We start from the raw sequence: 144,179 nt of genomic DNA, 5'->3' as shown, positions 1-144,179 counted from the left end.
CAACAATCTTCATCATATAGTCATCAAGACTCACATAGTGCATATAATAATAGAACCACATCACATAGAGTCATACCATGCACATCTTCATGACAAATGGACCAATACTACCATGTAATGCATAAAGACATAATCATAATCATATACATTAGAACACCTTCCTAGAACTTTCTAAGGATCTACTTGTGCAATGTCTATATGGGTTCAATACTTCCACCTATCCTAAGTAACCTTCATTAAGTCATCCTAGTTAGGGTCTTAGTCATTTACTTCCATTATCCATTTTACTTTTGGGAAATTATAGCCTTAAGCGACACTAAGACCATTAGTGCTAAACACGAAATTTGGTGTTGTAGAGCCTTACACCGATGGAAGGTGTTCTTACCTAGCCAAGATAGAACATTAACACATTCTAGCAATTTAGTTAATATCACACTGCTAGATCCTATGTGGCAAGCATAGTTTATGGAAATAAGAGATAGGTATTCTCCCTCTACATACCACTTGTCAATTAGGGCCTCCTCTCATGGGAATCCATTGGATGAGTATCCCTTTTTGGGGAGTCAACACCACATATAGAACTATAGGGTTAATGTTCCTCTATGGGAATCCATCACCTCCCATTGTCAAGTTCACTTGGTGCTAAGCTAAAATTCCTTTATTAAAAACCTTCATTAACATTACTTTATAAAATTAGGCGTTAGGAGATTGACTCCCTATATGCTTAGCTCATAGGTCATAGATGAGAGTTCATCAACCTAAATCATGTGAGAAATCCTTTCTCATGGACGTAGCATATATCATTAGCACTATCTAGTTTAGGATACACTTGAGCACTCCTTTGAAGGCTCCTCTATTGACCAGATTATCATTCACGTGTGTGTATACTTATATGTGAGAAAATGTTTCACATAACACATTAAAGTCACACATGTTCATACATTCATATTCATTTACATAGAAACCAAAATTAGAAACTATCCTATCAAGACACGCATGTGCAATGCATAGACAAAGTCACATAACCTTGCCCATACTAGTACACCTAAGTCATCATAGTTAAGGAAACACATATCATATTTTCATAGACATAAGCATAGTAGTAGACATTAGTGAATATGAGAACTACCTTTCATTTAGACACCATAACCTATACTAATTGTAAGCATGCATAATGTGTGAGTGTGTGTGTGTGTGTGTGTACATTGGTCAACATGACCACATAATGGCTATCGATAACATCTTGAGGCAGCCACCTTATTAAGACCATATTACACTTTCAAGCATAGACCACACAACCCATTTAGTATAGGAGGCAAGATAATCTTCATTGTACATTCAAGACTCCTAATCTTAGCTATTAACACATTCAAATAGGGATACATAGGTAGGGGTCATCAATCCTTAATACTTCATTAATGGAAGAACCTACACATGATCTTTCATAACCATTTAGACGCTCATAACAATAGTAACATAACCTAGATACACAACTAAAGTAAAAGACTAGACACTAGTTACACATAAGGTGATCATTATAACCACTCATTCATATATTCATCAATTTGCCTTCAAGGCCATGGTCAATACATATATAATAATAATAAAGTAAACACCGCCACCATAAGTGGACCATACCACACAATGTCATACAAGGATTCATCAACATTACTATAGAGAAGTAAAGAAGTAGAAAAGTATAGCAATTCTTACCAATCCCTTAGCCTTTGGTCATCATCGACCATTTCTATTCTTGAATCAATAATTCGAATATAAGTCAGTATCTAAAGTACCATAGTCATAAAAGAAACCATGTACAAGTCGCTACAAGATCATACTATAACACAATACAAGGCATCACATGAACATTAGAAAGTAGAGAGTCATAACTCACTTGCTAATATTCTTTACTTTGATTACCATGATTAACATTCATAATATACCACTAAAACCAACCTAGGTCAGTAGATAAAATATAATAATAATATATGAAGTCATGCATAAGCTACCACAAGGCCATGCTACAAACTAGTTCAACACATCATTAACATGATAGAATGTAGAAGGACATAGACCATTAACCAATTTCACTTGCATGGATTATAGATCATATTTCATCAATAATGTCAATATAGGAAAGTATCTAATCATGCACTTAACATAATGAAATTATGCTTAAAGCTTTACAAGATCAAGATACCAACATGGGCACTAAACTATCCATTCAAGAGAGAGTAAAAAAATAGGCGATACTACTAATTCCCTAAGGCCTTGATCATCAATAATATTTTAAAAATAATGTACATGTTATGCAGTAGCTAACGAGATTATTACTCAAAAGGAATCATGCTTCGTCTAACCTAAAGTCGAGATCACATCACATACATATTATTATCAATCGATAGACTAGAAGAACTTAGATAAACTCATATCAATCCTTCTTCACCTTGATCATACACAATTTATACTTACAATTCAATCATGATATTAACCCAAAATAGTAGCTACAATCATCTTCACCTTATCGAATTCAACATTCAACCATCACTCCTAGAATTCTAATTTAGGCATGTTCAATTCTTCATACAATGAATCACATGGATCCTTCATCATTAATTCATTTAAATAACATTATACTATAAACAATTCAATGTAAGAGAATAGCAATTCAACCATTAACAAGTCATGATCACAATGCCTATGCGAAGGCTAAATCGATTTTGGGAAGGGACATGGGTTCATCAAGAAATTGGATAAAATTTCACGTTAAAACCATCACATTAACATCAATTCATCATGATTTAGCCACTAAAAACGTTTTTAGAAGGAACCATGGCTAGATTGAAGAAGAAGAGATTTGATCATGAAACTTCTTTGAAAAACATTAAGAAGAACTCTCCAAGTGAAAGGTTACTTAGAGATGAAGGATAAACATACCTTTATATTCATTAAAACCTTTAAAAATTGATAAATAAACCACAGGATTCTATGCTCCAATTTGTTCTTGAGCTTCACCAACAATGGAGGTTTCTAGGGAGAAGATTTTTGGAGGGAAAGTCTATTTTGTGTAGGAGGGATTGGGAATGGGTTTTTCACGTGTTTGATCCCCTAAATACACCCAAAAATCACTAAATAAACCTATAAGGGTAAAAAAGGACGTGGGGTGAATTTTCCATTCACCCCTTTAATGAGCAGTGCACAGGCAGTGATGCACCAGCCTGCTTCGACGGACCCAACAATGGAGAGTTGGTCCATCGATGGGCCGTTATGTGCCCTCCATCAATTGGGTTTGTGGCTGTCATGTGTCCAAGACATCCCCAGGCTAAGTTCCCATCTATTCCTCCCCATCGAGGAGGCGTCATTTTGGCTCGTCGATTGACACTGCCAAGGCAGTGTCTCGACATCCCTTTGGTCCTTCTTGTGGGCCCTTTTGCGGGACCCTTGAAAAGTCGTACCCGAAAATTTCCAACGTAAATATGTACATTTACAAGTAAAGGACCTTCTATGCAAGTTTCATCCAAAATTGACACATAAAACACGTCCAAACATGCTAGGCCCCATCAAGACATTCTTGAACGTCTTAAGGGGGTAACTTTTGAACGTCTTAGGCGTTCTTGGACATTTGACCTTCAAACTTCAAGAAACTCCATAAACTAACTATAAAAATCATTATAACTCATTTTTAAGACTTCATTATCTCATGACATACAAATAAAAACATGTATAGACACATGCGGCACATAGGTGACTAGCCGTCGAACGTCTTGGTTGTCCCTTGATGTTTGACTTCCAAATCACCTCAAACTTTACACACTGACTCTAAAACATATTATAAGTCATTTTAGGAACTTATAAACTTAATATAAACATGTTAGGATCTAGACACACTAACTTTATTTGGAGGTCTTACAGTTTGATTCTCACCCTTGTTTCTACAATTTTTTGGTAAGTTATTAGCCTGGACCTTTGTGATATTTTCTCTTCTCCTTGTCTGAGGCTTCCTATGGAGTGTGAGGTAGTTGATTATCATTTCATCGGACCTTCTTACTTCAATTTAAGATCTTGTTCTACTCCAGAAATAATGTCATATGGGACTTATATTTTTCTTTTGATTCATTTGTAATACTTTAGAGGTTTATACACGTGACAGCCAAATTTTGAGGGTATTTTTTAGTTTATCATAATATTTCCTCATCTTATTGTAATGGTTGATTCTTAGGATGACTTTTGATGGTGGGATAGTACGAGTGCCATCACGTTCATTTTTGGATAGTAACAACAACGAGCAAAATAGCAACAAATTAGCGACGACGTTCGCTGCTAAATGCAGTTTTTTAGTAGTGTACTTATATATATATAAATATATATATATATATATATATACACACACACACACATACATACACACATACATACACACACATGCAAAGTTTTAACCGTTTAACCGAGGTCACTGGGTGTCGTGGCACCCCCACACATAAGGCTAGATCTACCCTACTTAAGCCCTTGAGAAGGTATAGGATAGGCCCTTGCAACATGCGACAGGAGTTGTATCATTTCTAGGCTCATTGTAATGATTTCAGTTAAAGAAACTCCCACAAGTAAAGTATATTATTTTCATGTCGCTTTCATAGTATATTTTATTGTAAAGCTTAAATGGTTTTCAATTCATATTCATTTATTGACTCAGTTGAGTTGCTTCCAGTCATTCAGTTTACTTATTTTTTCACTTAGCCATATTACATACTCGTACATTCAATGTACTGATGTAATTCGACTTTTATACTTTTATGATGCAGATATAAATAGTCCTGAATATAAACAGACGCTTTGTTGAGATCAGTCTATACTCTTGTTAGCTTTAGTTAACCTTCTTAATAGTAGAGGATTCATAGATACACAATTTTTAAGAGTCTTTCAGTTTTAGATATTTTATTTAAAAATTTATGTTTCATACTAAAGATATTCCGCAAAGTTTGAAATTCAAGAAACTGTTTTCAAACGTTTCTTTTAATTGATGCTTATATATGCTCAAATTAGTCTTCTGCTTGAGTAATCCAGGATGAGGGTTCTCTTGAGTATCAACAATGGTTCTTGAGTGTCGGTCATGTCCAAGGTGTAGGCTCGGCTAGGCTCGTGACATAATGCTTCACCATAAAATCAACAGAAGAGAAGTATAAGGGAAAAACTATGTAAAATGGACCATAAAACTCAAAATAATTACGTGTTTATATCTCAATACAAAGTAAGTTAAAAAATACCAATTCATTAAAAAAAAACTACAGCTCATACCTTTAACACCTCGGAAATTTTTTGAAGCAAAGACTCGAATCATCCTTCGTAGTGAGTAAGTTCTTACGAAGAAATTAATTTTTTCCTAAATGTTAAGGTTACTAGATTTATCACCTTGAGTTCCAAGAAGAACTAGAGAGAGTTCATTCAAGTCAAATTCTTAAGTTTTTCTTAAGTTTTGGGTCAACTTCAAACAATCATAACTTTTAGTACAGGATGAGTTAGGAGATTTATAAGATATCCAATTAAAGTCCTTCGAGTCCTCTTTAAAACACCTTTAAGTTTCCTAAATTTTGATACCTAAGTAAAAAATTATGACTGACTTACTAATGACGCTCAAATTTGGCAGCAGCTCCGCGATGGCTCCATGTTACGGAGCCAATATGGACCTCATGCCTGCTGAAAAATTACTCCAACACCCAACTCATTTTAATTATTTCATTGAGGGTATTTTAGTCCTAAAAACTCATAGGAAGTCATCTAAATTTCCATAAACGTGTAGAAAAATCATTTATCTTAAATCAAACCCTCTCATCCACTCCAAAATTTTGCGTTCAAGAAATTCAAGAAAACACTAAGGCTAGGGTTCATCCTCAAAGGTTTTCCTTCAATTTCTTCAAAAAAAATGGTTCTTTCAGGTATGTAAGCTTGCAAAGTGTTGGATTTGTTTAGACACACACCAATCATATTAGTTTCAATGTTAAATTCATTTTTTGAAAATTGAGAGTATGATGAATTTTGTTCTTAAAATTGGCTTCAGTTCTTGAGTTTAAATGAGAATGTTAAGTTCTTGATGAAATCATGTCGATTTTAGAGTCGTATATGAGTAGGTTCTTGTGTTCATGTGATGGATATCTAAATCTAAAGAGGGATTGAGAAAAAGAATCCAAAATTTAGGCGAATTGGGGTTAGAAAAAAAAGAAGGAAAAAGTTCGGTGAATCTGGCAACTCTGTCTACATCCCGGACCTGCCTCCCCATTTCATAAATTTTTTCTTCGCATCACGGATAATTCATAGAACTCTTTGTCTCAAAATTTATTTCACGACCGAATATTAAAATGCATCTCCACATCGCGGACTTCCTTCTGGACAGTGATTTCCTGATAGTTTCTCACGTTTAACTATCTAAAAACACTTCTAAGAATCCCGAGATATTTCCTATCACAAATCACAACCTTGGATTTATAAATCAAATTCAAGGTAGAGTTGAAAGTCAAGTTTTGGGAGTTCTTTCAAACATTTTTTAGAAAGTCTTTTTGACTCTTTTTGAGAAGTCTTCTACATTTTTTAATAAATTGTTTCAAAACTCGAGAAAATGGGTATTAGAATGAGAAGAATGAGTTCATGAGTCTACTTTATCATCATGAGATCCTTCATATCATGAACCATAACTCTTGAATTCATAATTCACATTCAAGAGAGAGTTAAGAGTAGAGTTCACGAAAGTCTTTGAGTTTAATTGTAAATCCTTTGAGATGAACCATCAACTTGAGCTAAGTTTTGAGGAATTAAGTATAAGAATGAAAAAAATCGTATATATGAGTTCCATATTACTATGTATATATGAGTTCCATAAATTTTGCATGAACTTCATAAGTTGTGCATCCTTAAGAGGAGTAGTTTCTTAAGTTCTAATTACTGAGTATTGACTTCCTAATCCCTTTTGAGTTTATATTCTAATCATGAGACTATTACTTGATACCCATGAAGTGCTTGAGTTGAGTAGTTCATGTCCATAATTCACATGAACTTTATAAGTCGAGCAGTTTGGAGATGAGAAGTATCTTTGAGTCCATGGGTTGAGTAGTTCATGCCCATAATTCTACATGAACCATCTGAGTCGAGCATTCTTAAATTTTGAGTATTGAGTTCTATATATATGGTTATTAGAAACCTTTAACTGAGTTGTTTACGTTCATAATTCGGCATGAACTTTATTTTGAGAATTCCTTACAAATTTTTCTAAATTTGTTTTAATACTGGAGCACTTGAGGTGAGGAAGAGAAGAGTCGAGTCATTTTCTTTAAAATGATATGGGAACTAAGTATTCCCAAGAGTAAACGTTTTTCACATTTAAAAGAGGAGGAAACTATGATTTTCAAAAAGAGTTTTGAGCAATTTGAGTAACATCTATTTTAAGAGAAAGATTTTGAATAAAAATCTCAAACCACATAAAAGGTTATGTTTTTAAACATATGAGCTAGTATATTTGGGGAGTAGTATTGAACACCGATACGAGGACTATTTCAGATAACTCAAGTCTCCATAAACCGTATAGATATTATGGTAGAAAGGATCATACTTTTAAGATGAATCCTTAGTGCTTTTTATCATAGACTAGTGGATCCACTTAGGTAAGAATTCTACATAACGATAAAGTATAGGACACTTCTGACAGCGTAGGCAAGACATTGTATCATCACTTAGTGTCATAGTAATGATTGTCGATTAGAGAAACTCCCACAGATTTAAATTGTACTTTTATATACACATTGAGTATTATTTTATTTTTCGATACATTGAGTTGACATTTACAGTTTTCAAACTTTCCATAAGTATTGCATCTTTTACTATTGTTTTATCCTGAGTATCATGATTTGAGTCTTTCGAGTTGAGTATCTTAATTTGATCAATGCTTCATTATGTCGAGTACCTTATTGTTGATTTGAGTTGAGTAAATTAAAAAGATTTAAGTATATTTCCTTTTTATCAAGTTCAAGCTTATGTTATGCTTTCGAGTTTCCCTTACATTATCGGACATTCAACTTGTTGAGTCATTTGGCTTGCATCCTTTCATGATGAAGATACAAGTATTCAGGGCCATCAATAGGATCTTCGTTGCTACCACATGGAGTTGTAGTTAGCTAGGGTGTGCCTCTTTTTTTTCGGAGGATTTCATTTATTTTTCAGTTTTGTTAGGATGTCCTGGGTCTTGCTGACTTCCATCTTTCTCAATTAGAGGCTTTATAGATAGACAATAGAGTTTCATAAATCTTTATTTATTTTGTTGAATGTTTTAAAGACTTAAGTTGCCTATTTGGGGCGAGTTGAGTATATTTGATTTGAAGTTTTGTATTTAAATTTGATGAATTTTTATTTCAGTTTTTAAGCTTTGTATGTTTGAGTTAGTGTTTCTCTTATAGTCATGTAGGATGAGGGTTCGCTTGGGGTTTCAGTTTTTAATTGTATGTTTGAGTTAGTCTTCCTCTTATAGTCATCTAGGATGAGGGTTCGCTTGGGGACCAACAATGGTTCTCGAGTGTCGGCCACATCAAGGGTATAGGCTCCCATCATGACAATACCCTTCCATTCATTAAGACTTGTAATTCTAACATAAGTGATACTAAATCAGTATCATATATTGTATTGGTATCGTTAAGGTTGATGATTTCGCCTGATTGATACTACATTAGTGTGTGTGTGTGTGTGTGTGTGTGTGTGTGTGTGTGTGTATTGTATTGATATCATTAAGGTTTTTCGTACATATATTTCTCATTAGTCAATGATATTATAAAAATATATGTATATTATTGTAGTATCATTAAAGTTTCTTGTTCAAAAATTACTTATTAGTCAGTAAAACTATAACAGTACATGTATATTGTTGTGGTATTATTAAGGCATCTTGTTTAGAAATTACTCATTAGTCAACGATACTATAAAAGTATATGTATATTATTATAGTATCATTAAGTTTTCTTGTTCAGAAATTACTCATTAGTAAATAATACTACAAGAGTATATGTACATTGCTATGGTATCATTAATGTTTCTTGTTCAAAAATTACTCATTAATCAATAATACTATAAGAGTGTGTGTACATATAAATTAGTATCAATTAAGAGAAATTATCAATGTTAATGATATGAATACATTATATGATACTGATTCAATAATAATTAACTGAATTCTTTTTTCTTTTTTTGGGTGTGGGGGGGGGAGTGTATAAGATATAAATGTAAAGGGGTATATGTTTGTAATTATTTTGCTTTTATAGGATACTTGATTAGTTTTCCAAATCTAAATTGCCATAGCCCAATATATAGTATGCAATGTTTATCAACTGTATAATATATGTGTATGTGTCAAAGTTAATTAATTATAAGAAAAATTACATGGTTAAGCAAACATATATTAGTAATCAGTTATCATAGAGCTATCATTTTAGTTAATTACCACTTGTGATCATAATTCAGTAATAATTATGTGGGTTGAGATTTCGAGTTTGTATAATTCATAATTTGTATAACTTTTGTATAATATAATTTGTATAATTGTTTAAAATTCTAATGTTTGTGTTTGTATAAATTTAATATTTCGAGTTTATCCAAAATAGCTCAATTATACAAACATATCTGTGATCCAAACGGGACAATTTAAACTCTAACTACATCTCGTAAATATGCAAATTATTGCTCTAGAGCACAATTAAGTGTATTATAGTGGCTACTTGCAAAAATTCACCCAAAATGTCATGTGCTAAACCATTCATATTAGTGATAATATCCTTGAACAAATTCATATTAATGATATTGTCCTTGAACAAATAAATAATCTCTTATCTTCGGATCATTTAAAAATGTTTAGGAAGACCGTTTTTCCAAAAAAAAATGGAACAATTGAATTTATAAAAATAATTTTAGGGTGCATGAGTTATTTTATGATATTGTGAATGAAGTAAGTTACGTTAATAATAAAATGTATAATGAATTTAAAAGATGAAGATAATTAAGCATGTGTATTGATGAATCCTAAGGATTGGGCTTTGGTGGCCAAAAGTACTATATGTTCGAAATGATTTAATTATTGTGAAGCTAAGAGATAGAGCATGCATAGACTAGTATGTTTTTGAAATTATTAAAATTTTATTGGATAAATTTATACTAAATTTTGAATATATGCATGTTGGTGTAATCATTTAAAATTTATTGAATATAAATTTATAAAGTGATTCGAATTATATTAAATTCATGAATATATAAATCCAAATAAATATAATGAATTAATATAATTGAGTTGAATATTTAAGTTCAATAAATATGGACTTACTTAAAACCTAAATTAAGGAAAAATAACTTAAATACAACTTTAAGTTTCATATTGTCTACTTTTTCCTACTTTTTTAAAAATTACTTAAATCCCTTTTTTCGTTTATAATTGTAATCCAACTGATATATAGTCCTCTCTTTCCTCACTACACGTTTCACAACTCCCGATGTCATGCCTTATTTTTCTCCATAACTACACTCAATTATCTTTTCAGTTATAATGAATATCCATATTGATTTTCAAATTTTTTCTCTCTCCATCAAACAAATTTCAAACATCAGTGTTCACTTTTGAATTTCAGTTTTCGAAATCTTTCCTTCTGAAATCGTCCTCTTCTTTGATATATCGTCTTCTTCTTACTCTCTTCGAAAGTTTAGAATTTTTTCACTTTGATTTTTAGTTGTATTCATCATTTTGTTGTCTCACAAAGATGGATCATGATATAAATTCAAAAATATATTATTTCTGATGACAAAGATTGGCAGAAAACAGAAAAAACATTTGCATGATTCTTTGAAATCGAGGAAGGAGACTAACCAAGATGTTCCAGAATCCTCTAAATTTAATGTTGCAAAAAGAACATTAAAAAGGAAAAAAAGATTAGCAACCGTTATTTTCAGACCCCCATTGCTTAGGGTATGTCTTTTTATTCTTCCTTAAAAGTGTTTTAGAGTTATTGTACGTTTTATACATATCGATTTTAAATCTAATGATACATGAATTAATTGTTTTAGAGTTGTTTAGTAGTTTTGGATTAAAAACTACATGCAAAAATCTTAAATTAGTTTAATACATATCGATTTTATATTTAGTGTATGTGTTGAAAAACCTTTTATTTTATATGTTTATCTAAAATAATATATCATGAAAATATTTTTATCAAATTTAACCAAAAAAATAGTTGATGTGTTAGTCAGTGATACATTCTGTATATTGTATCATGTATTGTATAATGTATCATGTCTTGTAATAAGTAAAAGGAATCCCATCGTGTAACTAACATTCATGTATCATACAGATGGAATATGGTTACATATATTAGTCAATTAAAATTAGTATATCAAAATTTTTGTGTTATGTATCATTAGTTATTGTATAGGCAGTTGAAATTTGGTATCCTTTTATGTTATTTGTGTATCAGAATGTTTGTGTTATGTATCAGAATGTTGTGTTAGCAGTTGAAACTTGGTAACCTTAAAGTTATTTTTGTGTGTATATTTAATATCATTACAAATTTTTTTTTTAATTACAGCCAATCAAGTAACAAGATAAAAGAGATACCAACACATCCAACAAGGTTTGTTGTCTATTTTAACAACAATTTTCTGAAGGATTTTGAAGAGTCTATAGGGGAGCATATATTTCAACTGTTTAGGGCTACAATAGTTGGATCATTTTTAGATATTCCTAAATGTAATTTTCAAGGCCAAATCACTAAGTGTTTACTGTAGTTAGAGTTGGAACACGGCAACTCTAATGTGTGGCATATTAGACATACAAATGGGTGTATCCTGAAATTCGATATAAATGAATTTGTAATAATTACTTGACTTAAAGTCAAAGGCAATATCAAAGATTTTTAATATCCAGAATCAACTCCTACTGTGTTATTCCAAAAGTTTTATCCCAATGCAGTGAATAGTTTTAGCAAGAATTATCTAGTTCAACGATTTAAGATGGGCAAATGAGAGAACAATCGAGATACACTCGAAATGTCCATATTGTACTTTATTCATACATTCGTCTTGGCTCAAACTGATAATACATCTATATCTACTGTCTATTTTCTAATAGTTGAAGATGGTAGATATCGAGATTATCCTTGGGGACAGATTTCGTTCTCAAAGCTCATCAATTCACTTGGACAAGATTTCGATATTAGCAAAAAGTTATATCAATTATATGGACTGCCTTATGCATTTAACGTATGGATATTCGAATGTGCATCCCAATTAAATTTTGAAATTGTTGTCAAAGAACGTAATGTCATCCCAAGAATGTGTAATTGGAGTGTTCTGTCTAATAAGACAAAGTTTGAAATGCTTATGTCTAGCATTTTGTAAGAGGTAACACTGAATCATTTTTTAGATTTGTGAAAGTTAAAGGTTGCAAGTTTGTATTTTTAAATTTCATTATTTTCTGTGTTGTGATACATCATGTCGTGTCTTAATTATTTTCTGTTTTATTCCAGAATGCATGTTCAAACTTTGTCCCAAAAACGGAGGAACTTGAAGTTTTTAACTTAGTTGAAGTATCACATGCTCATCTTTCTTCACCCCCTTATTAGATATAAATCTCAATGTAGTAAAATCGAATGACGAAGATAATTTTGATGATTTCTCCACCAAACCTCCCAAACAGTTATTAAGGAGATCTTCTAGAGTGTCTGATACATCTCCTCCACCACCCCCAAAAAGAAGAAAAAATATGGATAAACATAAAACAAAGGTTTCAGAACCCAGTCAGCCTGATCAATCAAATGTATATCCGACCCCGGTTGCTTATGTACATGTTTCTATTCTAGACGTGCCTTCGACCCCGGCTGCTGACGTACATAGTTCTGCAGATTCTCAGAAAGTCAACTATGTAATTTCAGATATTGAAGAGTTGAAAGATCATTTGAAAAATTACATAAATTAATAGTTTTGATATTTTTACTCAAATGTAATTTATATTTATCCTAAATGTATTTATAATTCATAGCTTAACAAAACAATTGAGGAACTGTTATATTGATAAAAGAAAATCACTCCCAGTTGATGCAATCTCGACGCTAGGAAAACATCAATATTTACACTAAATCAAGCACATTTCAGTTTGAGAAACAACCATCTCCACCAATACGGATTGATCTTGCTGATATGAATGGTGTAGCTGAGGATGATGTTTGTGTTTCTAATAACAAACATCAAGTCACTGACGATGCGGGGGATGTAGCTGAGGATGGTGTTGGTATTTCCGTTAACAAGGGTGAACATCAAGTCACTGACGTTGCAGTGGATGTAGCTGATGATGATGTTGGTGTTTCTATTAATGAGAGTGGACAACTAGTCAATGTTAATCCAAAGGTATGTTTGTGATACATTATCTATAATTTGTCATTAAGTCACTGTTATGTATCATGCACACCTAGACACTATTATGTATCATGCACATCTAGTTACTGTTATACATCATGTAATCTAAAGTTAAGTTGCTTAATTTAATATTATATCTCATTCAACACATATATATATTTATATTTTATATTCATTATCATGTTAAACAATGTATCAGCAAAAAATATATTAACACTTTTGACCATCCAAAATTTAAATATAAATTGATCATACTATCAGTAACAAACAACTAATGAAGGATGTTAGAACTCAACGATCCTAACAAGGTATCAGTTCCTACACATCAAAGTAAGCATGTTGATACCAAAGCCAATGATCCTAACAATGTATCAGTTCCTATAAATTTATACATTATAATGTTTGTTGATACACTATCATTTTTTATATATATGATACATTGTTTAATGATTATACATCTGATACATAAAACCTGCCTATATTCAGGATGGTGAAGCACATCAATTGCATAAAGATTTAAATGAAACTATCATGGATCAAGATGGTGTTGACACGGTTCAACACACCACCCCTCACGTTTTGCCCGAAAAAACAACAATGAAAACATCAGTAGATTTTTCAATTATGTTTTATGATACAAACTTTTATTACATACAAATTTACTAAAAAATTATTATATCATATTATATAGGATTCTTCCACATCAACAATAATTTCACCATCAACTCAAGCAGCAATATATGCACTTATCAAAGATCTAAAAAAAAAGATCCTATTACTACTAGATCATTGTTGTTTACAGTTCACAGATTTTAACCAGCAGCTAGTACTTGTTGACTGATAGTCAATTACCCACTGATATTCCAATAGCCGAGATTGAAATTAAAAGTGATTCAATTAATTCTGCGCCTAGAAACAGAATGTCTTCGAGAAATATTCAATCTTCATATTATACTTCTTTTGGTTCAAGTGAAAACGGAAAAGAGAAATTGAAGGATGTTGCTCATTTCTATTTCCCATTTGAAGGATGAGGAATTACAGATCAAGTTTCGTCGAAACTTATTGATGATTATATGAAGTGGTTATCAAGGGTGCTTTTCAAAAATCATGACAATAAGTAAGTCTTATGCTATATTTTGCAAAAATTTGGTTAATTTATTTTAATCATAACTAATTCATAATACAAATGTATGTTTATGATACATTGTCCATAATTTATCATTAAGTCACTGTTATGTATTATGCACATCTAGTCACTGTTATGTATCATTTATGTAGGAACCCATCTGACGACAAATATAGATCAAAATCGTTTCTTAAGGATATAAGATTATAGACTTTGTTGTTGATTTTCAAATGAATAAGAATTGGTTCTATACCATGTCACAGCCAAATAAATGTTGGACTGATGACGTAAAGTTCTTAAACTAATTATCAAATGTGTATCAGATATATATATATATATATATATATATATATATATATATATATATATATATATATATATATATATATATATATATATATATATATATATATATATATATTTGTATAACATGATACATAATATTCTGATGAAATTTAATGTATCACGTACAAAACTTATATTATACAATAGAACCTTTTTTCAACAGATATATTCAATTGAAGTATCAAAATACTAAATCAGTAAAATTTATGATCATCATTTAATGTACCAATTATATCATTATATCTTGTTTAGAAGCATATAATTTATGATTTTGTTTATCATTTTTTGTATATCACATTAATGTGATTTTTTACTACCTTCGTAAAAAATCAAAACTCGGCAGCATGGATCAATACAGATATACAAAAGCCCACTGCTTCTTCATGTCACATGTGAAAAATTGCTATGATAGGTATTACATGGATAATGATGATGATAGCCTTAGTACCCAAGAATATGTTGATTGCGCTTCAGTTGAGGTCTACATCCCGATTAACTATGATCAAGAATTTCATTGGGTGCTAGCGGTTGTTGAATTGAAAAACAGGGTGATAAGAGTGTTTGACTCATGAATATGCTCAAGGAAAAACAATTCCGCACGAGATAAAAATGTTGTCTAATATTCTTCCTTCTTACTTACTGGACGGTGGATTCTTTGAAAAAACTAAGCGAACAAACTTTGGTGATTGTAATGCGTACAAGGATAACATTAGCGGTTCACTTTTGAAGCCTCAAGTAACTTTCATGGTTGAATTTGCACAAGACATTGTACCACGGAAAAGTGATAGCCTGTAAGTATTCTGATTTTCTAGTCTGGTAATCCTTATATTTTTTGTTCTTGCTTTTTTCATAAATTAGTTATGCAAAATTGTGATATGTGTTTTGTTTTCTGCAAAGTTTATTGCTTTATATGGTTTTCTTGATTGGTATGTTGTTTGTTTCCCATGTTAATGTTGGAATTTGGTTGAATTATTTGTATGTATCTAAATTGATTATAAGAATTTATGTTTGTGTTAGTTATTCATGTCACTTACATCTATTTGTTTGTTTATGATGAGTTGATGACTTTTTCCTGTAAAGTTTGCTCTGCTTAAGTGGTTCCTCTGCTGATAAGGCGTATATTTGAAGTTCCAATATTTTTTTCAAAAAAAAATTTCATTTATTTGTTTTCCCATATTTTTTACTGTCAGTGGTTGAAATTTAGTTGCATAATTCGTCAATACTGGATGTGTTTGGTAGCCTGTAAGTATTCTATTTTTTATTATTTTTAATCATGTTTCATTTAAGTTTTTAATTTCTATTCTACATTTTTGTAGAGACTATGTGTTATATGTTGTTGCATTTGCGGAGTATCTCAATGTCCAAATCGAAGTATCATTTGTTGATATTCATCCTGAATACCTACGACAAAGATATGGAGACTTGTTGTGGAGTTATGGCAACGAGAAGGCTAAATGTGGACACACTAGTGAGAATGATGATCCACCAAAATCTAAGGGCATAGTCACACCACCACCAGAAGAAGATCTAGTTCACATAGAGTAGTATCTTTGAATAAACAATGTTTAATGTTATCTTTCTTGTTTTGTCAAATTCCCTAAAGCTTTATTTGTCTTGATACATTATGGAACAAGTATTTCTACTTATCAAAATTTAAATTTCAAACATATTATGGCGTAACGTAAAGAAAAAGTGCAGTAAGAATAATATTAATCAGATACAGTTAGTAATAAATAGTTTTTTTAAAACTAAAATATACATGATACCTTAATTATAATGAATATTATAGTTTTGCTAAATCCAATAATTTTGTAAAATAGTTATTTAATTTATGTATCAAATAAATCATCACACATGATACTTAATATGTATAACATGATACATGATTTATAGTCGTTGTAAATTATACAGTAACCTTAACAAGTGTTTTTGAATTAAATGTACATGATACATTAGCTAACGCACATAATACATTAGTGTTAGGTTACCCAATAATCTATTTTTGTAAAAAATAAAGTTATCTCATAGTGTAACATAAGAATTAAAAAATTTATTTAACAAAAGAAATATTGAAACAAATGTATTTTTCAACACAAATCATAACAAAGTATTTATAATTTAAAGTGCAACTTAAAATTTATTTTAAGACAAGTTATTAATAAGTTCCTTTTACCACACCAACAGTGATTAAATAGCAAATGTAATCAATACTTAAAATGATAATTGTTTACGTGAAAATTATTCAACAAAAATATTAATGTCTTGGAATCATTACGAATATTTCACTTCTCTTTTTGGGAAGAAAGTACAAGTTCTTCTGTTGTTACCTTCTTATCCATATTTTCCACAACAATTTGTATTCACAGTAATCTTTTCATCTGCATTATTTTTTCTTCTTTTCCTTGGTCGTTCAGATAATCGTCTGTATCTAGGTGGATACACAGTTTCAGCTACCACATTCTTAGGAGCTGACCAATCTGCCTTATCTGGCATTGATACCGTTGGAATCTCATATGTTTTGTCAATGCATCAGCCTTGTAGTAATCAAAGCAATATGGATGCATATCTTTAACATTCTTTTCTTTCAAAACAGCGATTGCATGTGCTCAAGGTATTTCATCTAGTTGAAGTCTTTCTCAAGAACATACTTTTCACTCTGGACAAACAATGTATCTTCTTCCAGCTTCATAAACCAATAAAATAAATTCAAAGGATGGAACAACTTGCGTACATTTAAAAACTTCAAATATATATTACTTCCTAAATCATGTTTAAACTGTTGAATGATACAATGAACTAGATACATATAAGATGAAATAATATATAATGATACATACCTTCATCTTTGAACTTTTAGCCACGTTTATAATCAACACCTCTTCAAGTTTTCCCCTAATGTTTCCTTCGTATATGAAGTTATTTCTCTGTTCTTGCAACGCCAAGAACTAAATAGAATTTTAACTTCTTCCAAAATTCGAATATAGTCAATTGTCGTGCTTCGACAAGACAACCATTAATACATTCCGCAATGTTGGAGGTCATCATTCTACCTCCATTTACTGTTGCATGAACTCTTGATCACTTCTCATACCCTGCATCCTCAAGGTACTCCTTAACTCTGTGATCAACTCTATCAACCTTAGCCATCAACTTTTCAAAATCTTCCTTTCTGTATGCCTTGGCCATAGAGTAGAATAGATCACTTAGTGTCATTCTGCTCCTCTTGAAGTTTCCACAGACATTCTTTCAAAGATGTCATATTCATGCATAATGAGGTACATTTGGAAACACAATCCTTACACTCTTCATAATACTCTCATTTCTATCTGATACAACATACATATCTTTTCACTCCCCAAATGCATTTTTGAATTGTTCGGAAAACCTATCCACAAACAGTCGTTTTCTATGTCAACAACACCATATACCAATGGAAATATGCAACCTGATTACAGAGACACATTATATCATTTGAAATGTAACCTGTACAAACACATCACAACTACAAAAATACATACATGCTCCACTCAGATGTGCACCATCGACAACAACTATTGGCTTGCATTAATCGAACCCCCTAATGAATGGTCTTAAGGCTACGAACAGATACATAAATTCATCTTTCTCACTCTTCTACATTTTTATATAAGAATTTGGATACATGGTATTTAACATGTGTATGTATCGCAGCAACCGACTATATCCTGGAGATGGTTATCCCCTAATCATTGCTAGTGCACGTTCTTTAGTACGTCGTGCCTGCTGGAAAGATATAAATTCATTTATGGTTGACCAATTTGGGAGCAGTAACTCCACTTACAAATTTGACTATTGCTTGGACTTTGGTTAATACCCTCTCCCTCATCGGACACGTATGTCCACAACAAGCTTCTAATTATGAAAACATCAAATTTTTCCTGCAGGAAGTCATAGTCCAACCACATTCGTCCGAAAAGCATGTGAACACATAGTTGTGTACATTTTTTAGCATATTAATACATATAGCAGTTATATCATATAATATATACAAAAATAATGTTTAAAGTAGTCAAATAATGACTTACACGAATGTATCAACTATTTTCGAAGAAAATTATTTATACACGTATCACAATTTTTTTGTAATGTATCAACTTTATGATTGTTGAAATTACTAAAGTCCTTAATATATCAGCAGTAGTATATTAAAGTATCAATAGAGTTAATTCAATGTATCAGCAATATTAACAAACTAATGAATCATATATTAAAACTAATTTAACTCAAAGTATCAATGAACTAATACTACATGACTGTTTCGATAAAAATCATTAATGTTTCAATAACACTATCTTAACAACCATATTCACTTAATGTATCAGGAAATACTCTATATACCAAAATTCATTTTCAACATCTAAAAAAAATATAATCACATGCTTTATCTAATGTATCAGTCATTAAATCACACTAATTGTATCAGCATTTATAGATCTACAAATTTCAAACACTATCATACCTTTGTTTATCAAATCTCTTTACTTTGCAATTGAAGTTGTTCTTTATATTATATTTCACCATTACATCTAGAAGTGTTGCTTTATCCTATATATCTAACCTGTTTTCAACTCTACACTTTTTGAATCGATTATAAAATTTGTAACTTCAAATTCTGTATTATCAAAGGAATCATATATTCTGGATTCAACCATCACCAGAGCTTGTGTATCCTGTGTTGTGCCTTCGACACATGTAATTTCTCCACATGTTCCATCAAATTTATGTATAGTACCTCCAACATTTTCAATTGTCTCACTGCATAATGGATACATTGCAAATCTTGGCTCTTTTTTTCACTTCTAAATATAGCTTAACACACATATCGTTCTTAAACTTCATTGGAAACGAGTTACCTTCTACGATGTAACGAATTTCAATGTTTTTCCTTGATACATCAATATTCAACTAGACTGCAATTGCTGCTTTGAGATTTGAAAAATGAAATTGAATCTCCAACACCAATTCTATCGCTTTTGTAACTTTCATACTACACTTCGCTGACCCAAATTCCCGAATGCCTAGTAAAATTGATGTATTCATTATGTATTAGCCAAAATAACAGAAATTTAATTCATATTTCTATCTTTTTAAATATATATTCATAAAATTTTCTTCAATGTAGATGATATAATCTTGAATTTTGAAATCCGTAATGTGTGATTCAATTACCTACTGAAATATGGAGTGTTTATGGTCAGTTAACTATAACTTAAGCTAATTTAAATAACCGAATTGATTATTTTGTTTTCCCCCTTTTTTATCTCAACGATTATTTAATTAATGTGTATCAGTTGGTAGCCATGTATTAAACACTGGCCTTTTTAAGGGATTTTCCGTAAATTGTAAAATAGTCGGGACAGGCTGCAACTATTATGTTATACTGTGGGATTCCTTTGATTTTGACCTAAATTAATTGATTTGGGCTATATGGATAACCCAATTTGTTAAACCCATTTTCATCCCATTCTAGAGGTCATCTTGGCGCCACGTGGGCGAATGATGTGGCATGCCAAGTTAAATAAGAAACTAGTAGAATCATTACATGTGTCAAAGATGACAAGCTCACTCCATAAATTCCATACGTCATGTAACTTAAATCTGATTGGCTGAAGGAAATCTTGTTCCAATAGCAACTCCCCTATTCTTAAACTATAAATAGAGGTCCTCATAATTCAGAAAAGAGACATAAAATTCTAAACAAGAAGCTGGAGAAAAATTCGTGGTACAAACGCCTTAAAATTCTCTATAACTACAAGTTTAAGAATTCAAGCATTCAAGTTTAAGAACGATCAAAAACAAGACAACTGAATTCAAGAAGAGCTCGAAGCCCTTGAATTCAAGGAAAAGTCAAAATCAAGAGAAATTTCAAGTTTAAATTCAAGATCAAGTTCAACACAAATACAAGATCAAGCTCAAGATCTCTTGGGTTTATATTTGAAAATGTGAATTCATAGAAATCATAGAGATTTCAACAGTCGCACTTTGAAATAATAAATATGATTGTTGCTATAATCTTTGTTCTTGATCATTGTTTTCTCGATGTGAATTTTATTGTCTATTGTTGATCAAGTCAACTTTTTGGTTTATAAAGTTCGATCAAGTCACATTTTTTTATTGTTAGTTATCAATCATAAATTTTTTTCTCAACAAATTTGTTGGCATTACTTTTTCGGTTATTGATTTTCTCTAACAAAATATTTATTTATTTTATTGCTTTGAAATTTCATCAAAATACACATTTTTTTCTAGTTTGAAAGTAATTTTCAATAAGAAAATGTTTATTTTAGTGTTTGTATGCAGTGATTTTGATTCACTTGATTATCTTCCTTTAAGTACAATATCCTTGGTAGTCAGCTCTGGATTATGAATCTAATCGAATTATGATATAAAAATCATTGTTCAACAAATATATATGTAAATAATTTTCTTATTGTATAGAACAGTATAAAATATGGTATTAATATTTTAGCTTAGTCCATCATTTTAAAACTAATTAGTGTATATCACTATTATAGAAATGATTTTAATATTGAGGAATCAAAATAAATGTTATTTGGTGTATGGCATGGGTATGTAAACAAGTTCCAACATATTAAGGAAAATTCATAAATTTCCCCCTAAACTTGTACCCAAAAGTCATTTACACGCTTTAATTAATGGTGCGACCTATTACACACCTTAAGTAAATAAATGTATATTTAATTCCCCCTTTCGTCACCCAATCCAGGACATTATGCATCGTGTGAGAACCACTCACCTCCTATTGAAGCCATGTAATAAAAGACCTCAACCTCATTCATTTGACCCAAACCCTTTTGTTTCCTAGGTCCATGTATTTTACCCCCCCCCCCCCCCCGTTTCCTTTCTCTAAGAACACCAAAACCTAATCATAAAACCTTATCGTAAATCTCATCTACAAATCCTAATTTTTTCTTAATATTTCTTCGATTCTATAGTGTTTTTGAAGCATCCTTGTAATTTTAATCATCTAATCAAGTTTTCAGTGTCATATTTAAACAATGTTGGTGTGTTATCGATCTAGGCGTTCATCATTTGGTGAAATCAAATCGGTGGTTACTAGGGTTTGGTGATTACAATCGAGGCGTTCATCATTCATACGTTGTTATCGTCTCCATCTCTCAAAGGTAAGTCATACATCTTTAGGGTTACTTTATAGTTCCTACTTTTTAGCTTAGATGTTGATGTAGATAGGTTATGTTATTTTGAATTGAGAGGTTGTTTGAAAGAGTTGGGTAAGAACCTGGACAACGTATGTGTGTTGTATGTGAAACTTCCTAGAAGTACTGCTATATTAGAAATAAAATCTAACTATGAGACTACTTTGACTGTTTAAGCCATGGAGATATTTTGGAGTGTTTTGTGTGTCACTTTGTTTCTGATCCAGTTTTGGTCCCACCTTCATTGGTATATGGGGAAAGTGAAGTAGGTGAGGGAGCATCACAAAGCACAGGGCCTAATGCATCTTTTGATGGTGAATTAGAACCAACAATGCCCTTGCACATGCCAATTTACATACATCTTCTCCTGTCCACTCTTTCGCAGCTCCAAATACTCCTCCTTATGCTCATCAAACTCTAACCCCTATCCATCCTTCTAATGATTCAACCTTTGAACCGGTTTATCTTTTCTCTGATCCAATTCCTAACCCTATCCATTCTTCTAATGACCAAGATTCAGATAGAGAATCATTACATGGGGGGAATTTAATGGGAGTGATGTATATAATGATTAAGAAGTTTTAGGGAGGAAAAGAGTGAAAAAATAAAGGAAAAGAGGAGAAAGAGATTCATTGCCTCCTGATCATGTCAAGTTAGGAACAGAGAAAAAAAAGTCCGAATGCTGGGAATGATGAATCTACAGTTGGTAATAGAAACAGTTTAGAAGGCAAGCTAGCTAGTGATGAACCTTATTATCCATTAGATGAAGTTGCTAGTTTTGAAACAGATCAAGATGATGCAAGAGAGGAGGTTTAACAAAGAGGAAGCAAGTGACGCCAAGAAGGAGAAAGAAGGTGAATAAAGTTGTATTTGATGCATCTTCACAGAAAATAGTGTGAGAATTGGGTCTTGTATTTGAAAGTATTGATGAATAAAGATCTGTTATTAGCAAATATGTCGTTGTTGAACATGTTGCAATTGAAATGCATATTAATGAACCAACAAAAGTAAGGGTTATGTGTATAGTTGGTTGTCCTTGGATTTTATTTGCTATCTTTGATTCTAGGATAAACAATTTTGTTGTAAAGACATACAATTCAGTTCACAAATGTGATCCTACTAATAGGAACAAGCTTTGTAATAGCAAGTTCTTATCTAGTCACCATAGTGAAAGGATAAAGGAACAAACGTACATTAGAATCTTTGAGCTTCAAGGGCTTATTAAAAAAGAATTGGATTTATATGCTGGAAGAACAGTGTGTAGGAGAGCAAAAAAACAAAGTATTACAGGAAGCTAATGGGTAACCATTGATACGCTCAAACTTACTTCTCAAAAAAGAAGTAAAGCGGTCGTGTCAAGTAAATAGCCCAGCTAGTGAGGTCGGGATCGTTCCCACGAGGAAACTAGTTTAGACGTAACTTCAATCTATTATTACTATTGTTCAGTCAATTACTTCCTTGGAAAGCATAAAATGATAAAAAGGGGGTTTCTATTCCTAAATAAATGAAAATAACTAGCGAAATAAAAGGAGACAACTAACAGCTTCGAATGTTGGGGTTTAATCAATTAATCAAAGTAACTAGGGTTTACGTGTTCCCCACAGGTTCGTAACTTGATAAGTCTAACTATAACAATTTTTTCCTAGTATCTTGAATGCAAAGTGATAAGTTATGTATTTCTAAATCCTTGGTCCGGCATCTAGAAAATTTCATTCCGCACCTTGGTCTGGCTACGTGTGTTTCTATCCTAACCCTTACCTTTACCTCATATTAAGCATCGTATTCGATATTTGACTAAGTTATTACCTCGTACCAATAAATACTAGCCTATTAAATAGTATACACTAAATCTATGTTGATAATTCTTTTCCTATTATCTACCTCCTTGGTCCAGCAAGTAGCATTAAGGCGAATTCTAACGTTGGTCATCCGTTAAAAAGACTTCTATGCGAAAAAATTATCAATACATGCAAAACACTATTCTAGAATTGATATTTTAGTTAGGTTTTACCTCATTATTTGCCTATGGTTCCCACAACCCTAGTTATGGAGTTTAGTTACTCATAGTCATAATCACAATATTCAAATATATGGTATAAGAATTAATGTACTTACTTCAATGAGAAAAAGTAAAATCCGAAAGTTCGCTTGATTAATCAAAAAAAATCACCAACAATCAATTCAAAGAATCTCAAAATAATCAAGAATCTAAAAATAATCAAGGGCCTAACCAAATAATCCAGAGTCTAACCTAATATTCCTGAGTCTAATTAATAATCCCCAGTCCAACCTCAAAAACGAGGTTTTTTCAAACTATTTATAGAAAATAAAACCTAATTAAACAAGGACTCTATTTGCAAGAAATCTGTCAAAACACGGCTGGGTCGACGGACCTCGCGACGGATCGTCGTGGTCACGACGGGCCGTCATGAATTCCGTCGTCCCATACTTGTGCAATTTCTTCTAATGCTCTCTTCATTACCCTCGATGGCAGGTATGACGGATCGTCAGAGGCACAACGGTCCGTCGAGGGTCTCCGTTCCAAAACACTTAAACTTTTGGAATATGGGTACTAGGACTACTTCTCTGATCTTCATGACGAACCTGCAGGACGGACCGTCATGGATACGACGGTCCGTCACGCTTTCCGTAACCCCACACTTGGTCAGACTTTCCCATCTTCCTTCAGCAGCTGCACTACGCTGACACCTACGGACCATCACGAGCATGACGGATCGTCACAAGCTCCGTAGGTGGTCTCTTCTGCATTTCTTCGCTCAAAAACCTCCGCATTCATCTTTGGACAGATTTCCTGCAAATAAGGAGAAACTTATATAAAAATTAGAACAAAAAGGCTTTTGACCACACTAAACTTAAGGAAAAAGTATTAATAATACCGTGAAACCACGGTATATCAACACCCTCAACTTAAATTCGTTGTTTGTCCTCAAGCGACGCACTATGACTCAATACAAAATCTTGTACAATAGTATCCATGTTTTATCCTTTGAAATCATTTGGATATCAATCCCGGTTAATCTCATCATATTTATGCATGCTATCACTATTAGGCTTGAATTATGTGGAATCAGACCATGACACAGACTAACCATGCACTAACACCTATCCTCTTCAATTTCTCACCGACGTGCTAATATTTTCGGTACTGCAACTAGTGTCCTCACTTCGAAACAAAATCCTCATTTTTCACACAATAATTTCAGTTTGAGTACAAGGATTACTTTTCAACACTCACTCTTAGAACAAATTCACACTCATTCATAACTATTGCCATAAGCTTGCCCTTATTTTCACTGCTTTAAGTTCGCTATACAACCCTTAGGATCACGATAGGACTTTCTTGCTTGTAACATACGCTCAGGGTAAGGTAGGGTATATTTAGGTATACTTTAGTGACTTTTTGCCCTCCTTGACATATCGGCTAAACATACCATTTTCAATCATTTTATTTTTCCCAGTTTCCCATATTCTTTCACTTTGCTATTTTCCCTTTTTTCTTCATTTGTGTAAGTGACTCTCTTATTTTCTTGCTTGTATTTCTTGAAAAAAAAATTATTTATTTTTTTTACTTTTCTTTCAACTAATTCTTTAGTCACTTCACTTTTGTTCTTTCTCTCTCTTTGTTCTTTCAACCCAACTTTCCAGAGCATTCCTCATAATAGCCACCCTCAAATCATGGTTTTGCCATGAGTCAAAGTACACAATACCCAAAGTTGGTTCAGGGCCATAAAAAGGTTGTTTACTGCATTAGCCACCCTCAACTTATGCTTTTGGCATAAGCTGAGGTGCACATGTCCAAGGAGGGACCAGGGCCAACACATTATTCCCAGAAAAGATCAGTTGGGGTGAAAAGGAAAGGTCTAATTTAAGCTCAAATCATTTGGATCAAAGAAGGATAAATTTCATTTGGTTTTCTTTTATTTAGGCTAAAAATGGGCTATATTGAATAAGGGCATATGATCCTTTCCTAATTGTCTGTTACAGCTTACTTTTAGCAGGACTAACCAGGCAAGTTCTAGATCAGTACAAATAGTGGACTATTCAAATCTTCCTCACACTCACTTGACATCTCATCACTCTACCAGATTATCAGACACCTAGTTCGAATTTAAGACTTAGGGTCATGCAGTGGTGTACCTCTATGTCATGCTTAGAGCCACACATTTATCAATTACTATGCCTAGTCATGCATCATTTTCCATTTTATCAAGATATCACTTTAGCCATCATGCTCCAAAATTAAACTATGTACACAAGATATAGACATGTCGGTTTAACAGAAAAAGTAATCAGTCTCTTGGGGGAAAAGAACACAGGCAAGAAAACCCTAAAAGAGGATAGTGAATTGGGCTACTCAGACTTCACCGTAGCACTCACTTTCCATTTACCCCACCCCCAACAAAAAGATATGCAATTGTCCCCAATGCATAAAAAAAATTGAAATACAAGAATGGTAGGTCAAGCAAACCTTTGGCGCAGAGCGCCAACAATCAGCACGGACCGTTGTGATTATGACGGTCCGTCATCGATATGCATCATGGGACACTTAAAAAAATGGAGACCCTTAAGAGAGGGGTCTCTGACCATCATGACGGTTATGCAGGACAAACCGTCGAGAGTATGACGGTCCATCATAGATGTCCGTTGGAGGACACTTAGAAAATGTGAGAGACCCTTAGAAATAGGGTCTCTGACAACCAGAACGGTTGTGCAGAATGGACCGTCTAGAGAACGACGTTCCGTCGCATGTGTCCGTTGGTGACGGTTGCAGAGTGATTTTCTGCAGAATTTCCTGGTGATGTGCCTGCAAATTTAAAACCCATCAGTAGAAAATGCTACCATTACTAGAAAGAAAGAAAAAAAACTATAAGTATTGGGTTGCCTCCCAACAAGCGCCTGATTTAACGTCGCAGCACGATTGATAACACTTGATTACTCATCCTTCATCAAGATGGTATGCCTCTATCACTTCATTCACCGATGCAGTATGCCCAAAATAGAGTTTTATTCGTTCTCTATTCACCTTAAACCGCACTCCCTCCTTGGTTTTTAACTCAACTGCTCCATGAGGGAATACTTGGGTAATCAATTAAGGGTCGGTCCGTTTGGACTTGAGCTTGTCCGGAAGACAAGGCAACCCAAAACTGTCTAAAAGCACCAAATCCTCAACCATAAACTCTTGTTTTGCATTTTTTTGTTCATTCTCCCTCTTCATCTTTTCTTTGTGGGATATGGCGGATACCGATTGGAGCTCACCACTCTGCCTCATGGTCTTACAAATGTTGAAGGTCACTTCTTCATTGTTCAACCGAAATTTTATCTGCCCTTTTTCCATATCAACTAAGGCTCTACCTGTATCAAGGAATGGCCTCCCAAGAATAATAGGCACTTCAAAATCGACTTCACAATCAAGAATAACAAAATCTGCCAGAAATATGAATGACACCACTTTTACTAGCACATCATGGAGTATCCGTATAGGCCTTTTCACTGTTCGATCAGCCATCAGTAGCCGCATCGCAGTAAGTTTTGGGTTACCCAAACCCAACTTCTTGCAAATCGAGAGGGGCATGAGATTTATGCTTGCCCCCAGATCACATAATGCTTTCACAAAATGTAATGACCTGACTGTACAAGGAATAGTGAACGCACCCGGATCTTCTTTCTTTTGTACGAGAGATCTTGTAGCAATAGCACTACAATGCTGCATTCTATCATCATCCTCGAAAGTGACCGATCTTTTCTTTGTAACCAGATCTTTCATAAACTTGGCATAACCGGGCATTTGCTCTAGAGCTTCTACCAAAGGGACATTGATAGAAAGTTGCTTCAGTATTGTTATAAAACGCTGATATTTACCATCCTCTGTCTTTTTCACTAATCTCTGAGGGAGGGTGGTGGTGGTCTAGGCATGGGAATTACCTTCATAGGGACTTCTGCATCTTTTTCAGTGCTCTCTTCTGCTTCACCACTACCCTTTACCACCTTTTCCTCATTAGACGACATAGGTAGGTCAATGGTTTACTTACCACCCCGAGTAGTGATTGTCATTCAGTGTGCATCATTTTTCGGATTTTGGACAGTGTTGCTAGGAAGAGTGCCCTGTGACCGTGTGTTCACAGTCGCAGATAATTGGGCCATTTGCAACTCGATTTGCTTAATCGATATTGCATAAGTATCGACTTTTTTTCCAATACCTGCTAAATCACACCTTAACTCTTTAATGTGCTCATCACTAGCATCGAACCTCCTTATAATTTTGTGAAACATATCCTCAACTCATGCCATACTATCTCCACCATCCCTAGGAGTAACTTCACGATTTTGAGGAGGCATATAGGGCCCATTCTTATCATTTCTGTTACCGTAGTTACCCCTATTGAAGTTGTTGTCGCACTTGCAGTTTCCATCTCGGACACAATGACCCTCACGGTTATAGTTACCACAGATCCGACCTTGGTTCCCTTGACCTTGGCGCCAATTATCCTGATTTGAGCCTAGGGCGCTCGGTAGAAAACCCCCCATCTGCTCATTTACTGAGTAGGAGTCCTCCGCATAATAGCATTCATCATTAGGAGGTAGTGGTTTAGGCAAGTAGTTAACTGCATTTATCTTTTATGCACCTCAGTGACATGTTAGTACCAACCAAGCTCAGTTCTCATCTGAGTCATTTCTTCACGAATCTCATCAGTGGCTGGGTTGTGAGTGGACTGTACTGCGAAGGTATTTCTCCCGGTATCTGACTTCCAAGTACTCCAAGCTTTATTATTTCGAGAAATTTTCTCTAATTTTTCAGCAATCTCAGCATAAGGACACTCCCCATAAGACCTGCTATAGTGTCCAACAACGCTTTATTATTATCATCATGTCCCCGATAGAAGTATTCCTTCAGTGACTCATCATCTACACAGTGATTTGGGACGCTTCTCAAGAACGAGGTGAATCTATCCCAAGAACTACTAACTAACTCTCCTGGTAGTGCCACAAAGTTTTTCACTCTGTCTTTGTGGTTTAGTTTCGTGGAGACCGGATAGTAGCGTGCTAAGAAAACACCTCTTAGTTGGTTCCAAGTGAAAATTGAGTTGTAAGAGAGCTCAGTGAACCATATAGCAGCCTCTCCCTTCAGTGAGAGAGGAAACACTCTAACCCCTATTACATCCAAGTCCAAGTCAGGCCTCCCTACACAGCTTTTATACACTGCCCTTACCTTAGCTATATGGGCATGTGGATCCTTAGAAGGTAGCCCTGAAAACAAACCTCTGGCAGTGAGAATTTGCATCAGGCTACTAGTTGCCACGAAGGTGTGGCCTGGTGGTAGAGGAGGCTAGACAAGTTGCCCATCAGAGTCTGCTATGTTGTCATAGCCTCTGTAGTATGCTTGGGGCCGTGTAGAGGGATTTTGTCCCCTCTGTTGGTGTTCACCCGGAGCATCGGGTAACAACTGACCATGAACATCAACCAGAGCTGGGATGTTCTGGTTTGGATCATCATCATTAATTCCCAAGTTTCTAGTCATGTTGCGTAGTGTACTCTCTAATTCGTGATCGTGGGGAAACAAGCGTTCTATTCCTCTCCGTATATTTGGCATACAAGGAGGGTGGTTCTGCACGAATCAAAAACAATAAAACAAAGTAAAATCAAGAAAATATCAACTAAACTATAGTAATAAGTTTAAGTTAATCTAAAAGCTACTTTCCCCGGCAGCGGCGCCAAAATTTGATACGCTCCAACTTACTTCTCAAATAAGAAGTAAAGCGGTCGTGTCAAGTAAATAACCCAACTAGTGAGGTCGGGATCGTTCCCACGAGGAAAATAGTTTAGACTTAACTTCAATCTATTATTACTATTGTTCAGTCAATTACTTCCTTGGAAAGCATAAAATGATAAAATAAAAAAGGTTTCTATTCTTAATAAATGAAAATAACTAGCGAAATAAAAGGAGACAACTAACAGCTTCGAATGTTGGAGTTTAATCAATTAATCAAAGTAACTAGGGTTTACGTGTTCCCCACAGGTTCATAACTTCATAAGTCTAACTATAAAAATTCTTTCCTAGTATCTTGAATGCAAAGTGATAAGTTATGTATTTCTACATCCTTGGTCCGGTATCTAGAAAATTTCACTTCGCACCTTGGTCTCTCTACGTGTGTTGCTATCCTAACCCTTATCTTTACCTTATATTAAGCATCATATTCGATATTTGACTAAGTTATTACCTCGTACCAATCAATACTAGCCTATTAGATAGTATACACTAAATCTATGTTGATAATTCTTTTCCTATAATCTACCTCCTTGGTCCGGAAAGTAGCATTAAGGCGAGTTCTAACGTTGTCCATCCGTTAAAAAGACTTCTATGCAAAAGAATTATCAATACATACAAGACACTATTCCAGAATTGTTATTTTAGTTAGGTTTTACCTCATTATTTGCCTATTGTTCCGACAACCCTAGTTATGGAGTTTAGTTACCCATAGTCATAATCATAATATTCAAATATATGGTATAAGAATTCATGTACTTACATAAATGAGAAAGAGTAAAATCCGAAAGTTCGCTTGATTAATCAACAAAAATCACCAACAATCAATTCAAAGAATCTCAAAATAATCAAGAATCTAACAATAATCAAGGGCCTAACCAAATAATCCAGAGTCTAACCTAATATTCCCGAGTCTAACTAATAATCCCCAGTCTAACCTCAAAAATGAGGTTTTTCGAACTATTTATAGAAAAATAAAAACCTAATTAAACAAGGACTCTCTTTGCTGGAAATCTATCAAAACGCGGTTGGGTTGACGGACCTCGCGACGGATCATCGTGGTCATGACGGGCTCTCATGGATTCGGTCGTCCCATACTTGTGCAATTTTTTCTGCTGCTCTCTTTATTACCCTCGACGGCAGGTATGACGGATCGTTAGAGGCACAACGGTCCGTCACGCTTTTCGTAACCCCACACTTGGTGAGACTTCCTCATCTTCCTTCAGCAGCTACACTACGCCGACACCTACGGACCGTCACGAGCATGACGGGTCGTCACAAGCTCCGTAGGTGGTCTCTTCTGCATTTCTTCACTCAAAAACCTCCGCATTCATCTTTGGACAGATTTCCTGCAAATAAGGAGAAACTTATGTAAAAATTAGCATAAAAGGCTTTTGGACACACTAAACTTAAGGAAAAAGTATTAATAATACCGTGAAACCACGGTATAAGAATATCAACCATGTTCTTGAGTTTGGGCGAATTTTGAACTACAAAGATGAATTGTTAAGAACTAATCCAGGTAGTACATGTGTAGTCAAGCTTTTTGAGGAAACATTTAAAAACGATAGAAAAATGAAAAAGGCTTCTACATATGTTTTTGATGCAATGAAGAAGTCTTTATTGGTTGTTGTTTATAAGGATGGGAATAATCAAATATTGTTACTGGCTTGGGAATCAGTTGAAGTTGAAAATAAGTTTATTTGGGCTTGGTTTGTCAAACTTATAAAGGAAGATCTTCAGTTAAGAGATGGTACAGACATCACGGTCATATCAGATATGCAAAAGGCTAGAATATTTATTGGTTTTATTTATTTATTTCATGTCTTGAATTTATTTATGAATGATCTAGTTTCTTAGGGTCTGTTTGTCCATAAATTTCCCAAATAATATTTGGGGGGGGGGGGGGATTGGCAAATAGTGTTTGTCCATATAATTTGTCGTTATTTGAAAAATACCCCAAATTCCTAAATACTAGTTTTTTTCTAGTATTTGGGCAAAATATCATTATTTGGAATCTTTTGAAAATTAAAATTTTATACCAAACGTTTATCTTTTATAAAAACACCTTCTATTTGTTTACGTTGTATTACATATTTTTTTACGTGAACACCAAAGTAGTGATAAAATATTTAGTGACTATGAAAGTGTTGATATGATTGTTGATGAAAATGATGAAAAACGAATCAAGGTAATAAAGTTATGTGCTTTTTTACTTCATGATGTTTGTTGAACTCACTCCAAACTATCACATTGTTCTAATGTCATGGGCACTACTTGTTATTTGTTGCACCAAAGATTCAATTGACTTGTAATACAAACTTATGGTTAGTTTTAATAGTTACTAAAACTTATAGATATAAATCATATTTTTCTAAAAAAGTGAAATATATTTCCTAAATAATATTTGTCAAATTTTTTTTTAAATTTATGGCAAACACTGCTTAGTTTCATAACTTAAATTTCTTATATAGGGTCTTGAAATTTCCATACTTGATATTTGCCGAATGTTAGAGCGTAGAATGTGTGCTAGACACTTTCTTACTAATTTACCACAGAGATGGATAGGTATTGAGAGAGAAATATTTCTGAATGTGTGCAAGATCTACTTTTGAGGCTGAGTAAAAGATAACATTAGTTTTTATATAAAAAAAAGTTGGATAATAACATAGTTGATCACCTGTTATATTATAATCATGAAAGATGGAGCAAGCTTTACTTCAGTTTTACCTTAAAATGTGATGTTGTAGACAAAAACGTGGTTTAATGTTTCAACTCATGGATATTAGAAACAAGGCATAAGACTGTAATCACAATACTTGAAGAAATTAGGGTGAAAATGATGAAAAGAATAAGGCAGGTGAGATAGTTTTGTAATTTTTGGATTTATGACATTTCTCCAGTGGCAGTTAAGGTTCTATAGGAAAACATAGCTAAGTCTAAGAAATGCAGCATTGAATGGAATTCAGATGCAGGGTATATGGTACTTCATGGATAATACAAACGTGTTGTAGATATTCAAAGGCAAACGTTTAGTTGTAGAGAATGAATGTTCAAAGGCATACCATGTCCTCATGTAATAGTTGTTCTTCATCATAGAATATTGGACCCAATCAATTACATTTGTCATTGGTATAACATAGAAACGTACATGAAGACATACACCTACTTCATTCAAACCATTATGAATCTAAAAAAGTGGGCAGAATCACAATACATCTTTGCGATACGACCTAATATTAGGAAGATGCTAGGAAGAACTGGCAAGAAAATGAAGAAAGAGCAAGGTAAAACTATAATGGCTCGCTAGGTCGTTTCGAAAACTATGACTATTTTGGTTTTTTGCAAAAAAATTTAAAAGGTTTATTTTAACTATTCGGTAACTACGAGTACCTAGTTGAGGAAACATTTATTAAATAAGTAATGTAGACAATAGGTTAGTGGGGTTTCACGGTTAATATAATCTTGTTTGGAAAAAAGAAGAAAACAAGAAATCAGCGTGCAAAGTTTGGTGGCAATGTCATAGAGAAAGTCGACTCCTAGAGATAAGAAAATCTTAACAAATTTTTCATTCATGTGGGTACACATTAAATTGCTTCGTATATGAGTATTTCTATTATATTATTAGGTATGGAATGTTGAATTGTTGGTTTCATGAGTATAGTATCAGCATAGATGAGTGAGAATTATGGAATTATTTTTGGGATTTGGATCATTGATCCTTGTGAAAATCGATAGTGTAGTTGTCGTAAATTATGGAAATCGGGAAAACATTTGGGGTCATATTGAGGGGGCATTAATGAAAAAAAATTGTGTTTATGAGGGTCGTCACTAGTCAAATTCAATTGTTAATAATAAAACATTAAGTTACAGTAATGTAGGAATGTGTATATTTATAGGTGAAGTTATACCAAGTGTAGTAGAGATTTTCTTAAGGTCAAGAAATTATTTGAATTTGGGATAGTTACATGGCTAGGACGTTTGTTTCCTAGAGTTATTAGGAGAATGAGGGTCTATAGTTGGATGCCAATCATTAGGCAATCATATGCCAATGATTGGCAATTTGCAGAATAGTTTAAGGAAAAGAATGGCCACGTTCTAGTGTTTTATCAATGAATGGAAATTAGTTCTTATTTTATTCATTTACAAAATTAATACACTAGTTTTTAATATATTGAGATGGGTAATTAATTATTAGGTGTATATTATATGATTCAACCTTGTTGGAGGGATTAAAGTTAAATTCTTGGCTTGAAATTTAGCAATATGAATCTTTAACATAGAAAATATATCAAGAATGGGAGCTTGATTAGAGATATGAGTGAGTTTTGGAGTTTAGGTTAGACATATAACAAATTTAGTACCTATGAAGTCGCTTACTTACGAATATTGCACAATTGGTAGATTGGGAACGTTCCGAAGCTTTGCAAAAAGAAAAGAAAAAATCTTGAAAATTGGTGACGAGGTTCGACATTTAAGGTATGTTAAGACTTTTAGACTTTTTGAAGAATGTTTTTCTAATTAAAGATTAGAATGAAAATATAAAAAGGGGTAAGGGTGAAAGATGGGGGTCTTGTATTAATGGTGTGACGAACATTGGTACGAGTACCGGTGTTATAAAATAGAAAGTTACTACTATAGAATGCGGATTGTAATTTGAAAATTCCCAAAGCATATGGGCATTAGCTGATATATTATTGACTTGAAATTATTGTGTGATTGTGTTTTCTTTATTACACCCGTATAGTTGTGATAATTGAGGTGGTTATGTATTATGTTGATATTGATTAAGTGAGATGCAGCATCATCCCCTTATATTGAAATAATATTGTATACATGCATTGACATGATATTGGGTATAAGTTGGGTACGTGGAGATCGTCCGTGCTGGAGATGGTGAGATGTTAAGATTGTAATTTGGGCACGTGGAGACCGTCCGTGCGAAAATTGTTTGATATTATGATAGTGCGTTGAGATCGTTCGCACAGACACGTGGAGATCGTCCGTGTCGGTATATGGACCTCACGAGTCCCCCATGGTTCATGAGCTCTCGATGTATTTCCGAGGAGTATCATGTATATACGGTTGAGCGAGTACTGGATATTCTGAGACATATCATTACATGGTATCATATTGCATTGCATTTTATCACATCATTCATTTTTTATGATAATGTGTTTTGTTTGGTGTTTGGAATGTACTTGATGTTTGATTACCTTTATTGATGAAACTTAAATAGTGAGTGTAATATATATATACTTATATAATTTAAGAATTTATTTATTTTTATATAAACTCCCGTCACTACTTCTTCATTGTCAGTCAATGAGACATACTGGGTACACGTCGATTCGTACTCATACTACACTTGTTGCACTCTTTGTGGTGCAGATTCGATTCTGAATAGGAGCACATCTCGTGGAGAAAATTGAGTCCAAGCTTGGAGTTCTAGGAGTTGTGGTGAGCTACTTGGTTGTTCCGTGGCCCACACCTCCCTCTATCTTTTATTTATTATGTTATTAGTATTCAGACATGATATCCCTTATGTTAGATTTGTCATTTAGTTTCAGACTTGCATCGAATTCTAAAAGCTCTTGTACATAAGACATCAATTCTTGGGGTGATATATTTTTCTAGCTTCCGCATTTCGTACTTATAGGGAACTCAATGTTGGAGATTCTTGCTAAGTTTTTTGTCTTTTTACTCATTTGTTGGTTGAGTTTGGTTAATATGTTCGGTTGGCCTACCTATTGGTTGGGAACATAGGTGCCATCATGACTTGTGAATTCATGTCGTGATAGAAACCATTAAAAGTGGAAAATTAATCAAAAGAGGGATTGATAAAAGAAAGTGTTCTCTTGGTGCACCTGCTTCTGGTTCAAGACGTGTTGTTGGACCAAGTTCAAAACGAAATGTTGAACCAAGTTGAAGACCTCCTTCTAGCCCTGATGGCCCTGCTGCTGCACCAAATCAACACATAATGTTTGTCGTGCTAGCCCAAGAGCAACACATTATGTTGCACCAAAAGTAACAACTAATGTTTTAACTAGAAGAGGAAGGAGTAGACCAAGGAGCTCAACAGAAAAGGTGATATAGTTTCCTTTATTTACTTCATTTATATGTTTTGAATAAGTTTTTTTACTGAATATTTTATTGTATTCTTAGGATTGTTTTACCAGCAGAACAAGAATGGTTGGAATGGGCGTACTGCACACACAAAGTGGTACTACTATTATTAATGTAAGTTTTTTTTATTTATATACTTAAATATAATTTATTATTATTTCTTTAATCACAAATTAAGATTATCTATATTCATTTGAATAGTGTGGAATGCCTAGTGAAAGATTTAGAAATGTGAAGTCTTCAGCAGTTGTCACTGGAGATATTAGGCTTATACCAACATGTGGTGCGAAATGGAAGGGTAAACAAGTTATGAACTCAAGCCAACTTGAACAAATAAGGGGAAGAAAACAAATGGATACTAGGTCTAAGGCTGCACACTTGAGCCAAGAGAGTTCTAATGCAATCTAACTAGTTTTGGTAGATTTTTGTTGGTAATGCAATGTAGTTATTATGTTTTGTTTGTTGATAGACAATGCAATGCACTTTAGGGTTCCCATGCACTTTATCCCTATCTAGTTCTCTTATATTTAAGACAATGAATTGGCAGTTGTTACTGCATTTTATTTGTGGTGTTCGATTATGTAATTGCTTTGACAGCTATTTTGATTAATGATTATACAGTTATGAATGTATGTTTATTTAGAAATATTGGTTCTCTTTTAGTTGATGGTTTCTGTGTATATGTAGACACTAAATGTATAGAAGATAAGAGATCCTAAAATACAAAACCAAATTAAGACGAAGGAAGCCTTGCAAATTCTTCATTACACAAATGCAATCAAATGCAACTTCATTATAAACAAATTCAATTAACATCTTTTCGTTACACAAAAGCCTTACAAGTTCAATATAATATTGCGAATTTTTGGTACAAGAAGAAATTATGGGAATTTCCTTTAATCTCCTTCTTCTTTCAGAAAAAAATACTCTTCGAAATACTAAATACATCTAAAAATACAAACACAAAACAGAGCTATCCAAAGTTAAACCCTTTTCTTGGACTTGGCCAATTTGTTTTCCAATTTTTCAATTGCTTTCATCTTCTTTAAATCATCATCGAAATTATCCTTTTTTTACTCTATCTTATTTATATATATTTTGCTTTCCATAGATTTGGTCGACTTAGTAGGACTGTTGACTTCCTTATCTGAAGTTTCAACTTTTTTTAGAAGATTCAACACTATGTTCAAGCTCAATAATTATTTCCAACAACTTGGTAATCACAAATTTGGATGTTGGATCAATATAATCATCCTTCCAAAGACAAAAATCGCATGATCTAGCATCCTTAAAAACTAAAACGAATCAGTCTATGGCTCTTGAAACAACAAAATGAGTCATTTAACTTTTAAAAAATATTAACTTACCCCATAGTAAGGACAACCCCAATATCTTCTACCATGATTTCTTTGGGTCCAAGAGGTCAGGCAAGACAAATCCATGTTTGCATCGTACCCCTTCCAATTCATGATCTTCCTCTCCATTGTGGCACCTTAATAAAAATTACAGAGAATGAAACAACTAAAAATTTAAAAAAAATGAAATAGATAGAAATAGATCAAAATGATAAAGAGAGGAATAAGTGAAAATGAAAAGAGATGAATGAATAATAGTGAAAAAGTGTTACCTTTGATTAAAAATAAGGAATTTTGAGCTATGTTTGCATTCAATTTAGGCTTCAGATTTTTGGATAAAAAATTAGGGTTCTTCTTCATTAGGGTTGGGTGGGTCGGTTATAAGAAGGGAATATAAACGTTGTATCAGGTTTATTTAATTGAAAAATAAATAAAAATGTCTTTATTAGCATGTTGGCGCGCTTAACTATGTGGAGCATAACGCGGCTTGGGGTGGGTGAAAAAAGGGGAAATTAAATTTATTTTTATGTACTTTAGGTGTGTAATAATTCACCTTATTAGTTAAAGTGTGTAAGAAACTTTTGGGTACAAGTTTAGGGGGCAATTTATGTCTTTTCCAACATATTAATTTTCACGAAGTTTTTTTTGATACCAATTTTTAAACCAAGCGCATATGTTAAAAACTCAACTTGAGTATTAATTAGCGTATGTAAAGGTATATAGACAAGTTTTGAAATGTTAAACTAATCTAAGGGCATCTCCAACCCATAACACCAAATTTTACATCAAATTTGGTGTCAACACTATTTTTTATGTTATCAACTCCAAATCTCCAACCCACTGCATCAAAATTTACACCAAAAAGAAATATTTTTCTCTCACTCAATTACTATATTATTATTTCTTATTTCAATTATATTTTCTTATTTCATAAAAACAAATTCATTGTAAACATTCATCATATATAATTTAAATCATTTTCTTTTATATCCAATTATAATTTATAGTAGAATTAACATAAATTTATTTTTATTTTTTAAAAACTATTATATAGAAAAATTGATTTATAAAAAAGCTAAATTTTATATCTAAAATTAATATTATAAAAATATTACATAAAAAGTAATTAAATATATAAGAGATTTAATTAAAATATACCATTTACATAATGTTTGACTAAAAGTTTGTATACTAAAATAATATTAAAAAATTCAAAAAGTGATTTAGTGTGATGAATAGTGTTATACCAAATTTGGTGTAACACTATTCATTGACCAAATTTGGTGTAAAAATATAACACTTCGAAAATCCAAGACGTGTCTTAAAACCTAACATAAGCGTCATAAGGTCTACACACTGTTTTAAGGCCTATTTTAATGTTTATAAGTCATTTATGAAGTCAAGGAACCAAAACGTCCAAGAACGTCCATGACGTGCGGAAACTAGTTATAGGAGGTACTAGCGTGCCTAAGCCTATTTGAGTAGCTTTTAGGGGTCCAAAAATGGTGAAAATTGGTGGAAGGGTGTCTAACATGTATTTAAGTTAATTCATGGTTGAAACGTCTGCATATGACTCTCTAATGACCAACCAAGGGCCCTTGAGGAGGACCCTTGCACGTTGGTGTCAACACTGCCTGGGCAGTGTGCACCCATGAAAGGGCAGTAGACGGGGCGAGTGTTGATCAACGGCGCATCGATGCCAAGCGTCGACCAACACTTAGCCAATTTGTTGGAGGCCCATCTGCACAGTCTCTGACAAGGACGACGGATGTGCAGCACGGAGGAGACCTGGTCCGTCAACTAACCCACGATCCGTCGATTGTGGTGTCGTCGAGGGTACTGCAATTTCCTGCACGTTTTAAATTAAGTCATAGATAATTAATTATGGGGTTAGGTCATTAGTTAGGGGATTAGAGAAGCCAAATTAATTTAGTTAACCCCCCATATTCAACCCCATTAGCTTAATTACAACTCTCAAAACAAACTCTCTTCCCTCTCTTTTATTTCTCTCTTTATTGGAAGACACCATTGACGACTATACAGGGGAGGGATTAGGGAGATTTAAAGGTACAATATCTCCATCAATTCTTCATCAATTAACAAGGTATGGAATCTAATTCACCTTTGAGACCTATTTCCTCAAAGGGTTCTTCAAAATTGATTTCCAAAGTTGATTTTCAAGTGGGTTTTCATCCAATACGAAATTGATGTTATAAATTGATTTTTTTATGTTTTATTTTGGATATTATGGTTAGATTAACATGTATTTTAATTTAATTATGATGTATCTTGATGGTTTGGTCTTGGTTGTAGAAGATGACCTTCAACCCTTAACCCTAGGTTTGATTTTGATATAAATTAGGTTGTATTTAGTTAAATTAACTTTGTTATTGATTGAGTTACTATTAGATGACGTTTTTAGTAATGATTAACAAATTAGAGTGAATTGTAGCCTTTCATGCTATTCTTGAGAAGATGATCTAGGCTAGGAGTATCTTGTCATAAGCTATGATCTATTATTGAATTGTGAGATGGTGTTTCTTCTAGTCTTGCTATCATGTTGATTATTGATTTATGATGATGTATACACATAATTGGGTTTAATGAGGGTTTATGGTAAGACCTTGATTATGAATTACAGAGGTGGTTTGGTAAGTCTTATGATCTCTATCCTTTACTCCAAATTGTGGTTGATTATGATTAAGTCATGATGTTGTGATGGAGTATGCCTTATACTAGGATTGATAGGGTGGTATGATGTTCAATTAAAATGTCTTGATTATGATTGTGAGGTTGATTAAGGTGTAAATGTTATAAGAATGGTGATGATTACCAATGTGCCTTATCATGATATGAAATGCTAATGTGATAATCTCACCTACATGAATTGTAATGAAAGGACTTATACTCATGAAATTCTTATTGATCTATGATTGTGATGATGTTATACAAGGGTTAGATCCTATGACCTAAACTAAGCTATAATTGATAATCAAAGGCTTAAAGACATTTAAAAAAGGACTCTAGCTTAGCACCGAGTGAACTAGATCGAAGAGTGTCCCTTCCCACATAAGGAAGGTAGGATCACTAATGTACTCTTTGGATTGGAGACTACAATGCTTGTAGCATAAATAGGGTCCCAACTATATCTCTTAGTTCTTGAACTATGTTGCCCGTAGGAGTACTAGCTAGTGGATCCACGTAGTTGCTATGTTTCATGTTTTGGTACTACCTTGCCAAGTAGTCCGCCTTCCTTAGGTGTAGGGTTTTATGACACCGAATTTCATATTAGCTCATGTGGTCTATGTCGGTTAAGGAAAGAAGTTCCCAAAAGTTAAAATGAACTAAAAGGATTGAACTCTAACTATGATGACCTAGGGGGTCTAGCTTAGTCTAGGTAGGGGTATGGGACTCTACCTAAGAATTGCACTAGTAAGTCTTGAGGGGAATCTAAGGATGATGTTCTTATGTATGATTATGTTTAAAATGTTATATGACATGTATATGATGAACTTGCACATTGTTGATACTATATGTTGATTAGTTCGCTTATGATTATATGTTGGATTATATTGTTATAATAAGATGATATGTACACCTAAATGTCATGTTATGTGAAGTAGGGTCTTAGTTATGATTCTTATTGAGTTACTTGATTAAGTAAGGTTATGGGGCTTTGCTTGGTCATTGCATTTGTTGACTTGATAGGGGTTCATGATTAGTTGACTTGCTTTGGTTATGTTGATAGGTACTCTTATTCATGCTTATTGTTAAATATGATTGGATGGTAGATTTACATTGAGTATGTATCTACTTATATGATATGTATAGTTGACTTAACTAGACTTGATGTTGTAGTTCTTGTAATGAACATGCCTATGACTTAATGAATATGAAATGTTGATTAGTATGGTCTTCTTGAATGTGCATGGAGGTTTTAAAGGAAAAGTGCACATTTTATAAAATGGCCTTTTCTTAGCATGATTTCAAAGTATGTGTGCATATGGTCTCATACTTAGTACAATTGGCGTACTTACCCCATTTCTTCCTTTTCCCAAACATTTTTGGTTCCGGTCGTTGAAGTGTTTTGGAAGGCAACTTAAAGAAAGCTTGGATCCTTTGATCATCCAAGTAGGGTAGGTCCTCATTGTCCGAAGGCTATGCCAATATCAAGCTTATATTGTTGTTTTAGTTTTAAAGGCTCTTGCATTCTATCTCTTTTCATTTGAGTACGGACTGTGTAAAGTCTATATGTGGATTATCTTTACATTGATGTATGAGTTATGCCCAACTTTTTAATCGTGTTAGATGGTTATGAGATGAGATAACATTTGAAGACTATTTTCTATCTTATATATATACTTATGTGCAATAAAGTAGAAGGCTATGTAACCTTTCTATACGAAGGGTCTATGTATACTCGATAAATATATTATGTGTATGTAGAGGTCTATGTAAACTTCCAAGTAGAAGTAAAGAAAAGTTTTAGATTTCTGCTAAATTTGGCCTATAAATGTAATGATGTAAACTAAAAGGCTAATCTTAGTCCTCAAAGAGGACGTCGACGCCGGTTACGTCTAAGGGGTAAACCTTGATGTGACAAAAAAATTGGTGTGGGTTGGAGCTTAAAAACACCAAATATAGGATTTGGTGTAAAATTTGGTGTGAATTGGAGATGGGTCATGAATATAAGATTTTGTATTGTTTCTATACACTACTATAATTTATCAACATGCAGATTTGTTGGGCACTAGTTTTCATGTCATGATTTGACCACCAATATTATTACAAATTTTGAACTTGACTCAATATTTTTCAACTTTGATTTCTTCAAAATGGTCTTGCCGATTGGCACACTAGATTTTGATTTCTCACTTTTGAGGTTCCCTCCCTCCAAAGCCTCTCTTTTATGTTCTATTTCTTGTACAAGAGTCCTATATTATTAGAGAATCAACATTCTTTCATATTGTTTAATCTACTGATTCGCACACTTGATTTCAATAACAACATTTGACACAATGATCACTTTTCTTGATTGATTTTCCCTTCTTGACTTATCACATTACTCACTGATATTTGTGTGAATGTATGTAAGCCTAATCTTGATTAAGACATCAAACTAGGGCTATACTTTATCAACTAATCTAGGTCTCTTGTAGGGATTTAATTGAATTTCAATTTTTAAACAAGATTTTCAAAGAAGAACATAGAACAAAAATCTACAATGAAAAGAGTTTCCAGAAAAATAGAAAATAAAAAAAGAAATAGGATTGATAAGAACTAGAAAGAGTGGAGAGAGGAGATCAAATATAATATTTCTTGAGAGAACTATGAGAAAACTTCAACCCCTTCAAAAAGGTCATGATTTGCTGAGCTAACACTGAGTCTAATGGAGGAATGCCAGTATTCCCAGCCTATGCATCACATTCTCTTCTACCTCTTCTTGGGGTGAAGGAGGGGCCTCTTCCCTAAGAACATTCTCAGTTGGGGCTCCACCCTTGGCGGGTGCCACTCTTTCTCGGCCTCTAGCTGCGGGCTCTTCTTCTGGATCATTGATGGGAGCTACGGGCCTAGCGTCGTTAACTTGGATCGTGTGTTAACCATCTGTAGACAGAAGAGTGAAGGATACTAGATACCAATTTGGATTATCAAATACCAATTGTAATCAAGTCATAGCACGAATGTAGAAGAAGATAGAGAGATTTTTTAAAGTTTCATAGCCTCTCAAAAAAAATACAGATATCTTCATAATGTTACGCAAGATCATACTAGACTCGTTTTGGTACAATGAGATTGAGGAACCTAGGGCTCTAATATCAACTTTGTCATGATCCAGACCGTCATGATATACATCCGCACTAACCCTCATGTAGGAGTACCATTACTACACTGACTAAACAATTTTAAGAAAGCTAAAGCATTAAGAAGTACGGAAGCAGGTTTAAATGACTAAATATATATGAAGTTCCTATAAACTCCGATGGTCTAACGAACAACTATTGCAAAAATTCAACCCCTATAACTGAAAGTCATTTTACCAAAAGTCTAACAATCATCATGTCTTTAAAAAGGGTGCAAACCCGAAACAACATAATAAATGTCTAAAATATCTAGTCTGAGTCTGAAATGAATGGACTAAACAAAAGAAGGATTTATGGTAGCCTGAAAGAACTGGATCACCCTGAAATTCAGTCGTGGTCAATAATCTCCTAACTGAGGTTTGTCACTAGCCGCCTGAAGATTCCTTGTACTCAATAAAAAAAAGAGCAAGTGCACTATATAAGCACAAAGTCACAATGTACTAATAGGTAAACAAGAACGTAATAGTCACAAGTGGTCCTCTCATGGAACCCACGCCTAAACTGTAAGCATGTCAGAATGTGACACCCGATTCAATATACATGTGTTGGAACGTGACATTCGGTCCAATATATGTGTTAGAACGTGAAACCTGATCCAACATATATGTGTTGGAACGTGACACCCGATCTAGTCTGCACAACCACAGTCATAATCACATCCATAATGACCATTACTCATAGTCACACAATCAAGTAACAGGTTCATGATATGTATTATTCATAAATGATCATTTCATTAGATTTGATTCATATTTCCCTAATCACATATATGCACGCATACAATGAAGCAATTAGCCGACATATATCACATAACAGGAAATAAAACCATCACCTACCTCGAAATCAAGCATGAATACTCCTAAGACACTTGAGCTTCCCCTTTTCAAAGTCTTTCAGCTTGTTATTGATCTAGAAAAAGGTAATTAATGCAAGGATCAATAAACAAGGTCTAATTTACTCAGTTTATAACAAACTTATTAACCCTAGCCCAAACCCATGATCCAAATGTTCACCTAGGGCTTTTCCACCATTAACGTCAGGCATAAACCCTCCCCTTATGATAATTACCCAAGATTGTAAGTTCTAGGTATTGAAATACATATTAAGGGAGTAATTTTCTTATTTTTAATACTAGATTTCATGGAAATCATTCAAGAAATCACCTTGGTTGTCCCTTAGCACTTAAGAAGGATGTTTTGCAGAAAATAATAAAATTAGGATTTTTTGCCAACTTAATTCGCCAGTGCAGGGCCGTTGTGGGGGGATTAATCCCGCCCAGCGTCTTGGACAGAGACAGTATCTAGAAATTTGAGTTTCAAGCTCCTATTTCATAACATACATTCAAAGTAGGACTTTCTAAAACTATCCTTTCACGCCAAGATCAATTTCGAGAATTTCACTCACCCGAATTCGATTCCGTGAAGTCGTTTCGGATCATTAACATCTTAGCTATCCAATAAGAGTCAATCGAACTCGAACCCAAAGGTGATAATATCTCTAAGAAGTAACATCCTTGAACCACAGAGTAACAATATCAAATAATGGCCTCAAATAGTAAAATGTCAATCTCAAACTGGAAATAATGGCCTTGTCTTGTAGTACATCGACCTCAAATAAAATATAATCACCATAGCACACAAGGTGAATTAAATAATTCAAACCCAAGTGGTCCTCTTACATATCAATCCTATATTAAGGATCTTGATCATGGAAATTTTGATAAAATGATTATTGTTTGTGGTTTTACCATTTAGTTTTACAGAACATCCGGGGTAATTCACAAACTAAACGGTAAACCACAAACAACAATGATTTTAGCAAAATTTCCATGATCAAGATCCTTACTATAGGTTCAATAGAATAAATTGACATAAATTTTAATCAAAAAGTATTGTATATGGTTATCAACCTTAATAAAAAGATTTATGTTATATTCAATAAAATAAATTGACATAGATTTCTTATCACAAATGTATCAAATACGATTAGTTTCCTTAGTTAAAAGATTTATGTTATCTCAAATCAAAATTATCATGTTAATGTATACATTTGATAAACAATTGATTAAGATAGTATTTAATTGACTTTTAAGTCAATTTTTGACTTCTGAAAGAGTTTGACAAATATAAAAAAAATAACTTCAACTAAGTCAAAAATAACTTAAAATAAGTTAGGAAGTGTTTGACAAAGTAAAAAATAACTTAAAAGAAGTTTAAAATAAGTCATAAATTAAAAGTAGGTCTCCCACTATGTTTTATTTTTTTGACTTAAAAGTTATTTCAATTTAACTTTTAATTTTTGACTTACAAGCTATTTTTTAAGTCAATCCAAACATGCACTAATCTCTTTTTTTAACAACTTGGTGCAAAAATTCATTTATAATGGATTCATCAATTACTTTTTATTTTTATTCAAAAATTATTATTTAAGAATTATTTCTTATAAAAATGATAAATGTCGTTATTTAATTTGTCAGTCTAAAATACACACATCGTATAATTTTGTTGATTGGAAAAAAATGTCAAAATAGCACAACGTGTTCCTACTTGAGGCTAAAATAAACATCGTCCAATTAAGGTGTTTAAGTGTAATGACTCGGACCCGAAAGTTATTTTTTTTGATAATTTTGAATAGTCGTTTAACTATATTAATTAATTTGGGGGTAATTTAGTTATTTTTAATAATAATGGGTCAAGTCTGAAATATTAATATAGGTTAATAAGGAGTGCTAATTTTAATAACATAAGTAATTTAGAAAAAAAATAACTGATATTTGCTATTGAAACAAGGAGAGAACTTGCGGCTATAGAGAAAATAACGAAGGAAAATATTGAATGAATTGGTAAGGTAATCAAAGCTTCTCCCTTTCAATGTATTTATTTAATAATTTAGATAATTTGATTTCTGAAAATTTGAAGTGTACTGTCGGTATGTTGGAAAAGGGACAATTTATTAGCGTAGGTCCTAGAGAAATTTTGAGAATTATTAAATCTCCTAAGAACACTAACCAATATGTAATGTTATTATATTAGTGTCTTTGTGGTATTAAATTCAAAGTGGGAATGAGGAAGACTTATGGTGTGCTGTATTGCACGTTCTGGCGGCTTGAAATATGTAAGGGACAAGAGGCGGTGTTAACCTTATAATTATTATTATATTCCTTTATGGTTTGTCATCAAATTTTGGAGGCTAAGTGAAATAAGGTAGTGGCTTGAATCAAAGAAGTCAATGAAGTTAACAATTGGATAAAATAATAAGGTTTGATGGAAATATGGAATGAAAAAAATAATTTAAGGGGAATGGTTGTATGTAGTTAAAGTAGTCTGTACATTGTTCTGGAAATGTATGAACAGAATTGAATGTGATTTGAATGTATAGTGATGAGCCAATCATAAGATTGGAATAAAGGGGTGTTGAAAAGGGAAAAAAAATAATAATCCTGCATTTTTGTTCGAATTTATTCAGGTGTAATTTTTATAGTTTTGATTATTATATTATGATTTAAGTTTTGATATATTAGTATAGATATTTAATTATTAGATGAGTGGTATTTTGTGAGTGTCATTCGAATTATGAAATTGAAAAATATGATAGTTGAAATGTTAGTTGGCATCAAGAATTACGAACTTGATTATAAATTTTGGGTGAATTTTTAGGTTAAGATTAAACACATAAAAGTTCGAGTATTGTTAGTTTCGAAACCTTATTGTAAATATATACTTGAATAGATTCCATTGGTTCGGAAGCTCAACGGAAAGGGAAGGCTCAAGTCCAAGAGTAATTATTCGATTGACTAAGGCAAGTGGATTTCTAAACTCTTGTTAAGCGTACGAAATTCGTGTATTTCCTTGTGTGATATTGAGAATGATTTGGAGACTTGATGTTTATTTGTTGGTGTTGTATTTCTTGTTGTAAATTGTGCTTTGTTATCAAATGGTTATCTCCTCCTTTTCATTTGAGCATGTCATTTGCATTGTATCTGAGACATGGTTGTGGTAAGAGGATGATGTACTATTTTCGAGGGTCGTATCGCTTGCCGCGATGGATATTATATTTCGAGGGACGTATCGCGCGCCGCGAAGGTTTCTATTATCGAGGGTCGTGTCGTGCGCCGCAACAGATGCATGGACAGATATGTCCCCCATGGGTCCCGGACTGATAGACAGCGGGTGTGTATCGTTAGGGAAGACATGCATCACTATACTTGACATTGCATCTCATCGTATTGCACATTTTATTATTGATGAACTTGAACACGTGTTTTGCTGATCTTGTGAGTGTTTCTCTGTGAAGCTTGTGACTGTTGAATATTGAGTTGTTATTGAGAATGTGTAAACTGATAGAGTGTGGTTATTGAGTTGTGTGTTTGGTAAACTGTAAACTATTAGACTGTAGCGTGGAGGTTTAGATATGGTGTAAGAAGTGCCCGTATTTTGTTCACTTAACTTGTGTTTAGAAGTTTGCTTGTTGGGTACCGCGTGGTTTGGTACTCACTTCTTGCTTCTACAAATTTTTGTAGGATACGAGCCTGGATCTTCGTGATACCTGTCATTCTTTTCGTTTCCGAGGCATCTTGTGGAGGATTGTGAGGTAGCTGCTTGTCATCTCAGCGAACTTTCCTACTCCAGTTTATGACTTTGTTTTTACTTGAAAGACAACTTCATGTTAGACTTCTATTTTATTTCAATTCTAATATTTACATTAGAGGCTTGTGCACGTGACAACCTGATTTTGGGGATTGAATTAATATGACTTGGTTTCATAATAGGAATTGTAGATGGATTGTCATTTACTTCCGCACTTTGTTAGATATTTGGTTTTAGGCTGACTTGTCTTGGTGGGATAAGACGAGTGTCATCACACCCATTTTTGGGTCGTGACATTAAGTGAAATTTCGTGTCAACTTTAAGAGATTGCCAATGGATTAGCTCATTTATCTATATTCAAAGTCCGTTAATGGCGTATTTTCCAAACTTGGATGATTTGGACTTGATTTCTATAATTTAAGGGTTGTTAGTGATGTATTTCGATCATAAAAGAAATTTGTATTCTTTATAAAGGCATGAACTAATTTAAAATTGAGCGTACTTTAAAAATCCTAATTGAAATTGAACACATATAATTTCAACTTGAATTAAATGCTATCTCATAAAATTTAACAAAATTTAAATTAGTCCAACATAATTAGCTGTAGACATTTTTATTTTTCTTATGTAAATAATAATAATAAAATAGTATTATCTTCAACATCTATTTTGAAACAAGTGCCATTGATATTCGAATTACATCACCAGCTGGTTGGCCCCACAAATTTGACTAAATATTACGTTCCTTTTGTTTCCGCAATTTTCTAAATGTCCAAATTTTGAAACTTCACATTTCTCTCTCTAATCTAATACTAAATAAAATTAGAAAATCCAAGTACTCCCATTTTGTAGTGAAGTGCACACTTTTGCTAAATTACAAAGGGAAGACAAAAATAGGTAACGTCTACTCCTACTTATTTGCCATGTCATCACTTTCTTAATAAGCAAGCTATCTATTTTTTATATCTAAAATAATATTTATCTTATTCATTGACGTGTCACACCCGAAATATTTGTCCCAAACTTTTTTATGTATTATAATAAATATTCCATTTATTCCTATTTAAATATCATTATTTTAGGTTTTTTAAGAAGTCACGTGAATTATATCATTGTGTTGAGAGGTGGAACTATAATTATCACAAGATGTCGTCTAATTAGATTTTTTGTTGAAAAATTATGTCATATATATATATGTTAAATTTTATATCTAAAAAATATATATTTAAAGTTGAACATTCTTAATAAAAGTTATGCATTTGATATAATGATAATAAGTGTCTATTCAAATCAAGAATTTTGCTTCGAAACTCAAATAACAAAATGTTTTTTTATTTGATCGTCACAAACAATTATCTTAGACACTCTTAATAAAATTTCTGGCTCCACTATTGATTGTACCTTTATTTAGTGTTATCTTAAAGCTAAATTTTCAATAAATAAATATAAATTAACTTATTTTGATTTTAATTGACTAAATGAAAATGGATTAATTTTGTAGTATTCCTATGTTGATCAAATTTATAATATCACGATTACTAACTTAAAAAAAAAAGTTTACCATGGATGAAGTATACATGTCATAGTTGTGTGAGGGATAAGTCATATGCAGTTCTTTAACCTTATTTGCATATTTCAGTTAGACCTCTTTAACTTAGATTTGTATTTATTAAATACTTTAATTTTGATAAATTCATACGTATTTTAAACCAAATGAAAATTAATTTAATGCTAAAAGTGTGTGTCTCAAATAAATACATAGTTAATGAACCAATAAAATAGTAACACATTGTAATTGGATCCAATTTTTTCAATCTTTATTAAAAATTTATTTTGAATGGACCCACCCTGCCGTGCTTTTTTGCCTTCTTTTCACCCTTCCACTGGCGGCAACAGGCCGCCATCCATATTCTCACCTTTTTATTCTTTACCATTGAACGTTATCGTCATTTTATCAAAAAAATAAAATAATTTGTATCAATTTTATCAAAAAAATGGAGTTTTATTAGAATATTTGAAATTTAGATACTTATAATAATGTATGTAGTATTTTGTTGTTTCGTAGCAGGTTTTGTTGCGCTAAAAAATAGAAAATTATAATTCGTATTTAAATTTTTTTGGCTAAAATCATTTTTTAGCTATGATTCATATCTAATGTACATCTGTATATTATCTAAGTGCATAAAATACATTCTTATACTATGTAAGAAAATAACAAGAATCATCTTTTAGTCTATTTTTGTTAAGAGACTAATTGAACAAATAAAAAAAATGAATTTGGTCATGTCTTAGCTACATCGAGAAGATCAATACTATCTAAAAAGAATAAGAATATGAATAAAAAATAAATATTTTATCCTCATAGTTTAAATTTTGTGTTTTGTTAATTTATATGTTTTGTTTTTTTTTTTTTTGCATAATCAAGTAAATTGACTTACAACAATATGTGAATTTTAAAATATTTATACAGTAGAGTCCAATAGTTTGAAAGATTATACAAAAAAAATCATTTTAAAAATATCATGTGCAAACTATTTAGAGATTCTCTTTAATAAAAATAAATATTTAGTACGTATATATATACAATGCAATTTACTTTTGATACAATATATAAAAATATTGGTAATTTCGTGAAATTATGTAGATGTTTTGTTGTGAAAATTAAATAATAATTACTTTATTTGAAATTGTTTAAAAAGGAATTGCATTTGGACAATTTTTTTACAAAGAATATTTAAAATTTAAATATCTTTTTGTCTAAATATTTTAATTCTCAATTTCTAAAAATAAAAAAATCACTCAACTTTACTAGTTTAATCGTATACACATATATTCATTCGATTTGATATATTTTTTGTTGGTGACTTGAGTTTCTTAAAAAAAATAGACAGAATAATGAATCTTGTAACTTTTGAATAATGCAAAGATATTTTTGTTCACTTTTATATAATATAAGAATGTACTTTAGATTTAGATCATAGTTGATAAATGATTTTAGTCAAAACTTACGTACCCAACATTACCAAATAACCAACATAGGAAAATTTTCTAAAATTAGTGTTTTTGTTGTCTTCAACTTTAAACTAAAATCATTCTTCAATTGATTTATATCATAATTCTATTTTATGAAAAAGAGCGAGAGAAAAAGGAGATGGTTGTACAGGAACATTGTGGGAAGAAGAAATGCTTTTTTTTATATTTTTTTTTTTTATTATTATTATCGTTATTATTATTAAATTTAAGTGGGAAAATAAAAGGAGAAAATACTATTTTTTTAGTTGCTTTACGCCCTCAAGGAGTGTGGAGCATACTTTTTTTTATCATGTCAATGCTTTGTTAAATAAATATAATTTTTGAATAAATAAATATTTAGTAGATACAAGTCCTAGTTGAGATGTCCAAGTAAAATATGTTGATATATTTTGTAAGTCCTATGTCTTTGACTATTTCTTTTTCTTTTTTTTCCAAATGGGATCAATAATTCACTTGATAAATTCTAAGAAAAATTCTATACAAGTTTTGTCTCCCACATCATATCTATCTCTCATGCATCATAAAGATTTTCAATTTGCTAGGGTAAAATAAAAAATTTAAGGATATTTATGTAGTGATTTTGTCAATAACATGTATTAAAAGATATTTATTTTTAAACAAAGTGATATATATATATACAAGTAATTGATTTTGGATAAATTTGTTTTTGAAATTATAAACCAGGGATACAAGAAAATGAGAACAACAAAGAAGGGAGACGCATTTTCTAACAAAACGTCATTTTTCTTAGTAGCAATTGCTATTAATAAGTGATGCTATTTAATTAGAATACTTTTGACTTTTAGTGATCAAATGCAATGACACGTAATCCTAGTTTCTTTTCTTTTTCTTTTTTTAAATAAATTATTTATATAGTAGATCCATATTTTATGATTAGTTTGAGGGGAAGTATTTAGGTAAATAAGTTTTTGAGATTTGAATGATAAAATACAAATTTAATACACTGCTGTTCAATCAATTGAAATGGCATTATTGTTTTAAAGAATAACATTCCGTATTGGATAATATGAAAATCATGGTTGAGTGAAATATGCTAATTGTTTCATTATTAAAATGATGTAATTGAAATTCACAATATATAATATGAAGCTTGACAAAGAATTGTAGTATTCTAAGATTAGTGTGGATGGATTTGTTCTTTCCATCTCTATCATAATTTAATTCATCTTGCTTGAATTCCTTAAGTCCACGAGTTTGAATACATACTATATTTCATTAAACATACCTAAATCATATATGTTACCTAATACCTACTATAAAGAAATCTCAAAATTTGAAAATTAGTTAATATTTTTTTAATAAATAAATCTCAGTGAGAACAATTTAAAAGTGAATCTTCCCTTCAACACATGTTATAATGTGTTTTTAGTTATGACATCCCATTAAAAATTTCACCCGTCCTAGAAAGGAAGAGTGTTTCACTAAGGCTCCATTATGGTATGAAATGAAGTAGAACTCTTTAATTTAAACATGTCATATAAATTTTGAGTAAATTCCTCGGATTATTATTTATATTTGAGAATTTGTCTGATAATATCACTTTTACTTTTTTAGAATCACAACATCACTCAACTATTTATATTTTCTCAAAATATACTTCTACCTCCTAATGAGATATCATGTCGTATTTTTTTAGATAATATAATAAAAGTTTGTTTATTGTCACAGTAAGCAATTTCTTTTAGGAATGAAATTGAAGAATTAGCACTTCATAAAAGGAAATAAAACTTTAAATTTAAATTAATTATTATTTATTTGTTATTATTTTTCAAAACTAATTATAAAAAGTTATTATCGTATTTATTTGAGTACATTAAACTAAATATTAATAGTACACAACCTTTTAGTTATGATATCAAAATATTATTTATATAATTGACATAAAATTTGAAATCCCAAATTTCATTTTTTAATGAAAATTTAAGATCTGTCATACTTCAAAAACACATGCCAAACATTAATTTTAAATTACTATCCTGAACCACAAGTCCAAATGCCTATGAAGTTATCATTATTTAATGTTTTGGTTGTCTCCAACCTCATTTATTTATCCAATTAATATTCTCTTATTTTGGAAAAAAATCATCTATTTTGATTATAAATATAAAAGTTAAAATTTAAAAATACCCATAGAATGAAGTACGAATACTTAGGTTGTCCCATTAAAAATTTATTAAACGGAAAAGGGCCTAAAATATCCTCGAAGTATTGAAAATGATACACAATTACCCCCATCCACTTATTAGCTCCCAAATACTCTTCACATCCACCTTTGGGTCCAAATTTATCCCTTCATTAACGGATCAAAAATAAAAAAATTAAATTATAATTTTTTATTACGTGGCACTCAACCATTGGTTGTAATTTAATTATTTAAAATAATTTAAAACCTACCCATTTTAACTAAACCCGCCCATTTTTATGTTGTCCAATTACAGAATTTATCACTTCCATGAAATCCCAAATTTACAGAACACGAGCATGATAATATATGAACATAAGAAGCAACCATTAATGTCTCTCTGTTCTCTATTACGGGAGATGTAAAACAACAATCCAAGAAGCTTCAAGCTCACACTCATAATCAGTGTGCAACAATTGGATTGGATTCGCAACCATTTACTCGAGATCCAGTGACATCCACCCACACTTCATTGACACGCCCAATAATCCGGAAGGGAGAATTATATTGCGCTGTAGAGTAAGCAAATTCACTTGTAGAAGCAGTGGAGTTTGCCCATGGAGATCTACTCAAGCTCAGAGCCAGTTTCTCAGCTTCTTTAACAATGTTGCTGTCTCTTGCAAATCCTGAAAACTTCCTAACAACAATGCAATGGCTGGTCCATGGATCAGGTTGAAGGTTTAGCTCCGGAAGGGGAAAAACTGGCAACAAAGTGATAAATTATCATGGTGGATCGGCTTGGAACATACAAATGGGTGGGTTTAGTTAAAATGGGTGGGTTTTAAATTATTTTAAATAATTAAATTACAACCAATAGTTGAGTGCCACGTAATAAAAAAATTATAATTTAATTTTTTTAATTTTTGGTCCGTTAATAAAGGGATAAATTTGGACCCAAAGGTGGATGTGAAGGGTATTTGGAGGCTAATAGGTAGATGGGGGATAATTGTGTACCATTTTCAATACTTCAAGGGTATTTTAGGCCCTTTTCCGTTTATTAAATTAATGGAAAAAGCTCAAATATGCTAGAGAGCTTTCAGAAAAGGCTTATTTATGTCATTAGTTAAAAGTTTAGCTCATTCATGCCATTACCGTTAAAGAAAAGGCTCATTCATGCCATTATTTTTTAACGGTGATTTTGCAAAACCATTTTGACACGTGGCCAATTATAATTTGGCCACGTCATCAATTTTTTTAATTAAATCAATTTTTTAATTAAAAATAAAAAAATTCAACTTTTTTCTAGAAATTTGATGACGTGGCCAATTATAATTCGGTCATGTCATCAATTTATTTAATTAAAAAATCAATTTTATTTTTCAAAATTATGATTTTTTTAATTTAAAAAAATTGATGACGTGGTCGAATTATAATTGGCCACATGTCAAAAATGCTTTTGCAAAATCACCGTTATAAAATAATGGCATGAATGAGCCTTTTTCTTTAACGATAATGGCATAAATGAGCCAAACTTTTAACTGATGGTATAAATGAGTCTTTTCTGAAAGTTTGATGACATGTCTGAGTCTTTTCCCTTAAATTAATTATTTATCTAAGACAATATTTTCCTTCCATTTTAACTTGAGCCAATGAAAAAAGTTACTTACTTTAATAAGATAATAAATAATATATTTTAAAAAGATCCTTATATAAATATATAATTTCATTAATATTATAAATTAATAATTTTTTAAAAAAAATTACAAATATTTTTCTAAGACAAGTTACAGTGGAATATGATTTTATGTGTTTTATTTTATTAAAATTTAAATCTAGTTAAAACTCATCTGTAAACTCACGACTGCAAATTTCTTTGACTGCACATGGATTCATTCTTTTTTTTTTTACTCACATGATTTACTCATTTGATAAGTCATTTTTGATTTTGTCACATTTTAAATGAGAGGCCAAGTTTAGATATACTCCAATCATTTTATATTAATTTGAATTTTTGAGGCATTTTTCATTTTTCAAATTAACTTAATCATCCAGTTTCCAAGACTATTTTTAGAGCGCTCTTTCATTTGACCCTTTATTTGAATTTTTACTGTGATGACTTCAATAAATTTGACAATAATTAATAAGGCTAAAGACGAAAACCTATGTTCAACTTATGTCTTAATAATCCACTTTTCCTAAAGGTTGTGAAACACCTCGAATATTTAATTAATATGAAATGGAGGAAGTTGTTTCAAGAAATTTCCTATATTGCTTATATAGTTATTCTTTCACCAAACATTTTTAACAAAGATACAACGAATAATATATGATTATTCAGAAATAATGAATATTATGTATAATGAATTTATCACTTTTACAATGAATCGTAGAATCCTCGATTTTATTTTGCAATGAATCAATTAACAAAAATATATACTACAGTGAATTATACACACATTTTACCCTTTTTAGAGATAAAGATGCACATACATTGTATTTTATTTACAATGAATTTATTTATTTTATATAAATCCAAATATATGATACATAATTTAGTAAGATACAATAATTTTGATGTATTTATTGTACTTTATGTATAATAAATTTATTTTTATGTGAAGTCAATAAATATGATAAATTAGTAAGATACAATTATTTTGATGATGTAATCTAAATTAGCCTTCATTGAATCTCAAAACATTCTTTAAATTAATCAATATTAATTTATCAATTAAATAATACTTTTATAAAATAATAATATTTCATGGTCTCATTTATATTAATTTAGCGAGATTACAATCCCAATGACATCTCCCTTATTTAAAGGTCCATTTGGCCATGTGATATGAAACCACAATTTAAAGTTATGATATGAAATCATAACATAAAATTATGAGACATATTTGAAGTTTTGTTTGAATATGCAGTTTGAACTTTTTATATTGTATGTTTTTTAATAAACATAAAAAATTACAAGTTGTAAACTATTAAAATTATCCCATTCTTTATACAATCTTACCAAACAAATAAAAATTTATAAAATTGTACAATATATTATCACAAAGCTATTGTAAAGATACAACATTTATGGATCTAACCTTAATTCAATAAAAATAAACTGAACATAAGTTTAGTATTCAAGTTGTTAGTAGCTAAGAAAAAAATTTGCTCAATTAAAGCCGCAATAATTAGTCATGTCCACTCAATATAATGATGACTTTTTATTATTAATAAACACTGATTAGATGAAGTCGTAATAAATTTAATTTAAAATAATCAATTTGGTGAATATAAATGATAAATTAAGAATTGATTTGAAGTAAACAAAGATTTTATATTAACGAAAATATTCGTTATATAGAATATAAATGGTTTAATAAGTAATGATAAGAATTATAAATTTTATTTACATATAAAATAAAAAGCTAGTAAATATATATAAATTAAATACAATTTTTTTTAAAAAAAATATAAAACTTGTAATCAGTTTTTGTATTTGGAAAATTTCAAATCATAAATTTTGGAGAATTTAAATTTTTATGTATAATATAAAATTATGAGATAGAATCAACTTTAAATCACATGTTCAAATTAGTTTTCATCTCATTTATCTATGGAAGGATAAATTTGAAAGAGAACAATTAATACTTTCTTAATTAATAAAAAAATAATTTATTTTTAAATTAAATATAAAAGTTAAAATACCCTAGGGAATGAAGTATGATTTAGGTTGCCGTCCCACTATTAACAAGATTCACAAGTATGGTCATAAACTCATAAGTGAAACTTAAAGTAAATATACTATAATAATTTTCTTTTTTATTATTTATAGTAATAATTTTTTTTCACTTGATTATTTAATTAATTAATATAATATTATAAACAATAATTTATTATTCACATATAATATAAATTCTAGTGATGAATGATATATTTATCACACATTTTAATACACTTATAAAATAATGTGACAATTTTTTATCAAACAAATATGATATATTTCAATAAATAATTATAAATTCATATATATTGCATAAATAATTTTACTTTTAATATATATTACAAATATAACATAATATTGCTATAAATAATAATAAACAAAAAATATTGCTAATAATCAATAATTATTTTTAAAATTTATTAATTTATGTAATTTTACAACAGAATAGGTGCTTAAGCAATCAAATCCCAAAATAAGAAAGTTTTGAAAAAGTAGTACCTCAAAGTGTAAATGTGGAGCTATAAGTTTCCCGTTTAGTAAATATTCTTAAGATAACGCTGGGAACTGAGAGCCAAAAATTTGGACTCTGTCAGATTCTCCATTTTTGGTTTTAGGGCGGGAAGCTGAAATAATCAACCTCTTCTTCTTTGTTGTTATCGTCCTTTTTTCTTTCTCTCTCTAGGGTTTTGCGTATTGCTGAAACCAATTCAAATATCAAATCCGAAAAATCCCCAAATTTTCACTGAAACCAGTTGTTGTTCTTCTTTCATGTCAATTTAAGCTAATCCAAACCCATAATATGACACTACGAAAGGGTTCTAATGTATGGGTCGAAGACAAAAGTTCCGCTTGGGTTGCTGCTCAAGTGACTGATTTTATTGGTAAACAAGTCCAAGTGGTTACTGAATATGGCAAGAAAGTGAGACGAACACTTGGTTATGAATTTTCTCTGTTAATTTTGGTCAAATGGGTTGATGGAAAATGTGACTGAATTTTGTTTTTTTAGGTATTGTCATCACCGGAGAAGCTGTATCCAAGGGATGAAGAGGCAGACCATGGAGGGGTTGATGATATGACCAAATTGACTTATTTGAATGAGCCTGGAGTTTTAGACAACCTTCAGAGAAGATATGGTCTTAATGAAATTTATGTGAGTTGTGAATTTATAATTCTTGGTATTTCTTTTTATATACACAATATCTTCCAACTGTATAAATTAAGAAAAAGCTAGGATCTTTATATTGATAAGAGTATCATGTCTTCACGTAGTTAAGATGCCACTTCTAACATTAATTACTGTTTTAAGAAGGATGCTTTGGGCATGGAACTGGTGTGTGTGTGTGTGTGGGGGGGGGGGGCTACCGCAACTGATTGTATACTGTTTGCTTTGAAGGAGGAATGAAAACAAAATGCATCACAATTAAAATAAAGGTTCCTTATCTTATTTCTTGAAGCATTGTGATTCTTTGTGATGTCTATGTACAAAAAAAGAAGTAAAAAAGTTTGCTAAAATAGTTCCTTTTATAACCCATTTAGAGTTCTAGCAATAAGATAATTAAACTCCAGAATCAACCAGTGCCAATTTTGGTATAGTTCGGGGTTCTACGTTGGCTCTGATAGATGAATAGTAAATACCTTGTTCTGAATGTCCCTTTGTTATTCGACGAAAATGGGTATTAAGACACTTTATTGACTTTTATTCACTATAGTAGATTGATTTCCCCCCCTAGATCACTGCAGTGTGTTTGCAATATTTGTCTAAGTATGTCCTTGATAATATTTTGGTGAGGAAAGAGTGAAAGCTATTTCTTGTGACTGCTTCTAAAATATCTTGATCATGGATTTTGACATATGTTGTGCTCACCTAAATGTTGAACCAAAAGCTACTGTTATCAAATTACGTTCGTTATTTAAGAATCATCATTCGCCTGGTTGGGTTTCACCAGGTGCATTTTTTGTCTTCATTAGCTTTAATAACCATTTTCTTATATGCTCTAACACCATCATCCTACAGGGTGCGTTGCAACATAATTGATTTCTCTCTTTTTTCCTTAAATAGACATATACAGGAAGTATCTTAATAGCTGTCAATCCATTCACTAAACTTCCACATCTGTACAATGTACACATGATGGAGCAATATAAAGGAGCTCCGTTTGGTGAGCTTAGCCCTCATGTGTTTGCTGTGGCTGATGCATCGTACAGGTTTGTTGACTTGTCATTTGGGGATCTGGTGACTTTTTCCTAAAGTGAATCAATTAGTGATTTGTTTTTGCTCAAATTTTCCTTGTCAGGGCTATGATGTCTGAGAACCAAAGCCAATCTATATTGGTTAGCGGCGAAAGTGGAGCAGGGAAAACAGAGACCACAAAGTTGATAATGCAATACCTTACCTATGTTGGTGGTCGTGCTGCTGCTGATGACCGAACAGTTGAACAACAAGTTCTCGAGGTACTGCTGCTTACTGGTTTTATAGGCATAACATCAAATGGTGATTTTGTTTGCAACTTTAGGAATTTCAATTATAGGGTCTTTTCTGTTATTTTCTTAGAAGGGTGTCAATTTTTGTTCGGCATGTCAACATAGAGCGTCTCCCACTGAAGACTGATTGCTTGGTGATCTATTAGCTTCATTAGAATGTCTTTTTCAATTACTTAATCTCATGTACTATTTTTTCTAGGACTATTGTTGTCTCTGTTAATGAGAGCAATTTTTATTTTTAATATTATAAAAAACTTGACAGTAGCAGTCAGGTATGACTTATTATTTACCAAATACCTAGAAAGTGCAGTTTCCAATCGGTCAGAGTACAGACAACATTCTTCTTTATGAGCTATGGAGGAAATTAGCTATAGTTTTTTCTTCAACTTCACCTATATGACATCTATTTTGCAGTAAAATACTCCACTTCATTAGGTTATCCCATGAGAGGCAAATTTTGTTGATTGCAATCCACCAAGAGTGTGCCACCTTAGGAGGTGCCTTGCTTTCCCAGATTGCCTTCTACAGTCCCCTCTTCCTTGTTGTATAGAAAATAAAGTTTTATAGCTAGATTTGGCAGTATAAATACCTTTATTATCATTTATTGTCTCTATGTCATTGCGTTCATTAGTTCATTCCTTCTCCAAGTTGAGACCGTCCTATTTCCAATTTGACAAGTTTCTTCTTCTTTTTGTAAATAAATTCCGTTCTCAGATCCACTATAGTTGTATGCAGTGCACTACCAAGTATAATATTGGGGTCTTTTTCTCTCACTATGAATCACTCAATAACTTGTTTTCTATGCCCATTTTCAATTTTGAATTGTTTGAGAGGCTCGACTTCTGGCTAAAGGCTTGTTATATACTTTCACAGTATCCATATTCATGAGGGGTTTGTGCCTCCTTAGTACGTGATGTTATAAAAAATTACGTACTTCTTAGAACCACATTAAGCGAGGAAAAATGTTACAACACGTTTTGAGCCTCACTTTAGGGCTTACGCGCGCTTAAAGAACACTGATAAGGAGAAAATAAAAAGACATATCCTCTATGGTTTTTGCTCTCATCTGGCTGAGATTAGATCATAGCTCAGTTTTAGATGAATTCACAATAGTCCATCTATTGTTACTTTGGAGGATGTTTTCGTCCAGACTTCTATGCGTTTCAATTGTACCTGAGGTAACATCTCTAGATACTTATTGGATGGCGGTTGAGTCTAACAGTTAGCAGAATGCACCCGTGAAAGAAAAAGAATAGAGGTCAAAGAATTTCACATATGTTGTTGGGGGATGTCATATGAGAGAAACCTGTTGGTGGCTTCATGATAGATCTGCATGCAATAATGAGTGTTCCCGTCAGGAAGCTAATGTTGCTCAGACCGGGAGGGACGGCATCCTTCCTTTTCCAGATGTAAAGAACCAAACATCTTATTCCATTACCATACCAAGAATCAACCTTCCTCTTACACGTGAATCAATTGCATTCTTTCTTCATCCAATATGCATATGACACTCTAAGGCTCGTTGAATAAATTGTAGTGTCCTGTACTTCCATTGCTACAATTAGTTTCTAGCCTAGTTTTCTGTCATCATCAAATCAAGTTCAAATGTGAATTAGGTCGTGATCGCTAACTCTATTCTTATTGGTTGGAGATCATCCTTTCATCCTTATGGTTTTTTTCAGTGTTTTCCTCACTGTAGTGAGATCCCCCCCCCCCCCCCCCCCATTTTTCTGTTTTCTTTTTCGTTGCAAGTTCCATTGATGATTGAATTTGGTTGATTATTTTGAAGTTCAAAAAGTTTGTTGGTAATTCTTAATCCTTTCTCATTTTTGGTCTAGTCTAACCCGTTGCTGGAGGCCTTTGGCAATGCACGCACTATTAGGAATGACAATTCAAGGTGTGTTTTCAACTACTAATGGTGGTCTTGCTAACATGTATCATTTGATGCAATCAGTGGTGTTCATTGTTTCAGCAGTGAAGGTGGTTTTATCGTCTTTATTAAGAGCATTGTTTTGTCCTTTGTATGGAATCATTGCTTGTCTTGTCGTTCACCTTCTTACGATGAAAATGGTTATTTCTAGTTTGTTGGAATCTATGAACTCATACTTATTCAGTAAAGTGATATCGAACATGGGGAAATTGTTCTTGAGGTTTATTGAATTATGATTAATGCCTCTTATCCTTGTTTCTTGCAGTCGTTTTGGCAAGTTTGTTGAGATCCAATTTGATGCAAGTGGTAGAATATCTGGAGCTGCAATTCGGACTTATCTTCTGGAGAGATCTCGTGTTGTTCAGCTAACAGATCCAGAGAGGAATTATCACTGCTTTTATCAATTATGTGCATCTGGAATGGTATTTTCTACCCTCCATGTGCTCAGTTATGATGTTTAATTCATGATATTCTTCGTGTCCTAGTGAAATGTGTGTTGTAATAGTCTTTCCTTGTGAGTGTATTAACTTCAATGTGGTAACATTGATGTGCACATTTAAATTGTTATGAGTGGCCAATAATGCAATTTGACCATCAGAGTAAAAGCTTAAGGTTATTTCGTTTCTATGTTCTTACTTCTTCAGGATGCTGAGAAATACAAGCTGGGTCATCCTAGTGACTTTCACTACTTGAACCAGAGCAAAACCTATGAGCTAGATGGAGTTAGCAATGCTGAGGAGTATACCAAGACAAGGAGAGCTATGGATATTGTTGGAATTAGTCAGGAGGAACAGGTTCTGCTACTGCAGTTTGTTATCCTAATCAGTATTTCTGTATTTAGTAGCATTCCTATTCTACTTCACTAATTACTACATTGCATTGTTCTTTTAATAACAGGAAGCAATATTTCGTACCTTGGCAGCCATTCTACATCTAGGTAACATAGAATTCTCTCCAGGCAAAGAACATGACTCATCAGTTATAAAAGATGAGAAGTCGAGGTCTCATTTACAGATGGCTGCTAAGCTTTTTAAGTAAGTGGTTCTTCTCCTCCTCCTCTTCCTGGCAATTGCTTTTTGTTTCTCTGATTTGCTGATGATTTTGCTGGTTGATGAATGGTTATCATGTCCTTCATCATCTCTTTGACGATCTTTCTCCCTTGACAAATAATTATATATTGCCCGGTCTCATAAGCTTCTTCGGCTTTCAGCTAACGGTGCCTTTTTTTTTCTCTTAGAATAATGTTCATTACTCAATTTTTATTTTTACAGTTTTTATCGGTGAAATGGTTGGGGTACACTCAATATGTCTCTGTTTTATGTAGTTGGCAGTTCGTTATAATGAATATGTCATCTTCAATAGTTATTGCAATAGCTCTTCATTTTTTCCCTTGCTTTTCTGTTCTGTATTGGCTTTATTCCTGATTTTAAGACATCTTAGAAACAAATATTTAGGGAAGGATAGCACTGTGTATGTTGTTTTATAGAACAGGACTAATTTATGGGTTTTTATTTTAACTTTTGCTTGATAAAAAATTGATTTTTCAAAAGATGTAGCCTATGGGACGTGAAGATTCAAATTCAGAACTCTCAAAAAGAGGGTAGGTAGCTGGATTTCTGTTGAACTGTAAGACTGGTCTCCCTTATTCACCATGCTTGGATCTAGTGGTATTTGTATCGCCTTGAGCGATTGCTGACTTCTGTTTATCTTTACCTTCTTTACATTTCTTGTCTTGGGACTTCAGTATTAGTATTATTTGAAACCTTTCAAGCTCTGTCGTAATGCTTTATAAGCGTGATAAATTTCCCGTTTTACTTAACGTCTTGACAGTCCAACTGATCCCCGATTCCTCTTTCTTTAAAGGTGTGACGTACAACTGTTGGTGACCACACTTTGTACAAGGTCAATTCAAACTTACGAAGGAATCATCATTAAGGCTCTTGATTGTGGTGCTGCTGTTGCAGGACGTGATACTTTAGCGAAGACTGTTTATGCCCAATTATTCGATTGGTAATCCAAATCCTTTATGGTATCCAATAGTCAATGTTCTACTTATATAAGTTGATTATATAAGAGTATTGTACATCACTTGCTTGTTTCAGGTTAGTTGAAAAAATCAACAGATCTGTTGGGCAAGATCCTGATTCCCTGATACAAATTGGAGTTTTGGATATATATGGATTTGAATGCTTTAAGCAGAACAGGTTAGTTACATGTTACTGTTTTTGCCTATTGTATTCTGTTGAAACATCATGTAATATAGCGAACATAATAGATTGCTACGTTACTTTAAGGTGGAAATAAAGGTTATTGGGAACCTTCTAGAATCAGATTCGTAAATAGACACCCAGAAGCTGTGGGTCAATTATTTGGCTCAAGCCTCAATTTTCAACATTGCCTCTTTACGGCTCTTATTGTGAAATTTAAGCCTTCTGTAGTTGTGCAATGTCAAGTTAAATTACTCATTGGGTAAAAGATAAAAGCTCATGATTCTAGACATATGCTTCTTTACAGCTGGTAAAGGACATGCCCATATTTTCGGGAAAAACATGTCATGAAATAAATGAAAGGCAATCCTTCTCAAAAAAAATATATGAAAGACAATCCATTGTTGAGCTTGGTCAATGTTTAGCACCTAAGAGAAGTGATTTGTATTTTAGCTGTGAGCTCACTAGCCTTTATTGGAATGCTATAAATGCTTTACTGGAGGCTTAATTGAATTTTGATAAGTACATGAGCTTCCTGGCAATGATTGAAATTGTTCTACAAATAATGTTTTAGAACACCATGATAGCTGGCTGTGAAAAATCTTTAATTATCTGCTGTTTTCAGCATTGGAGATGAGAGGTTGAGAAGTTATTGGATGTTCAGAAATGGCAAAGCTTGGAGTTATTTTGGAAATATTTAATTACTTTAGCTGAGTATTTTCTTTCCTGTTTGGTCCAGAATATAGTGGCTTGTTTGTTAAGTTGGTTCTTCCCACAAGCTACGAGTTTGAAACCAATATTAGCCTATCATGTGCAGTCAATATGTGTTTAAAGTTGGAGAATTTTTGCATTTTGTGTCAAAACCCATATGGGTTATGTCTTGCTTCAAAGTCTTTCATTTTCTTAGAAATGCCAATGCGGGTAAACTGTTCTCCAACTCCTTACTTAATGCCGCAATGGAGTCCCATGTGTTCGATATGCGTAGAAATTAGGTAGAAGAATAAGGTTTGTAGCATTAGCATTTCACACTTTACATGTCTCTTTACAAAATGAAGTGATGAACAAGATGGGTGGTTATGGTCGTCTTAAACAAGATGAGCTTTATTCATCACTTTTGTTCCTCTTCATTGCAAAACTGAAGAACTATGTCTCCTAAAATCTCTCGGCCCAATTAACTTTGTAAAAAAATAAAAAATCTCTCGGCCCAATTAAGAGAATATCATCCTAAGTCCTTGCTAGAACTTCAATGTCGAATTAATTTTTCCATTCACCAAAAGCTTCAGATTAGCTCTTCTATCTCTAGCTCAAACTACTATATGGAGATTAAAACTCCAAATCCCTATTAATGATCCTTTTCTTGATCTTAATTTCTTTTGTCAAGCAAGTCAGATTACATACAAGTTGTTAATGTTTGCAACCATTTAAAAGCAATTTTTACAAAAGATTCTTAATACACTAAGGATCAATTCTTTCAGAGAAGATTTTAGTGTAAAGAATCTATTATTGTTATTCCTACTCTAAATTCCATAACCCTAGTTATGAGTTTAGCTACTCATAAGTCATATCTAGCTGTAAATAATAACTATTACAATTTAAGTTACTTTAGAACATTAACGTAAAAGAAAGTAAACAACACTTTTGATTAATGCAACCCTTGCAAGAGTATCGTGTTCGTTCCACAACAATCTATTATGACTCTATAATTAAATCCTAAAAATTAAAGAATAATGGATCTTCTATGCTATGAGTAATCCCTAAAATCTACTGACAATATCTAATTCTTAGGATTAATTTGTAACCCTTAAAATATTGTCGTAATGGCATGTATATGACAATAGGGTCAAAATCCTAATCTCAATTAACTTTGCTTTAACTTAGTCAACTTCAGTTCGGTTAACAGAGTGGTTGAGGTGTGGATCTCATTGTGTATTTCTCAGGGTTGCAATGCGGGGTCTATTTCAAACTCCTACCTCCTTCGTGCATTGATAAATCATCGCAAGAAAATCAAGTCTTTGAATATTTGCTTTGAACAAATGCGTGTGAGGCCCAACGCGCGGTAGGTTGCCTCGCCCCGCTAGCTCCTGTATTGCAGTCCAATTGGCTGCATTTTAGTCTGACACACATCGCTTTGCACTCCTATTTTTTTGGGTCTTTCTTGTTATTTTTGGCATGAAATCATCCTAATTATATGTGAGAAATATTGAAAAAGAATATTATTGAATTGTTGTCTCTACATTATTATAGAGAGACCCTATTTATAGACATTACAATAGACACCTTTTCCAACTAAGACACTACAATATAATCCTTTTCTAAGTAGGACACTATATACTATTCCTAAACCTATTCTAAGTAGGATTGTATATACCTATTACTATTCTAACACCCCTTTCAAGCTAGTGCATACAAATCATATGTATCAAACTTATTACAAATGTAATTAATATGAGGACCGATGAGGAGTTCAGTGAGATATCTGCAAGTTGATCCCTCGACTTCACAAAATTGATAATCAATATCAAGTTTTTATCTTCTTATGGAATCCTGAATTTGATGCATAATGTAGTCAATCTCAATATGCTTGGTCTTCTCATTAATAACTAAATTTGATGCATAAAGCCGATAAAACAGGGAGTGATAAAATTATAGTGTTGAACTTCCCAAAACAAGCTTGCAAAGATTGTTTTAGACCATTGGGTGACTTACGTTATCGACATACAAGGCTACTAAACTTCCCCTGAGCAACAAAATTAGGTGGTTGCTCCATATACACTTCTTCACAATGCAATGATTGTCGAAAAGTGCACAAAATCTAAACATGTTCATGTGCCGAAGTATTAGATTTGATGGATGAAAGTGATCACAATTTGAGAAATAAAATTATATGGGTAGGGGTGCAATGATGGCACGATCTTATTGAGAAAGGAAATTATATGGGTAAGATTAGAATGATGGCACATTCCTATGCAAATTAGATTTCGGGAGTCACGACGAAGACAAATGGAACTACGCAAATCAAATCTGAGGAGTCACTGAAAAGACATAATGCTATGCAACTTAGATATGAGAAAGTAGTTTGGAAAAATCCCATGCTATTAAGCAAATGAGATATGAAATAAAGTAGCCCATGGTACTATGCACGTTAAATATGACAAGTATTCCGTAAAGATGTATGGTGCTACGCAAATCAAATATGAAATAAAGTAGTGATCGAGAAGATGACACAGTGATGAACAAATTAAATCTGAAAAAGTAATTACTGGAAGGATGGCATGATGGTACACATAAGATATGAGAAAGTAGTCACTAGAATGATGGCACGATGCCACATTAATTAAATATGAAAAAGTAGTCATCGGAAGGTGACACGGTGCTACACATATAGGATATGAGAAAGTAGTCATCTGAATGATGGCATGGTGCTACACGAATCATATATGAGAAAAGTAGTCATCGAAATGATGGCATGGGGCTTCACAAATTAGTTATGAAAATGTAGTCACCAGAAAGATGGTATGGTGCTACACAAAAATTAAATATGTTAAAGTAGTTTTTGAAAAAATGGCACGGTGCTACACATATTAGATATAAGAAAGTAGTCGCCCAAAAGATGGCATGGTGCTACACAAATACCGACAAATATGGGGTTTACACAAAATAATCCTAGAAAGTCATCGAAAATTGACGCATGGTGAGCTTTTGATCGAGTTTTCTTCCCCTGAATTTGGGTTTCATGAATATATCATGACTTTACTTTTGTTAACATAATCACTGACAAGATGGACATGTATGGGTAATAGCCACTCGCCAATAGCAGAAGCACTTTGGTTCTCTACCAAGATCGTTGAGACTCTGATACCATGTGAGAAATATTTAAAGAGAATATTATTGAATGTTGTCTCTTCATTATTACAGAGAGACCCTATTCATAGACACTACTATGGACACCTTTTTCCAACTAGGACATTACAATACCATCCTTTTCTAAGTAGGACACTATATACTATTCCTATTCCTATTTTAAGTAGGATTGTATATAGCTATTCCTAATCCTATTTTAAGTAGGATTGTATATACCTATTACTGTTCCTATTACTATTTCTATTTTAAGTAGGATTGTATATACCTATTATTATTTTAACATCATATCTATTAGCTCATCATAAGGATTTTTCAATCAACACGTGAATATTCATTAGATTATCTTAGAACTTGGCTAAATCATGAGTAAAATTTAGCGTTTGAATGCGTGAATATACCCCATATCAGCGTGCACCAAATAAACAATGTCAAATTCGTGCATGTGTGTGGGACTGGGTGTTCTGAGATATTATGCCAAGATAAGGCCCAAAGACCTGACGGTTTCACCATGGGCTTTTACATTAAATGGTTGGAGATTGTAAAACATGACATAATGAAGACATTCCAAAATTTCCATGAACAAAATGTGTTGTAATGAAGCTTCAATGCTACTTTCATTGCTCTCATTCCCAAGAAATGTGCCACTGAGTTGAGAGATTTCAAACCCATAAGCCTGATAGGAAGCATCTATAAAATCTTCTCCAAAGTCCTAACAGAGATATTGAAAGGGGTGACGGAAAAGTTCGTAGATTCTCATCAAATGACTTTTATTAAAGGTAGACAAATTACAGATGCTATCCTAGTGGCAAATGAAGTTGTACGCTCAAAAACAAAGCATGAATATTGTGTAAGCTTGACATTGGAAAAGCTTTGACCATGTTAAGTGTTAACTGAGGATATTTGCTGAATGTCCTGGAGAAGATGGGATTATGGCTGAAGTGGATAACATTTTGTATATCTTCACCGTCTTGATTGATGACGCACAAATAGGATTCTTTGGAGCACAAAGGGGCCTCAGGCCTCTGTCCCCTTCCTATTTTTGCTAGTGATGGAGGGATATAACAACTTGCTCAAAACAACTTATGCAAATGGCTGGTTGAGATGTTTTGCTGTGGCCAGCGACAGAAGGGAAAGTTTAGGGTGACTCATTTGCGATATGCAGATGACACAATCTTTTGTGGGTCAGAAAAAGAACAACTCAAATATTTGAGAGTAATAGTGGTCATGTATGAAGTGATCTCTAGGTTGCATATTAATTGGAGAAAGAGTTTTCTTTATCCCATTAATGAAGTAAAATCATGGAGGCACTGAACATAATCCTAGGTGGACAAGTTGGTGCTCTGCCAACTCCATACCTTGGCATGCCTTTGGGTGCTAAATCTATGTCTAAAGTGATCTGGGGCAGTGTAATAGTAAAGTGTGAGAAGAAACTGGCTAGATGGAAGGGACAATGCTTGTCTCTTGGAGGAAGAGTTACTCTAATTAACACAGTCCTAGATGTAATTGTTGGTACTTGTAATCACTGTAAATTATATATTGAATATAGAAGTGTGGTACAATGGAAGAGAGTCTACTTGGGAGAGTGAGGCTGATATGCATGAAAGATATCCACACCTTTCTATCCATTCCTGTAGGGGTCACAAACAGATTGGATAGAATCAGAAGGAAGCCTTGCCAAGGACAGGAAAGGTTACAATATGGTAAAGTGGAATGATCTGATAGTAGAAAAAGGATATGGGGGTTTGGTACTAAAATCTATAGAATCATAGCGAAGCCCTCAAAATGAATTGGTTGTGAAAAAAAATGCTAATGAAAAATATCCATTATAAGAGAAAATTCATTAAAGTCAAGGATGAAGAAAACATAGGGGGATGGCAAAGGAAGTAATTTCCCTGTATGGAGTGAATCTATGGAGATCTATAAGGACTTGTGGAAGCAAGGACATGAAAGGTTACAATATGGTAAAGTGGAATGATCTGATAGTAGAAAAAGGATATGGGGGTTTGGTACTAAAATCTATAGAATCATAGCGAAGCCCTCAGTATGAATTGGTTGTGAAAAAAAATGCTAATGAAAAATATCCATTATAAGAGAAAATTCATTAAAGTCAAGGATGAAGAAAACATAGGGGGATGGCAAAGGAAGTAATTTCCCCGTATGGAGTGAATCTATGGAGATCTATAAGGACTTGTGGGATGATTTCAAGATCAAAACCAAGGTTAAGGTTAGAAATGGGAAAAAGACAAGCTTCTGGGGAGATGACTGGCATAAGATGGGGATTTCAAGGAATATCTACCCAGACATGCACATCTTAATGTTAAATCAACAAAGAACAATTGCAGGAATGTGGACACTGGATGGGTGGGAAGTCAGTTTCAGAAGACAAGTAAATGACTCGGAAATCATAAGAGTTGCAGATTTGCTTAACACTATTGGCCAATTTAAAGGAAGACAAGAAGGGGAAGATGAGCTCTGGTGGCAGGGCACTGACAGAGGAACCTTCACGGTTGGCAAAGCATACAAATGGTTGAATAATCACATTCAATAGAATGCCCACTTACCCTGGAAAACTATATGGAAAGTGAATATACCCTACAACGTATCATGTTTTATTTGGCACATATCCACGGAAGCTGTCCTTATACAAGACAATTTGCTGAAAAAGCAGATAATTTTATGTCTGAGATTTTTTTTGTGGAGAACAAGTGGAAACTGTTCGACAGTTGTTCCTTCACTGCAAGACCACATGTCAGCTTTGGGAGGCTATTCATAACACTTAAAGGTTTCTCCTGGACTATGCCAGGAAAGGTTATAGAAGCCCTTCAAAGTTGGGAAGAAACTGGGGTTCTGGCAAGAAGCAGAAGTAGGTGGAAAGTCATATCAGCCAACATATGGTGGACAATCTGGAAGGAGAGAAATGCTAGGTGTTTTGAGAACATAAAAAATAGTATTGAACAAATCAAATTGAATTGTATGTTGATTCTATGTTTTTGGTGTAATCAAATTTGGTCTAATGATCCTATATCTATTATTGATGTGTTAGATTCATTATAGACACGGGATCGCAGGATCTGGATTTACTTGTAAATATGGCCCTAGTACAACCAATGTAAAGATCTATTTCTATCAATAGACACAAAGTTACCATTTTTTTTAATAAACTATTCTCGTGTGGCACAAAGTGATTTTAAGCAATCATGTTTTTTTTAAAAAAAATATAATTGGAAGATGTCATTTTAGGAGGGTAGATGGATAGCCCAAAGAACCCAATAATTACTCCCAGACTTATATACACTGACACTGTGTTTGGATCATTGTTATCCATTGTATTGTATAGTTACTATACCTAAAATGTTTGTTTTGATTGTTACTTAAAATGTATTGTACTGTATTGTTAAATTTCGTTGTTACGTAACAATGAAAACCCTTATTTTATAGAACAACCAATTTGGTGTGTTCCCATTGTTACTTTATTTCTTTTTCCAATTATATCTTTACCTAATATTTCAAAATACTATTTTACCCTTTACCTTAATTATTTGAACCTAGTCAAACCTCCTACCTTAGAATAATTAAGGGTATTTAAGTAAATTTATAAATTACAATACAATACGATACAATCAAACCAAATAATTCAAATGTTACTAAACAACAACAAACAATACAATCTAGCCAAACATTGTATCTACCATACAATACAGTATAATAGAGCACAATACAATATAATACACTATGAAACAATGGGTAACACTGATCCAAATAAAGTGTGAGCTTTCAACAAAAAATGCAACTGTGGCTCAAATGTGAACAAGATAAGGATGGAACTTGCATCTTAGGAGGAATCTAAATGATTGGGAGATGGGGAACGTAGTGGCCTTCCATGATATAATCGCATAATTTAGTAATCTTACTAGGGAAGAAGACAAGGTTGTGTGGAAGATCGACAGCAAAAGGGGTTTTCTGTGTCAAGTCAGCTTACAAAGATCTCAATCATTCAAATTCAAATGACAGGATGGAGCTCTGACCATGGCAGATGATATGGAAACCTAAAATCCCATACAAGGTAAACTGTTTCACATGGCTACTAGCAAAGGAAGCAGTGCTGACACAAGAAAATATAAAGAAGAGGAAGTTCCAACTGTGCTCAAGATGCTATTTGTGTGAGGAACAGGCAGAGATAGTCAACCATCTCTTTTTTGCATTGCAAGTGGACAGATCAATTATGGAGAATATTCAGCAGCCTTAGGAAGATCACTTGGATGAAACCAAGAAACATAGCACGACTCCTAAATTGTTGGATCAATATAGGCAATACTACAATTAAGGAGGAGAGATAGAGGATTGTCCCATCTTGTATATGGTGGACAGTGTGGAAAGAAAGGAATCAAAGTTGTTTTGAGGGCAAAAAGAACAATTTGCAGAATTTCAAGATGAATTGTATAGCTCTTTACTATTTTTGGTGTAAACAGAATACAGATTTGTGACAAAAAGCACAGATGGAGTCAGTCTAGTTTGTAATACTTTTGGAGGGGGCTACTTTGATTTAGTATACCTGTGGATAAATAGGAAAAGAATTATTCTCAAAAAAAAATATAATTGGAAGATGTGAGATTACAAAAAGCAGGCTAATGTTTAGACCCATGGAATTCATTTTCCAGGTGTTCCCCTCTTTTCATCTCTCAATTCTCAAAAAGACAACAGACCACTAGTTTCTTCTTGCAAGTCACGAGGATTTACCATTTTCTTGTAAACTTATTCATGGCTTTCCAACTTTCTTTTAGGGATTTGGTCATTTGCCTGGAATTTCCATTTCTTTTGGACTTTGAATGTTGCTGAGGTGAAAAATCACTCGACTTCTGCCTGCCTTTGTAATTAGTATGACCCGTTTGTGTTATCAGGAGACTCAGGATTGGAACTGAACTTCCAATCCTTTATATGGAAGACCTCGACTCTGTTGAATAGTGGTGCTCCTTTTTTTAGGGGAGGAGGGTTGGAGATGAACGAGTGAATTTTTCTGAAATTAGGAGAAATTCCGTCAGAAGCATCACTTTGCAGAAGATAGTCTATCTATCACCATAAGCTGACAATAGTTGATTCGGTATTTTAAGAATCTATCTTCTTCCATCTGGAGAGAGTTCATGAAAACCAGGCCATAGTCCAACTGGATTTATTAGACTAGGCAAATGTGAATAGCTTCCTAGATTTTCAATTTTCTTTTGTTGTACAAAAACCAATCTAGCAGCAAGCAATTGACAGTCTTGTGCATTGTCTATTGAATGTGACCACTACTACAATAAATAAATAAATAAATTAAGAAGGGGGTTGGGAATTATTTGGTCATTGTTTTTGAGTTTGTGACATGCTTGACATGAATCACTTGATATAGTTGAAAAAGACCGTACCACCCTAAAACCTTGGAGCATCATTTGTGAGAATTTAAGGAGCCGCAGTTCCATCCATCCTTTTTGCGAGAGGTTTCTAGCTGGAGCAGTGTGGATTTCCCAGGGGAGCTTACTGGAATGTCAATGTTTTTCTGGCATGTGCTTCATTTGCCTTGTTATTGGGTACTTGGGTGGATATTTGGGACATTCTAAAATCAAATTACTTTTTAGGAAAAATAATATTTCCCTCTATCCATTCTATGTGACACCCTTTCCTTTTTAGTCTCTCCCAAAAAGAATGTCGTGTTACTATGATTAGAAATAATTTAACTTTCAAATTTTCTTTTATCCTTAATGAAATGATTTACAACCACACGAGTATCTAATGGTTGTTTTAGACTACAAGTTCCACAATGTCTTTCTTTTTTTTTCTTAAACGCCGTGGCAAGTCAAACAATGCCACATAAAATGATACGAAGGGAGTACATGCATTAGTCATGGTACTATATAATTCTTTATTTGATAGGATTTTCAGCCTATGTATAACTAATACATGTTTTAGTTATACACCCTAAAAAAACTGAATAGAGTGTATAACTAATACATACCAAACCATGATATGAGCAATACAAGGGTTACTAATATAAAAAATAAGCATGAGGTTGAAGACAAACCTATCCTTGATGCACTAAACCAAAACATTGGATAAGAAATAATCCCAACATTATTAATACACCCCATTCAATACTATTCTTATATGCTCTACCGAACGTCCCCTAGTTTCAGCAGATCATTCTCTACTTTCTCATTAGTAGAACCTTCTTTCTTATGGAAGAAGAATGTTTGGGCTATGCTCCACAGCAGTTGTTCCAATTTTCAGACTGTTTTCACTGTTGTGAGATTTTTGTTTTGACAAAGAAAGTGATTTGATTAAAAATGGGAAAAATCTTCCATATACAAGCAGTATGCAAAGACGTAGAGATTCACAACATAATATGATTCTCTAAAAATGACAGTAATCACCCAATCATTGCTGTTGTGAGATTACCAAGCAGAAATACCAATTTTGTTTTCAACACTGTTATCAAATATGATATGAACACTCTGTTCACATGGTGACCCTGATTTTCTGTATGAACATTGAAACCAGTGTATCCAGTAAAGTCAGGTTGACTTCATAAACTTGGACTTGGTGATTTATTCAGTTATCCTGAGGCTATTCTGCTGCAAGTTTCTATTCTGTCATCTTATCAACTCAATTAGCAGTAATATTCTGAGTCTTTTATGTTACCAAATGCATCTCGTGGGCAATTCATGTTTGTGTTTAAACTCAATGTTTTAGATTCCTGTGATTTGTTGTAACTTTTGATTGGAATATCTTGGATGCTTCTCATAACTTAACTTTTGAGAAGGATCTTGGTCTCCAAACATTGCGATAACTGAAATTGGTACCTGAACGTTCCAATTACTGATTTATCTGCACTATGCAATGTACAGCTTTGAGCAATTCTGCATCAATTTTGCAAATGAAAAGCTTCAGCAACATTTTAATGAGGTAAGTTGTACTGGTCTAGGATGAGTTTTTCTTCTAATAAAAGAACTGGAGATCTTATGAATCTTAATACAAGCTTGCTTTTCTGCCTTGTTGATTTCAGTTTTTCTTCTTTCACCCTTTACTTATTTATATCTATCCTGTTAAAATCTTAGCATGTATTCAAGATGGAGCAAGAAGAATATCAGAAAGAGGCCATCAATTGGAGTTACATTGAATTTATAGACAACCAAGATGTTTTGGATCTAATAGAAAAGGTTCCACCCTTTTCTCCTCATGATCTGTTTTACAGAAAATTTCGTGCATGCTATTTCTTACTTATACAGCAGACTCTACTATCAATTTGGTGATGTGACAAATGGAACAATGTATGCAACTCTATCAAAATGTTTTGATATACAAGTAGATTGATCTTGTCATGTGGTTGAGAATAGGGGTGCGTAGACTGATAAACCGAACCGAAAAAATGTTATTGGGTTATTGGGATTTTAATGGGTTTATAAAAAAAATTTATAAAGTTATTGGTTCGGTATCGATTTTTACTATTGGGTTATTAGGTAAACCGATAACCCAATAAGATGGTAATAATTTATTATTTTACCCTCCCTAATTATTAAATATTAATAAAGGTAGTATAACTATATCAAATTATTAGCACTCTAGCAACTTCACGCTAGGCCACTTTACTAGTTTTTACTATTTACTCAAAACCTAAAGATTAAAGTATGGGCTTCACAATTGAAGCTATTCAATTTTAGTTTTAGTTTTAGTCCTGTTGGGCTAGTTTATTTTAGTTTTAGTTTGTAATTGTAGGTTGTAACATTTGCAAGTTTGTAAAGGTTCGTGATTTAATTATGATAAAAGTTTCATGCTATGTTTTGGTGATAACATGTAATTATAGCCTTCGTACTATATTTTCTCTTATTGATGCAATTTTTCATTATCTTTCTTGTTTCACTATATTAAAACATTTAGAGAAGTGAGAAGGCATATAATATGTTATGGACATTTTCTTATTGGATAAATCAAAAATCGAACTGATAATGATAAAAAATCGATAAACAGAAAACCGATAAAGATCTTATTGGTTTGTTATTGGGTTAGCATATTTAAAAACAGAAAATTGATAAACCGGATCGATAATACATAAAGCCAAATCAACCGACCGATGCACACCCCTAGTTGAGAACTTCAAATTGATTTACTTAATCTTAAGGAGCAACCTACTACAAGGACATAAGAGTTTTTGTGCAAAGTTGTCAGCTGGCACTGTATGTTAAACGTTTTATACCACATATTCATGTAAGAAAGCATGCAAACTTGGATGTGCTAAATTTCTTTTGTTTTGTTATGAATTCGTATTACTCAATTTTTAGTGTATACGTCTTATCACTCACCGAAAATTTTAAGCTAAATAAGTTTTTGTTGAAGAGGATACAACCATGATATTTTGTGTTTGTATCTCCCACAATATGTCATTTGCCACTTGGTCTGGTACTTAGTTTGTATGGTGAACTTCAAAACTAACTATTCATTAATTGGGATTTTCTTGTAGTTTCTTGTGCAACAATTTTTGTCATTACCCATTGTTCTTGTGCTTTGGTTATTGAATTATTTGGCTATTGTTACTGGTTCTTACTTTTTGAATGCTATGTAATGCTTTCCCTATTATTTACTATTTATTCTTTACTTTTGAACTCTTCGTTTTTAAACTGCTTTGATATGCCTTATTTTGGTTCAGGGTCTTCGATAATAACATGTTACCTGACTACCTTTATGAGGTAAGGGTAATGTTTGCACACACCCTACCTTGCCCAGACCATACCTATGGAATTACTCTCAATATGTTGTTGCTTGCTAGTTCGCTATCATCAATTTCTAACAAATTTATGGGAATAATTTACTTCTGAATATGCATCTTTTCCTATTAGATGTACACACATAATTTACCAGCTGCCTTTATATATCACAAAATACGAATAGTTGCATCCAAATGAATATCACAAGGGAAAGTCATTAACTGACTTACAACACTCGGAGGAAAAGAAATATCAGGTCTAGTCACTATGAGATAATTCAACTTTCCAACTAGTTATCTATACCTTTCGGGATTACGGAGTGGCTCACCTTGTCCAGGAGTACGTTCAACGTTTTGATCCATAGGAGTGTCAATGGGTCTACATCCTATATTACTGTCTCCTCAAGAATAACTACGACATACTTGCGTTGAGAAATAACAATACCTGATCTAGATTGAGCAACCTCAATACCTTGAAAATATTCAATCTGCCCTTGCTAATGTCTTTATTCTTGAAATACTTGAAGAGATGTTGCTTCAAATTAGTGATACTATTTTGATCATTGCTCGTGATAACAATATCATCAATGCAATCAACCAAATAAATACATCAATTTGGTACAGAATGTCGATAAAACTTAGATTGATTAGCTTCTCTACGAGTCATGATGAACTTCTGAATGAATTACTGTGCTGAATTTCCCAAATCAGGCTTGAAGAGTTTGTTCCAGACCATAGAGTGGCTACACAATTGACATACAAGGCTACTGAACTCTCTTTGAGCAATAAAACCAAGTGGTTGCTCCATATAGACTTCTTCCTCAAGATCACCATGAAGAAAGTCATTCTTAATGTCAAACTTATAAAGAGGCCAATGACAAATTTCAACCATAGATAGAGAAATATGGACAAATGCAATTTTAGCCATGGAAGCAAAAATGTCACTATAATCTAGCCCAAATATTTAGTATACCTTTTGCAACAAGGCGAGGCTTAAGCCAATCAACCTGACTGTGACTACATATACACACGACAACCAACAATAGATTTACGAGCAAGAAGGGAGACAAACCCCCAAGTACAACCCATATGCAAAAGAGACATCTTATCAACCATGGCATGCCTCTTTCCAAAATGAGAAAGTGCTTCACCTGTAGTCTTAGGAATGGAAATAGATGACAGAGATGATAGAATGACATAATGAGGATTGGGGTATAGAGGATGATAACTCAAGAAAGTAAAATATGCGTTGGCATTTCGAGTGGATCATATAACTTTTTCGAAGTGCAAGCGATTAGCTAGGAGGGAGTCTGTTGTAGGAGAAAGGTTCGGCGCATGACATGAATCATCTTGGACTAGTACGGGACGCGGACGATGATAATAAGTAAGGAGTGGTGACACAACAGGAGATGGAGAAGTAACCATAGATTCCTCAAAAGTCGATACAAGTAAAACTCGAGGTATGGTATGGTAAGACCTCATATACATTTAGGATGATCAAAAGATGTATAGTAATGTCGAGATTAAAAGAATGTGACATTGGTGAACATAAGGTATCAATGAAGATCATGTGAAAAGTAATGATACCTTTTTTGAACTCGAGAGTAACCAAGAAAGCAACATTTGAGGTCACGAGGGTTAGTGTATCTTTTCCAGAGGCTAAGTTATGAATAAAACATGTACTCTCAAATTGGGGGGGGGGGGATAAGTAGAGATGTGACTCAGTGTTATCAAAGGCGCGCTTAAGCCCTGAAACGAGGCTAAAAACATGTTGAGCGCTTTGCCTCGCTTTATGTGCGCTTCAGTGTCGTCATCAAAGTTCTAAGGCAAGCTTTTCCTTGCCAATGAGCCTTTTATGAAGAAGTGAAACTAAATAATTGATATTTCACTTAACTATAAATTTTTTCAATTTCTTTGGGCATTTATTTGTCATTCATGTTTATAATTATTAGTCTTGGGCTAAACATATATATTTGTATTCTTTTCTCCCTTTGCGCCTTTTTTCATTGAAGCCTACACTTTTTATTTGCACTTTGCGCTTAAAGACCTCGTGGACCTTAGAGCTCTTTTGCACTTATCACCTTTGATAACTCTGATTTGACCGAGGACACAATATGGAATGTGGAACCTGTTTCTAAATAGAAGATGAGGACATTCTATTTATTAACTAACAAGATGTAAGGACTGCATCTCCCCAAAATCACAGCGGAACGTGGGATTCAAGGACTAGAGTTCAAGCAGTCTCCGTTAGATGCCTATTCGGCCTTTTTATATTGTTCTGTTGAGGGGGTGATGGACAAGTAGTCCGTGGATAATGCCTTGGTGAGTCATAAACTCTTGAAATTAGGAAGACAAGTATTCTAAGGCATTATCACTTTGAAAAGTACAAATATAAACACTAAAATTTTGTATTTCAGTAGAGAAACTTTTGAATATAGATTAATAACTCTGAACGATCTTTCATTACGAAAACCAAGTGCATCTTGAATAATCATCAATATAATTAACAAAATAATGAAATCGAACCGACTCTAGTAGGACCCCAAATATCAGAATGGAATAATGAATAAATAAACTCTGTACGAACCTCAATACTCCGTGAAAATGTAGCACGAGTGTGTTTCTTAAGTTGACACGACTCCCAATCCAATATGAATATACTAGACAAACTAGGCACCATCTTTTGGAGTTTGGAGATGTCTCAGATGTTCGTGAATTAGATTTGGGGAATCTATAACAGAGCTTTCTATGAAGGAGTTTGAAGAGGTATCCTTTTTCAATTATGACACTACATTATAATTTTTTTTAAGTAGGATTCTATATATTATTCCTATTCATATTCCTATTCTTAGTAGAATTGCTGATTGCATATACTTTTCTTGTTCTTATTCATACTAACACTAGTATTAAGAACATCTCTCAACTATCTACTAACCTTCTATTTTGTATACAACCTCCATACTCCTATCTAAGGTCACGTCAATGGTAAGTTGCAGATGTGCATATCCATGTACATGCATAATTTTCCTCCAAAAATGTGTCTTCCACCGCAATGCAACTTTCTCGACTATGGTGAGAAACAGAGGAGTAAGTATATTATTGAATTGTGTTGACTACATTATTGCACTAAACCCTTTTTATAAACACTACATTATAATCCTTTTCCAAGTAGGACACTATACAATCCTATTCCTATTATACCACTCCCCATCAACCTGCCACATCTTGATAAATGTAACTAATACGAGGGTCAGTGAGGAACTTGTATCACTTGGTGAAAATGTCTGCAAGCTGATTACTTAACAAGCTTCGTAATAATATCTCTCGAGAGTATCTTTTCTCTAACGAAGTGATAATCAATTTGATGTACTTATTCCTCTCCTAAATTATTGGATTTGATGCAATATGAATGGCCACTCAATTATCACACACAAGTTCCACCTGATTGATTTCTCTAGATTTAAATTCCTTGAGTAACTGTTTGATTCAAAGTAGCTCACATGTCGCTACGAGTCGATGTTCTGCTTCTATTGAACAACCACATTTTGTTTCTTACTCTTTCAAGTAACTAAAGTACCTCCTTCCAAAACACAATATATAGATGTAGAACATGATTGATATCAAAATTGTGAATTGAATCACCATTAGAGGCTCTTCTGGTTTATTTCATTTTGATTTGTCTTCTATCTAACGTTATTAAAGTCTGTCACTTGGTCACTTGAAGTGATGAAAAAATGCATAGCGAGCTTCATTGTTGAAACCATGTGCTGTAGAGAAGTGTGCGCTTCACATTATGATGTTCTAAGTGATCTCAATGTGAAACAGTTGGGTCATTGAATCACAACTTTGAGAAGTTAGATTACTAATGACATTTTTTTAAAAATTTGATTATTATATTACTATATTCAATCTTTCTGGATGGCCCAGTGGTTTGAGCTTGGACTTCCATGATGGAGGTCTCAAGTTCGAAACGCCTTGCCAGCAAAAGCAAGGGTTTGTCTTTTGGGTCAAGCTCGTTGCACCAGACTTGACTAGTGCGGGTTATCTCTCCTATGTGGTTTGCGAGCTATTGCATAGGAGCGAGGGTTTTACCCTGTGTGCACCCAAAAGGGTAGTGACCGTGGTTTTCTCGTCATAAAATAAAAAAAAAAATAGTATATACTTACGTGTTTGGTAGTTTCTGATTTTCTGTAAATTGTGTGCTTCACTCACACATTGAGCTTCAAGTCGAAGGAAACTAGTTGTGTTTTGTGCTTTTCACTTTTTGCTTTTGTGTGCAATTCACTTTAAGTACTCTATCAGTACTGTGAAGCTGGACTTTTTCGTTTGACATACTCAATGTTGAAATGCTTTGCAGAAGCCTATTGGGATTATTGCTCTTCTGGATGAAGCTTGGTATAAAATACGTTTGCAATTTCTGAAGTTTATTCTTTTTTAGAAATCATGGGTGTAATATCTCCTTATCTTGATGTATTCACCATTGTGCAGCATGTTTCCAAAGTCTACACATGAAACGTTCACAAATAAGCTGTTCCAGAATTTTTTGGCGCATGCACGATTAGAGAAGGCAAAATTTTATGAAACAGATTTTACCATCTCCCATTATGCTGGCAAGGCATGTCAAACTAAGACATTCGTAACCTCACTTTATGTTCATGAAGAGAATGATTGCTATTGTTACTCATGTTTAAGTGCTTTTTTTTTTGTAGGTCACATACAAGACAGAAACATTTTTAGATAAAAATCGTGATTATGTTGTGGTAGAACACCGTAATCTGTTATCTTCTTCGGAGTGTCCTTTTATTGCTGATCTTTTTCCTTCCCTTGGAGAAGAATCTTCTAGGTCATCATACAAGTTCTCTTCAGTAGCTTCTCGGTTTAAGGTATGTAGCTTATTCTAATGTGAAATTGTTTTCTTGCACATCAATTAACATCAGAAGCTAAGAGTTTACAAGTTTTCTTGTCATCATTTGGCGCAACTAACAAAAATCGATTGCTCGCATTGATGCAGGGCGTTTGGACATCTTTTTCACCTAAATATGTCATAATTTCTCCCCAATATGGTTGATACACTCTGGTGTTAAGTATCACCTCTTTATTCAAATTTAAAGAGTAAAACGATAGCGATAGGTCGGATGGTGTTTCTTTAAATTTCTGGCAAGTCAAATCTTTCAGGGAGTGGATTTTGTAGCCTTTAGGATTAAGAGTGCTGAAACAAATGGAGCATGTGTTGCTAAGTAGGGTAATATGAATATTTTGTGATTCATAGTAAATTGATAGAGTGCCTATGTAAGTGTACATGTGGGGTATAAATCTTGTATATTTTGTATTGTCGTATACATCTATAGAAAGTGATATTGTTTCAGCTTTATAGATGAGAGCATATACTCTGGTTTGTAAAAAGCTTTAGAGTTTGAATTTTGTCTTCCACAATTCTTTCAATCTTGGCCTTGCGATGTGCAATTTTTCTGAATTTCTGGTGCATTGGTTTGTAATCATCTCCTGCTTAATGTCACAACTAAATGATTGTGTGAAGGCTGGTTCTAGGTTGTGCATAAGTACCACCTTGAGCAGCTGTTGTTGCAAAAGGTTGGGTTATATATATATAATGTATTTGTTAGATTATGTTGTCCCTTACTTCTTCTTCTTCTCTGTAGCAACAACTTCAAGCTCTGATGGAGACGCTCAGCACAACAGAACCACACTATATTCGTTGTGTGAAGCCAAACTCTCTGAATCGACCTCAAAAATTTGAGAACGTCAGCATCCTTCACCAACTGCGTTGCGGGGTCAGTTGATTTAGAATTTGTTTATTGCCATATGTCAAATATTTTGGCTCTTCAGAGTTCAGTCATCTTACTGATAAGATATGATTTTTGATTTCTCAAGGGGCTTGCTTTATGCTGTTTAATCTTGTTTTCTTGCATATGTTATTATATAGTGGAATGTGTGGCAGCAAAACTGCCTTGTTTCATGCTTGCTTCTTTGTTTACTTCAGATGCTTAATTTTCTTTCATTGTACTTCATGATTTGCCTATTATTCTCTGATTCTATTTGGAATGATATTGGATTATTTTCTCTATCATTTACCTGCCTGTTTTCTTTTTAGTTGGGCTTCTTGTTTTAATATCTGCTTGCAATTTTCCCCGCGTGGTTATCTTTTCTCCTTTAACTCATTTCAATTCTTGCACTGTTGGTTAGTAGTGCAGTTTGCTTTTATTTTCTTTTTCGATACTATTGTTTCCTTGGCACTTTAAATTAGTCTCCTCAGCTTCTTTACTTTCCTTGTTTCAAAAAATGAGAAGCCAAGTTCATTCAAAGAAAAAGCTTCAATGAACATATGTATGTTTGTTATGCTTCTTGTTACACATTTCATTCACTTTGACCAGAGTGTGATAGAGTGAATTAGGGTCTCTTTATCGTATTGTTTCTTTAATCAGTTTTGTTTCTTCCATTGGGTCACGCAGTGATGTGTTGAACTTTTGTGGAACTGACTTTATATATTGCTTTCTTCTGCAGCCTTCATTTCTCAAAGTCCATTTCTTTACCATTTGAAGATAAATAGGCCATGCATGTGCCTTCTATTGAATGCAATGTTCTCATTTAATGGTAATTTGATACATTGCAGGGTGTTCTTGAGGCTGTGCGCATAAGTTTGGCGGGTTATCCCACACGCAGAACTTACCATGAATTTATTGATCGATTTGGACTAATTGTTTTGGACATGTTGGATGGAAGGTGGGGTTGCTTTAGTAATTATTGCAACTTCTTTTGGTGAAATTATTTGACTCCCTCTTTTGTTTTATATTTTTATGTTTTCTTGCATTGGATTTGTAATGGGTATGACCAACAAGCATCTACATGCATACTTATTCATTGGTTAGTTAGCAGAGCTACCAACTTAAAGTTTTTTGCTAGTTGGTTTGGTTCTGTGACAATGATAAAATTCAGATAAATATGGCAGCTGTTCATCCTAGTGTGATTTGCGATGTCCATCTAATATAAGGAGGATTTTGTGTGGCTTATTCTTTTTGCTTGGCATAGTTATCAAAGTTATTGCAGTTAACCTGAAAGTTCAGATTTAAATGGGAGCTTGTTTATCAAAAGTAGGATTTCTTATGTCTGAGAAGGATATCATTTTGCAGCTTGTCCTTTTTGGTAGGCATAGTTATCATACACATTGCAGTTGACCTGGCAAAGGGGCGTGAATTAGGGTCAATTATTTTGAATATTGGAGGAAATAATTAACTAGATGAGGGCAAAAAGCAAAAGGTGGAAAACAAGAAATGTAAGTACAAAATATTACTTCATCTAGAAGTTGAACACCATTAAACATAGAACAGTGTATGAAATTTTTAGGATAGAAGTTTCATGTGTTGAATTTTATGAAAAGACCTGACAGTGCTCAGTATCAAATATTCTTACATTGCTGATTTACAAGCTTTTACATTGGTAATGTGCTGTTATGGATCATATGAAATATGAGAGGGAAGCTGAACCTTTTTGAGTTTGGTTTATCTTTCGTATTGCTGTATCCCGTCCAAAAATGAAGAAAAAAAATACTTGCTCAGGTACAAAATGGAAGTAGGTAGCTGATAATGCTCGGATAAATATGTCAGTGGCTCACTCAGCATTTTGTGTGAAGCTTGTTTTAAACATAGTGCATGTGTTCCTATCCTTTTTTGCCGGATGACTACGTAGGTATTGAGCGTATCTAGGTATAGGCCTTTATGTTACTGGCTCGATCCCCTACTCTACAGAACATTAGCTGCTTCTGTTATGAACTTGTGTTTGTTCCACAATCCTTGTGCAGTGAAACAATTGAAATCTTTCTGCTTTCCAGGTTAACTATTTTGACTAGCTTGGACCAATTTTTTTATGATTAGTACTCCCTTTGTCTAAACTCGTCGTTTTTTAATATCCTAAATATGTGATACCATTTACTTATAATGTTATTCTTTACGAGTTCCGTATGTTTCTGGAAGATTCAAATTCATATAACTAGTAAAAATAAACTTTTGATGTAATGTTTTACCTACTAAGCTATCTTCTCAAGTTATGTTAAACAAAAAGTTTAAATTGTCAGTTTCGCTTCAATGAGTGACTGATAAAAGGACCTCTTATATAACCTTTGCTGTTTATTTTCTCTGCCACAACTTGCATAAAATTAATAGCTAAAACTCTAAGTTGAGTCAAACACTAATGAGATGGATAAACTAATTTGTTATAGACTAAGAACCCATATATGCATTACTAGTAACTTAATCAAAAAATGACTTCCCAGAAAGTGTTTCATGTGAGCTCGTAAACCAAGCAACAAATATATAGTGAAATTTGGTTTTATGTTTGGGCAATCTTCTAACATTGGCTTGGTAGTCACTTTAATATTTGTCACTTACTAAGAGCATTTTACTGGCTGAACTGGATAGTGTTATGCTCTCCCTTAGTTCATCAAGATTGAAGTTTGCAATAGTTGGTGTTTAGTTATTTAGTTATCTGGTTTTCAATTCGAAAATAAAGGGTGTTGTCACCTTCAACGTAGGACAGAAAGGACCCTGTTTGGATTCTTTTTAAGGCTGGTATGAAGCATGAAAGTAGATTTGATTAATAGTAACTAGGTCAACATAAAATTTCTTAAGAATAATGTGGGATGATGAGATTAAGCTTATTAACATCTGTTGGTGCAGCATATGGCTACTCAACTTTGTTCAGCTGTTGTATGTCCATAGACCATAAATGATCAATATATAGCTGATTTTGCCATCTGTATTATATCAATATCTTGAAATTTCCCTTTTTGGTAATGAGATATGGCTGTCGTCCTTCGGGTTTATATTGTGAAGTACCCTATTCCATATTCAGTTCTTTCTGGCAGATGTTTTGGTGTGATAGCCTCTATTTTCAAAGATCTATACAGGTGACATTATATATTTGTCCTAATCAATGCCGTTAAAAGAAGGAAATACTTGGGCTAAGTTGTTTTTTAAAAGTAAATCTAAAGTTAAAGAGGCACAAGAATGTCAGCTGAATGTCTTAGTAACAATATCCTTCATTATAAACAATAATCTTGTTTTGGTCCCCTCCTGCACTGTATGCCAATTTTTAATCTTATCAAACTTTGTTTGATCTTTAGCTTTTTTTCTGTGGTCCAGTAATGATGAAAAAACCATCACTGAGAAAATACTGCAGAAACTCAAGCTTGGGAATTATCAGGTTGTTGTATAAGCTTTAGCACAAACTTTCAAAGTTTGATGCTGTAGCAGTTGAATTTAAGTTTGTTATTTTCTGCTGTGAGTTTATGAAGTAATGTCATGGTTTTCATTTCTGCAGTTGGGTAAAACAAAGGTATTCCTTCGGGCTGGCCAGATTGGTATTTTAGACTCACGAAGAGCTGAGATTTTGGACTTATCTGCAAAGCAAATACAAAGTCGGCTACGGACATTTCTTGCGCGCAGGGACTTCATCTCAAATCGAATGGCTGCAATTCATCTACAGTCTTGCTGCAGAGGTCTGTTCTCTCAGTATAAAGTCTTACCACAAAATTATACTTTGTCCAGAATAGTGCATAGCTGTCTGATTTCCATAATAGAAATTTGCGTGCCTACTACTGCTGCAAGAATTTGCTTTGCTTGTGTGCTTCTGCTCATATCTGTAGATCAGAAAGGAATGATGTTACTGTTTACCTATTCCTAGTTTGAACTTGCTATTTTTGATTGAATGAGACAACATTTCTTTTATATGAAGACCTTATGTGAAGGTGTTTGACTAGGCATAGAGTTCAAGAAATAAATGAAGACTTCTGAAATTGATTGTCTTGAATAAACCATAAATATTTGTGTGTCTAACTGGCATCTCATTAAGGGTAAAATATAATTTTAAAGTTAATTGTTATTAATATACAGATGTGTCAATTCTTTCTTAGACCGACTAAAAAGAGCGTCACATAAATTGGGACGGAGGAAGTATATTGTTAATTTCTAGTCTAGTAAAGTTGTAATTTTGGTCTTCCCTTATCCACTTCTTTTTGGTTCTTTTTTTTCTGGGGCAGCAAAAGTCTGTTTAGAGGTAATCTTTGATGTATTTTTGGTTCTATATTATTAGTCTTGATAGTCATCTAGTTTAGTTTGACATGTACCTTAGGCTTTACCACCTCTTAGGATTCTCATAACTTTTTGGTTTAACTCTTTTGTTAATGGGATCATTATATAAGAAAACTTGGTGTATACTGTGAACATTTTGCTTGATGCTAGTATCTGGAATTCTAGGAGGACATTCAAATCTCTGTTTTGTTCTCGCAAAAATTTAATTTGGTTGCAAAACTTTTCTTGTTCTCTTGATTTCCTACATTTGTTAGACAAACTGTTTTTTGGCAAAATCATGCCAAAAATGCAAATGTAATTGGAATCAGCAAAGGAGAGTAGTCTTTCTAGGTGATATAATTAGTCTGCAGAAGTCCTTTCTCTCAGTATAATATCTCTCAGACAGATTTCTGGATTCCATCTCCCAATATTCTACAGTTTGTTTAGTTGGAAACTGATGGTGTCCTGATGATCATACTGTAAACTGAAGCCACATGCAGCCAAAAGGGCTGAGTCTTTTTCTAGTCAACCTGATCTGTTTTTCTGCCTGCCTTTTGAAGTGAAATTTAGTCGTATTGTAGCTTGAGTTTGGGCATCGTTTTCTTGTCACAACTGATTTGTTTCTCCACGCTTGTTCATTGTCCTGTTTAAGGAGAATACAGGCAACAATTAATATCATATTTCCTACTGGATAAAGATGAAGTGACGTGCTCTGATATTGTTAATTGAAAGCAACTTTATTAAAAAACAGAAAAGGGTCAAATATGCCCTTACACTATGTGAAACTGGAAAAAAATGCTCTCAGTTAATAGATTGGTCTAGAAATGCCCTTTTTGTCAACAGTTTGGTCCAAAATGTCCCTGTTGCTACTTAAGGGGTTAAAAAGGACCTTTTTCCAAATAAATTTTTTGTTTCTAAAGAATATGATTAGGAATAGAATATGTTTTAAAAGAAAAAAAATACTAATATCTTTATTGGAAACTTGTATATATACTACAAATAAAAAATATTTACCATTTATAGCAATAACATTTTTTTTTCACTTTATCACTTTTGATACATATATAATACACTTTTAATTCATATTACAAAAAGTCAATTTATTATTCACATATAATACAAGTTTTATTGATGGATAATGCATTTATCACACATTTTAGTACACTTATAATACAATGTGTTATGTGTCAACTTTTTATAATATATTTATTTTAGAAATAGTTATAATACATATATATTGCATACTTGATTCGCTTTTAATACATATTGCAGATTTAACATAGTATTGCTATAAATGATAATAAATATAAAGTATCGCTAAAATCAGTAATTATTTATTAAAACACATTCATTCAAGTAATTTTTCCTATCTTTATCAGGAAAATAATATTTTTGACCCATTAAGTAACAATAGAGGCATTTGTGGACCAAACTATTAACTCGTCGGGCATTATTGTTCAATTTCACATAGTTTAAGGGCAGTTTTGACCCTTTTCCGTAAAAAAGTAAAATAGATTGTCATGATTTTTCTTCAGATCGTGTTTTTATTGTAATTGTTGGTCTACTATATATTTTTTTCTAGTAATTGGCTCTGAGAAAACTATACATCCTACTTATCATATCTGAAAAAAAAGATAAATCTCCAGACTGGTCCCAACAGTGTGTGATTTGACGTGTGTATTTTTTATTTGCTTATAGTTGTATGTTTTATGTGTTTTAATGCTAATGTCAGGTAGCTTTTCCCGTCTTTTATTTGGAATAAGCACTAAATGAGGCTTGAAAACATTTCCTTCTTTTTGCAGGTTATATTGCTCGTAATATATATACTGCACTGCGGGAAGCATCGTCTGTGATTGTAATCCAAAAATACGTGCGACAGTGGATCATGAGGAATGCTTATCAGCAACTTTATGCTTCTGCACTGCTAATACAGTCTTGCACTCGTGGTTTTGCTGCTCGACAGAAGTTCTTACATAGGAAGGAGAATAAGGCTGCTACTATCATTCAGGTGAGTATATGCCTTTGCCACCTGATATATCTTATACATTCATAAATTTGTGCTTTAAAATTCAAACTAGCACTATTTAGAGGGATACAGTTGTGTATTTGTCCCCTCACCAAAAGAAAAGGAAAAAAACAAAAATAGAAATTGTTCTAAGATAATGCTTGATATTCTTTCTGCTACTGCATAGGCACATTGGAGAATGTGCAAGATTCGCTCTGCTTTTCGTCATCGTCATTCCAATATTATTGCAATTCAATGTCTTTGGAGGCGAAAAATGGCAACAAGGGAGTTCAGAAGGCTCAAAAAGGTGAGAAGGATAGTACTTCTGTTTTTAATGTCTAGCTTCGTGTGTACCAACAAATCTCTGCTTGAAATATCTCCATTTGATGGAGATATCTTCATTTACAAGGACAAAAATGTGATAAAAGTGGCTAGTAAGCATGTAAAATGTTGTAAGCTGGATGGTCAATGTTTTCATGGAATGAATTAACGTTTTAGTTGATTGCATGCTGCTTTTGGTCAAAAGAAGCTTATGATTGCATCTGCTGAGGATGCAATGTTGTAACACGAAGACATGACAATGTTAGCCTGCCACTACTGGTGACCATGTCAATTGGTCAGTCTGTTTTTATTCAAAAGAAGCTTATTATTGCATCTGCTGAAAATGCAATGCTGTAATACGAAGAATTGACAACGATTAGCCTTCTGCTTTTAGTGATCATGCCAATTAGTCTATTAATGAAATTTAAGTCCAGAGTAATTTTACCCAACTTTGTGCTAGTATAAGGCATTAGAAAAATGCCAGAATATGTCTAGCCATAGCCTTCTAGGACACAAATTTCGAGTGATTTAGATGTTAGCTACAAAGTTCTGTGAGTAAGATGAGTGATAAACAGTTGACTTTAGCAGTCAAGTGAGAAATGATGTCATCTGTTGCCTTTTCTGTACGAGTCAGGTCATCAGACTGTTCATTTAAAAGGACTGCCATGTTAGGGTTGTTGTTTTCTTTGTCGGATCATCTTTATTTTGCTGCATTATTTTCTGCTTATAACATAAACTACATCGATGCTAAAACTATGCTTCCCATGAAAACACATATACACTTTTCCACAAGGATATTTCAATTTGCATCTTATTTTTGCTTACAGTAACTTTAGGATATTGATGCTCTTTCTTTTACTGTTGCTTGAGATTCTATATGTTTCTCTTGCCCCATCTGAAAAGAGACACAAGAACTAATGTTACAGAGATATGTAAGCAAATTCCTTTTATATACTTTAGTTGAATATAGCCAATACAGGATCTTCTCAATATTGATTCAATCCTGTGGGTTTGCTATCCTTATAGATAATAATAAAGCTGAAGTTCCAAGTTTCTGTGATGAAGTTCCATTCCACCAAGTTTCATGTAGTTCAGCTGTTATTTTTATTGAAAAGTTTGACACTTATATTTTTCCCCTTGTACAGGAAGCTAACGAAGCTGGTGCTCTCCGTCTAGCAAAAACCAAGCTTGAAAGGCAGTTGGAGGATCTTACTTGGAGGTTGCAATTAGAAAAAAAATTACGGGTACTGTTCCAGTGATTAACTTATATGTAAATGATTTATCGCTTCAGTAGTGATTTTTTTATCAAATTCACCATATTTTGCTCGCTAATGGAATGAAATATTGTTTGAACATTGTGATGCAGCTATCAAATGAGGAGGCTAAATCAGTGGAAATTTCAAAACTTAACAAGACTGTAGAATCTTTAATCCTCGAGTTAGATGCAGCGAAGCTGGCTGCAGTCAATGAGGTCAATAAGAATGCTGTGCTCCAGAGACAACTGGAATTATACATGAAGGAAAAAGCTGCTTTGGAAAGAGAAACTTTTTCCGTGACCGAGTTGAGAAATGAAAATATATTTCTGAAGGTCATATCAGTGTGATTTTCTGTATCTGTTTGCATCCACAACTCTGATTAGACTCATTTTTGAAATTGATGATTAATGCCCTTTTGTAAATTTAGTTCTAGATGTTGAGAGCATCTTTTAAGCACCCCTCTTACTTGAACTTCATAAAGCATCTTGACCTAATAGTCTCACAGTCACTCTCTAGAATGGGAAGTGTAAAGATATGACACCTAGGCGTAACTCAACCCCAAAAGCTAGCTCATGAGGGGAGGTTTGTTCAAGTCCATATAAGGAGACCAAATTCCCATCCTTTTACCCATGTGGGACTTCTTAATACTCCCCCGCACAGCCAGATCTCAACTGGATCGTGAACACTTTTAAATGGGTGCCCAATATCGGTAAACAACAAACTGGGATGGGCAAATATATGAAACCTGAGCCTAATTCAACCCCAAAAGCTATAACAATAATTACAACATAGTAGCAGCAATTTCCATGTAGGTCTAACTGATTTCAAGTATCACCAAACATATACAATTCATAATTTTTTATCCTTTCTCAACCTGAAGAATCTGAATTAAGTACAAGATACGATATTGATACAATGTTAATAATTGAACCAGTTCTAAGGTGAACAGTTTGGAGGACGAACAGAGATTTGAACTGGAATTGGGCGACCCATACCTGTACCTCCACAGCGCAATGCATGATGTGTGGACTAGGATTTAGGCACATGCCATAGGTTCGAACCTTGCAGTAGACAAAAGCTTAGCATATAAGTGGAGAATGGTGTAGTAACAGGCCAATTATCCAGCAAGTTTCAAACCATGTGACATAGGCCGTGAGGATTTCTTTGTTATCAAGAAAAAATATTTGCATTTGTTCTTTCTTCACAGTTATTTTCTCTGGGGCAGGGGTACTTGGATTTGGGTGGGTGGATGCTTTTAGGGTTTCTATGGCCACGAGTAATTTTTCTTTAATTACTAGTAGATCAGATAATCATATGTTTCCTGATTAGTTGACATTTGGCATTATTTATACACTACCTTCACTAGACCCCTCTTGTGGGATTACACCGGGTATGTTTTTGTTGATTGATTAAATAAGTTAACAAAATACTGCTTCTAGACTACTTGCCTGTTTTGGTATACTATGACTTTAAAGGTTTAAATACTTGGTTTTTCTTTAGAGCAGAAAGGATGCTCTTTAACAATTTGAAGCTTATAAGAAGGCCCAAAGACTTGACGTTGATACTTATTTTGGTGGCTTTGCAGAGTTCTTTGAGCGCCTTGGAGGAAAAGAACTCTGCATTGGAGCATGAGCTAATAAAGGGTAAAGAAGAGTCTACTGACACAATTGCCAAGTTGAGAGCAGTTGAAGAGACATGTTCACAACTCCAACAGAACTTAAAAAGGTAATTTTAGATATATCAAAGAGGAGTTGTTTGGCAATCTGATCACATAGTTAGTCTTCTGCCTCTTTTTACTGGTAAAACTTTATACATATTTTAGGAAATAAAACGATATCTGTTTAAGTTTTAGGAATGTAGATTTTCAGTCTCTATTTACATCCATTTCTTGCGGTGCTACCATATACAATTTTTTAACTGGCTGATTTCCAGTTGTTTAAAAACATGTGCATCTTCTCTATGTTAGTATGGAGGAGAAGCTCTCAAATTCAGAGGATGAAAATCTTATCCTCCGACAGAAAGCATTGAGTGCAACTCCGAGAAGCAATCGTCCAGGTTTTGCCAAGTCTTTTAGCGATGTAAGCTGTAATTTCTTAAATTGCAATGTATAATCCATGGTGGATAATTCTTCCTCGCTTCCCGTTCCTCTAGATCTAATAAACTTTTGTCCCCTTTGTGCAGAAATTCTCTGGTGCACTCGCTCTGCCCTCTGCTGATCGTAAAACTTCATTTGTATGTATCTTTTTTTTTTGCTGTGTTAGCTTAAGAACATAGTTCTATTTTTATGTTCCTTGATCTCTAACACACTTATTTTGTTTGTTAGGAATCTCCCACCCCAACAAAAATGATAGCGCCTCTTGCTCAAGGATTTTCTGATTCACGTAGAGCTAAGTTGACCAGTGAAAGGCAGCAGGTTGCTTTCCATATCCAACTAGTGATGATTGATATTCTTATTTGCTATGATTGCTTGCTTATCACTGTTGGGGAGGTGTGTGCAAAGTGTCAGAAATTAGGAACATGAGTGATGAAGGATACTAACATTGGGGTAGTAGACGAGGATTATAGAGGATGAAATCTCATTACTTTCCTTCAAGTTCTAAACAACACAAATAAAAGAATGAATTTCCCTTGTGAGGGAACAGTGATGAGTCCCCTTTTGTGTTACTTATCATCCACCCGCAACTGTAGTTTTGGTGGATAACTAGTGCAAAAGGTTTAAGTAATGGTGGCTCTAATGTATGCTGCTTTAAAATGAAGTCTCTCTTGCAGGAGAACTGTGAAATTCTTTCAAGGTGTATCAAGGAGAATTTGGGATTTAAAGATGGAAAGCCAGTTGCTGCTTGTGTCATCTATAGGTGCCTTATTCATTGGCATGCCTTTGAGTCAGAGAGGACTGCTATTTTTGACTTTATCATTGCCGAAATCAATGAAGTTCTGAAGGTAATATATGTAATGTCCTTGGTTGTAAAAGATGTCTGGATTTTAAACTCTTCTTGGTCTTTGTCGAACTCCTTGATTCTTTCATTATTTAGTTCTTAGTTAGGTTTTGCGCAAGTGCATTTTGCAGATTATCGAAGATACATGATTAAATTATATACCATTTGTTTGTTTTGCTCTTGTAGTTGCTATCTTATGAGTAAATTCCTACACCAACTTGTATTTCTTTGGATATTATCTTTGATTTGTCCAAGTTTTGATAAGCCATGGTGCAATCTTGAGCAATTGAGTGCTAAATAACAGTGACTTGATGTGTTTGTCATATCTGACTGCTGCAAGGTTAAGCAACATATGTGGAACTTCTTGAAGGCCTACCAAGAAGTTGGAGTGTTGGAGTTACAGTCCTAGTCCCATATCCATTGTGTTGCAGACCTAAAATAGACAAAAGTGTTCCTTAAAATCGTGATCTTTTAGAAGAGGTGGTTCATATACTTTAAAAGGTCCTGCATTAGGCTCTTGGCTGTTTACCAACAAAATTTAATATGCTTGGACCTTGAAAACAAATGGGCCCCACAAATTAATGTGCTTCATCTCTATATTTTAAATTTTTAGATGAAGTGGTCTACACAATCTATTTTGTTATGGTAAACCACCCCTGTACTCCACCTATGAGCCCAACAATTGTTCTTTCCCTGGTTTGCTACCTGTGTGACTCAAACTCTCATGTTTAGAGATTAAGGTCCTTACGTAAGGCTATACATCCCTTATCAGTGGAGGTTTAAGTGATTAACCAGATACGCAAACTTTTCATAACTTTTTGCACATGTGGCCTATGATTACTACAATGATATCCAACTGCATATCATGGTTGGCTTGCTAACCTAGTTTCACCTAGCTAATTATTGAACCAAATTTGTTCATCGGATAATTCTTACCATAATATGTAGCTACATCCAGGTGGCTTCCTAACCTAGTGTATAATCACCTTGCTAACTATTACACTAAATGTGCTCATTGAACAAATGACAGCTTTATTCTAAATGAGTGCATAGTTTTTCCCTTTTGAATTTATTGCAATTCTCAAAGAGATGGTAACTAGTGCTAGACTAGCTAATGTCTAAGTATCATTCATCTTTAACCAGGTTTTCTTCTTTCTATTTTCTTGGGGTGTCAGGTTGGAGATGAGGACGTCACTTTGCCATATTGGTTATCTAATGCATCTGCACTTCTCTGCCTTTTGCAAAGAAATTTGAGGGCTAATGGCTTCTTCAGTACGTCTTCTCAGCGTTCTGGAGGTGGTTCTGCACTAAATGGGAGGGTTGCCCAAGTAAGTTGTGTAGCTATAGAGGTCATAAATTACAAATCCTTGTATTTGTAATGGCATAACCATGTTCCGTTGTTATTAGTTATTTCTAACAAACAATAATATTTGATCATGATAGTAGTTGAGTCTTTTGATAAAGTAGTAAGGTAAATTAACATACACCCCTCTATTTTTAACTATTATATTTTATATTGTTTCTTTATTAACTTGCATTTTAAGAAAATTATGAAATTGTGTTAAGTACTCGTAAAAATTGGAGCCGCAGGGGTTAGCCTCGCTGCAAAGATCTCAGAGGGCTTGTGCCTTTGCTCATAAGTTTGAGCCTTGTGCCAAGCGAACTAACTCCAATATATAAGTGGAGAAGGGTAGAAAGGAGAGCATATCGTCCTCGAGTTTCGAAGGCTGATTCGCCCAAAGGGTTGGCTTCGGATGGATTTCTCAGTCATAAAAAAATGGATGATTTAACAATATTGCAAGCCACACAGCAGTTGGAGTATTCTTTTTTGATAACCAAGAAATCCTCAAGGATCAGTTGTGCACAATTTGGAACTCGATGGATAATGGGGTTGCCACTTTACCCTCATCCGCTTAACATGCCAAACTTTTTTCTCATTTGAACCTGTGTGCACCAAAAGCACACATCACATGATGCACTCTTACTACTTGAGCAAATCCCTGGTGTCATAGTTGGAGTACCTTTTTATCAGCCTAGTGTTATTCCAGCCTGTATAGATCTCATCAGTTTCACGTCTTTTTGCCCACAACTCTATGCTATAACTTCTTGGATGGCATATTCTTCTCTGGTTGGAAAAGACTATATCAATGTGGCCAACCAATCAAGTTTCGTTGTCTATGGCCTCAGTACTTGATTTTTGTTCCTCTTTAACAAGTCTTCCTTTAAGTCCACCTTGATCTACTCATTCTTTTCCCCTTTACTCTTGGGGGTCCCTGAAGAAGGGAGAAGGTTACTGTGCATTCATTTGAAACTATATGTAGTTTCTGGGGTTATCATGGTTGATGTAATTACATCTATAGGTAATGGGTGTCAGAAAAGTTTAAAATAGACTGAACTGAGTTACCCGCCAAGTATGTGTACATATAGTTATGCATGGTGTATATATTTGTCAGTCAATGGATTGTGCTTTATCCTTATCAAACCTGGAATGTCGTTGTCTCTTTTGCATTTATCATCATTTAAATTGCTGGATAATGATAGAAGACTTAAACGAGTTTTTGTATTTTCGCACTCTTCAGAGTTTAAAGTCTCCCTTGAAATTGATTGGATTGGAGGATGGAATGTCACATATGGAAGCAAGATATCCAGCTTTACTGTTTAAACAACAACTAACTGCATGCGTGGAGAAGATATTTGGTCTGATTCGTGATAATTTGAAAAAGGAAATATCCCCATTGCTGGGTCTCTGCATTCAGGTGTGCTTTTCCTGCTTCTAACTAGTTTTCTATGCATGTGCATGTCATCAAATTCAGCTGTTGAACACTGTCTTTCAGTACTTAATGCCTTTTATAGAACTCATTACCCAAGTCAGCTTTGGTTTTTGTTAAAATCTACTGATTCTGCAATCACTAGTTAATTAGGTCATGAGAAGACCTGCCTACCTACCTACTACTTTAATTCCTTGTTTTTTTGGGGTTAATTAAGAGGTAAGTAGTGATAATGAGTAAGAGACACCCCTGTATTCAAGCTAACCTTTTTGTTAACTATGCATCTTCTTGAAGCCTTCTTATTAATGATATTAACTTACTTCAAAAGAATAATAGGAATATAGTATAGATAAGTAAATTATAATCTATTGAAATAAGGAAGTAATTGAAGTGAAAGGTTAGGCCACTATTCTACTAGGTGGGGGCACGAGGCGAGGCGTTTTGTGCATCACGGGGTGAGGTGTAAGCCCTGAGCCATGAGACGTAAGCCCTATGGATCTACGGGGCATATATATCATGTATCATCAATTTTATAATTTTATTACTTAGAAAATAAAAAAAAGTAGAATTTTCAATAATTTTGAAATAAATTTAAATGAATGACCAATAATATAGATTTTTGTTTACAATTATTATTTGGGAAAGGAACAACACAAAAAATGATAATATCGAGATAATCTTTTTTTTTATGACAAGAGAAACCCGCAACAACTACCCTTTGAGAGCGCACAGGGTAAAGTCCCTGCTCCTATGTAATAGCTCGCAAACCACATAGGAGAGATAACCTGCACTAGGCAAGCCTGGTGTGACGAGCTCGACCTATAAATCCCTTGCTTTCGCTGGCTAGGGGTTTCGAACTTGAGACCTCCAACATGGAATTCCAAAACTCAAACCACTGGACCAACCCAAAGGGTATAATATCAAGTGTTATCAAAGGCGAAAAGCGCAAATAAAGTGTGAGCTTTAATGAAAAAAGGCTAAGGGAGAAAAAAATACAAATATATATGTTTAGTCAAAAACTAATAATTATAAACATGAATGACAAATATATGTCTAAAGAAATTGAAAAAAAAATTATGATAAAGTGAAATATCAGTTATTTAGTGTCACTTCTTCATAAGAGGCTCATTGGCAAGAACACGTTTGCCTTAGAACCTTAATGACGACGTTGAAGCGCACATAAAGCGAGGCAAAGCGCTCAACACGTTTTGAGCCTCGCTTCAGTGCTTAAGCACGCCTTTGATAACACTGGATTAATATCGAGATAATCTTTAAAATGAAATCATCGTCTACCTCCAAATCTTTTGGTCCTTCTCAATTCTAACCCTCAACTAATATTTCCTTCCCACCCCTATTAATTTTTGCAGTGATTATTGCTTATATATTTTAAAGAATGAGAAGGATGAAAAGTGTTAGTGTAATGATAAAAAATGGATAAATTTTTCTTAGGAAAATAGTGCTTTGAAATTTCTATCCTATCAATTTCAAGCATAATTATCTATTTTTTTATGGTAGTATCATCTTTTAGGAGAGCTTTGTTCTATATTCATATAGACAAAATTAGTGCAACCTAAAAACATGATAGCATAAAATATTAATACCATTACACCTACAATAAAAAATATATGATTTATAGCAAAAATACTTTTAAAATAATTGAATCAAAATTAACATTGGGGGCGTATGTTTTTACGCACGAGGCTTATGCTTTTATGCACTAAGCTTACACCTCAAGTTCTAGAGTGTTACGCGCCTTTAATTTGCACCTCAGAGCTATTTTGATACGCCTGCCTCAAAACGTGCCCCATAAAAGCCTTTGATTACATGGGTTTGACAAAAAAGTTGGTGTTCCATTTTGGTCTATCTTAGAAAGAATGTCACCTTTCTTTGACTGAAAAGCTCTTAAACTTGAAACTTTGCATTTTATCCTTAGTGACATACACTTGTAGTCATAGAAATGTCATATCTCGATCATGAACACAAGTGCCAATGCCACTTGTGGTAAGTGCCAAACGTCTTTCCATTTTTCTAAAACTCCGTGTTTAGTTAAATATTGCCATACAAAATGAAATTTAAGGAGTAAATGGACTTGTAGGAGGAAGTTAATTTAGGTTGCTTGGAGTTATTAAATAAGTTAACATCTCATTGTGGAAAAATATCATTATTTGTAGGACGTGGGTAAATGATGATGAAGGGAGAATGAGTCCTTTATCAAATAAAGTTATTCTTTCTTGTTTTCCTCTTTTTGGATTGTTATTTTGATTGAAGATACTTCAAAGGGATGGGTAGACCTAAAATAATATGTAGAAATTGGAGGCTTAATACATTGACACTCCCTTAAACTTGTTAGTAAATTTCATTTTGACACTCGAACTGTTGTTTGTTTCATGAGTGCTTGAACACATGATAAAGTGTTCTATTTGACTCTTTCGATTCTTGTTTTGAATTTTTTCTTGCGTGTGTTCTCAAATGTTTACTAGGTAATTGAGCTTATCATATAGTCTCATTTAATAATACGCATCAGGGTAAATTGCAATATGCCTAAGATTTTACAACTTATTGAGATTAATACATATTAAAAGGGGGTGACATATTCTAAGTGGTTCACTTACCTACATAAGGAGCCCTTGAGAATATGCGTAAAAGTGTTTCCTAAGTGTGTAATAGGAATACTTTATCATATTCAGGTGCTCAATTGGAACAAGTTGTAATTCGAGCGTCTAAATGAAATTTACTGACAAATTTAAGGGGTTGTCAATGTATTTAGCCAAAACTGCATATCCTTGGATGAATACACATTCAATTAAGCGGCATGAGACAATAAAAACAAAGGGTCCATATAGGTTAAACCAACTATGTCTTGTTACATTGTATTCTTCATGCTTTGATGGTTTGTTCAAGGTATAAAGGGTGATGCCATGTATAATGAAAACGTGTTGCATAGATGGATCGCTGGAAGGAAGAGAAGAGGCATGTCATGAGACTATACTCCATTAGCCATCTCATAGGTATTATGAAATGAGAGAAATCAGCTTTTAAAGGATTTAAAAAAGTGATTTTGTACATTTGAGGAATAACCTCTTATCTTTAGTTATTCTTCGGTGTGCATGTTAAAATCGTGTCTGTATTGGAGATTGGGTGACATTTGTATAGTACCATATTATTGTGTAGGTTCTCTACTTTTTCGTATGCGGTTTGTATACGAGAGCACTTTTCCTACACTAATAAAATTATTTACCTTGTTAAAAAAGGGTGATATCTTGATACCAACTAGTTGAGATTAAGGCTTAGTTTTTTATTGTTATGACACTTAGGGGTCGTTTGGTATAAAGACGAATAACGCATGGATTAGTGATGCAGAAATTAACAATACAGGGATTAGTAATGTAGGGTTTATTTTAATCAAGTGTTCGGTTTATTGTTTCCCACCTCATCTTATGATTGGATTAAAACTCTATAAAAAGATTCTTTCCGATTATACCCTTGAATTATTATGTAATTGGGTCAAGATAGATAGTTGCTAGACAATATTATTTTTATGGTCTTCTAACTAGCTAAGAAGAACAATTTTGTTGTCATGTTTGCTATTTCTTCATTTGAATTATTTGAGGATAAATATATTGTTATCTAGAATATAGTCACTCACAAAATGACAACTTTCAGTTTTTATAAAAAATAAACCATCTACTTTTAAAAAGAAAGACGGTAAACAATAGTAAGATTGAATAAACCATCTACATTTACACATAAAAATTGTAAGTTGTAGTTTTAATATGTATGCAATTATATAAATTGTTCAAAATACAAATAATTAGAAAACCATGTATATATCATAAACTTAATGTGGTGATATATTTGCCTTTTATATTAGTAAACAACTCACATTTCAAATATTGTATTTGATTTATTTAGTAACAAAGAACACTCTAATTAGTCTGTAAGCTAATTTATTTAAATAAATTTACTAGTACAATATAAAACATAAAATCAAGAAAATAAATAAAATGATTTGAGGGATATATTTGTCTTTACATAAACTTATCCCATGGTATTAAATCCTATGTATTACTAATACCTCCAAATGGAAGGTGTTAGTAATACATCCCATAATCCTCCATGTAGGATGTATACCTAATCCATGTATTAGTTATTCCAACTAAACATTGTACCAAATAATACCATACATAAGTATGGTGTATTAGTAATGCTTGCATTAGTTGTCTTGAGATTATTTCTTATGTAGTGGTTGATTTGGTGTATTAAAAAGAGAACACATAAAATCCCCCTAAACTTGCCAGCAAAACTTACTTTAACCCTTAAAACTATAGGGGCATTTAAATACCCCCTTAACATTTTTCAAGGGATTTAAACACCCCCTAAGGGATGACGTGGCAGAGAGTGAGTGTATGCATGAAAAAAGAAAAAAAAACTGAATCTTTTTGAAGTCCTATACATGACCTTTTTTATTGGTCAATATATAATTTATATTTTAAATAGTTTTTCTTGATATATTAACTCTCTAAAAATATGTAATTTTTTTAGAAAATATTACTTCGATGGGTGCCTTTTAATAAATAATTACGGATCTTAGCGATACTTTTTTTTATTACCATTTATAGCAGTACCATGTTAAATTTGCAATATGTATTAAAAGTGAATTAAGTATGTAATATATATGTATTATAACTGTTTTAAAAAATATATTATGCTTGTTCGGTAGGAAGTTGACACATTGTATTAAAATGTGTAATAAATGTATCATCCATCAATAAAACTTGTATTATATATGAATGATAAATTGATTTTTGTAATATGAATTAAAAGTACATTATAAATATATTAAAAGTGATCAAGTGAAAAAAATGTTATTGTTATAAATGGTAAATATATTTGATTTATAGTATATTTATGTAAGTTTCTCTTGCATAAGAAAGTTGATAAAAAAACTATAGATTCTATATGTGAAATATTTGAATAGATCTAGAAATCAAAATGGGTCAATCAAAATTCAAGAAAGTTTACATAATAATTTTTATTATTATTATTGAAAAGAAGTGTGTAAATGGGCGTAGAGAGTGCGAACTTGATATAGAGTCATTGTCAATCCCAACAAACTTGTTTGGGGTGAAGATGATTTTCACTGATACTTGATTGGCCTTTAGTATATGGGTAACTGTTGAATTTATAAGTAGGCATTTGCTACTAAATTGTGAAATTTCTAAACGTTGATGGTTTCATGTTCTTCCTGTAGTTAAGCATGATATTTGCATCTCCAGATAAGCTACCTTTTTCACCGCTGCAAGTTTAATTTTTCATATTTGTGATCACGTGTGAAGGCACCAAAAATCCAGCGGGTGCATGGAGGGAAATCAACGAGATCACCTGGTGGTATTCCTCAGCAGGCACCAAGCAGTCAATGGGATAGCATCATCAAGTTCCTGGATTCTTTCTTGAGTCGCTTACGCGGAAATCATGTATGCATATAATTCTCATCGTCTTGGCTGTATGTTTCTGTCCGCCTTCATTTGAGGTTGCATTGACGAAGAATTTCTTTGATGCAATTTTCATATGCAGAGTTTGTTGTTGCATTTTAATGGTGCAAACTTCTTTCTGTTGTCATTACATTTATGTTGTTTACTGTTAACTAGCCTAGAATAAACTACTTGTACTTATTTCTATTGCAACATCTGTTTTTTTCCCTCAAGTGTTTATTTTTTAATTTTTTTTGAGATGACTATTTTGGTTGTGAATAATGACAAAGGAGAGATAGCCTAGTGGAAGGGGTCCTCAACCTCTAACATGAAGTTCGTGATTCAAGTTTTGGGTGGCTTTGGGGTTTGTCATATCTTGGAAAAAAATTGGGTCCTGAATAGTCTGGTTAGTTGGAGGCTTAAGTTTGTGATTTTCATTATTGTGGTTGTTCCAAGTGTAGGCTAGTGGTTAGTTTTTGGCTTTTAAGATTGTGGATGTGTAAAATGGAGCCCATTAAACGTTTATGTGTACTCTTCATTTGCAATGTGAGTTCTCTATTAGTGGGCACAAAAGTTAAGATGCTAGTTGTATTTTGTTCTTTCTAAATAGAAATCCAAAACTAAGGATTTCTTTTTTTTTGGAAAATTAGAACTTTCTAGCACAGCATGTCTGTAAGAATTGTGAGAAATATAGGAAAAGAATATTATTGAATTGTTGTTGTGTCTACATTATTACACGACCCTATTTATAGACCATAGAATACAATCCTTTATCAAGTAGGACACTATTTAGTATTCCTATTCCTATTCTAATTGGACTATATAAACATATTCCTATTCTAATAGGATTGTATAAATCTATTCCTATTCTAATAGAATTGTATAAACCTATTCCTATTTCAATAGGATTGTATAAACCTATTCCTGTTCTAACAAGAATGATGATTAAAATAGAAGGCTATAAGAGTTAGTTTCCCTGTGAATAATTTTAACAAGTATGACACTCTAGTTGTGGGTCAAATGGAGTATGTACTACTCCCTTCGTCACAAGTTATAGTGTAGCGCAGTCTGCTGTTTTGAAACTTGTGCTATAAAATAAGTCATAGATGTTTGTGTGGCTATAGATCATTTCATTAAGGGTGATTTTAAAGTTAACGTGTTACTAAATATAGAAATGTAAAGGAAAATGAGTCATTTAAGTTGGGACAAATGGGGTAGTAAAATATTCCATTTTGGGAAATGCTATTTGGTAGTGTGTGAAAAAGAGTGACAAACTCATTTCCATTCGGTCATAGGTTGATCCAAAGAACAAGAGTCAACTTCCAACATTAAGTTTGCTGTTCCTCAGTAGCTCAGTTGTAGCGCAGTCTGCTGTTTTTTTTTTTTTTTTTTTTTTGAGCAAGGTAAAGTTGTAGAGCAGTCTGCTGTTAACTGTCAGATGCATTAGTAGGAATCATCTGGTATGGTACGATTTGAAAAATATATATTATGCTTCACCAAGGACGTGCGACACATTTGGACTTCTGTAAAAAGAAGAAGATGATGCAGGGCATGGGATGTACCCTTATTAGCTCTCATGTTGGATTCTTTCAGAGATGAATAAGAGCTTTTCAAATGGTGGAAAATGACTTTGTATATATGTGGAATAACTTACAGTTTTTTATTAGTGTTGGTCCGTCCACACACTTCCTGTTCTTGTAGATGATTGGGCTCTTTCATTGGAAACCACAATTTTTGTGTAGCTTCTCTACTTGTTTTGTACTACTAGTATACGATACGTTGTCCCACAACAATAAAATTATTGTTTATTCCAAAATTTTACTCTGCTCCAAATGTTAATGGTGAGATTTCAGAGTCTAAAATGCTGGTGACAACTCAGCAATGAGGAAATCCGTAAGTTTCTTTTTGTCCTTTTTTCCCCTGGATATCAACAACTTTATCCCCAAACCTCTACACAAGAGGCGATTTCCACTGTGGTGCTTCCTTGGTGTTGGAGGAGGAGGGTCTTTTTCACTTAGTTATTTCTCCCTTCTCATGAGGATATTCATATGGTTCTCCACAGGACTAGATTGTTGGCTAAATAAAGTTGCCAGTTAACTTATCAAATTGAGAGGGTAGATCCTTGTGTAAAATGCCATTCTGCAAATGCCATGTTTCACATGTATCGTAGTATCAGATATCTGTGGTCAGGTTATTTAGTTAGCAATGTGTGCATGCTGCTTCTGATCTTTATCTCAGTGTTTCATGAGGATACACAATGATCACTTTTAGTGATTTATTAGTTTGCATGTGCATATGCCTAATTTCGGCTTGCCTCAGGTCTATATCAGTGCTGCCTGAGGATTTCTGATCACCTTAATGATGAATCAGTTACTCCTTTTTCATTTTTCCTTTTCTTCTATTTTATAAGCTTAATAGCCTCCAAAACATCCTATGAGAGGTGATATTTAATTTTGTCAGTGTTGCTTTGAAAAAGCCCATATTATGTTTTTTTTTGTAACTGAAAAATCTCCAAGAACCTGTGCGCATGGTTCAAAACTCGGTGGATAAGGGACCACCTCTATCTTTCTCCACTCACATACCAGGTTTTTGGCTGTGGTTGAACCTGTGAGACATGCCTAACCCACACATGACAAGGTGCACTCTTATCACTAGATCAAAGACCTAGAGGCAAGCTTGTATTATGTTCTTATGACACTTGCACATACATAATTGATAATGAACTACAAAACATTAGTGTGGTGATAGGAGGATGTCTTCTTTTTCTAGTTTCTTCCTTGTTACTTCAAACTTCTAATTTTTCTTCTCTTATCGAATCATGGTATATGAACTGTATTCATGAATTTCCAGGTGCCTTCATTTTTCATCCGCAAGCTGACTACCCAAGTTTTCTCCTTCATCAATATATCGCTTTTTAACAGGTATTATGATCTTACAAATGTCTTTTTTTTTCTTAATTCTTGTCCTTTCTCTTGTGTGAAAATAAAGCTTACGATTCTTTGGTCTTAAAATCTGTCAGTCTTTTACTCCGACGAGAGTGTTGCACATTTTCAAATGGAGAATATGTGAAGTCTGGTTTGGCAGAACTAGAAAAATGGATAGTCAATGCGAAAGAAGAGGTATTAAGAAAGATAGTTTTTTCTCCTGTGTTCTCCAATTTAGATGTTGAACTGAGAAAGAACTACATGGGTGCTGAGTGTAGTTTGCAGGTACATCTTGGCATGAACTAAACTATATCAGACAAGCTGTTGGATTTCTGGTAGAAGCCATATCCTTGCTAAATAGCTCTTTGATATCTGAAAGTCTTACTGTGAGCTATAAGTTTTATTCGCTGTGACTATCTAGGTAATACATCAAAAGAGGAAGAAATCTTTGGAAGAGATAAGACAGGACCTTTGCCCGGTAAGAAATAAACCCCAAAATGTCATTGAGATGTCAATCTTCTTTGCTGACTGAATGTCCTTAAATTCGTCATCTTGGACAGGCATTGACAACCCGACAAATTTATCGAATTAGTACCATGTATTGGGATGACAAGTATGGAACTCAAAGTGTGTCAAACGAAGTAAGTGTTCTGATGCATTTCTCCCAAGTCTGTTTTCTCGGTATGTTTTTGTTCATAGGCATATGACTGTTTATTCTGTAGGTTGTCGCACAGATGAGGGAGATTTTAAACAAGGATTCTCAGAATCTAACATCTAACTCATTTTTGTTGGATGATGATCTGAGGTAAAAGCTTGCTGTACTTCTATCCCAGCATTTCTTACGTTTGTATTTGTCTAAATATCTAGTTATACTGTCAAGGTTAAATACTAGATTGTCGTACTGTTCAGTGCTGTTGGTATCCTTGAGATATAGCAATAAATGATTTCTTTTCTATATGGCAGCTTGTCCCAATTTCATAAATGCTTGAAAACATTTAGTTTAGCATACTAAATATTCAAGCATTGCATAGTAATCAGATTACAGCCCCATCAATTCCGCAAATTCCGTTTTGTTGACATTGATCAAACATTTTTTCTTATTTAATGAGTCCGTAAGGTGCAGATTTCATATCAGTTGCTTGGTGTATGGAGAATTCATTTCCTGGCTGCCTTCAGTAATTATTTCTTGCTGCTTACTGTTACCTATTTTCTAAAACAATATGTCGTGCTGCTTGCAGTATTCCGTTTTTAACAGAAGACATATATATGGCACTTCCGGAGTTAGATCCTTCACTTATGGAGCTGCCAAAGTTCCTATCTGAATATCCATCAGCATTGCTTATGATACAGCACACAAAGTAAACTTTTTATGTGCGTGTTTGGAATATTCTCGTCTTGTACAACTCCAGTCTCCACTCGCAATGTGCAACATCTACCTATTCTTGTCTGGGGAAAACTGCGTCTCAAGATGGCTAACTGATTCCCAGCAATGCAGGTCAAGTTGTCCCCCCCCCAAAAAAATCCCTTCAGTTTGTTTACACGGCAGTCTAGATCTAGAGTAGAATATGTACAGCACTAGGCGTAGGTTACTGGAAAGGCTTCCTTATTTTTTTGGGAATGCCGGCTCTGTTGAGCTCTGTATATTTGTCATGTTGGTTACTTCATTGTTGCATGCTTCCCCCATCTTAGAAGTTTTGAAGGCACTTGCCCTGTTAGAAATGTAGTCCCATCTCCATTTCATATACTAACTGTAGGCTTGATGATATATTTAATGTGAATACCCCTTTTAATGTGGAAACTTATCGAAAATCTTTCATGTTGTAGCAAATATTCAAACCTGTTTCTGACATCCATCCAAAAATCTTTCAATTCAATTTTGCTGAAATTTGAAGTGTTAACAAATTTCAAGATTAATGATTTTAGTTAGATGTTTGATCATCTATTGTCATGCATTTATTTCGTGGAACATAATATGGTTGCTAATCTCTAGATTCTGCTAATAAAAGAAGAAAACTATCTTTGGTTTTTATTTTTTTGCTGACTTGTTAACATTGGCAGTACATGTTAGTGAAAACAACATTCATAGCCTCTAGATAGGTTAACTAGTTGAGAGGCTGTAAGCATACCTAGTCACAAAAAAAGAATGTGTTGGTACATTGCTAAAAGGACAACAAGAATCCTTTTTGCTAAATGAAGAGAAGAACAAGTTATTCATCAAAATGCTCAATTAGTTGGTTTCTTTTCAGCTTGTTGTAATATAGTAGGAGTTGTAGTAACAGAAACAAATTGTAAATCAGCCAAGGAAAATGATCTCCAACTTGTTGAGTTGTCACAAAGACCAGAATTCATAGCCAATATGCCAATATGTTTCTTCTTTGAGATGCCAGTGTGGTTCTTGTTGTTAGGTAAACGACATGCCAATATGTTTCTCCTTTTCTTGTTGATATAGGAAACATTTTCTGGCTTTGCTAATTCTTTCACAGAAGATGAAGTTGAAGCTTCTCTTAAACTTGTGAATGATTTTGACTTTCCATTATAGAATCTTGACATACCCTTTCTGCAAACAGGATAAACAATTCAATTCATGCCTACACAAAAATACTAACATATCCAATGAAATGAAGTCAGGATAGGATAAAATATACGCGGAATTCAAAAGAAAAAAATACCTAATTGGTAGAACTTGGTGTAGAGGTTGGATGGAAGAGAAAGGACTTTCAACTTCTTGAGGATCATCATCCATTGATTCTTCATGTGATATAGTATCACTATTTTCTCCAATAGATGATGAAGAACTACAAGTGCATGCCTTCTCCTCATTAATATACACTTGTTTATTACCACCAAAAAATGCCTCTTGTGGATTACATGATAATGCATCCATAAATCCACATGAACCTTCAACCTCCCTTTTATCCATAATCATACTTACAGACATTTTTATTGTTGTTTTCCCTTATGCTTGCAATCAAAATTAAAATTCAAAACCAAGAAATGGTTTTTCAAAGAAAAGGCTAGAAAGAAAAACAAATCTTCACCATAGGAGAATTCTTGGATCTTGGAAACAACAACGAGATATAAGATGATGAGTTATCATTATCATTATATAAAATGATGAAAAGATAAAAACAAAATAATTAAGTAACAAAAGATTGAGTTGAATAATGGGGTATGGATTTATATTTTATACATAAAAAGAAAGGGTAGGTCTTATCTTGAATCCTAATCCACTCGTTGTCCTTTGTTAGAAAAAGAAATAAAATTAATTTGAAATCCATAATTAATGGTAGCCACTAAGCAATGTCATTATGACATGTAAATTCATTGGTTAATCCAAAGCAGGATATGAATCTAGTCAGCTTTACAGCTATTTATTTTTAAGGATAAACCTAATCCCTATAGTTTATAGCTCAACCAATAATTTCGTTACCATTTTAACTGAAGTTTTGACTTTTTGTTCAAAGAAATATTTCTGCAAATTAACTTACGTTAAAGACAACAAGTAAATATCAATTCATATTACTCACTTCGTTTATTTTGGAAATTGTTACTGAATCACAATTTCAGTAATTTGGTTTTTGATCTCCTTATTTCAGTAACAATTCAATTTTGATTCAAATTATCTAATTAGCACAAATGCTAATGACATCCAGTTCAAGTGACCAGATCAAAACTAAGTAATAATAACAAAAAATCTTTATATGATTTTTGGTATTCTCGCCACTCCATATTAGTGATTCACATTATTAAAAATAATTGATTTTAATTTTTTTTATGTCATCTTAGTGTTCCACCTTATTATAAATAGTTATTCCAAATTAGTTACTCATTTATAAAATTTAGGTACAATTAATTAATTTTTTCACATTACACCTTTATAATTAGTTTTTTTTTATATATATAAACAGGTTTGTAAAGTTTTAAAAAGGTTTTTTAAGGGTTAAATTAGTAAAACTATCATTTTATTGACAATCACAGTAAAACGTGAACCATTAATATAAAATAAAGAAAATATTTATAATTTACAAAACTAAAATAAAATCAATTTCTCCCTTACAAAGAAATAAAAAATGAATTGGAAGTCAAGAGTCAAAAAATGTTGATATGTTAATGAGCAAGGACTAGCTAGCTATAATAGGCTTATTCAAATCCACATCTCATTACCTTAAGATAAGATTTTATTAGATTTGTGTCTTTAACTTCTCTCTCTCCATGATTTACTCTCAACCAATTTCTTGTGCTCCTAAATTTCACCTCAAACTGATATTTTCTTTCATTTCATATTAGTTTATAGTTTTTTATTTTATATAATGCTTCAAATATAATAAAACAATTTCAGTAATTCACCCCTTAAATATTTTTTTAAAATTTTTTTACAAATAAATGTAAACACTTTTAAAAAGAATACATTACAAGGATAATATAAAAAGTAATAAATAATGATTTCTTAATTTAGTAAGGTGATAACTAATATAAAATAACTATATTTAGTATGATGATTAACTAATATGGAATAGAGGGAGTGTTTAAATATGACAGTCATTATCTAGAAACAAGTGAAAATCACTCTCTTGTACATGAAGGATAAAAAAAATTAAATCTATTTTTCGATATTTGATATTAATTTTATGGCTCAATTAATTTACATTTATATGATTTTTTTTTATTTTCATTTGGTGTTCGGTATCTATATTGGAGCCTGACTAAATTTGAATTCGCGTCGGGAAGTCCTACATTGAGGGTAACGGGCTCCCTAAAAAAGGCGACCCCGCACCCAAGGGGACTTGACCTAGGACCTTCTTGATTAAGGATGAAAGAATACTTATTACTTTACCACAATTCTTTTAATTCTTGATGGTTATATTGAAAAACTTACTTTGAAGAAAAATGTGCTTAACCAATAACAATTATATTTTCAGAATTCAAATCGAAGCCTCTAATTAAAAATACAGGAATACTTACCTATCAATCACAATATTTGATGATATATATTTTTAAAATATATATAACCAAATAAAAGGAATAAAATCTTAAGAATTAGGTAAAATATTTTGATTACTTAATTACTAAGATCTATTTATTTTAATTTACGACAAACAATTCAATAAAATTCAATTTGTCACGTCCCATATTCTTAGTGAGACAAATTGACATTCAATGTCTTAATTCTAACCAAACAAATCAACCTAATATGCATTTATAAATAAGAAAAATACGTAATTGTTGAATAAAATAAGGATAATGCCCAAGTACCCCCTCAACCTATGTCCGAAATCTCAGAGACACACTTATACTATACTAAGGTCCTATTCCCCCCATGAACTTATTTTATTAGTAACTTTTTACCCCTTTTTAGCTTACGTGGCACTATCTTGTGGGCTCAACGATGGTTGACTTTTTTTTCAAACTAGTGCCACGTAGGCTAAAAAGGGGTAGAAAATTACATATAAAATAAGTTCAGGGGGGTAATAGGACCTTACTATATAGTATAAGTGTGTCTCTGAAATTTCGGGCATAGGTTGAGGGGGTACTTAGGTATTTTCCCAATAAAAATATTAAGTTATTTTATTATGAACTAAGTCCAGCCCAATGTGAATTGGGCTGACAAGTGTTATTGGATCGAGAACAAGCAATAGAGTCAGTTAATTTGGAATCTGAAATGAAAAGCGGGTGGGAGAACACTTCCATCAAAAAGGTTAGTGGAATGTAATTTAGGAATTATGCAAATTGTTGAGAAAACTGTCTAGTCCTCTCATCCCCTTTCTTTAAATCTATGTTTCTCATCCCCCTTCTATTTATTTTCTACAATAATTTTCGTGGTTAATTTCATTTTACATTATAACTTTGAATTTAATGATTATAATATTTGATTGTTTGTATTGTGAAACTGAAGTTGTTACACATTTCATTTTTTTGTAAGCATGAAATCATAAATCAAATGAGTAGCATTTATACTAATTTAAGACCCTGATGAGTGCTTAGGAATAGAATTTAAAAGGTAAGGCTTAATGAAAATTTACAAAGAATCGGATCAATTATTCTTAATTTTGGGGCTATCCAGAAAATTACTCTCTTGAAAAATCAACAACATAGCCAACCTAATATCGCCAAATATGTCATAATATTTATCAACTATCTACTCAAAATGTAATAATAGTAAAGTCATATTCAAACACAACAAGGTGAGATTTCATAATCTCCTATTGTGAATTAAGTTTGGTGAAAATTTTATAAATGACATTTATTATATTAATATTTTTAAGTTATAGCAGTAGAATAAAAATTTTAAGTTGTAACAATAAAAATTTCAAGTTGTAATATGATAAAAAAAAGATTTTAGTAATTATAAAAATCCATTTTGAAAAAAATAAAAAGATAAAAAGGAAAATAAATTGATTTTGAAAAAAAGAGAGGATAAATGCGTATTCATTAATTTTGAATTCATTGATGATAATTGTTATTAACATAAACTTACGAGATTCAAAATAATTAGGAATATTTTTTCCCCTTAATTCACTCTAATATGTTAAAATTAATTTTTTTAAAAATCAAATTTTATTCATTTTCTTCAAAGTTTCTCTCTTTGTTTTTTCCCCAGAATTTTTGCTACTGAAGAGTAAATTCAGTTTTCTTTTTGAAAAATCTTCATTTTGTTATGATTTAACGTTTCTTATCTATACTAATTAAATATGATGGTAGATGGGATCCTTCAGGTTAGTATTCTTTATGTTTTATTGTTTGTATTTGTATGTTATTGAAGCGTAAAAAAAAAGGAGCAACGCAACTGTAAATCACATTTTGTGATTTTTATAAGTATACTATATTTAAGTTGTGATGTTTTTTTGTATAAACAATATTTTTTTCATAATACGTAATAATTTTTGTAAAACGATTTTGTTGGTTATTTTTTCTTTTTTTCTTTTTGTTATCTTATATTTTGTTTATATCATGATTTAGTGAATAGTCACTTAATATATGAACGATTTGAGTATTAGGGTATGAAATATTAATAGTATTATCGTTGTAAAGTTATGAAATCTGTGAAAAAGAAGTATAAAATTTATTGTAACATTTTTATGAAGCTGGTATTTCTTAAGTCAATTTGATAACAATAATAATGAGATGAATTTGGTAAGCAGATTAAAATGGGAAACTTACGTAAATATATCATAATAAAAAAATATTTACCATTTATAGTAATAATATTTTTTTCCCACTTGATCGCTTTTAATTCATTTATAATACAAGTTTAATACATATTATAAAGAACAATTTATTATTCACATATAATACAAGTTTTAATGATGGATAATACATTTATCACACATTTTAATACACTTTTAATACAATGTGTCAAATTTTACCAAACATAATATATTTCAAAAACAAATATAATTCATATATATTGCATACATAATTCACTTTTAATACATATTGTAGATTTAACATAGTATTGCTATAAATTGTAATAAATAAAAAGTATCGCTAAAATCAGTAATTATTTATCAAAATGTATCAATTTATGTAATTTTTCCGATTAAAATTATAATATGGATTACTTTTTTATTATCTTCTGAAAATAGAAATAAAATGTATAGATTTAAACGAATTTGATAGTTTAATTGGATTGATATTGATATGAAAATGTATTCAATATATATGTAAAAAATATGAGTAAGAAGTATGATGATTTTTATGAAAAATGTATTAAGTTGGTATGAACTGTCAAATGTTATTTTTTTTTTATGAAATGTGTTTTATAATATGAAGTTTGGTAGACTGTTTGGAATGATATTGGTATGAATAAGTAATGATGATTGCTTATAAATTCGTGTGAGAAGAATGATATTGGTATGAAAAAGTATTCAGTATTGTATAAAACATACGAGTAAGAAGTATGATGATTTGTATGAAATGTGTATTAAGTTGGTCTGAAATGTGAAATTTTATTTTTTTTATGAAACGTATTTTATGGTATGAATTCTAGTATAGCGTTATGGATGATATTGGTTGAATAAGTAACGACGAGTGTGTATAATTTTGTTTGAGTAGAATGAAGTTGTAGATGAAATTTGTATTATCTTAATATGAAAAGTTAATATAAATACAACATATTTATTCTTGTTTTGTATTATGTTAGATTAACTATTAATTTTTTTAATGAAATACGAAAATATGTTGATATTCAGATGGAGGGGATTATCTATGAATTATAGTGGTCTAATAAGACCACAACTTGAACGCTGGAAGGGGTTTGCTGATGTGAAATTCAAAAGGTCTAAAGTCACTTACAATAGATGTTGTCAAGTGGACCATAGCAGGAAGACATGTTCAAATTACCCTACGCAATAAAAAATGATAGTTTATTTATGTAGATAAAATTTTTATTTTATTTTGTCTTTTAGACTCATGTTTTTTTTATTGTTACCATGTATTTTTCCAATGATATTTATTGTCAATGCATACCAAATATATACAAAATTGATATGAAATGCATTTCATCAAAGTGTTTGATAGGTTGTTCATGTTTTATACGAGATTCATTAATTTATCATACCCATTATATAAGGCACTGTTCATGTTAGTGAAAATTATATAAGGTAATTATGATATCCATTTAGTATACATTCGGTATTAACTTAGTATCCAACTGGTGTCCTACTCTAAATCAATATAAAACAAGATTTAATTAATGTTGGTGTAAACTTTAACGATCGCTATTTTAGATTGTCACATTCACTTCTTCCCGTATTTATACAAATTGTATACCAACTTCATGCATCTTTAAAATATTTTATCCACGCTTGTTAAGATAATATAATTTAAAATTAGTAATAATTTGACATACATAAGGTCTCCAACTTGAATAAATATAAAACAAGATGTAATTGAAATTGTTACAAGGTAATCACTATTTTACATTGGCATAATCATTTATTCAAGGTATTTATACAGGTTAGATACCAACTTCGTTCAATTTTTTATTTTTATTTGTGTTATAATATGAAGTAAAAAAAAATTTAATCACATAGAATTTGAATTTCAAAAGTGTACAATTTGGATATCAATTGTAAGACAAAGTCGGTATCTTTGTTTCTATTTAATAACACATTGTAAGATTATGAACTCTAAATGTTGGATCCAATTGGTATGCAATTTGTATATAACTGTAATCCCAAAAACTATTATACTTGATATGTAATTTATCTTCCAAATGGTGTATCCAATTGGTATGTATTCTGTATATAACTAGTATACTAAAATTATAATAGCCAATCTATAATTCATATGTAGTTGATATTTGACCTTAAGAAAACAGTGGATATTACATATCATCAAAGACTTACAATTGTATCAAACACAAAACTATCGTCCAAAAGTTTTAAAAAACTTGTAATTCTAATAAGTCTTAGGTACAATCAACTATCTCAATTTGTTCTCTGTGGTCTTGGTGTGGGATAATTGCTGATATCCAGAGCATGTTCTTTTGCTATGCGAGTTCCATCAAATATGCTAGCAACAATACTACTTACTTCACTCTCACTGATCGCGCCATCACCATTCTTTGTTTCCATAATGTCATATGATTGTGATATCTTTGAAGATGGTACTTTTCATCGATATCAATAAAACACATATAAAAAATTCAATCATTGATGTATTCAACAAATAGACATGTGCACAAACTACAATCAATGAGAAAAATGTGAAAGAAATATCATTTTCTTCCAACTACAACCAATAATATGCCTTTCTTTTTTTTTAACTCACTTACGAAATTCGAATCCAAATGTCACGACCCAAAATGAGTGTGATGGCACTCGTCTTATCCCACCAAGACAAGTCAGCCTAAAACCCAATATCTAACAAAGTGCAGAAGTAAATGACAATCCAACAACAATTTCTATTATGAAACCAAGTCATATCAATTCAATCCCCAAAACCAGGTTGTCACGTGCACAAGCCTCTAATGTAAATATTAGAATTGAAACAAAATAGAAGTCTAAAATGAAGTTGTCTTTCAAGTAAAAACAAAGTCCATAAACTGGAGTAGGAAAGTTCGCTGAGATGACAAGCAGCTATCTCACAATCCTCCACAAGATGCCTCGGAAACGAAAAGAATGACAGATATCACGAAGATCCGGGCTCGTAACATACAAAAATTTGTAGAAACAAGGGGTGAGTACTAAACCACGCGGTACCCAACAAGCAAACCTCTAAACACAAGTTAAGTGAACAAAATACGGGCACTCCTTACACCCTATCTAAACCTCCACGCTACAGTCTAACAGTTTACAGTTTACCAAACACACAACTCAATAACCACACTCTATCAATTTACACATTCTCAATAACAACTCAATATTCAACAGTCACAAGCTTCAACAGAGAAACACTCACAAGATCAGCAAGACACGTGTTCAAGTTCATCAACAATAAAATGTGCAATGCCATGAGATGCAATGTCAAGTATAGGGATGCATGTCTTCCCTAACAATACACACCCGCTATCTCTCAGTCCGGGACCCATGGGGGACATATCTTTCCATGCATCTGTCGCGGCTCACGACACGACCCTCGATAATAGTAACCATCGTGGCGCGTGATACGTTCCTCAAAATATAATACCATCACGGCGCGCGATACGACCCTCGAAATAGTATATCCTTTTATCACTTAACTCTTATCACAATCATATCTCAGATACAATGCAATTGACATGCTCAAATGAGAAATGAAGAGATAACCGTTTTGATAACAAAGCACAATTTACAGCAAGGAATACAACACTAACAAATAAGCAACAAGTCTCCAAATCATTTTCAACACCACACAAGAAAATACACGAATTTTATTTGCTTAACAAGAGTTTAGAAATCCACTTTCCTTAGCCAATCAAATAATCACTCTACGACTTGAGTCTTTCCTTTTCGTTGAGCTTCCGAATCGATGCAACCTATTCAAGTATATATTCACAATAAGGTTTCGAAACTAACAACACCCACACTGTTATGTGTTTAACCTTGACCTAAAAATTCACCCAACTTTATAATTAAGTTTTTAATTATTGATGTCAATTAATATTTCAAGTATCATATTCAAATGGTATTTATATGATACTATAAATCTAATATTTAATTACCTACCCCATGTACCAAAACTTAACTCAGAATGTGATGATAATAATAATTTTAATCCAAATTACCGATTACTCACGGAAGGAGCACAACCTCCGTTCCCAACAGTTCACTCATACCCCTTGAATACACTTTTCCAAATACTTATTTTCCATCCACACATGTACAACAACCATTACATATTGAAATACTCTAAAAAAAAACTCAACTAATTACAATTATTTTTATCAAGGTTCCACACAACAATTAATAACCTAAGAATATATAGTAATACTAATAGCCACAACACGGTTTTCTTTTCTTTGTATCATATTTTCCCAAACCCTCCAGAAAGATGCACAACATCACAAATCACCCCTGTAACCCCCACTTTATTAGCACTATCGCTATACTAATTATATATAATAATAAAAAAATAATGGTGCTTCCAATAGTCCCAAAATCCCACGAATGACACACTAAATCAGAATAAAACATTAACTACTCCGCTAAATCAAATTCTCAATTCCTACAAAATTTCCATTTGACATAGAGTCAATATGACAAAACAATTGCGATAAATTGCTCTATTAATTGTTACCTGGAGATCGAATATCTTTCCCTTTCCTCTCTTGTGCGTCGCTCAGGTAAGGTTTCTGCCTTTCCTTCTTTTCTAAATTAATTGTTTATTAAACTGACCAAAACCACTAACTTATTTTTTTTATACATGACCCTAATAGTATAAAATCTTAAATAACTGATCACTTTAGCCCACTAACTATCTATTAATTTCATTATCTACAATTACTCATAAATAAATTAACTCAAGTTATACGAATAATTTAAATATTCCAAAAATAACCTCACGGGTCATTACATTATCCACCACTAAAAATTATGTTCGTCCTCGAACATAAGGTAAAAGAAAGTACCTGAAGCTTCAAAAAGTTGAGGATATCTTACACGCATGTCAAACTTAATCTCCCAAGTTGCCTCTCCCACTGATCGGTGCTTCCATTGCACCTTCACTGAAGTAATTTCTTTGGTCCTAAGCTTTCGAACTTGCCTATCCAAAATAGCTCTCCTCCTCAAATGTCAAGTTTGGACCCAACTCCACAGAGTCAAGTGAAAGCACATGAGATTCATCCGGAATGTACTTCTGAAGTATAGAGACATGGAAAATAGGATGAACTGCTGACAAACTAGGTGGCAACTCTAACTTATAGGCCACCTCTCCCACTCGGCTCAAAATCTCAAAAGGTCCAATGAACCTAGGGCTAAGCTTGCCCTTCTTTCCAAACCTCATCACACCCTTCATGGGTGATACTCGGATCCAAACATGATCACCCTCCATAAAGACCAAGGCTCTAACTCTCCGGTCTGCATAAATCTTCTGTCGACTCTGAGCTGCCAATAATCTATATTGAATCATACGAACTTGCTCCATAGCATCTCTAAGAAAGTCTGTATCCAAAGAGTCCATCTCCTCCGAATCAAATCAACCAATCAGAGACCTACACCGTCTTCCATACAACGCCTCAAATGGGGCCATCTGGATACTAGAGTGATAACTGTTATTATAGGAAAACTCCGCTAATGGTAAATATTGATCCCATCTAGCACCAAAATCGATCACACACGCTCGAAGCATATCTTCCAATACCTGAATGGTCCTCTCAGATTGACCATCTGTCTGAGGGTGAAATGCCGTATCATATCTAACTGAGTACCTAGACCATGTTGTAATGCCTTCCAGAAATGAGAAGTAAATAATGAACCCCGATATGATATGATAGAAATCGGAACTCCATGTAGTCGCACAATCTGACTGGTATATAGCTCGGCTAACTTTTCTGTCGTATACTTCACCCGAATCGGAATGAAATGGGCAGACTTGGTCAACCTATCAACAATAATCCAAATGGAGTCATAACCACCCACTGTGGTATGCAAACCCACAACAAAGTCCATAGTAATCCGCTCCCACTTCCAAGTAGGAATAGGCATCCTCTGAGATACACCCCCGGGCCGCTGGTGCTCACACTTGACCTGCTGGCAAGTCAAACACCTCGAAACAAAGTCTGAAATATCCCTCTTCATCCCACACCACCAGTAATATTGACTCAGATCATGATACATCTTCGCCGCTCCCAGATGGATGGAATACCGAGAACAATGGGCCTCCTCAAGAATCAATCTAATCAAATTGCCTATCTTAGGAACACAAATCCTGCCTCCGATCCGTAAGACACCATCAGAATCAAGGACACTTTGTCTCGAATGAGACATAATTTTTCATCATCAAACTGGTGTGCACGGATTTGCTCGACTAAAGAAGACCGAGCCTCAATAAAAGCAATCATCCCATCACTTTCTTCTGAAATCTGCAAGCGGACAAGACTGTTAGCTAATATCTGCACATATCTAGCCAATGGTCTCTCCTCAATACTAAGCGCTGCAAGACTCCCCATGCTAGGAGTCTTCCTACTCAGAGCATCGGCCACAACATTGGCCTTTTCCTGGACAATACAGAATGGTCACATCATAGTCCTTCAGCAACTCAAGCCATCTCCGTTGCCTCAAGTTCAAATCCCTCTGGCTAAAGATATACTGAAGACTCTGATGATCAGTGAAGATCTCACAATGCACTCCATACAAATAATGACGCCATAACTTGGGTACAAATACCACAGCTGCCAACTCCAGATCATGAGTAGGGTAGTTATTCTCATGAGACTTCAATTGCCTAGAAGCATAAGCAATCACTTTCCCCTTCTGCATCAACAGACCACCCAAACCAACTCCTGAAGCATCACAATACACAGTAAAGTCTACACCTTCCTCAGGTAGAGTCAACACAGGAGCAGAAGTCAATAAAGTCTTGAGCTTTTGAAAGCTCTGCTCACACTCATCAGACCACTGAAAACGCACATCCTGTCGAGTCAATCTAGTTAATGGAGCTGCAATGGTAGAGAAACTCGAAACAAATCGTCGATAATAGCCTGCCAATCCCACAAAACTCCTAATCTCAGTAGGTGAAGTAGGTCGCCTCCAGCATCTAACTGCCTCAATCTTGGCCGGATCTACTCTAATACCCTCCTTGGACACCACGTGTCCCAAGAATGTCACAGAAGTAAGCCAGAACTCACACTTTGAGAACTTGGCATACAACTTCTCTTCTCTCAACCTCTGAAGTATAATTTTCAGGTGTCGGACATGGTCCTCCTCAGTCTTGGAGTAAACCAAGATGTCATCGATGAAAACAGTCACAAAAGAATCAAGGTATGGTCGAAACACCCCATTCATCAACTCCATGAATGCTGCAGGCGCATTAGTCAATCCGAAGGACATCACTAGAAACTCATAATGCCCATACCGGGTCTGAAAAGCTGTCTTAGGGATATCTGATGCCCTAATCTTCAACTGATGATACTCAGACCTCAAATCAATCTTAGAGAACAATGATGCTCCCTGTAATTGATCAAATAAGTCATCAATACGCGGAAAATGATACTTATTCTTCACTGTTACCTTGTTCAACTGTCTGTAATCAATACACATTCTCATAGTCCCATCCTTCTTCTTCACAAATAATACAGGGGCACCCCAATGTGACACACTAGGGCGAATAAAACCCTTACTCAATAAATCCTGCAACTGATCCTTCAATTCTTTCAACTCTGCTGGAGCCATACGATATGGAGGGATAGAAATAGGCTTAGTGCCGGCTCTAAATCAATAGCAAAATCGATATCTCTATCGGGAGGAACACCTGGAAGATTAGAAGGAAATACATCGGGAAAATCCTGGACCACGGGAACAGAGTCCATGGGAGGTGATTCAATGCTAGTATCCCGAATAAAATCTAAGTAAGACAAACACCCCCTCTCCACCAATCTCTGAGCACGGATAAAAGTGATGACCTTTCTAGGACAAGAACCACTAACACTCTTCCACTCAACCCTCGGAACACCAGGCATTGCTAAAGTCACAGTCTTAGCATTACATTCAAGGACAGCATGATAAGGAGAAAGCCAATCCATACCCAAGATAACATCAAAGTCCACCATCCCCAGAATGATTAAGTCTACCCAATGATTAAGTCTACCCAAGTGTCATACCCAGCCAAAGAAACAAGACATGATCGATACACTCGATCCACCACTAAGGGATTACCCAAGGGTGTAGAAACACGAATAGGTACAGTTATGCTATCACATATCATATCAAATTTAGCAGCAAAATACGTAGACACATAAGAGAATGTAGAACCTGGATCAAATAACACAGACGCAGGTCGATGGCATACTGGGATGATACCTGTAATAACAGCATCAGAGGTCTCCGCCTCAGGTCTCCCGGGGAAAGCATAGAAGTGGGCTCCTCGTCCACCTCCATCCTGGGTGGTACCTCTACCCCCACTCTGCTGAGTTGCAACACCACTACTAGAAACTCTATCACCTCTACCTGACTGAACTCTGCCACGACCTCTACCCTGTGGTGCTGGTGGACTAGTTTAGAGTGAAGAATTAGGTCGAGGCCCACCACGACCTCTTTGAAAAGTACATTGCCACATTAGATGATCGGGATCTCCACAAGTAAAACAAAATCTCTGACCTGGGAACTTTTGTGTGGACCCTGAAAACCCAATATAATTTCCTCGCACTGTAGGTCGCTGCTGTGAACCGTACGAGCCCTGACCCGGGCTATAAGAACCCTAGATGTCTGGCCACCCTCAAATGTCGACATAGATGCATGAATAGGTCCCCGCTGCTGAAAAGAACCACTCGCTCTCTGTGATCCCCTACCTCCAGATGAGGCACCATGAAACTGGCCTAATATACGGGCCCTTTTAGGGTCCCCAAACTCCTCTCTCTCCATCAATTCCGCCTCTTTGGCAGTGCTCACAATGGACTGGAAAGAAGCCCCCTCCCTAGATGCCCGAAACACAGCTGACCTGATAGAGAAAGTCAATCCCCTCATAAATTTGTGGATCCTCTCTGTCTCATTTGGAATAATGGCCAACGCATGCTTAGACAACTGGAAAAACGCGCCTCATACTCTGTAACTGATAAACCATCCTATCTCAGACTCTCAAACCTCAAGCGACTCTCCTCTCTCACGCTCCATGGGATAAAACGATCTTGGAATGCACTAGCAAACTGCTTCCAAGTCACTGGAGGAGATCCAACTGGCAAACCCCCCGAATAAGTCCTCCACCAGTCTCTCGCTGGTCCAGGAAGCTGGAGTGTAGCATATCGAACCCCATGTGACTCAGCTAATCCAACCACCTCTAGTAACTCTCAGTAGGTAGTTAGAAACTCATGAGCGTCCTCGCTCTTCCCACTCTGAAACTGAGGTGGGTCCATCTTTCGAAATCTCTCATACCTACGCTGCTCATCCTCTGTCAGAACAACCATCGATGCAACTTGATCCCCAACTGCTGGTGCAACATCATTCTGATCCGCGGGATCTACTGGTAGTTGCCCCACCACATCCTGAACAACTGGAGCTTGTTGCTGCTCTTGGGTCTGAGCCCCCTCTCTAGGACGAGAGTCATGTGGTGTGGTAGTCGCCCCACTACCCTGAGAAAAGCCCTCTAGCACACTTAACGCCCTTAATACTGTATCCTGAAGCAAAGGTGTGACTACAGGATCTGGAGGAACCTGGTCCTCTCTGCCATCAATCTGAGGTTCTGTAGAGACCTCTCTAGCACGACATCTCACTGGTGCTGCTCCACGTCCACGACCTCTGGCTACTGTCGTACTACTAGCACGACCTCTAGCTCGAGATCTACCCCTACCTCTAGCTGGGGCCTCAACAACTGCCTCGGGAAGTGCCTCCCCTCTACCGCCAGTAACATTAGTTCTAGTCCTCGTCATCTGTCAAAAGAGTATACAACAACTCAGTACTAAAGAAGGTGACTACGCACGATGAGAAAGAATGAACAAGAAGAAGTTTCCATGTAATCCTCGTAGCCTTTCAAAGATAAGTACAGACGTCTCCGTACTGATCCTTGAGACTCTAAGTAGACTCGGCTTGTATACACGTGAGACCTATGAACCTGGGGCTCTGATACCATTTTGTCACAACCCAAAATGAGTGTGATGGCACTCGTCTTATCCCACCAAGACAAGTCAGCCTAAAACCCAATATCTAACAAAGTGCGGAAGTAAATGACAATCCAACAACAATTTCTATTATGAAACCAAGTCATATTAATTCAATCCCCAAAACCAGGTTGTCACGTGCACAAGCCTCTAATGTAAATATTAGAATTGAAACAAAATAGAAGTCTAAAATGAAGTTGTCTTTCAAGTAAAAACAAAGTCCATAAACTGGAGTAGGAAAGTTCGCTGAGATGACAAGCAGCTACCTCACAATCCTCCACAAGATGCCTCGGAAACGAAAAGAATGACAGGTATCACGAAGATCCGGGCTTGTAACCTACAAAAATTTGTAGAAACAAGAGGTGAGTACCAAACCACGCGGTACCCAACAAGCAAACCTCTAAACACAAGTTAAGTGAACAAAATATGGGCACTCCTTACACCCTATCTAAACCTCCACGCTACAGTCTAACAGTTTACAATTTACCAAACACACAACTCAATAACCAGACTCTATCAGTTTACACATTCTCAATAACAACTCAATATTCAACAGTCACAAGCTTCACAGAGAAACACTCACAAGATCAGCAAGACACGTGTTCAAGTTCATCAACAATAAAATGTGCAATGCCATGAGATGCAATGTCAAGTATAGGGATGCATGTCTTCCCTAACAATACACACCCGTTGTCTCTCAGTCCGGGACCCATGGGGGACATATCTGTCCATGCATCTGTCACGGCGCACGACACGACCCTCAATAATAATAACCATCGCAGCGCGTGATACGTCCCTCGAAATATAATACCATCACGACGCGCGATACGACCCTCGAAATAGTACATCCTCTTATCACTTAACGCTTATCACAATCATGTCTCAGATACAATTCAATTGACATACTCAAATGAGAAATGAGGAGATAACCATTTTGATAACAAAGCACAATTTACAACAAGGAATACAACACTAACAAATAAGAAACAAGTCTCCAAATCATTCTCAACACCACACAAGGAAATACACGAATTTCATACGCTTAACTAGAGTTTAGAAATCCACTTGCCTTAGCCAGTCAAATAATCACTCTATGACTTGAGTCTTTCCTTTCCGTTGAGCTTCCAAATCGATGCAACCTATTCAAGTATATATTCACAATAAGGTTTCAGAACTAACAACACCCAGACTATTATGTGTTTAACGTTGACCTAAAAATTCACCCAACTTTATAATTAAGTTTTTAATTATTGACATCAATTAATATTTCAAGTATCATATTCAAATGGTATTTATATGATACCATAAATCTAATATTTAATTACCTACCCCATGTACCATAACGTAACTCAGAATGTGATGATAATAATAATTTTAAATCCAAACTACCGATTACTCACGGAAGGAGCACAACCTCCGTTCCCAACAGTTCACTCATACCCCTTGAATACACTTTTCCAAATACTTATTTTCCATCCACACATGTACAACAACCATTACACATTGAAATACTCTAAAAAAACTCAACTAATTACAATTATTTTTATCAGGGTTCCACACAACAATTAATAACCTAAGAATATATAATAATACCAATAGCCACAACACTGTTTTCTTTTCTTTTTATCATATTTTCCCAAACCCTCCAGAAAGATGCACAGCATCACAAATCACCCCTGTAACCCCCAATTTATTAGCACTATCGCTATACTAATTATATATAATAATAATAATAATAATAATAATAATAATAATAATAATAATAAAATAATGGTGCTTCTAGTAGTCCCAAAATCCCACGAATGACACACTAAATCAGAATAAAACATTAACTACTCCGCTAAATCAAATTCTCAATTCCTACAAAATTTCCATTTGACATAGAGTCAATATGACAAAACAATTGCGATAAATTGCTCTATTAATTGTTACCTGGAGATCGAATTTCTTTTCCTTTCCTCTCTTGTGCGTCGCTCAGGTAAGGTTTCTGCCTTTCCTTCTTTTCTAAATAATTGTTTATTAAACTGACCAAAACCACTAACTTATTTTTTTTATATATGACCCTAATAGTATAAAATCTTAAATAACTGATCACTTTAGCCCACTAACTATCTATTAATTTCATTATCTACAATTACTCATAAATAAATTAACTCAAGTTATACGAATAATTTAAATTTTCCAAAAATAACCTCACGGGTCATTACACCAAATCATAATGAGTTTCTATAGTTTCCCCTTCCTTTTTTTTCCTTTTTATTCGCAGGACTTACTATTTTCTTTGCTTCCTTATTTTTCTCCTTTTGATTTTTTGATTGAGAGGAATCACCCTTTACCGAACTTTCAACATTTTTTGGCGGCAGAGTTTGAGTCAATATGTTGAATGTTGGAGAATGTACTTCATTCCTAGAAGTTGCTTCAACTAATCGAGAACTCTTTTGAAGCGTTACAATCGTTTTCTTCGACATGATGATGAAAAACAAAATGTGAGGAACGATTGCGAAGTTGGGGCAATGGGGGTGGTGATAGAGATGGGAGGGATGATTCTAAAGGTGTAGTAGTGGGTGGTGACATGTAGTATTGGATAGGCGTGGGTGGATTAAAGTGAATGAGTGGTTTGGAGTGAAATTGTAATCAAGGAACTGTTATATATGTAAATCCCTAAATTTATGTAATTTATAATTACTGATTTTAAAAAATGAACTGCAATCTAAATTAACTAACTACTAATAATTAAGGGAAAGGGGTAAAAAATACCCCCCAACTTTGTTTATTGGTTAACTATGCCCTTACCATTAAAGTGAAGTTAATTTTGCCCCTACCATTACTAATTTCACCATATATACCCCTCATTTAACGGAAAACTCCAAGTTAACTCAAATTAACCGACTTTAATTAAAATTACCCCATTTTATCTTTTCAATCCAAACTCGACCCACTAAATCAGATGAATCAATACCAAATCAAAATTCAAACTCGTCTCTCTAATATTCTTTCATCTCTAATTCAAACCCAAATCAGAAGTAAAGAAGTTGGTATTCAACCCAACTCGTTTCTAATTTTTGCGATTGAAGTCCTAGGTGCACAATGAGAAATTTGCTAACATTTGGATAATCTCAATGGAGCTGTTGTACTCTATGCAGTAAACAACTTGAGTGTAGCAGAACTGATCATGTATTCTTTGCTCTAATGCAACTTCAATAATAAATGTTTTCTAGCTTTTCTTTGGATAATGGTCATACTTTGAGACTATTAATTTGCCGAACAAGACAAATTAGTTAGTAATGAAATATTATATGGAATGGATGTAAAAAAAATAGGACGAAGATAAAATAAGCGAGTAAAGTTATTGCATAGCTTTCATGGAAATTGATTTGAGCTATTGATTTCTAAGATGTTTGATTGAAGAAATCAAGAATCAAACCAATTCCAGAATTTTTAATAAAAACAATAAAATGAGAAATAAAAGAGAAACTGAAAGAAGAAGAAGCAGTAGTATTGAGGTTGGAAGCTAAGAAATGATTTCTGTAACATGTTCCTTTTTTAGAATGGATAACAAAAATGAGTTAAATGTATTTGGAGGAGCCGGACCATGAATTTATTTACAGATTGAGAAAAAAAAAGAGAAAATTGGGTTTGGATTAGAGATGAAGAAGATGAAAGAATATTAGAGAGATGGGTTTGGATTTTAATTTGGTAATAATTCATTTGGTTTAGTGGATCGGATTTGGATTGAAAAGAGAAAAACGGGTAATTTCATTTGAAATCGAGTTAATTTGAGTTGATTTGCGGCTTTCCGTCAAATGAGAGGTATATATGGTGAAATTATTAATGGTAGAGGCAAAATTAACTTTACTTTAACTGTAAGGGCATAGTTAACCAATAAAACAAAGTTGAGAGGTGTTTTTGACTCTTTTCCTAATAATTAATAATATAAAAATATAAAAAAATTAATCATTTAATAAATTAAATTTTAATTGATTTTTAAATAAAGTTAAACTTAGTTGATATGTTATAATCCATAAATAAACTGTTATAAGTAAGAATTTTTTAAGAGTAGATGTAAACTCCATAATATTATCTCTTAAATGTGTATATAATGTGATTTTTCCTTAAGTTTAATCTAGGAAGGAATTCTCTTACCTTGGGCTTGTGAGTGTTGAAGAGAGGAGATAAAATGGGAGAAGGCAACTCCTAGGTGAATATTAGAATGTCTCAAATGAACCCCTAAAGTTTCCATCCTGGTCAAATTTGACTTTTGCGCAGTGATGACATCTACCATAACTCATTGATAGGTAAATCAATTTATAGCCTGGTGTTGAATTGTGAAGGGAATATGACGTCATGCGGAAGCTTACACTTGCAAATTATAGAGATAATAAATCAGATAATTAAAAATATTCAAAAAAACATAATATTATTAAATGAAAACTTAATATAAAAGAAAAAATATATATTAAAACTGATGAGAAAATAAATCTCCCCATAAACAAAAACTCTTCAAATGACTATACATTGTGGTTACTATTGTGTTATTAGAATAGAGATCTTCAATTTATACATCTCCGAACTTTTCCTCTATTGGAAAGAATAAACCAAATATGAAAGAAAAATTTCAATTATAAAAAAGGGGGGAAATTTTCAAAATGTCAATATTTTAACATTTTAGAGGGTTCATTAACAACACTTTCAATATTAAAAATATCAAAATTTAAGTTTGTTATGCATCTTATTTATCTTCTTATTATTTATTTTACTTAGAAAAAAATACAATTTTTATATAACAGATTGAGAGGAATTTAGGGGAGATAATTATTTTTAAAAAGAAACAAATGTTAAAAGTATCATCAGTTACAATTTACAAAAATACACCAACTTTCATTTGTTTCTTCTTTTTTTTCATCATGTTATAAAAAACTCTCTTTTCTCCATTTTTCTAAAATAATTCAATATCCAATTTTTTTAATGATTTTTTTGTTTCTAAATACTTTTATTAACCAAAATAAATATCCAATTTTCACTAATTATTATTATGAAAATCACGGAATTAAAGAAGTACCGCATCTATAAAATTTTAACATCAAATTTTCACTAATTATTGTTATGAAAATCATATAATCAAAAAATATAACATCTCATTCTCACTAATTATTATTATGAAACTTTATGATAATACATTATAATTTTATCTATTAAATTTAATTTTTTTTAATTAGAAACTTGAACACCTATAGTATTATTTGTATTTAACATACTTTTCTATTTGTTTTATTTTTCAAAATTTTACATCCTTGCTTAAATTGTATTTATTCCAATATGTATACCATTTGTATTAGTATCTATTCTAGTTTTCATATTGTATTTTGTATAATGAAGCTTGCATTTCTTTATTAGTTTGTATTCATTCCAATATGTATGTAAAACGACCTGTTTAGTCGTTTTGAGCAGCATATTTTATTTCTGGAAAAACTGGCTGAGACGACGGATCCCACAACGGACCGTCATGGGCACGACGGACCGTCGAGGGGGTCTCGTTCCAAAAAACTTAGAATTCTGAAATTTGGGTACTGAAATCGACTCTCTGAACTTCGCGACGAAATGGAAGGACGGACCGTCACAAGCATGATGGGCCGTCACAGACTCTTTAATAAAACGAGTCTCTGAACTCTGTGACGGAAGCAGCAGGACGGACCGTCGCAGTCACGACGGCCCGTCACAGGAAGCGTAATCCCAGGCTGAGTCGGATTTCTTTAAATGTTTTAAGGGACGTTTTGGACTATTTTTGCTATAATTATAAATTTAATGGGTTAATATTAATAACTTAACTACTTGAGGGTTAAAGGAGATAACCTTGAATTAATTAATGGGTTGAATCATCATCTTTTATACTTAATTATGTGCTAATTAGGGTAAAAGAAAGAGGGTTGAATAAGAAAAATAGAAAGAACAAAGAGAGGGAGAAGAACGATAAAGAGAGAGGAGAAACGAAGAGGAAAACAAAGCTTGGGGAATTTGCTTGCTTGATCACTAATCTTCGGTGGAGGTAGGTTATGGTTTTTATGCTATTCGTAGTAAACTCTTAATAGCGAATGATATGTGTTGGGTAGTATTATAAAACCTTCTATATGCTTAATTGTGTGCTTACATGATGTGATTATATAATTGTGATGAATAAGTATGATGAGCCTATTGAATCTCTAATCCTAAATTTACCTTGTTAATGTTGATGCCTTGGTATAAAAGAAGGCTTGATGAACTAAAGTAATGAGGTTGATGATGCCTTGGTATAAGAGAAGGCTTGATGAACTAAAGTAATGAGGTTGATGATGCCTTGGTATAAAAGAAGGCTTGATGAATTAATAGAATGAGATTAGTGGAGAGGGTGTCACGAACCGACACGTAGAATTAGGGGATCGGGTGTCACGAACTGACACGTAGAATTAGGGGATCGGGTGTCACGAACCAACACGTAGAAATTAGGGGTTCGGGTGTCATGAACCGACACGTAGAATTAGGGGATCGGGTGTCACGAACCGACACGTAGAATTAGGGGGATCGGGTGTCACGAACTGACACGTAGAATTAGGGGATCGGAGTATCACGTTCCGGCACATAGTAGTAGGGGAGCGGAGTGTCACGTACCGACACAAGAGGAATAAAGATAATGAATCTTGAAATTATGTTGATAAATTCGAATGAAAAGAACCTATTTCCCAAATGAGTATGATATGGAGGCTTGAGTCCTCATGTGTGTACTTGACGTTATTTATCAAAGATTCTTGTACATGTTGTTGCTACAGATTGAGTATTGTAGTTGATTTATGATATGATCTGATATATACTATTTTCTATTCTGAGTTGGCCGATGATACCTACTCAGTACTTGTGTTTGTACTGACCCCTACTTGTATGTTTTTTTCTTTGTTATTTGTGGAGTGCAGCAAACGTGTCGTCGTCTTCAACTCAACCGCAACTCTAGCCAGTCTTTATTACACCGGATTTCAAGGTGAGCTAATGCTTCTAGCTTGGACTGGGTCTTCCTCTTCATGTCTTGATGCCTTGAACTTCCGGCATGGACTAGCTTTTACTTATTTTAGCTTCTTAGATACTCTTAGATTTAGTAATTTGAGATAGATGTTCTTGTGATGATGACTTCCAGATTTTGGGGATAATAATAATTATTGAGTTTTAGAAGTTATTTAATCAATGTTCATTAATGAGATTTAAGTCTTTCGCATTACTTTCTGTTATTATATTGAGATGTTGGGTTTTGTATTGGTTGGTTCGCTCACATAGGAGGGTAAGTGTTGGTGCCACTCGCGGCTCGATTTGGGTCGTGACAAACTTGGTATTAGAGCCTTAGGTTCGTTGGTCTCATCACACAAGAATGAGTCTAGTAGAGTCTTAAGGAACGGTAGGGGGACGCCTTTACTTTTCTTTGAGAGGCTATAAGACTTTAGTATAATTCCATTCTTTCTTTCTTTCTTTCGTGCTATTACTTGGATCCAATTGGTATCTAGGTGATACAAATTGGTATCTGACCATCTTCACTCTATTTCGCAGGTGGTTAGAACTAGAGCAACGACTGCGCCAACACCAACATCGGCAAGACAAGAAGCGTCTGAGCCAGCCACTGGGGCTGTAGCTCGAAGAGGAGTAGTGGCAAGAGGCCGTGGAAGGGGTCGCAGGAGGACGTCCTCTAGAGGAAGAGGACAAGCACCTAGCCCATCTTGTACTAGGGCGGTGACTCCTCCACCGGCTGAGGAAGTAGTAAGAGAGGGGGAGGATGGGGAAAATGAGCAAGTACAGAATGAGGAATTACCACCCCAACCTACCCCAGAGATGATCAATCAGGTTCTTGCTTATCTTAGCGGGTTATCTAATCAAGGCCAGACACCTCCAGTGTTTTCTGCACCAGCACCTCAGGTTCCGGAGGTACAACATGCGGCTACTGTGGCTCCCCGCATGGATGCCTCATTGGAAATAGGCACGTTTCCCCGTCTGACTATAGGGCCTATAATGACAAATGATCAGCATGAACTTTTCAGTAAGTTCTTGAAATTGAAACCTCCAGTCTTCAAGGGTGCTGAAAATCTGAGGATGCCTACGATTTTCTGGTTGACTGTCATGAGCTACTACACAAGATGGGTATAGTAGAACGGTTTGGTGTTGAGTTTGTGACTTATCAGTTTCAGGGGAACGCCAAAATGTGGTGGCGGTCACACATTGAGTGTCAACCAACAGAGGCACCACCTATGACTTGGGCATCATTCTCTAGCTTGTTTATGGAGAAGTATATCCCCCGGACTTTGAGGGATAGGAAAAGAGATGAGTTTTTGAGCCTAGAGCAAGGTAGGATGTCGGTTACTGCATATGAGGCTAAGTTTTGTGCATTATCCCGGTATGCCACCCAACTTTGTTTCAGTCCACAAGAGCGGATTCGCCGTTTTGTGAAGGGGTTGAGGTCAGAACTGCGGATTTCAGCCTTACAGGTAGCGGCTACGGCAAAATCCTTTCAAGAAGTGGTAGACTTCGTGATAGAGGTGGAAGGAGTGAAGCCAGATGACTTCACCGTGGCATCGACATCAAAAAGGTTTCGAAAGGGAGGTGAATTTAATGGTTCTTACTCTAGAGGCCAGGGTTCAGGAGGTTACTCAGTCCGACCAATTCAGTCTTCACTACAGACTGTAGTTGGGGGTCCACCTCAGACTGGTCAACACTTCTCTGAGAGACCTATGCTTGACTCCAGAGAGTGTTATGGATGTGGGGAGACTGACATATTAGTAGGAATTGTCCAAAACAGAGTTATAGACCCCCAATAGCTAGAGGTAGAGGTAGTCATGGTAGAGGCCGTTATCCTGGAGGACGTGGTGGCCGAGGTAATGGTGGTCACCAAAATGTCCGGGGTGACGGACAAATGGGAACTACTGCAGCGCAACATGGTAAGGGCAACGGGCAAACAGGTGATAGGGCCCATTGTTACGCTTTTCCTAGGCGGTCGGAAGCAGAGACATCAGATGCTGTTATCACAGGTAATCTTTTGGTTTGTGATTGTATGGCTTCTGTATTATTTGATCCCGGCTCCACATTTTCATATGTATCTTCCTCATTTGCTGCTGGTCTTAATTTACATTGTGAATTGCTTGACATACCTATTCGTGTGTCTACTCCGGTGGGTGAGTCTGTGATAGTTGAAAAAGTATATAGGTCTTGTTTGGTGACTTTTGTGGGGAGCAATACTTATGTAGACTTGGTTATCTTAGAAATGGTTGATTTTGATGTAATTCTGGGTATGACTTGGCTTTCTCTGAATTTTGCGATCTTGGATTGTAACGCTAAAACTGTGACGTTAGCCGAGCCTGGGACAGATCCGTTATTGTGGGAGGGCGACTACACTTCCAATCTGGTTCGTATCGTCTCCTTTCTTCGTGCTAAGAGAATGGTTAGTAAGGGGTGTTTAGCTTTCTTGGCACATCTCAGGGATGACACTACCCAAGTACCTTCAATTGAGTCGGTTTCGGTAGTCCATGAATTTCTGGATGTGTTCCCTGCAGATCTTCCTGGTATGCCACCGGATAGAGATATTGATTTTTTCATCGATCTGGAACCGGGTACTCGCCCCATTTCTATACCCCCTTATAGAATGGCTCCTGCAGAGTTAAGAGAGTTAAAGGCCCAACTTCAAGAGTTGTTGAGCAAAGGCTTTATTAGACCAAGTGCATCCCCTTGGGGTGCTCCTATTTTGTTTGTGAAGAAGAAGAATGGAAGCTTTCGGATGTGCATAGACTACAGACAACTGAATAAGGTAACGGTTAAGAACAAGTATCCTCTTCCTCGCATTGATGATTTGTTCGATCAGTTACAAGGTGCTTGTACCTTCTCAAAAATCGACTTGAGATCTGGTTATCATCAATTGAAAATACGGGCAGCAGATGTGCCCAAGAATGCTTTTCGGACTAGGTATGGGCATTATGATTTCCTAGTAATGTCTTTTGGGCTTACGAATGCCCCTGCTGCTTTAATAAGCTTGATGAATGGGATTTTTAAACCATATCTGGATCTCTTTGTGATCATATTTATTGATGATATATTTGTATACTCAAAGAGCAAGAAGGAACATGAGGAGCACTTGAGAATTGTATTGGAAATGTTGAGGGAGAAAAAGCTTTATGCGAAATTCTCCAAGTGTGAGTTTTGGCTAGATGCAGTGTCCTTCTTGGGGCATGTGGTTTCTAAGGATGGGGTGATGGTGGATCCTTCTAAGATTGAGACAGTGAAGAATTGGGTAAGACCTACTAATGTGTCAGAAATAAGGAGCTTTGTTGGTTTAACTAGCTATTACCGTCGATTTGTCAAGGGATTTTCTTCCATTGCTTCCCAATTGACGAACTTGACTAAGCAGAATGTTCCATTTGTATGGTCGGACGAATGTGATGAAAGCTTTCAGAAACTCAAGACCTTGTTGACTACTGCACCAATCCTTACCCTGCCAGTGGAAGGTAAGAATTTCATTGTCTATTGTGATGCATCCTATTTGGGTTTGGGTGCAGTGCTAATGCAAGAGAAGAACGTAATTGCTTATGCTTCAAGGCAATTAAAGGTGCACGAACGTAATTATCCGACCCATGATTTGGAATTGGCTGCGGTAGTGTTTGCCTTAAAGCAATGGAGACACTATCTATATGGAGTTAAGTGTGAAGTATACACGGATCATCGTAGCCTACAATATGTCTTTACTCAAAAAGATTTGAATTTGAGACAGAGGAGATGGATGGAACTACTGAAGGACTATGACATCACTATCTTGTATCATCCGGGAAAGGCTAATGTTGTGGCAGACGCCTTAAGTAGAAAGGTAGGGAGCATGGGAAGTCTAGCTCACTTGCAAGTTTCTAGACGTCCATTGGCTAGAGAGGTTTAGACTCTGGCTAACGACTTTATGAGGATAGAAGTAAATGAGAAGGGAGGATTGTTGGCTTGTGTGGAGGCAAGATCTTCTTTTCTTGACAAGATTAAAGGAAAGCGGTTTACCGATGAGAAACTGATCCTGATCCAAGATAAAGTATTGCGAGGAGAGGCTAAGGAAGCACAAATCGATGAGGAAGGTGTTTTGAGAATCAAGGGAAGGGTATGTGTACCTCGCGTTGATGATTTTATCAACACTATTCTGACAGAGGCTCATAGTTCAAGGTACTCTATACATCCTGGTGCAACCAAGATGTATCGTGACCTAAAGCAACATTTTTGGTGGAGTAGAATGAAGCGTGACATTGTTGATTTTATTGTCAAATGTCCAAATTGTCAGCAAGTAAAATATGAACACCAGAGGCCCGGAGGAACACTTCAGAGAATGCCCATTCCTGAATGGAAGTGGGAAAGGATGGCAATGGACTTCGTGGTTGGTCTTCCAAAGACATTGGGGAAGTTTGACTCTATTTGGGTAATTGTGGACAGATTAAATAAGTCTGCTCACTTCATCCCGATCAAGGTGACCTACAATGTAGAGAAGTTAGCTAGACTCTACATCTCAGAAATTGTTCGATTGCATGGAGTTCCACTTTCCATCATATCAGATAGAGGTACGCAGTTTACTTCTAAGTTTTGGAGAACATTGCATGCTGAATTAGGTACTAGGTTGGACCTTAGTACTGCATTTCACCCTCAGCCCGATGGTCAGTCTGAGCGAACAATTCAGGTGTTGGAAGATATGCTTCGTGCATGTGTGATAGAATTTGGGGGTCATTGGGATAACTTCTTACCCTTAGCGGAGTTTTCATACAATAATAGCTATCACTCAAGTATTGATATGTCTCCTTTCGAAGCATTGTATGGGAGGAGATGTAGGTCTCCCATTGGTTGGTTTGATGCATTTGAGGTTATACCTTGGGGTAATGATCTTTTGAGGGATTCATTAGAGAAAGTGAAATCTATTTAAGAAAAGCTTTTAGCGGATCAAAGCAGGCAAAAGGAATATGCAGATCGAAAAGTTAGAAACTTGGAGTTCATGGAGGGTGAGCAAGTCTTGCTGAAGGTTTCGCCCATGAAAGGGGTGATGCGGTTTCGCCCCAGGGCTGTAAGGAGTGCATCCGGTATTTCATGTGTCTATGTTGAAAAGATACCATGGGGATGGAAACTACATTATTCGTTGGGATTCAGTTCTGCTTGATGAGAATTTGTCTTATGAGGAGGCGCCTGTTGCTATTTTAGATAAAGAATTCGGCAAGATGAGGTCAAGGGAGATTGCATCCATCAAAGTTCAATGGAAGAATCGACCAGTTGAAGAAGCCACTTGGGAGAAGGAGGCTGATATGCAAGAAAGATACCCACATATGTTTACAGATTCATGTACTCCTTTTCGCCTTTGTTTTTCTTCTCGTGATCGTTCGGGGACGAACGATGGGTAAATTGGTATCTATTGTAACGACCTGTTTAGTCGTTTTGAGCAGCATATTTTATTTCTGAAAAAACTGGCTGAGACGACGGATCCCACGATGGACCGTCATGGGCACGACGGACCATCGAGGGGGTCTTGTTCCAAAACACTTAGAATTCTGAAATTTGGATACTGAAATCGACTCTCTGAACTTTGCGACGAAATGGCAAGACGGACCATCACAAGCATGACGGGCCGTCACAGACTCATTAATAAAACGAGTCTCTGAACTCTGTGACGGAAGCAGCAGGACGGACCGTCGCAGTCACGACGGCCCGTCACAGGCTGTGTAATCCCAGGCTGAGTCGGATTTCTTTAAATGTTTTAAGGGACGTTTTGGACTATTCCTGCTATAATTATAAATTTAGTGGGTTAATGTTAATAATTTAACTACTTGAGGGTTAAAGGAGATAACCTTGAATTAATTAATGGGTTGAATCATCATCTTTTATACTTAATTATGTGCTAATTAGGGTAAAAGAAAGAGGGTTGAATAAGAAAAATAGAAAAAACAAAGAGAGGGAGAAAAACGATCAAGAGAGAGGAGAAACGAAGAGGAAAACAAAGCTTGGGGAATTTGCTTGCTTGATCACTAATCTTCGGTGGAGGTAGGTTATGGTTTTTATGCTATTCGTAGTAAACTCTTAATAGCGAATGATATGTGTTGGGTAGTATTATAAAACCTTCTATATGTTTAATTGTGTGCTTACATGATGCGATTATATAATTGTGATGAATAAGCATGATGAGTCTATTGAATCTCTAATCCTAAATTTACCTTGTTAATGATGATGCCTTAGTATAAAAGAAGGCTTGATAAACTAAAGTAATGAGGTTGATGATGCCTTGGTATAAGAGAAGGCTTGATGAACTAAAGTAATGAGGTTGATGATGCCTTGGTATAAAAGAAGGCTTGATGAATTAATAGAATGAGATTAGTGGAGCGGGTGTCACGAACCGACACGTAGAATTAGGGGATCGGGTGTCACGAACCGACACGTAGAATTAGGGGATCGGGTGTCACGAACCGACACATAGAAATTAGGGGATCGGGTGTCACGAACCGACACGTAGAATTAGGGGATCGGGTGTCACGAACCGACACGTAGAATTAGGGGGATCGGGTGTCACGAACCGACATGTAGAATTAGGGAATCGGAGTGTCACGTTCCGGCACATAGTAGTAGGGGAGCGGAGTGTCACGTACCGACACAAGAGGAATAAAGATAATGAATCTTGAAATTATGTTAATAAATTTGAATGAAAAGAACCTATTTCCCAAATGAGTATGATATGGAGGATTGAGTCCTCATGAGTGTACTTGACGTTATTTATCAAAGATTCTTGTACATGTTGTTGCTACAGATTGAGTATTGTAGTTGATTTATGATATGATCTGATATATAATATTTTCTATTCTGAGTTGGCCGATGATACCTACTCAGTACTTGTGTTTGTACTGACCCCTACTTGTATGTTTCTTTCTTTGTTATTTGTGGAGTGCAGCAAACGTGATGTCGTCTTCAACTCAACCGCAACTCTAGCCAGTCTTCATTACACCGAATTTCAGGGTGAGCTAATGCTTCTAGCTTGGACTGGGTCTTCCTCTTCATGTCTTGATGCCTTGAACTTCCGGCATAGACTAGCTTTTACTTATTTTAGATTCTTAGATACTCTTTGATTTAGTAATTTGAGATAGATGTTCTTGTGATGATGACTTCCAGATTTTGGGGATAATAACAGTTATTGAGTTTTAGAAGTTATTTAATCAATGTTCATTAATGAGATTTAAGTCTTCCACATTACTTTCTGTTATTATATTGAGATGTTGGGTTTTGTATTGGTTGGTTCGCTCACATAGGAGGGTAAGTGAGGGTGCCACTCGCGGCTCGATTTGGGTCGTGACAGTATGTCAAATAAATAAGTAGTTATTTAATAAATACATTTGTATTCATATATTTTTTAATTGTGTATTTATTTTTCTTTTGAAAATCTTATTTCTTTACCTAAGTCGTATTCATTCCAATATGTATATTACTTGTATTTGTATTCGAATACAAATAAACTAATAGAAAGTTGTTCTTCTTATAAATAAAATACATAACTAGTTGACATACATTTGGATGAATACAAATTAAGGACAAATACAAGATTCATAAACCATGCAACATGAAATTTTTAATAAATACAAATATTGATGGTATACATAGTGATTTGAATACAAATTAAGAAAGCATAATAAATTCTAAAAAAGAGCTATAAATACAAAAAAAACTAATAGAAAATTGTTCTACTACTATAAGATCTTCGTCGTCTTTTTCAAGATCCTCACGAGTAGACGAAGATTCTACATTTGCGTTCTAAATTCGAGGAAGGTTTTGCACACCAATGAGTCTTGTAAATTTTCTAACCCACTTACTTCCCTCATTTTAGCAGCGGATCATACATTATACACTATTTGTTGAGTATTAAATAAATTAAAGGATAAAAAATCACTAGAAATTGGTTGATTAAGATGAATACCTCTAGTAAGCCTCTCAGATTCAGCCAGTGGAGAGTAAACCATAACGGAAATTGAAAAATACAAACAACATTTTTTTAAGATTTAAACAAAAAGAAAATTAGAAAAGAAATCTGAAAATAGGATAAAATTTGGGGATACCTTAATCAAAGGGATTTTTGTTGATACAATTTTTGATAAATAAAAACAACCAAAATATATGTGCAACGACCCGCTAGGTCGTTTTGAGAACTAGAATTATTTTGATTCTTCCCCTAAATATATTAAAATAAATGGTTAATGGGCCAACTCACTAAATTAATTAATATTTTATCATCCTTAGGTCACATACATGATAATAGGTTAGTGGGTTTGTCACATTTAATAAGTTCTTATTTTAGTAAATAAAAGAAGTGGAGGCGGCGATCAACAAGAAGAAAAAGAATAACATGCTCAGGTAAAAGTAAGAAATTTTCATGCTTTCCAATTCTACAAATTAATGTATGTTGTCAGAATGCAATAGATTGTTGTTATTATTATATTATTATATTAATAGTAAATTTCAAAGTGAAACAAAACATTTGCATTCGGTTGAAATTTGTTATTAAAGAAAGAAAACTATATTTTTTTAGAATTAATTTGATAGTCCTAAAGGAAGCATTTAATGACCATTAATGGTTCATTATTTTAAGGATGGACATTCAAATTGATGGTAAAAACTAATAATAATAATACGCAGAAGATAATGTTTTCAACAATTCGGTGTTAGAAATATTTCAATTGAGATTCATCATTAATGGATAAGAATTTGTGTTGACAAGATTTAGGCTGGAAATTTTTTTTACATAATTACAAGTAAAGAAAGAAAATTTTGAAAAGTTAGCACTATGTTGTAGGATAGTTTCTTGGTAGGATAAGTTAATTTCTAATGACTTTCTAATGATAGCCAAGGTTTAGTTATTATTTAGTATTTATGAAACTGTCAATGATTTGTTAATGATGGTCATAGGTAGTACGTGTAAAATTTAGAATTTGTATACAAGGATATAGATGACACTTATTTCGAGGTTCTGAGGTTTTGTGTTAGCGAATGGGTTGAAAATCGGACTATTTCAATTATTGTTATTACAGTGCAAATCATGTTTATTATTCTATATTGAGATAGATAACTAATTATTATCTGTATGTTACATGATTATCATTGAATTTAAGATATTTGGAGAATTTGAGGCTTAACACTAGGCTTGATTTTTAGATAATTATAAGACGTGACATATTAGTTGGCACCGCAATTACGAGCTTGAATTTAGCAATTTGATGAGTTCTTGGTTTTGGTTAGAAGTGTAGTAATATGAGCGTTTATGAACTCGCTTGCTTACGAATATTACATATTTGATAGATTGGGGAAAATTCTGAAGCTTTACAAAAGAGAAAGAAAAAATCATGAGGATTTGTGACACATGATCAACATTCAAAGGTATGTTAAGACTTTTAGACTTGTTGAAGGACGTTTTCTCAATTAAAGATAAAAAAAATGAAATAGCCAAAGGGGTAGGGAGAAAGATGGGGGTCTCGTATCAATGGTGTGACGGACATTGGTACGAGTACCAGAATTATAAAAGGGAAAGTTAGTACTATAGAATGTGGATTATAGTTTGAGAATACCAAAGCATATGGGCATTAGCGAATATATTATTGACTTGAAATCCTTGTGTGAATTTGTTTTCTTCCTTACACCCGTATAGTTGTGATAACTGGGGTGGTTATGTATTATTCTGATATAAATTGATTGAGGTGCATCATCATCCCCATTTCTTGAAATAATGTTGTGTACATGCATTGACATGAGATTGAGTAAAAGTTGGGCACGTGGAGATCATCCGTGCTGGGGATGGTGAGATGTTAAGATTATAATTTGGGCACGTAGAGACCGTCTGTGCAGAAATTGTTTGATTTTATGATAGTGCGTAGAGATCGTTCGTACAGACACATGGAGATCGTCTGTGTCGGTATATGGACCTCGCGAGACCCCCATGGGTCATGAACTCTCGATGTATTTTCGAGGAGTATCATGTATATACGATTGAGAGAGTACTGGGTATTCAGAGACACATCATTTCATAGTATCATATTGCGTTGCATCTCATGACATCCTTCATTTTTATGATTATGTGTTTTATTTGGTGGTTAAAAGTTACTTGATGTTTGATTACCTCTATTTGATGAAACTTGACTGTAAGTGTAATATAGACTTCTATAATTAAAGAATAAATTTTTCATATGTAATCTCCCGTCACTACTTCTTCGTTGTTGGTCAATGAGATATACTGGGTACACGTGGTTTCGTACTCATACTACACTTTCTCCACTCTTTTGTGGTGCAGATTGACTTTCAATTTCGGGCATGTTCTTGGAGATTGGATATGAGTTTGAATTATCTTGGAGTTGTGGTGCCCTGCTTGGGATATTCTGCAGCCCACACCTTCAATCTACCTCTATTTATTAGGTTATTTCGTTATTCTGATAGGATATTTCTTATGTTTAGATTGTTATATTAGTTGGTATTGTATCCTATTGTAGAAGCTCTTGTACTTATGACACTAAATCTTGAGGTAATTTTTTTCTATTTTTCGCATTTATTTTGAATACTTTGTATGTTAGATATTAGTTTGGTACTTACATTTTTACGTTTAAGTTGAATTGGTGATAATTGTTGGGTTGGCTTACCTATCGGTTGGGAACATAGGTGCCATCACGACTAGTGATTTTGGATCGTGACAAATTGGTATCAGAGCCCTAGGTTCATCGGTCTCACGAGTACAAGAGCTGAGTCTAGTAGAGTCATGCAGATCAGTGCGGAGACGTCTGTTACTTATCTTCGAGAGGCTATAGGACTTTAGGAAACTTTCTTCTTTCATTCCTTATCTTGATTGTGTGGTTTGGTTTAAGGTCAAAAATTTCTTGTTCCATTCTCTCACCAACGGTGAGGAGATATTTTCAAATTTGACATATGTGGTAGGGGATGATATTATGCAGTTTAGTACATAAGTTGTGTGGTTAGAGAAATAACTTAGTATTGAGCATTTCAAATTTTAATAATGAAGTTGAAGAGGTTTGAAATACTAAGAACAACTTTCTCAAGGTGTGATTTAGTCAAGGATACTTGAACTTCATTTGAATTTACTAGGGACAATTTTATAACCTGTGTTTATGATATGTGAATGATTTAGTAATGAAATGGTATATGTTGATGTCTTGAAGATAATAATAAGGTTAGGAAGATTCAATTGATCAAATAAGAGTTTAGCCATTATGGTAAGGCTATGGGAAAAAGTTGAGTAGAGACATAAAATGTGATCACTTCTCATGATATTGAGAGACTAAGATTTGTTATAAGATTTATATGACAGATTTCCCTTTTTATCCTTTAAAGTGGAGGTATATTGAAGATAAATTGAATAGTTCAAGTTGCATGGCAAGATGACTATATTGATATTCACTTGATAGAATCCACAAGGTGAGTTAAGTTAAATATATCAAGAGATTATAAAAGGCTATACTGGTATCGACTAGCAAGGATATTTAAATGAATGATTAATGATAAATAGTGATCAGTTCATATTGTGAGGAGCTTTTTATATATTGAATTAAGGATCAGTAATATTGTTGAAATTGAGAGGGGAGAAAAAAAATTCTTTAGTCAAAGGATGTTGGAAAGGATACTTATATGAGGCTATATGAGAACACTTGTAGAGATGGGTACAAAATAGTTATGAGTCAATACAGTGATGATTGGATATATTACCTCTGCAAATAAATAATTGTATTTGAGTAACTTTGGTTGTCCAAAGTATTGTTCGATATGCTCTCGATCGACTATAATTTTATTTTGAAAGTGGATGTACTTCAATTTACATAAGTATGTACCTTATTTTGGATCTTGATATGCTTTATGACCTTTCTCTTATATCTATACATATTCCTACACCTGTAAATGGTTCTTAGTGGTAGATCGATTACATCGATCTTATATTGACTTAATAGTATATGACACGTGGAAAACCATAGTTATTTTATATACGAAAGATTTAAACATCATTTGAATATGTATTGAATTTCTCATTGTCATGAAATTTATGACTATAAGTGTAAGACACTAACTTCAAATATGTGTGATATTTCAAAATTTAAGTGGAGGGATAGTCTTATTACCCATTTAAGAAAGGTATCATTGACTCTAAAGATTCAATATGAGGAACAAGGGTTGCTTCACCTATTCGTCTTAAGTTGTGATACTAGTGATGATATGTCTCCTTAGAGCTCATTCCAATGGTGCAAGAGTTTTTTTTAAGGGCATTTCATATGAGTTTGATATAAAAATTAGTATTGACTTATAGTTAGACGCTTGGCCTAATTCTATTACTTCTTATTGGAATACTTCAGTGAATTTGAAAGAACGGTAATAAGATTTGTTCAGTAAGAAAATTTTGTTGGATCAAGTACACTTTTATTGGTGTTTCTATCATATTGAGTTTCCTTTGTTATTACTTTCATCTAGGATATATTGGTATACTCCCATAGTAGGAAGGATCACGAGCATTATTTGAGAATGGTTCTCTAGACTCTGAAGAAAATTAAGCTTTGTTCATATTTTTTTTTTAGTGTGGGTTTCGATTAGTTTGGTGGCATGGTTGAAATGTGTAGTGACCGCGAAATGTATTAGGAGGAATCCCAAGAGAATTGAGGCAGTTTGAAATTGGAGCTGGCCTATTTTAGCTATGATATTTGGAGTTCTTAGGCCTAGTTGGTTAGTATCGATGGTGCTCGCATTCATTACACCTGCACTTACTAGATTAACCTAGAAGTAATCGGCTTTTCAATGGTTTGATGTGTGTGAGGTGATTTTTCTAAAGTTCAATATTGGATTATTGCCCATGTTTCAACCAAGGGGCTCATGGTCTAATCCTACTTGAAAATGTATTGGATTTATTCTCTTTATTTGGTTTCCAATTCTATTAGGAAAAGGATTGGGATTGTAATCCTATTTCCAGTTGGTTTTGACTATGGTCTTGAGGGAATAACTCAATTACTCATTAGTATTTCTTTGAAAGACTTCAAGACATAAGAGAGTCTTTTTAGAGAGTTTTTAACAATAGAAGAGAGAAGAGAGAAGAAAAAGGTTTGTTTTGCTGCATTTTTTTCTTTGACCAGCAAACTTCAGATCGTATTTTCTTATTAATTAACCGTTGGATCGAGCTGAAATTTGGATTGAGTGTTCCTGACATGTTGATCATTAATTTGAATGGTGGAGATCGAATTCAGACGTACTATTTCAGGCCCGAACAACAACTATATTTGGATGATCTTTCTTTCTATTTATCTTTTGATTGGGTATCTATGTAGAAAGATAAATGATAGCTTATACTTTGAGGTAGCTGAAACTGATTAACGAGAAGAACTATCCTATAAATGATTGAAGTTGACAATTTTAGTATCCGCAATGAGGATTTGAGGGTATTATTTTATGGTGTATATTGTAAGGTATTCAAGGATCATGATGGTATTTAATATATATTCAATAAGAGGAATATTAATTTGGGATGACAGAGATGATTTTGGTTTGCTTCGGGACTATTACATATACCTTTTATTATGCGATGAGGTTAATGTAGTAGTAGATTAGTAGAAACACTATGAGCATAGAAAATTTAGCTTTGTTAAAGGTGGGTGAGCTTCCTTGGGTTATGGATATCCAATCCTTAGCCAATGATTTTTCGAGACTTCATATTTTGAACTGGGGTAAAGTTTTATCTTATATAGAGGTGAGGTCGTACTTATTTGTTTCAGACTTAATTTTTTGATGATAAAAATGGGTGTAATATTCGAGACAAGGTGTTACGTGGTGAAGCCAAGGCGAATATTCTTGATGGTGAGGGAGTTTTGAGGGGAAAAAATCATTTTTTTTCTTTGGATAGGTCAGTTAACTAGAATGATCATAAAGGATGCCATAAATTCAAGGTACACAACTCATCCGAGGTGTACTAAGATGTATTGTTTATGAGCAAATATGGACAACAAATATGACTTAAATGATGCTGATACTAGAGTTGGAGTGGAAACATATTACTATGAATTTTGTGGTAAGGTTGCCACATATTCTTGTACAAGTTTGATGTTATATGGGGTATAATGGATCGATTGACCAAGTGTACATATTTTATATCAATTTAAATTACTTTTAGTTTGGATAAGTTATCCTACATCTACATTCAGGAGATAGTTCACTTGTATGAGATGCTCATTTTTTTATTATTATTTATTGAGATACATAATTGATATCTCATGTATGAAGGTCTATGCAGAAGGAGTTGGATACTCAAGTGGATCTTAGTATAATCTTCCACCTGTGATTGATGGTGTATTTGAATGGACTATCCAGGTCCTTAGGACAGGTGTGGTCAATTTTGATAGTCATTGTGACAAGTTTTTATTTTTATTGGAGTTAACATACCACGATAGTTATCATTTAAGCGTCAAAATGATATCTTTAAGGCTTTGTATAGTACGTGATTCGATTTCCAATTGGTTGGGTTGGTCTATATGATGTCAGTTATGGGGTACAATACAAAATGAGAGTCCTTAGATAAGGTTAAGTAAATTCGGGATAGGTTCATCATGGTTCAGAGTAGGCAAAAATAAAATAAAATTATGTAGATAAAAATAATAATAAATTTGTGATAGAGTTACCGATTAAAGAATGGATTCTATTGAAGGTTACACTTATGAAGAGTGTGATGAAATTTAAAAAGAAAAATAAAACAAGTTGAGTATGAGATGTAGTTTTCCTTTCGAGATTGATCGACGTATTGGTGGAATTGCTACAAGTTTGCTTTGCCACTAGGGTTAAATTAAATTTCATAAGTCGATGCTGAGGAAGTTCCATCTAGGATAATGTGTATGTGATTACGTGATCAGAATCTTACTTTGAGGGATAACTAGTTATTATATTGGATAGATAAATTCAAAAGTTTAGGTCGAAAGTAATTATTTCAATAAAAGGTTATATGGAAGCATCATCAAATAGAGGAGGCTACAAGGGAGTATGAGTCGAACATGTACATGGATCAGATATCCATATTAGTTTAAGCCATTCACATGCTTTCTATTCTTTTACCGTTCGAGGACGAACATTTGTTTTAGTGGTAGATGATGTAACGACCCGCTAGGTCGTTTTGAGAACTAGAATTATTTTGACTCTTCCCCTAAATATATTAAAATAAAAATTTTAGACTATTTATTTAATTAATATTATTTAATTAGTGGTTAATGGGTCAACTCACTAAATTAATTAATATTTTATCATCCTTAGGTCACATACGTGATAATAGGTTAGTGGGTTTGTCACATTTAATAAGTTCTTATTTTAGTAAATAAAAGAAGTGGAGGCGGCGATCAACAAGAAGAAAAAGAATAACATGCTCAGGTAAAAGTAAGAAATTTTCATTCTTTCCAATTCTACATATTAATGTATGTTGTCAGAATGCAATAGATTGTTGTTATTATTATATTATTATATTAGTAGTAAATTTCAAAGTGAAACAAAACATTTGCATTCGGTTGAAATTTGTTATTAAAGAAAGAAAACTGTATTTTTTTAGAATTAATTTGATAATCCTAAAAGAAGCATTTAATGACCATTAATGGTTCATTATTTTAAGGATGGACATTCAAATTGATGGTAAAAACTAATAATAATAATACGCAGAAGTTAATGTTTCCAACAATTCGGTGTTAGAAATATTTCAATTGAGATTCATCATTAATGGATATGAATTTGTGTTGACAAGATTTAGGCTGGAAATTTTTTTTACGTAATTACAAGTAAAGAAAGCAAATTTTGAAAAGTTAACACTATGTTGTAGGATGGTTTCTTGGTAGGATAAATTACTTTCTAATGACTTTCTAATGATAGCCAAGGTTTAGTTATTATTTAGTATTTATGAAACTGTCAATGATTTGTTAATGATGGTCATAGGTAGTACGTGTAAAATTTAGAATTTGTATACAAGGATATAGATGACAATTATTTCGAGGTTCTGAGATTTTGTGTTAGCGAATGGGTTGAAAATCGGACTATTTCAGTTATTGTTATTACAGTGCAAATCAAGTTTATTATTCTATATTGAGATAGTTTAACTAATTATTATCTGTATGTTACATGATTATCATTGAATTTAAGATATTTGGAGAATTTGAGGCTTAACACTAGGCTTGATTTTTAGATAATTATAAGACGTGACATATTAGTTGGCACCGCAATTACGAGCTTGAATT

At 33.7% G+C, this 144,179-nt stretch overlaps 4 protein-coding genes across 5 annotated transcripts; 1 reads left to right on the top strand and 3 right to left on the bottom strand.

The window, feature by feature from the left end:
* Positions 1–53,456: 53,456 nt before the first annotated feature.
* On the bottom strand, positions 53,457–57,317 carry LOC138338002 (uncharacterized). Its single transcript, XM_069288451.1, has 2 exons — positions 57,272–57,317; positions 53,457–53,755 (listed from the first exon to the last, which is right to left on the bottom strand). Exons 1-2 carry the CDS (start codon positions 57,315–57,317, stop codon positions 53,457–53,459), a joined length of 345 nt encoding a protein of 114 aa, XP_069144552.1.
* On the top strand, positions 57,128–105,483 carry LOC101265848 (myosin-15). 2 transcript variants are annotated; one of them, XM_004244994.5, is made up of 38 exons: positions 57,128–57,634; positions 57,722–57,865; positions 58,775–58,920; positions 59,010–59,166; positions 61,035–61,093; positions 61,392–61,548; positions 61,771–61,920; positions 62,024–62,160; positions 62,990–63,136; positions 63,229–63,330; positions 74,073–74,130; positions 74,283–74,384; positions 80,283–80,320; positions 80,414–80,540; positions 80,635–80,808; positions 81,583–81,714; positions 82,554–82,663; positions 85,078–85,138; positions 85,256–85,433; positions 87,807–88,012; positions 88,197–88,316; positions 89,476–89,574; positions 89,697–89,918; positions 91,172–91,311; positions 91,553–91,664; positions 91,768–91,818; positions 91,910–91,999; positions 92,356–92,526; positions 93,698–93,850; positions 95,102–95,278; positions 100,627–100,764; positions 103,612–103,682; positions 103,781–103,880; positions 103,964–104,020; positions 104,107–104,163; positions 104,246–104,326; positions 104,408–104,490; positions 104,924–105,483. In XM_004244994.5, the coding sequence occupies exons 1-38, from the start codon at positions 57,515–57,517 to the stop codon at positions 105,045–105,047; spliced, it is 4,551 nt and encodes a 1,516-aa protein (XP_004245042.1). In that variant the 5' UTR covers positions 57,128–57,514; the 3' UTR covers positions 105,048–105,483. The 2 variants fall into 2 exon arrangements, with proteins under 2 accessions (XP_004245042.1, XP_010324998.1); XM_010326696.4 differs by having other exon boundaries at positions 92,344–92,526.
* A 202-nt stretch (positions 105,484–105,685) lies between these two features.
* On the bottom strand, positions 105,686–107,030 carry LOC101265566 (protein OXIDATIVE STRESS 3 LIKE 2). The gene is made up of 2 exons (XM_004244993.5): positions 106,355–107,030; positions 105,686–106,242 (listed from the first exon to the last, which is right to left on the bottom strand). The coding sequence occupies exons 1-2, from the start codon at positions 106,621–106,623 to the stop codon at positions 105,909–105,911; spliced, it is 603 nt and encodes a 200-aa protein (XP_004245041.2). The 5' UTR covers positions 106,624–107,030; the 3' UTR covers positions 105,686–105,908.
* A 9,270-nt stretch (positions 107,031–116,300) lies between these two features.
* Positions 116,301–119,785, bottom strand: LOC138338001 (uncharacterized). Its single transcript, XM_069288450.1, has 8 exons — positions 119,420–119,785; positions 119,123–119,297; positions 118,498–118,889; positions 117,730–118,033; positions 117,491–117,606; positions 117,252–117,321; positions 116,624–116,742; positions 116,301–116,495 (listed from the first exon to the last, which is right to left on the bottom strand). Exons 1-8 carry the CDS (start codon positions 119,783–119,785, stop codon positions 116,301–116,303), a joined length of 1,737 nt encoding a protein of 578 aa, XP_069144551.1.
* Between the last annotated feature and the right edge of the window lie 24,394 nt (positions 119,786–144,179).

Source organism: Solanum lycopersicum, chromosome 8 (assembly GCF_036512215.1).
Source record: "Solanum lycopersicum chromosome 8, SLM_r2.1".
Lineage (NCBI taxonomy): Eukaryota > Viridiplantae > Streptophyta > Magnoliopsida > Solanales > Solanaceae > Solanum > Solanum lycopersicum.
This window is presented reverse-complemented; position numbering and strand designations above follow the sequence as displayed.

Excerpts from the sequence above, each read along its gene's own strand:
- LOC138338001 (XM_069288450.1), bottom strand. The coding sequence starts at position 119,785 with ATGAGGGGATTGACTTTCTCTATCAGGTCAGCTGTGTTTCGGGCATCT. Across the intron at positions 119,298-119,419 it reads GTCCACACAAAAGTTCCCAG|GGTAGAGGTCGTGGCAGAGT; the intron begins GTCAGAGATTTT and ends CCAGCACCACAG. Across the intron at positions 117,322-117,490 it reads ATCTGGAGTTGGCAGCTGTG|GAAAAGGCCAATGTTGTGGC; the intron begins GTATTTGTACCC and ends TGTATTGTCCAG.
- LOC101265566 (XM_004244993.5), bottom strand. The coding sequence starts at position 106,623 with ATGTCTGTAAGTATGATTATGGATAAAAGGGAGGTTGAAGGTTCATGT. Across the intron at positions 106,243-106,354 it reads CACCAAGTTCTACCAATTAG|AAAGGGTATGTCAAGATTCT; the intron begins GTATTTTTTTCT and ends TCCTGTTTGCAG.
- LOC101265848 (XM_010326696.4), top strand. The coding sequence starts at position 57,515 with ATGACACTACGAAAGGGTTCTAATGTATGGGTCGAAGACAAAAGTTCC. Across the intron at positions 85,434-87,806 it reads TCTACAGTCTTGCTGCAGAG|GTTATATTGCTCGTAATATA; the intron begins GTCTGTTCTCTC and ends TTCTTTTTGCAG. Across the intron at positions 104,491-104,923 it reads TTGTTGGATGATGATCTGAG|TATTCCGTTTTTAACAGAAG; the intron begins GTAAAAGCTTGC and ends TGCTGCTTGCAG.
- LOC138338002 (XM_069288451.1), bottom strand. The coding sequence starts at position 57,317 with ATGGAGAATCTGACAGAGTCCAAATTTTTGGCTCTCAGTTCCCAGC. Across the intron at positions 53,756-57,271 it reads TTTGGCTCTCAGTTCCCAGC|TTTTTCCCCTTCCGGAGCTA; the intron begins GTTATCTTAAGA and ends CTTTGTTGCCAG.